The 121896-nt window shown below is 40.3% G+C and overlaps 2 protein-coding genes across 3 annotated transcripts; both read right to left on the bottom strand.

Moving 5' to 3' along the window:
* Positions 1 to 2048: 2048 nt before the first annotated feature.
* LOC137049297 (zinc finger protein OZF-like) lies at positions 2049 to 36451 on the bottom strand. Of its 2 annotated transcripts, XM_067427804.1 has the most exons (5): positions 36394 to 36451; positions 35452 to 35591; positions 33527 to 34372; positions 22002 to 23986; positions 2049 to 4091 (listed from the first exon to the last, which is right to left on the bottom strand). In XM_067427804.1, the coding sequence occupies exons 3-5, from the start codon at positions 34305 to 34307 to the stop codon at positions 3348 to 3350; spliced, it is 3510 nt and encodes a 1169-aa protein (XP_067283905.1). In that variant the 5' UTR covers positions 34308 to 34372; positions 35452 to 35591; positions 36394 to 36451; the 3' UTR covers positions 2049 to 3347. The 2 variants fall into 2 exon arrangements, with proteins under 2 accessions (XP_067283905.1, XP_067283904.1); XM_067427803.1 differs by lacking the exons at positions 22002 to 23986; positions 33527 to 34372; positions 35452 to 35591; positions 36394 to 36451 and adding exons at positions 15077 to 15335; positions 15635 to 15691 and having other exon boundaries at positions 2049 to 4300.
* Positions 36452 to 39280: 2829 nt separating this feature from the next.
* On the bottom strand, positions 39281 to 99369 carry LOC137049958 (zinc finger protein 721-like). The gene is made up of 16 exons (XM_067428711.1): positions 99315 to 99369; positions 98695 to 99100; positions 90680 to 92140; positions 74221 to 74496; positions 72258 to 72310; positions 67325 to 67409; positions 60121 to 60805; positions 59125 to 59310; positions 58727 to 58861; positions 58388 to 58522; positions 58250 to 58309; positions 58066 to 58180; positions 50304 to 50388; positions 45363 to 45382; positions 44340 to 44427; positions 39281 to 41752 (listed from the first exon to the last, which is right to left on the bottom strand). The coding sequence occupies exons 2-16, from the start codon at positions 99038 to 99040 to the stop codon at positions 41031 to 41033; spliced, it is 4452 nt and encodes a 1483-aa protein (XP_067284812.1). The 5' UTR covers positions 99041 to 99100; positions 99315 to 99369; the 3' UTR covers positions 39281 to 41030.
* Between the last annotated feature and the right edge of the window lie 22527 nt (positions 99370 to 121896).

Genomic DNA, 121896 nt, shown 5'->3' with positions numbered 1-121896 from the left:
TTTATCAAATGTTTACAGAACAAGTGGGAACCCAGTGTGCCTGTCTCTTTCTATATTTCTGTTCTGTTATCTGATGTGATAGAAAGTCTAAGGCCTTGTCAGGCCGTGTAGCAAACCCATCTAATTCGCTGCCTGCTACTGGTCAAATGAAAATTAATGTGGGGGAAAAAAATATGCTGTTAACACTTTTAAACATCCGTTTAAGTCAGAAAAAAATAATAATTTCTAGTCAACAAAATCTAGATTTTGTGCTTCTAAATGAAACATGGCTAGAAGAAAACTGCAGTGCAACAGTCCTCAGTGAAACAGCCCCTCCTAACTTTACTTTTATGAGTGTCTGCAGAGCGGTTAGGAGAGGTGGGTTGTTGCTGCTCTTTAAAGATGTCTATCAATGTAAGCATGTATCATTTGGTTACTTTTTGTCTCTTAAATATATGGGTATGGTGTTAAAAGGTGCTCCACGCAGCCTGCTTATCATTATTTACATTCCTCTGAAACACTCTCCAGCCTTTATTGAGGACTGTTATCAACAATTTCCTCAGAGTTTCTAACACCAAGCATTTCTGCAGACTCTGTTGATTTTCTCCTTGACTCTTTTAACTCAAAAGTTAAGAATGTAATTGATGATATGCTCCTCTGAAAGTGCTACTCAACCTCAGTGCTGCATTTGACACTGTTGACCACAGCATACTTCTAGACAGGCTGGAAAACTAGGTTGGGCTTTCTGGAATAGTCATCAAAGGGTTCAGGTCATACTTAGAAGGGAGAGGTTATTATGTGAGTATAGGAGACCATAAGTCTGAGTGGACGTCCATGACATCTGGAGTCCCACAAGGGTCAATTCTTGCACCACTCCTGTTCAACCTGTTTATGCTGCCACTGAGCCAAATAATAATAAAAAAATTTCTTACCACAGCTATGCTGACGACACCCAGCTCTACTTAGCACTGTCACCTAATGACTACAGCCCCATTGACTCCCTGTGCAAATCCATCAATGAAATTAACAACTGGATGTGCCAAAACTATCTCCAGTTAAAGAAAGACAAAACTACGTTTGGAACAAATAAATTCTCAAGGTGAACACATATCTTGAGGTTAAAGGTCAAAAAATCAAGTCAGGAATTTTAGGTCAGGTAGTCATGTTAATGAATGTCAATGAACCAGACATGCAATAACCCAGATAGAAGAATGTCTGGGCCACATGTATTATCTGGCATATATGGCCCAGATATGGCATGGCTGAACAGATGCAGCTCACTAGTCACTGAACAAGTGATTGATGATTTGATATCAACAATTGATTGATGATTTAAAACTCCAGACTAGTTTTCTTGCGTGCGTCCGTCCGTTTTTAATGCGCCTCACTTTAGATTTGTGTAATGACTTAGTGCTGTACAGCCTGAAGGAATAATTGTGAAGGACTAGACTATTATAAATCTGACAGTGTGCACCCGGGTTTAGTTTTGTTGCGACCGCTACATATAGTAACTTTTGAGATTGCGAGTGTGTTGTGGCCATGACATTTTTTTGTTCGCATCTATGAGCTTAAAGCAATAGTTAACCCAAAAAGTAATATTTTGTTATTAACTCGCCCTCATGTTGTTGCAAACCGTACATTTGTTAGTCTTCAGAACAACAGTTTAACCTCAATTTTGTGAAGTGGCTTGAGTGTTTTGTTTGCACTTACACAAAAAAGGTAATTTACCTCTTTTTTATTTGTTTATTTTTTGCTTAAAGCACAATTACTTTCAATGATTTCATTAATGATGTCTTTACTAGGGAGTACAATTTTACTGTGATAATTATATTTTTTTTGTTCAAATTAATGTGAATAACACTATATATATATTAATTTAACTAAGAATAATTATGATTTTATTATTGCTAAATAAAAATATTTAACAAGATAAGAAATTGTACTATTACGAAAACATTTTCATTAATACCACTTTAGTCATTAAAAATAAATATAACAATATAAGAAAAATAATAATTATATTTTATAGAACTAATTTTCAAAAAATAACTGCTGGGTTACCTGTTAATATGCAGACGGACTATGACATTTATAAAAAATAAATTATTGAATTCAATTTTGTTGTTTTTAAGTGTTTAATTAACCATGGTGTTAATAAGACTTTTACATAATACTCAAAGATGCATTTGGGCCACATAAGGGCTATTATATTTTCACAAAACTCAGCCATATTACAATTCCATATAAGGCCCACATAAGGGCCACATAAAATTGTATTGTTTGGCTTATGTTTGGAGTTATGGCACTGCTTTGGCTGAGCTGTGGTAAAGAAGAAGTGGGCAAGATCTGGACCGGCAAACACAATCTAACCTTGGCCACATCTAAGCTTTTTATCAGAACCAATTTGTGACATGGTGTGTTATCCTGCTGAAAGTAGCCATCAGAGGATGGGTACATGGTGCTCATTAAGGTATGGACATGGTCAGAAACAGTGCTCAGGTAGCAATGGCATTTAAACGATGCCCAATTGGCATTAAGGGGCCTAAAGTGTACCAAGAACACATCCCCGCACCATTACACCACCACCACCAGCCTACACAGTGGTAACAAGGCATGATGGATCCATGTTCTCATTCTGTTTATGCCAAATTCTGACTCTACCATCTGAATGTCTCAACAGAAATCGAGACTCATCAGACCAGGCAACATTTTTTTTCAGTCTTCAACTGTCCAATTTTGGTGAGCTTGTGCAAATTGTAGCCTCTTTTTCCTATTGGTAGTGGAGATGAGTGGAACCCGGTGGGGTCTTCTGCTGTTGTAGCCCTTCCGTCTCAAGGTTGTGTGTGTTGTTGCTTCACAAATGCTTTGCTGCATACCTCGGTTGTAACGAGTGGTTATTTCAGTCAAAGTTGCTCTTCTATCAGCTTGAATCAGTCGGCCCATTCTCCTCTGACCTCAAGCATCAACAAGGCATTTTCGCCCACAGGACTGCTGCATACTGGATGTTCTTCCTTTTTCACACCATTCTTTGTAAACCCTAGAAGTGGTTGTGCGTGAAAATCCCAGTAACTGAGCAGATTGTGAAATACTCAGACCGGTCCGTCTAGCACCAACAACCATGCCACGCTCAAAATTGCTTAAATCACCTTTCTTTCCCATTCTGACATTCAGTTTAGAGTTCAGGAGATTGTCTTGACACGGACCACACCACTAAATGCATTGAAGCAACTGCTATATGATTGGTTAATTAGATAATTGCATTAATGAGAAATTAAACAGGGAAGAATTTTACTGAATTTAAGAATTGTCTCAAAAGATAAGATATCGCTCTTCCCTATTGTGAAGCTCTTTCCACACTTTTGGCCGGTTTAAAGCTTCTCTTTATTGTGAATTGTTATGTGTCTTTTAAAGTGTCCTTTTTGAGTGAAACTCTTTCCACACTGTGGGCAGGTGTAAGGCTTCTCTCCAGTGTGAATTCTAATGTGTTGCTCAAAACTTATTTTTCGAGTGAAACTTTTTCCACACTGTAGGCAGGTGTAAGGCTTCTCTCCAGTGTGAATAATATTGTGCTTCTCAAAGTTTCCTTTTTGAGTGAAACTCTTTCCACACTGTTGGCAGGTGTAAGGCTTCTCTCCAGTGTGAACACTCATGTGGACGTGAAGGTTCCCTTGTTGAGTGAAACTCTTTCCACACTGTTGGCAGGTGTAAGGTTTCTCTCCAGTGTGGATTCTCAAGTGGCCTTTAAGATGTTCTTTTAAAATGAAACTCTTGCCACACTGTTGACAGCTGAATGCCTTCTCTCCAGTGTGAATACTCATGTGGACTTTAAGACTTCTTTTTTGAGTGAAACTCTTTCCACACTGTTGGCAGATGAAAGGCTTCTCTCCAGTGTGAACTCTCATGTGGACTTTAAGATGTTCTTTTAGAGTGAAACTCTTTCCACACTGTTGGCAGGTGAATGCCTTCTCTCCAGTGTGAATAATCATGTGGACTTTAAGACTTCTTTTTTGAGTGAAACTCTTTCCACACTGTTGGCAAGTGTAAGGCTTCTCTCCCGTGTGAACAGTCATGTGGATTTTAAGATGCCCTTTTCGAGTGAAACTATTTCCACACTCTTGGCAGGTGAAAAGCTTCTCTCCATGAACTTTAAGGTGTCGCTTTTCAATTAAACTCTTTCCAGGCTTTTGAGTGATTTTTTGTGAGGAAATCTTTTCAGTCTGTGAGCAACTAAAATATTTTTCTCCAGTTATATGTTGCTCATTCGGATCTTTCTCTTCCATTTCATTTAGTTCTTGACTTTCCACTTTCAGAGCCATCACATCTAAAAGAGACAAAAACAAGTTAACCCCAGTTTAATGGCACAAAACAACAGACATCAAGATATTAAAACATGTAAGGCATCAAAAGCAAAAATGTGTGCTAGATCCTATACCCACTAAGCTACAGAAAGACGGGTTACATTATGGAAATTAAAAGGACCAAATTGCAACACTCCTCATTGGAAAGGGAAAAATTTAGCATTTCAAGAAACACTCCCCATTCTGAGGCTCTGGTCCACCCAGTAAGTAATAACATACACAATAAAAAATTATGCATTCCTATACTGACAGAGAATTAAAGCAAGTTAGTTCACATTTATTTAAATCATAAGCAATGATGAGGTTTCAAGAATTGATTGCCAAACAAAAACAGACCAGATGATACGCTAACTTTGTTTCTCTGCACTTTCAGTACATTCATGATGTTTACATGCACATCCAGAATAATGTTTTGATTAATTATGTGTATGCTGCTGTGAATGTATCAGAATACTGTAGTCAGGTCAAGGTTGTTGGTTTAATTTTTGGGGGGGCATCCTAATGTGGTTCTGAATTTTGAGAGAATATATATAAAGTTCTGAAAAAAAATTAAGAGACCACTCAACATTGAGAAATCAATGTGAAGTGGTCTCTTATATATATGACAATACAAATGCATTTCTTTACTGACAGAGCATAAAGCATTAACAGATAGTTAAGTCATGTCACATTTAAATAGCGCTTAATACAATGCATATTGCTTCAAAGCAGATTTACAGTGACAAACAAGATTATTGAATAATCCAAATGTTAAATCAGAATAGTACGAATGCAAGAGCTTTAGACACTGCTTCAGATGCGACCAGCTTAGTGAACTCTGTACACTGTTCAGTACCAACCACAACAGAGCTTGTTCAGCAGGGCTCAACAACTGTGAGACGGCAATGTCGCGGGGCAAAAACTTCTCTAATGCTAATCATAAATTCTTTAAGATTATTCTTAACATCTGCACTAATGATGTTAAAATTTGCCAGACGGAGATCACCAAAGATACCCGCAAGTACAATGTCAGCTGCTGTAATTTTCTCAGGCCCCTTTCTGTTCACAGGAGTGATAAAATACTAAAGCCCCTTTCACAATGCGATTCCGGCAAATACACGGATAATGCGACCCGGCAATTGTTCCCGGGCCGCTAGATTTGGCCCATTCACACTGCCAGCGAAATACCGTAATATGTGCGCTTTCACACACAACCCGGAACGGTCCCGGAACGGTCCCGGAACGAGTTGACACGTGACATCCGGATGTGACGGATAATGGCGAGCGATCTTAGCTTCAGCGCGGATAGTAAGGAGCTCCGTGGTCTCTTGTGTCCAGTTTGCGCACATTTCTGCTTGTTTGATTTTAGTTTCTTTTGTATACGAACACTCTCTGCGTTAAAAACACCGACGAGGTCTTCTGGCACTGCAGGGTTGTGTTATTGAAAAAACAAGCTCTAGGAGTCGCACGATAACAACGTACACGTTGCGGCATTAGTTTTGGCTTTTGTTCACACAGCGATCGTCCCGGATCGAACCCCGCAATGTTACTAGATCCCCGACCCGGGTTCAATTCGGTAATCAATTCCGGGACGTGGTTGCTTTCACACAGAAGGCGACCCGGCAATGTACCGGGAATATTGCGGATCTGACGTGCAGTGTCAAAGGGGCTTAAGACAACCAGCCATTGAGTGAGGACAGTTTGCCAAGTTGTTTTTGTGAGGACAGTTTTCCACAGTGGGGGTGACCCCAAATAGTCAAAGATCCGATGCATCGATATGCGGAGCCGGATTCAACCACCGATCTCACAGTTGAATATTCGCAGTTGTTATGAAATGAGGTTCATACCATTTTGTCAATATGGGAGTGCTCAATATTTTAACGACGTGGTGTGGTGCGGTGCGGCGTGCGTAGCTTTTTGTCTGGTGTGCGACCCCTTTAAGAGCTGTGAGATTCGCACCTTTAAAATTCGAACACATTTAATGAGTGTACACACACCGCTGGTGGCATTCGGTGCCTGTCCGCAGCAACTCAGGAAGTTGTTTAAAATCCTGCCGTGCCACAGAGCTCCATTTCAAGGTTTTATATTAGATTTATATTATATTTCCCTCAAATCGTCAATGTACCTCCTGATTTCACCCTGCTACAAGATACACTCATCGTCCTGTTCTTCTGTCAGAAGTCGATAAAAAATTGAGCTTGCGTGTATATTGTGCGTGTCTGCTGGTGGTGTGAGATACCTGAAACGCGGCGCATAGCTTTGCGTCCAGTGTGCGACCCCCTTTAGGCAAAATCGGCTTAAGAACGTGCATGTAAATGCACTCAAAGTGTTCTTTTCCTCTCTAGGCAGGTATTTTTTAGGTTTATTTGTCAAAATGTTCTTTTATATATTTGTGTGATGTTCTGTATATCGATCGTGGCTTTAAAATGTTATGAGAAAACAGTTAACGAATGTTTATCCACCACATTACCTTTTAGTTAAACCTAAATAAGAAAGCCATTGTCAGTTCGTCTGTCAGTTGGCAGGCAGTTTTGGTCGCTTTATTTAAAGTTGTTGCAGTGTGTAAAGGAAAATAAAAATAGTTTTATCCTCCTGCTGACTACTGTCGTGCCCCTCCCAACCCATTCACACACACACAGATGATTCGACTATCGGTCGACCATAGAAAGATTAGACAATTCTGATTCGAATCTGCAAATCCTTAGTCAGGGACACCCCTAGTCCACAGAATAACATGGGGTTCATAGACATGGGGAAAAAATGGGGCATACCTGACCTATGAAAAAGAGATGGTATTGATCCATCCTAGGGCGGAGCTGCTCTTCTCTCTAGTAATATGGCACATAGTCCTAGAGTTGAACCTTGATTAACTGAGGCCTAGGTCAGTAAGCAGACGGACTGGCTTCCCTAACGGTCTGCTAGCTGTCTCATGTCATAGAAGTAAGATAAATCGCAACACATAGTTATTCTTTCACCTAGATATCACATAGAAACTGTAAGTCTGTTTTGTTTGTACTGGCTTAAGATAACGACCAAATTGTAGGTGATTTTAATATCCATGTAGACATTAAAAGAGACATATTGTGATTGGCATTTAGAGACACTAAACTCTATTGGATAGAGACAACACGTGTCAGGACCCACTCAGCGTCATAATCATACATTAGACTTAATACTAGAGTTGAAATTATGCAGCAGAGTGATGACTTCTCAGATCATTATATAGTCTTGTGTATACTTAATTTAGCCAAGGCTGCAAAGCTGACTCCTTGTTACAAATAGGGTAGATATCATTCCTACATCTAAAGATTGCTTTATAAATAATCTTCCTGATCAATTTCATCTCCTCAGCATCCCAGATAGCCTAGAGGAACTCGATGTTGCAACAGAAACTATTGACTCTTTTTGAAGTCAGGTCAGGTCAAAAATTTAATTAAAAACAATAAGTGAAACCGTAAAAGAATGTGATTACAAATGCAGATGGGGCAATTTCATTTCTATAATTGTGCATTTAATTTACTTAATTTTCTTTATATCTTTTTTTCTGGGGGTTCGTTCTTCGCAAATGCAGTGAGTTTGCTTCCTTCTTTTCCGATAATATCAGAAAGGCATTCAGCACATCCTCGAGTTGCTCTGGGGTCAGACAGATCAGACCACAACATCAGAAAGTTACCATGTCTGCACCACTCCTGTTTAACCTGTATATGCTGCCACTGAGCCAAATAATGAAAAATAACAATATTGCTTACCACAGCTATGCTGATGACACCCAGCTCTACTTAGCACTATCACCTAATGACTACAGCCCCATTGACTCCCTGTGCAAATGCATTGATGAAGTTAACAACTGGATGTGCCAAAACTATCTTCAGTTAAACAAAGACAAAACTGAAATCACTACATTTGGAAACAAAGGCCCCATTTACACTGCATGGTTCAAGTGACCCAATTCCGATTTTTTCCTCTCATGTGGCACAGATCGGATATGACATGTGAACGTGTAAGCAGGAAAAAAACACATGGATTCCGATATCCTCAGATCGGATTCAGGCCTCACTCATATGTGGTAATAAATCCGATATGATTCGGATGCGTGTATTAGCGTCTCCCATGTAAGCGGTCAAATTGGATATTCCCCAGTAAATGCAAGTCGTACGTCATTGAAAAAAGGACGGAGGCGAATGACGCCAACTCAAGTGGACACAAACTGCGATCCAGTGTTGCCAAGCCTGCGGTTTTCTGGAGGAATTGGGCTACTTTAACACAGTTTTAAGTTGCAATTGGACGGGTTTTGTTGTGAAAACCTGGCGACCCCGTCAAGGGCTCTCCTCTTTTTCTCCGCCTTAAGAGAGAAATGTTTTGCCGACTTTAAAGATGGGTGGAACAGTGAAGACAGCAAAACATTGTGCAATCATTTTGTCTGTGTCCATTGCATATCGCGCTGTTTTAGGTTCTTTCACCGGTTAAGAACGTCTTGGGGTGTTTTGCCAGTGTATAGTGTAAATGCAAATATCGGACACGGGTCGCTTTTGAAAAGATGATGTAAGCGGGTCATCAAAAAAATCGGATATAGTCACCAAATCGGAATTGTGCATCAAGACCTGCAGTGTAAATGCAGCCAAAGATGAAATTCTCAAGGTGAATGCATATCTTGAGCCTAAAGGTCTAATAACTAAAAAAAGTCAGGAATCTTGGTGTGATTTGAGTCCACCAGCCTTCCCAAAAAGACCATTAGACAGCTGTATAGCAGAACCAAAAAATATGACCATATCACACCAGTCCTCAGGTCTTTACACTGGCTTCCAGTTACATTTAGGATTGATTTTAAAGTAATATTACTTGTTTAAAAATCTCTAAATGACCTAGGACCTCAATACATTGCAGATATGTTGATTGAATACAAACCCAACAGATCACTCAGATCAGCAGGATCAAGTCACTTAGAAATACCAAGAGTTCACTCAAAGCAAGGAGAGTCTGCTTTTAGCTGAACCAGCTTCCTGAACAGATCAGATGTGCTCCAACAGTAGCCACATTCAAATCCAGACTCAATGTAATGTATAATGTAATGATAAAAATTAAACTTTCATATATTTTAGATTCATTGCACACCAACTGAAAAATTTCAGGTCTTTTATTGTTTTAATACTGATGATTTTGGCATACAGCTCATGAAAACCCCAAATTCCTATCTCAGAATTAGCATATTTCAGCCGACCAATAAAAGAAAAGTGTTTTAAATACAAAAAAAGTCAACCTTCCAATAATTATGTTCAGTTATGCAATCAATACTTGGTGGGGAATCCTTTGGCAGAAATGACTGCTTCAATGCGGCGTGGCATGGAGGCGATTAGCCTGTGGCACTGCTGAGGTGTTATGGAAGCCCAGGATGCTTCGATAGCGGCCTTAAGCTCATCCAGAGTGCTGGGTCTTGCGTCTCTCAACTTTCTCTTCACAATATCCCACAGATTCTCTATGGGGTTCAGGTCAGGTGAGTTGGCAGGCCAATTGAGCACAGCAATACCATGGTCAGTAAACCATTTACCAGTGGTTTTGGCACTGTGATCAGGTGCCAGGTCGTGCTGAAAAATCAAATCATCTCCATAAAGCTTTTCAGCAGATGGAAGCATGAAGTACTCCAAAATCTCCTGATAGCGAGCTGCATTGACCCTGCCCTTGATAAAACACAGTGGACCAACACCAGCAGCTTACATGGCACCCCAGACCATCACTGACTGTGGGTACTTGACACTGGACTTCAGGCATTTTGGCATTTCCTTCTCCCCAGTCTTCCTCCAGACTGTGGCACCTTACATTTACATTTATGCATTTAGCAGACGCTTTTATCCAAAGCGACTTACAACTCAGGAAAACAGGAAGCGATCCGTCAAGAAGAGGCAACGAAACACACAAAGTGCCCTAAATACCAAGATTTGTACACTGCTCAGAGTAGCAAAGACCAGAAAAGGAAAGAAGAAAGGAGAAATAGAGGGGGAAAGAGTTTTTTTTTATGTAAGATTAAGTGCTCATGGAAGAGATGAGTTTTTACCTGTCTTTTGAATGAAGCGAGTGATTCTGTTGTGCGTATGGAGGACTGAAGATCGCTCCACCAACCAAGAACAATGAAAGAAAAAGTTCTAGAGAGGGATTTCATGCCTCTCTGTGATGGTACCACAAGCCTTCGCTCATTAGCTGAGCGAAGGCTTCTGGTGGGGGTGTAGACTCGTAGGAGTGAGTCGAAGTATGCGGGTACTGCGCTTGTGGAAGATCCATAAGCAAGAGTCAGGGCTTTGAATTTGATCCGGGCAGCAAGTGGCAGCCAATGTAGAGAGATGAATAGAGGTGTGACATGAGCCCTTTTGGGCTCATTGAATACAAGACGTGCAGCAGCATTCTGGATCATTTGCAGCGGTTTGATTGCACAAGATGGAAGTCCAGCCAGAAGCGCATTGCAATAGTTAAGTCTAGAAATGACCAGGGCTTGGACAAGAAGCTGTGTTGCATGCTCCGTAAGGACCAGTCTGATTTTCCTGATGTTGTGCAATGCAAACCTGCATGACCGAGCCGTCTTCGAGATGTGGTCTTTGAAGGACAGCTGGTCATCAAAGATTACTCCAAGATTTCTGACCGACCCTGAAGGAGTAATCAAAGATGAACCTAGCTGGATGGTAAAATCATGTTGTATGGTGGGGTTAGCAGGGAAAACAAGCAGCTCAGTCTTTGCTAGATTGAGCTGCAGGTGATGTTTTTTCATCCACGCAGAGATGTCCGCCAGACAGCTTGAGATTCGTGCAGCTACTGTGGGATCATCTGGTTGAAATGAGAGGTAGAGCTGTGTGTCATCAGCATAGCAATGATAAGAGAGACCATGTGCCTGAATGATGGCTCCCAATGAAGTGGTGTAAATGGAGAAGAGGAGAGGTCCAAGCACTGAGCCCTGAGGAACCCCGTGGTCAGTTGATGTGTTTTGGATACCTCTCCTCTCCAGGCAACCTTAAAAGACCTACCTGTGAGATAGGACTCAAACCAGTGGAGTGGAGTCCCTGAGATGCCCAGTGATGAGAGGGTGGACAGAAGAATCTGATGATTCACAGTGTCAAAGGCAGCAGACAGATCAAGGAGGATGAGGACTGATTATTTGGATGCAGCTTTAGCCAGCCGCAGGGCTTCAGTAACCGACAATAATGCCGTCTCAGAGTGGCCCTTTTTGAAGCCTGACTGGTTTACGTCCAGTTGATTAGTCTGTGAGAGGAAAGATGAGACCTGGTTGAAAACAACTCTTTCAAGTGTTTTCGCAATGAATGGTAGGAGAGAAACAGGTCTGTAGTTCTCTACAAGTGATGTGTCTAATGTGGGTTTTTTAAGCAGTGGGGTTACCCGAGCCTGCTTGAATGTGGTGGGGAAGATGCTGGTGGAGATAGATGTGTTGATGATGTGTGTGAGTGCTGGTAAGAGTGTAGGGGAGATGGCTTGTAGGAGATGTGAGGGGATGGGATCTAGAGGGCAGGTAGTGGGATGGCTGGAGAGGAGAAGCTTAGATACTTCGTCCTCAGTGAGTGTAGAGAAGGAGGAGAGAAGATGTTTGGCTGTGGATGTGGCTGATTCAAAAGTGTGTGTGTGTGGAGGTGTGAACTGACTGCTGATGAGTGTGGTTTTGTTTGTGAAAAAATGGGCAAGATTGTCTGCAGAAAGAGAGGTGGTGGGAGGTGGTGGAGGGGGACAGAGGAGAGAGGTGAAAGTTCTGAAAAGTGTGCGTGAGTCTGAGGTGCTGTTGATTTTGTTGTGAAAATATGAGGATTTAGCTGTATGGACGTCCTGTGAGAAGGAAATGAGCAGAGATTGGTACTTACTCAGGTCAGATGTTTCGTTTGATTTGCGCCATTTTCTCTCTGCTGCCCAAAGTTTGGTGCGGTGTTCACGAAGAACATCAGATAACCAAGGGTTAGAGGGAGTAGCGCGAGCAGGCCTAGAGGACAGAGGGCAGATAGTATCTAGACAAGCGGTTAAAGTGGAACATAAAGTGTCTGTTGCAGTGTTGACATCCATAGAGGAGAATTGTGTGGGTGACGGAAGAGAGGATGACACAACGGAGGAGAGGTGAGAGGGAGAAAGAGAACGCAGGTTTCGTCTGAAACTAAATGGTAGAGGAGGTGGAAGCATATGAGTAGTAAGATGTAGATTAAATGTGATGAAGTAATGATCAGAGAAGTGTAAGGGTTTGACCAAAGTGTTTTCTGTAGTGCAGTTGCGTATGTAGATGAGGTCAAGTTGGTTGCCAGATTTGTGTGTGTGTGAGGTAGTAAGAGGTTTGAGATCGAATGAGGATAGGAGGGAGTGAAAATCTGTAGCATACGGTTTGTCCAGGTGGATGTTGAAATCACCAAGGATTACAAGTGGGAATCCACAGGGAATGAGGATAGCAGCACATCTAGTTCCTCAACAAAGGTGCCCAATTGACCTGGAGGGCGGTAAATGACTACAAGATGGATTTTAGCAGGAGCTGTAACTGTAATAGCATGGTATTCAAATGAGTTGTTATTACAGAGAGAGGTGTGGGTTGAGTATTTCCAATTGTTTGTGATAAGGAAACCTGTGCCTCCACCTCTGCCAGTGTGGCGAGGGGTGTGTGAGAAGGAGAAATTGTTAGAGAGAGCAGCAGGAGTTGCTGAGTCTTCTGGACGGATCCAGGTCTCAGTCAAGGCCAAGATATTCAGATTGGAATGAGTGGCGAAGGCTGGAATGAAGTCAGCTTTGTTTACAGCTGACTGACAATTCCATAGACCCAGAGAAAAGGAGGGAGGGATATTAGTAGAGGAAGGAATAAGACGCAGATTAGCAGTGTTGCGCTGCTGTCTACGTCTGATAGTGGAGCGAGGGGTAGAAATAGTGGGTATGTATTGAAAGCACATTGTGAGAAAAGAGAGAAGGACAAAGAGGATAGAGAAATAAATAAATACTTAAGTGCGTTCTCGGTGTTCGTTCTAGGGTGGAGTCGATCGTAGGTCGAGTCGAAAAAGATGTCTTTACACTTGTCGGTCTTCACACGAGGCGGCTGAACGCGAGGGCTGAACGCGAGGGCTGAACGCGAGGGCTGAACGCTCCCGCGACAGCGCTGACACGCTTATTAAATACACACTGATCACTACTTGAGTGATAGCAGGTGTGGACTTTTATAATTATCCCAAAGATTAATCAACGCAACGGTCTGCCAACGACTCAAATCGAAACCAAACTATCACTCACTACCTGTGCTAAAAGCCAACAATTATTATTTAATAACGGCTGGCGATTGCGTACAGCGCGCTTCAAACTGCCCTGGTTAAAGTGCAATTTGTGAGTAGCTCCCGGAACAAAGTTATGAATAAAAAGAATAAGTGCAGAAACGAAATGTATCTTCCTTCTAGTAATTAATACACCAAGCAATACAGCAAATACAGAGTATTTCGGATAGACTTACTTGCGATTCGAGCTCCTTCTCTGACCGACGCGCTTCTCCTAATGGCCGGCTAACTTGCTCGGCTTTAAATATACAGTCCGCCCTTATAATTATCCCAAAGATTAATCAACGCAACGGTCTGCCAACGACTCAAATCGAAACCAAACTATCACTCACTACCTGTGCTAAAAGCCAAAAATTATTATTTAATAATGGCTGGCGATTGCGTACAGCGCGCTTCAAACTGCCCTGGTTAAAGTGCAATTTGTGAGTAGCTCCCTTGATTTTTTGAAATTTGCTTTCATCCGAAAAAAGTACTTTGGACCCCTGACCAACAGTCCAGTGCTGCTTCTCTGTAGCCCAAAAGTGGCTTGACCTGGGGAATGCGGCACCTGTAGCCCATTTCCTGCACACGCCTGTGCACGGCGGCTCTGGATGTTTCTACTCCAGACTCAGTCCACTGCTTCCGCAGGTCCCCCAAGGTCTGGAATCGGTCCTTCTCCACAATCTTCCTCAGGGTCCGGTCACCTCTTCTCGTTGTGCAGCGTTTTTTGCCACACTTTTTCCTTCCCACAGACTTCCCACTGAGGTGCCTTGATACAGCACTCTGGGAACAGCCTATTCGTTCAGACATTTCTTTCTGTGTCTCGCTTGAGGGTGTCAATGATGGCCTTCTGGACAGCAGTCAGGTCGGCCTAATGAACCAGGCAGGGAGTTTTTAAAAGCCTCAGGAATCTTTTGCAGGTGTTTAGAGTTAATTAGTTGATTCAGATGATTAGGTTAATAGCTCGTTTAGAGAACCTTTTCATGATATGCTAATTTTTTGAGACAGGAATTTGGGGTTTTCATGAGCTGTATGCCAAAATCATCAGTATTAAAACAGCAAAAGACCTAAAAATATTTCAGTTGGTGTACAATGAATCTAAAATATATGAACGTTTAATTTTTATCATTACATTATGGAAAATAATGAACTCAATAATATGAACTCAATCACAATATGCTATTTTTTTAGAAGGACCTGTATATTATTAGACCTGCATTTGGTCTTAAAGAAGCAGAGTAATAAAATTATAAGATAATTGCGCCATTTAATGTGAATCAAACAACAAAAGGCAAAGAGTCAGATATTTGTAAATAGATATTTTACATTTTCAGATTATAAAACAATGTTAAGTATGTTCTTAATAAAAAAAGAACTGATAAGAATACTGTTAAAGTTCCAGATCAATAAGCAATACCGGTAAGAGTAGTTGTACCATTAAAACCTTAACGATACCCATCCCTACAAATGACCGAGTTCAGCTTTGAGAATGAAACCAACCTGTTTGGTCCTCAGATTCTTCATGTTTCACTCTCAATGTTTCTTCAATCTTCACGTCTTCACTCTCCTCTTTAATAAACGCCATCTTTGTTTTCTCTTCAGTTTCTTCATGTTTGACTCTCAATGTTTCTTCAGTCTTCACGTCTTCAATCTCCTCTTTAATAAACTCCATCTTTGTTTGGTCCTCAGTTTCTTCATGTTTCACTCTCAATGTTTCTTCAATCTTCACATCTTCACTCTCCTCTTTAATAAACGTCATCTTTGAGATAAGAATAATCACAGAAATAAAAAACATCCAAACTAAATCAGTAGTTCAGTCACTGGTAAGAGAGTGATTTTTGCTCATGCTTTACTATCTGGTCACAAGCAAGCACAACAACTTTAAAATCAACTCTGTGTGTGTGCTCTTTTCTCACACAAAATAAAGCTCATTGATGTTAGATAAGGCAATGTTAAGTATAATAATTAAACATTTATTTAATATTTCTTGTTAAAACTATAACATTGACCGAACAGTTTTTATTGATTTAAACGCTTTAAAAGCTTAAAAACACAAACCTTTCTTCAGCAGATTCACAACAGATGCAGGAGCGCGGCACAGCCTTATGACGTCACATCTCCACTACAAAATAAAAGTCCTGATCACATGCTCAAGTCACAGATGTGTAGAGACATTCACATACAAACAATAAAACACACATCAGTTGAATCCTTAAATACATATTGAAATGTGTGTTAGTTAATGATTTGCTAAAAAATAACTACCAAAGAAAGAGTTTGAACCACATCTAATATGCGAGATTCTGCAAATGTTAAACACAAATTTTTGTGTGCAGAAATCATTTATACAAACAGCAAATAAGTTTTATTTGTTTATATTTATTTTATTAAGAGTTTAATCAACAAACAAATATGCAACATTCAATAGGTAAAATTATGCAATTATTAGGGCTAAATTAATTGTGTTTGTGTCCTCTGATTTGTTTTCCTTTTAGTAGATAATTGTGGTTTTAAACTGAATATTATTTTTTAATCAACATCAGTAATCTAAATGAATCTCGTAGTTTTGCAAACTTGGTTAATAATTATTGATGTGTAAAAAAAGAAACAGATGTTATTGCAAACAGCATCAAATTAACTCATTATACATATCATAAATTAGGTCTTTAATAATTTATTGAAATCGTAAATTTTTTTGCTTGGTAATAAAGTTTTAGTAATTTTATGTGTGTGTGAGTTGTTGGCATTTGTAATTAATTTGGTTTCTTGTTTGTTTTGAAAATCTTAATGTTATATGATTGAAAATTTTGCAAATGATTAAAGATCGGGAGACTTTCACAAGATCTCATCAGAAAATGAAAAATAGAGCATATGATGTGGCAGAAAAAACACAGCATCTCTTTGTGTGTATGTGGAGGAGAACTTCTGGCAAATGGCAATTGGTACAACATGACAAATGTTTCTCAGTCAAAATTAACCCTACTAGAAGACCTTAATATTGAGGACAACGCAAAGGTGATTGAAGTCCTGAATGTAGGATCGGAGAAGTTCTTTGTTTTAGTCTCAAAGCTGCTTGGGCCTGAGGGCATCCAATTGAAGTGCAGAGGTAACCGTATTATGGTTTATTTTTGCCTTCATGTACCGCATCTACTAAGCAGATGGATGAGGCAAAAGATTCAGTCCCAAAGGGAAGTTGCAGCATCTAATTAGTCAGTGGAAGATGTTTTGAGTGAAAGTGGTGAAGACTTGAGGTCCCTGAATAATGTTAATGAAAGGATGACTGAGAAGGTTAGAGGCTGGAAAGGGCAACATGACTGATTATTTGACAGGAGAAGAGTTTGTTGAAGGAACTGAGGAAAAAGAGCTAGAATTATCAGTCCATTCAAAGCATGCCAAATGTGACAGAAATGTGAAATATTCAGGAAAGACAGGGAAGAAAAAGTAACAACTTGTCCCATCAGAATTGTAGAAACTTGGCGGTCTGTCTGATCAAAACACTGACAAAAAAGTTCTAGTCCTTACAGTCTTTAGTTTATTAAGTTCAGGATGCTTAAATCTTGAATTCCTTGAACAACCCAAAGGACATTGAGATACAGGGAGCAAATTCACATGACAGATGTTAAAAGAAGGACAGGATTATCAGGATGGGATACACAGAATGGATAGGATGAACGTGATGGTCTTTAGTCACTACAAACTATACAATAAAATAATCAGACTCATACAAACAATTCATATATAAACAATATATATTCAATCCAAAGATTTTTAAACCCAATTCATAGAAACAAATCCAAATCATACAATTGTCAAAACAAACTTATTTAACACATCCTGAGAAAAGAACTCAAAAGACATGGTGGGATGTACATTCAAACACTCACACCTCACCAATGCAAGAGGACAAAAAGAGGAAATTACATCTATTTATAGACCTTGATCATGGGATTATGGGTAATGTAGTACACCATATAGAGATGTCAGTTACTTGGGTTTGTGAGAAAACATAAGCCCCTTTGACACTGCACGTCAGACCCGCAATATTCCCGGAACATTGCCGGGTCGCCTTCTGTGTGAAAACAACCACGTCCCTGAATTGATCACCGAATTGAACCCGGGTCGGGGACCTAGTAACATTGCGGGGTTCGATCCGGGACGAGTGCTTCGTGAACAAAAGCCAAAACTAATGCCGCAACGTGTACATAGTTATTGTGCGACTCCTAGAACTTGTTTTTTCAATAATACAACCCTGCAGTGCCAGAAGAGCTAGTCAGTGTTTTAAACGCAGTGTGTTCATATACAAAAGAAACTAAAATTAAAAAAGCAGAAATGAGCACAAACTGGACACAAGTCGAGACCACGGAGCTCTTTACTATCCGCGCTGAAGCTGAGATTGCTCGCCATTATCCGTCACATCCGGATGTCACGTGTTAACTTGATCCGTGACCGTTACGGGTTATGTGTGAAACTGCACATATAACGGTATTTCGCTGGCAGTGTGAATGGACCAAATCTAGTGGCCCGGAAACAAATGCCGGGTTGCATTATTCGTGTATTTGCTGGAATCGCAGTGAGAAAGGGGCTTTAGTAACAAAGAAAATAAAAGGGGGGAAAAAAGGAAACAAATTGGTCAATTTACAACAGCCGCCCCCCAAATACAGTAATGTACTGGATGTACATACGTTTTTCCATTAATAACAGTCTCCACTACTCTAACACGCTTAACCTGACTAGCTAGAAGGCGTACTACCCTGCCATGAAGCTCGTGGGAGTTGAGGGTCAATAACTACCACTACAGCGGAGTAATTTAGATTAGGAGTTTCTCTATTCCATTTTGACGAAGCTGCTGACCTGCTAGATAGTTTTGAATAAAGGATGCCCAAAAGTAATCAACAAGGACTTGACTATGACACCAAGATCTACGGACAAGGAGCTTAGTGTTGGCATAAATCACCTGGGGTAGAGAAGAATCTCGCCACCCCATGAGGAGGAGATTTGGGGTAATGGGATCAAGGTCTGAAATGTTAGAAGAGGTGTAACCACGTGGTTTCGAGTTTAACACTCCTTTAAGTTCTGTAAGAACTGTCCATAGGACTTCCTCTGACACTGTCTGGCTGCCAAGTACCACCCGCAAAGCTGTTTTAACAGAACAGATCTCTCTTTCCCATTAATACAATGTAGAATATTTGAAGGTATGGGGTAAAATTACAAATTGTTATAATCAGACAACAATGTTTTAAATGGTTTGTTCATGTAAAAATTAAAAATCTGTCAATAATTACTCTTCCTCGTGTTGTTCCAAACCTGTAACACCATCGTTCAAATTCAGAACAGAAATTAAGTTAAATTGCAGGGTTTAATATGAATTTGTATGTCTGTTGTTGTTGTTTTTTTAATATAGGTCAGATACAGATCCAGGTTCTTGTTTATTGGATTTTTGTCTGTGATGTAACATTAAGTTATTGTTGCTAAGTAAAGAGATTTGCTTATTGTAACATTTTTTCCCACTGTATTTTGTATTTTAGGTGAATGGGACAGTCAAAGTGTTCCAGTTGTCTTTATCTACAACCACAGTCTTCCTTAATGATTGTGACCGCAGAGGTAAAAGGCGAATACCTATGTCCAAAAATGCATCCTTTGCCCGCTGTCAATTTGCAGACATTAATGGCAAGGTGTCCACAATGTGCAGCGTACTGCAAAACTGCGAAAGTGATATCAGTACTTAGTTCAACGGTCATGATACAGGACAGGAGTGATCAAATGAGCACTTTTATAATTGGTGACTTTGTGCTTTGTGAGTTGCTGAATGTGGAAATGAACAGTCGGGTGGAACCAGATGACTTGGTAGCAAAGTTGCTAAGTGATGATTGTGGACATTTGCACATAAAATACAGAGGACAACGTGTTGTGTTCGCATAATTTCTGTTTGATGCTGAAGCACAAGGCAAAGATGTGGTAAGTAGAGCAAGCATGCTACAGTTTACAGAAGCAGTGTCTGAAGATTTGATGTGTTAAGAATTGTTTATAAATGAAACTTCTGAATATTTTCAGAATCTGGGTTTCGTGAAGGGCAAAGGAGAAAGGAGGACTTTGTGCTTTGTGAGTTGCTGAATGTGGAAATGAACAGTCAGGTGGAACCAAATGACTTGGTTGCAAAGTTGCTAAGTGATGATTGTCGACATTTGCGTAGTGTCCGCATCATTTCTGTTTCATGTTGAAGGACAAGGCAAAGGAGGTGATCCTGAGTTAGCAAATCAGACTTTTGAGGCAACGACATTGTGATTTGTCATCCAATCATGAAAGAATCTACAGAAGCACTGTCTTAAGATTTGATGGTAGAAGAGTTCTTTACAACTAAAACTGTTCAACATTTTCAGAGTCAGGGCGAAGGAGGTTGTTCTAAGTCAGCAAATCAGCCTTGTGAAGGACATGGCAAAGATGTGGTAAGTAATGCAAATATTCAATAGTTTACAGAAGCACTGCCTGAAGATTTGATGCTTGTAGAAGTATTTACAAATTAAGTTTCTGAATAGAGTCTGGGTTTGGAGGCAAAGGGCAGAGTAGGACATAATCAACAAGGTGTTAAGAGGGGTAATAAAAAGTAAAGGGTGATATTTAGTTAACTACTTTGAGAAGTAATTTTCTTGTTTTTGCTAAAGTGATTTTTTGGTTGTTTGTATAGTGTTCACTGTTCACCCCAAAATGCAATTTCTTTCATTAACTACTCATTGTGATGTTCAACATTTGTAAGAGCTTCGTTCATTTTTATAAGACGCTTTTTTTTGTTAAGACATCAGGGGAATTCTGAACTACCTAGATGTAACAAAGTCTGCACTTTTTTTATTTAAAATTGCCTCAAAACACCTAAACCCTGATCCTCCTCACCATGGAGCACCACTGACGGTCTCCAAACCCTGCTCCCCCTCATCCTCTGCCACATCCTGATCCTCCTCACCATGGACCACCACTGACGGTCTCCAAACCCTGCTCCCCCTCATCCTCTGCCACATCCTGATCCTCCTCACCATGGAGCACCACTGACGGTCTCCAAACCCTGCTCACCCACATCCTCTGCCACATCCTGATCCTCCTCACCATGGAGCACCACCGACTGTCTCCAAACCCTGCTCCCCCTCATCCTGATCCTCCTCACCATGGAGCACCACCGACTGTCTCCAAACCCTGCTCCCCCTTATCCTCTGACTCATCCTGATCCTCCTCGCCATGGAGCACCACCAACTGTCTCCAAACCATGCTCCCCCTCATCCTCTGACTCAACCTGATCCTCCTCGCCATGGAGCAACACCGACTGTCTCCAAACCCTGCTCCCCCTCATCCTCTGACTCATCCTGATCCTCCTCCCCATGGAGCACCACCGACTGTCTCCAAACCCTGCTCCCCCTCATCCTCTGCCACATCCTGATCCTCCTCACCATGGAGCACCACGACTGTCTCCAAACCCTGCTCCCCCTCATCCTCTGACTCATCCTGATCCTCCTCCCCATGGAGCACCACCGACTGTCTCCAAACCCTGCTCCCCCTCATCCTCTGCCACATCCTGATCCTCCTCACCATGGAGCACCACGACTGTCTCCAAACCCTGCTCTCCCTCATCCTCTGCCATATCCTGATCCTCCTCGCCATGGAGCACCACCGACTGTCTCCAAACCCTGCTCCCCCTCATCCTCTGACTCATCCTGATCCTCCTCACCATGGAGCACCACCGACTGTCTCCAAACCCTGCTCCCCCTCATCCTCTGACTCATCCTGATCCTCCTTCCCATGGAGCACCACCGACTGTCTCCAAACCCTGCTCCCCCTCATCCTCTGCCACATCCTGATCCTCCTCACCATGGAGCACCACCGACTGTCTCCAAACCCTGCTCCCCCTCATCCTCTGCCACATCCTGATCCCCCTCGCCATGGAGCACCACTGACTGTCTTTAAACTCTGCTCCCCCCTCATCCTCTGACTCATCCTGATCCTCCTCACCATGGAGCACCACTGACTGTCTCCCTACTATATTGCCAAAAGTTTTGGGACACCTGCCTTTACATGCACATGAACTTTAATGACATCCCATTCTTAATCTGTAGGGTTTAATATGGAGTTGGCCCACCCTTTGCAGCTATAACAGCGTCTGCTCTTCTGGGAAGGCTTTCCTCAAGGTTTAAGAGTGTGTTTATTGGAATTTTTGACCATTCTTCTAGAAGTGCATTTGTGAGATCAGGCACTGATGTTGGACAAGAAGGCCTGGCTCTCAGTCTCCGCTCTAATTCATCCCAAAGGAGTTCTATCGGATTGAGGTCAGGACTCTGTGCAGGCCAGTCAAGTTCCTCCATACCAAACTCACTCATTCATGTATTTATGGACCTTGCTTTGTGCACTAGTGTACAGTCATGTTGGAACAGGAAGGGGTCATTACCTCTTGGCAGGAATAAGGCTTCTCTCCAGTGTGAACTTTCATGTGGACTTTAAGATGCCATTTCCGATTGAAATTCTTTCCACACTGTTGGCAGGTGTAGGGCTTCTCTCCAGTGTGAATTCTAATGTGGTCCTCAAGGGTTCCTCTTCGAATAAAACTCTTTCCACACTGTGTGCAGGTGTAGGGCTTCTCTCCAGTGTGAATTTTCATGTGTTCCTCGAAATTTCCTTTATGATTAAAACTTTTTCCACACTGTTGGCAGGTGTAAGGCTTTTCTCCAGTGTGAACTCTCATGTGTTCCTCAAGGGTTCTTTTTCGAGTGAAACTCTTTCCACACTTTTGGCAGGTGTAAGGTTTCTCTCCAGTGTGAACTCTCATGTGTAGCTCAAGGTTTCCTTTTTGAGCGAAACTCATTCCACACTGTTGGCAGCTGTAAGGCTTCTCTCCAGTGTGAATTCTCATGTGTTGCTCAAAGCTTCTTTTATGATTGAAACTCTTTCCACACTGTTGGCAGGTGAAACTCTTCCCTCCAGTGTGAACTTGCATGTGTCCTTTAAGACTCCCTTTATGATTAAAACTCTTTCCACATTGTTGGCAGGTGTACGGCTTCTCTCCAGTGTGAACTCTCATGTGGACTTTAAGATTCCATGTTTGACTAAAGCTCTTTCCACACTGAGGGCAGGTGTAAGGCTTCTCTCCAGTATGAACTCTCATGTGTTGCACAAAACTTCTTTTATGATTGAAACTCTTTCCACACTGCTGGCAGGTGTATGGCCTCTCTCCAGTGTGAACTCTCATGTGTTTCTCAAAGCTTCCTTTATAATTGAAACTCTTTCCACACTGTTGGCAGGTGAATGGCTTCTCTCCAGTGTGACGTCTCATATGGACTTTAAGAACTTTAATTTGAGTGAAACTCTTACCACACTGTTGGCAGGTGAAAGGCTTCTCTCCAGTGTGAACTCTCATGTGGACTTTAAAAACCTTTATTTGAGTGAAACTCTTACCACACTGTTGGCAGGTGAAAGGCTTCTCTCCAGTGTGAACTCTCATGTGGACTTTAAGAACCTTTATTTGAGTGAAACTCTTACCACACTGTTGGCAGGTGAAAGGCTTCTCTCCAGTGTGAACTCTCATGTGTTCCTCAATCCTTCCTTTATGAGCGAAACTCTTTCCACATTGTGGGCAGGTGTAAGGCTTCTCTCCAGTGTGAACTGTCATGTGGGTTTTAAGATGCCATTTATTAATGAAACTCTTTCCACACTGTTGGCAGGTGAAAGGCTTCTCTCCAGTGTGAATTCTCATGTGGCCTTTAAGAATCCCTTTTCGAGTGAAACTCTTTCCACATTGTGGGCAGGTGTAAGGCTTCTCTCCAGTGTGAATTCTCATGTGGCCTTTAAGAATCCCTTTTCGAGTGAAACTCTTTTCACATTGTGGGCAGTTGTAAGGCTTCTCTCCAGAGTGAACTCTCATGTGGGTTTTAAGATGCCCTTTATTAGTGAAACTCTTTCCACACAGTTGGCAGATGTAAGGCTTCTCTCCCGTGTGAATTCTCATGTGGCCGTTTAGAATCCCTTTATGAGTGAAATTCTTTCCACACTGTTGGCAGGTGTAAGGCTTGTCTCCAGTGTGAATTTTTATGTGTTGCTCAAGGTTTCCTTTATGAGTGAAACTCTTTCCACACTGTTGGCAGGTGTAAGGCTTCTCTCCAGTGTGAATTCTCATGTGGTCTTTAAGATGCCCTTTATGAGTGAAACTCTTTCCACATTGTTGGCAGATGTGAGGCTTCTCGCCAGTGTGAATTTTCCTGTGGACTTTCAGTTGTTGTTTTTCAATTAAACTCTTTTGAGGCTTTCGAGTTATTTTTTGTGAGGAAATTTTTTCAGTCTGTTCATATTTTTCTCCAGTTATGAAATCATGATGTTGCCCATATGGATCTTTCTTTTTCATATTTAGCTCTTGACTCTCCACTTTCAGTGCCATCGGATCTAAAAGAGACAAAAACAAGTTAACCCCAGTTTAAGTGCACAAAACAACATACATTAAATAGTTAAATAAATAAAAAACGTTTTGCTGTGGTATCGTAATTGGTACAGAGAACCGTAACATTTTTATGGTATTTGGTACCGATTACTGGAATTTTGGTATAGTGATCCCTACACTGAGAATGAATAGATTCTGTTTTGGCTGCTAGAAGACTGGGGATGCAAGTAAAGATTGCAGAAACCCATGTATCTGCAATCAAAGGCATCCCTCTTTGCTTTACATGGAAACCAAAAGCAAACTATCACCATTAACAGTAAAAAAATGCTCTTGCTACTGAAAGGGCAATTCTGAAATCCACTATATAATCCACCTTAATTAGGATATATATATATATATATATATATATATATATATATATATATATACTAATTAAATTCATAATCAAAACCTTAATCAATATTTATCTTCCTATATTATTATATTGATTCTGTCCAATTATGATTTTGCTTTTAGTTTCTTGTTTTCTAAAGTGTATATTTGGTCTCTGAGGAGTGACTGAGGGTTTGGCCTAGAGATGTGTGGTGTGTCACTAAACACTTGCAACAAGGTCATGTGTTTGGATTTTTGAGGTATCAGACACCCCTAACACGTCAGGAGTGCATTAACAGCGTTTGCTCACTTAGCCCGGCTTCCAGATACAAAATATGGATTTGTCTTTCATTTAATTTACTATATTTTATTCCTTTTATATTTCCTTTAACTGAAACACTAAAGAGTCAAGATGAATATTGCCTGTACTATTGTGTGTCCCTCTCACTGAAAGAAAGCACGTTATCAGTATGTTTTGGTTAGAACTGGAGCTTAATGCGCAATATTTTATGTTACAGATCAGTGTTGAGAATGGTGTACAATGGGCACAGTAAGAGATGGGTGGACTTGTTGTTCTGGGAAAGCTGGGGCCTGCTCCAGATCTGAAAGGTCACTACGGAGCTAATTCCGGGTGAAAGCATCAACAAGTGACAACTCTATGGAAACTTTGCATCAGATTAACTGACATGTGTGGACATTTACCATGACTGTGCATTGTCTCTGAGCCAATCAGAACCATCCACATTGCAGTAATGACGTGGATAGACCTTGAAAATGGTATAACTGTTGGGACAATTCTATGTATGATAGGGCGAGGCAACGAGACTGTGAGAGAGGGAACGCGGCCTACGAACTCCTTGTGAGACTTGAAGCTGGCTGCTGCATTTGAAACTGTAAACTATTCTTAAGTACATTTATTTTAATTAATTGCAATCCTGACTCTTTGACTTCATTTCTTCACTACTGGTCCTGGGTCATAAGCTGTTAACCCCTAACACTACTTTTCAGGCTTGTTGTCAAACTGGGGCCGGGAACAAGGAATGTGTTCTCTCTATAATTTAAGTCAAGGCAAAGTCAGGTACCAAGATTGTCAACACCTAGGCGTTTTTGGATCCTGGAAGTTCAGCCAGTTTCTTTATAGAACATCTTATTAAGAACACTGAATCTTACAGGAACAAGAAGCTTTATACTGCTCCATACATGAGCCAAGAAAGGTCTGTAGACATGTTCATGCTCTCTGGTCTTTCAAGCCTATGGAGAGACTTTTATGGATTTACCAGAGCTGTATACTCAAGAACCAATGCAGGTGAGCAAGAATAAAATTCTCACTCAGAATGACTTAAATTATTAGGTTGAAATGTTGATTAGTCTCACTGCATCAAATCGTATGGAACCGTGGGAAGTCACTGACAGTCAAGTAAGAGGACCATATGCTGACAAGACCCTATTGGATTGGGCCATGAATAGGCCACTAAGAGGTGGTAATAGTGAAAAAGGAAGCAATGGCTGTCATGTAGTCACGGCCAATTGGATCTCAGTTGCCAGGCTAAAGGATGTGTTGATTGCTCAAAATAATCATAATTTTAATGAGAAACTGTCGGATGATGATGTGACCAACTGTTCAAGAAAAAAATGGAAACCAAAGGAAGTTAAAAAGAAATCAAGAACATCAGCAAGAGTATATATCCTTTCTGTCTGATGTAATTGATACGGGATATGCAGAGGAAGTACCACCTCAGAAGCTGATAAGAGAAGATTGTAAGGTTTGGTACATACCACACCATGGTGTATATCATCAAAAAAGAAAACTTAGTAGTGTTCGATTGTGTTGCAATGTTTAAAGGAACCTCTGAATGGTCAGCTGTTGCAGGGCCCCTATCTCACCAACTATCTGTTGGGTGTTCTTATGAGGTTCAGACAGGAGTCTTAACATCTTTGCCACAGAAGCTGAAGCACTCCATATGGCTCCATATCATTGCTGCTTGTGCTAAGGTAGGATTTCAACTGTCAAAATTTCTGAATAGTAGTCGTGTCCTCATGTCCTGCATTTCCAGAAGAACAGAGGTCAAAGGCAACCAAAGAGCTTGTCTTAGATAAAGATGAAATGCCAATAGAAAGAATACTTGGTCTGCACTGGTGCACTGAAACAGATAAATTCACCGGTAGTTAATCCATGAAAGAGCGTCCTCACACAATACATGGCATGTTGTCTGTGGTTAGTTCGGTGACCCTTTGGGGGTTTCTTTCACCATTAACTCTGCCTGTAAAACAGGTCCTTTAAGAAATGTGCAAGTGCAATGTTGGCTGGGAAGATAATATTCCACAGGTCTTTCCTTAGCGATGTGCTTTACATTTAGAGGGGGGGGGGGGTCTCCTCAACCTCCACCAATGTGCAGAATCCACCTGGATGATGCAAAAGCAGCCATATTGCGCCAGAACACTCACCACACACCAGCTGAATGGTGGAAATGCACATCAAGTCAACTTTAAATCCAGCTGATGAGGCATCTAGGGGGTATTGGTGCTAAAGAATGTTTAGCATGTAAGGGATGGCTTAAGGGACCTGATTTTCTTTTGAAAGAAGAAGCATGGCCCAACAATTCCAACATGAATCTGTTGTCAATATCTCTAGATGACCCAAATATAACAAACGTATAATGCACAGCACATGCCTTTGCCCGTCAGGTTTAAAAGTCTCCTACCCTTTGAGTTCTACTTTTCAGATTTTGGAAGACTTAAACCGTCTGTCGCATGGATGCTGGTCAAGGAGATGCTTATGCAGTTTTGGAAACAAAGGAGGGATTTACTGGCATCTACTCATGCAGAGTGCTCCAGGGACTGAATGAAATAGATTTAATACAACAAGAAAGAGGAAGGCCAAAATGGGTGGAAAATAATTGACTGCAGATGATATCATGAAAGCAGAATTCGCTATTATTCAGGATTATCAGCGAGAGATTTCTTGATGAGATTATTGCATTGAAGGCAGGAGCTACTGTCAAGAGAAAAAGGGACATTCAGATTCAGTGCTGGACAATGGTCTTTTGAGAGTAAGAGGGAGACTTGCAAGAGCCACCATTGCATGAGGGAGAAAGGCTTCCAATTATCTTGTCCAAGGAGCAGGCTGTTTCTCAAGTTATCTCTTTTTCAACATCTTGCTTAGACAGCTTTTGCCCCCTTTCATCCAGACATCTTACAGCTGATGACTTTGCATCATTCTTCACAAACAAAACCACCTCCATGAGCAGCCAATTCTCCTCACCACAAACTGACACGCATATCTCAACAACTAACACACACGCTCCCCTCCTTCTCTCTGCTCTCCGAGGCAGAAATCTGTCTGCTGCTTTTTACACAGTCAACCATCAGATACTCCTATCAATACACATGAAGATGGGCATATCAGGAACTGCTCTCTGGTGGTTCAAGTCTTACCTCTCAGGTAGGTCAATTAGGGTGTCGTGGAGAGGTTAAATGTCTAAGTCATATTTGCGCTTTGACTACTTCTATTCTCCATGTCATTATTAGGCTCTTTCATTCAGAAACATGGCTTTTCCTATCACTGCTATGCTGATGACACTCAACTCTACTTATCATTTTAACCAGATGATCCTACAGCCGCTGTTCGTATCGCTGCCTGACTGACAAACATTTCTGACTGGATAAAGGAGCATCACCTTCAAGTCAACCGTGGAAAGACTGAACTGCTTGTGGTCTCAACCAACCCAACACTTCATCACAATTTCTCCATTCAGCTAGGTTCATCAACCATAACTCCACCCAGGACAGCCAGGAACCTTAAAGTTGTGACTGATGACCAGTTAAACTTCACTGAGCACATTACTACAACAGCCCGGTCCTGCAGATTTACGATATACAACATTGGGATGTACATTCTGTAATGCTCTTCTAGCTGGCCTTCTGGCATAACCTAGAAATCTAGACGCACCCTAACGGCAGCAAATCTGCTCACGAGTGTCGTCAAGCAACTCTCAATACCCTTCTGAGCTGTAAAAGCCAAACTCTTGCCGGGCCAATCACATCGTGTATTGAGTCGGTGGGTGGGGCCATAATGACGACGGCCGAGTTGCATTTGTGTGTTTCTAATAAACACAAAAACTGGCGAACGGCAGTCTTTCGAATCAGCTTTGACCGCGACTCTGGAAGACTTGGAGTTAAGCTTTTCTCTGAGAAAAGAACAAAGAACAGCACTGAAGTCATTCTTAAGAAGGGAAGATGTGTTCGGAGTTTTGCAATGTTTATACAGCAAATGTTTAATCTGTCAACGAGCTCCGCTTCACCTTCGTGCTCTGGTTGGTGTAGCGCTATCCAATCGCGTGCAGAGGGAGTTTGAAAGACAACCGTTTATCCCGCCCCTCGGATTGAGCTATCAATGGTGAGTTTCTAGACCAAACATCTTGATGTGGGTCTGGCTTGTCAGGCTACTTCTGGGATGCACTATCAAAACAAATCAAATCAAACTGATCCAGAATGCAGCAGTGAGAGTGGTCTGATCCAAAAAAGCAGCCGAAGAGAGCGCACGTCACGCCTCTCTTCATTAGACTGCACTGGCTGCCAATGGCCACACATCAAATTCAAGGCACTGGTGCTCGCCTACAAAGCAGCCACCATCTCTTGGTCACCGTCACCGGCTTTTTCAGATTTAAAGACCATCCAAAAACTTGCGTTCTGCAACTGAACGACACCTTGTGGCTCCATCCCAAAGAGACATGAATTCTCTCTCACTGACCTTTTCCTGGACCATTCCTAGCTGGTCGAATGACCTTCCGATCTTAATTCAAGCAGCTGAATCTGTAGCCATTTTCCCGTATTCATATTTTCCCCTAAATCACCCGTATTTTAACCTGCGTTATTAAATAATAATAATACCGGAGTAAAAAAAACAAAAACATTTCCAATCTGAGCTCTGTAATTAGCCTCGCGATAACTGCCTACACTATAGGTGGCTGTTGTCACGAGGTTAGTGTGTGAGGTCAGATGACGAGTGACAACGCGGGGAAAAAAACAAAACCGAGGCGGATGATGGACGTAACTAACGATAGAGACGGAAGGCACTCCTGGCAAAAAACCAAAACCCTCATGTAAATACATTGATCAATGGGGCAGCAAATGTAATTTTTTGAAGAGGAGCAGGTGGGGGACAGTCACGCGTTTTGTAACTGCGACTTCATCATGTGCGACAGCGGAAGATCATTTAAAGTGACAGTAATCACTTATAATGACAATGTAAAGAACATTATCAACGTTAAAATAATTAATACAGTTTGTTTTCTTGTGGTAATGGTTGCCTGGTTATATGTATGTCTTTCAACCATCATTCTGGAGCTGCACTCCTAATTTCATTGTATGCAAATACAATGATAATAAATGCTTTCAATTTAGTTCAATTCAATTTGAATGTCACAGCCCCCCAGAAAGAGAAAACCCTGAGTCGGTGGGATATGGACAAGTGCAACATTTTCCTCAATGACTTGAGGCCAGAACTGTCAGCAGCTGGAACGGAGTTAAATCGGATAGGACGAAGGACATGATCAGAACACATGCTGTTCATGTCAAAAAACGTCAGGAGGATACCCAGATAGCATTGTGACATTGATTCAATGTTGAAATTCCATCAGAATCATCATTTTGGTTGAGGTTGAAATTTCAATGCTAAGTAATATTGGATCAATGTTGAAAATTCAATGCTAAAACCATACTGGACCAATGTTGAAAATTCACTGCTAAATAATATTGGATCAATGTTGATAATTCCATGCTTTTCAGTGTTGAAAAGACAAACATTGAATCAATGCTGATGTTTGGTCATCTTAATTCTCCACCGGTGGGGCTTACGGTCAATCTATCTGTCACATTATTCAACATGTTAAGGCAAGTCCAAATCAATTGGGTACATTTGTGTTAGGGGTGTAACGATTAGTTTAACAATGATTCGATTTGTATCACGATTTGAGGTTGTCGATACGATTAAAGGACGATATTGGTTCCTTTAGAACGATATGATCCGAAACAATTCAGCGATTTGAAATCGATTCAGTAATTTTTTTTGCCAAAAATTGAAATCAGTGTGACTGTTTCATTTCAGTCGAATCGAATCGTTGTTAAAACAAATCGCTACACCCCTAATTTGTGTGAATGTGAGCACATTTATTATCCTCAAAGGATACGATGAGTACACCAACGAGTGTGTGGATTAACAAAGAATACATAAATGTAAATTTTGTAATTGTAAGCCTTTCTTTAACCTTTATCTGGAAGAGTTAAAATTGTATGTGTGTTTGATTTCTGACTCTTCCAATAAGAAAGCTGTAAAAACTATGAATCTTTTTAAAAGGCATATTGTTTTCCTGCTTACTGGCATGTAGTCATTCTGTGTTTCATGTTATTATAATAAAAAATGTAAAAAAAACAACAATAAAAAACAAAACAAAGAACTTCTACCATAAATTTAGTCTATCAGTTTTAAATAAATAAAAATGTAGGCTATTATTATTATTTAAATCATGTAGAATGTACATGCATTTCATTTTTTATCTAAAGAATACAGGGTTAATAAAGAATTTAGAATATGTCCCTATCGAATGCGCCACAATCCAATCCAGCAGGTGGCGGTAATGCACCTTCAAGACATCCACCAATCAACCAAAGCAAGCGCAGCTGAACAGACTTCAATCGCGAAAAAGAGACACAGGACAACGACCGTGTTTTTAAGAGGTAAGTGGCCTACAAAAATATATTTATAAAATTCAATTTATTCAATTAATATTTATTCATCTTTATGTTTTACAACTTGTGTGCTTCTCCTGAGCGAGTCAGAGTGAACTGCAATGTTAATAGAGTCACATGAACGCCCTCATAAGTTACACAACCAACGGCCAGTTTGTTGTGAGGTGTTCATCTATTTTATGAGATGATTTTAGTATTAAGATGATTAATCTGTGCGTGCAACGAGTAAAATGTGCATTTGTGGAAACGTTGCTGCACATGCATTCATTGACTTGTGAGTCGATCCTATTTGATTCATTTGGATTTTGAGACCATATAGGATCGACTCACAAAGTCAATGAATGCGCAGCGCGGATCCACAAACGTATCTTACTCGTTGCACACACAGATGAATCATTTTGAATCATCCTATATTCGTCCAGTGTATAAACCAGAGGCGATCGGAAGGTTAGATGAATTTCTGGCTTGTCAGTAATTGTGTTCGCCACTCGTGAGAGTATCTCACAGCTGAAGCAGAACTAGAACTAATTGACCTGTTAGCGCTGTGAGGGGAAATACAATCAGTTCAGCTCTGCTTCAGCTGTGAGATATCATCACGAGAGCAGATCACAACTACATCATTACAGTTTAATCTTTAATGCAGCAAGAAAAGAGTGAGATCTTTAAGTTCTGTAGGCAGCTATATCAAACTACAGACATTTAGTAAACAGTTGTGCCTCCAGTTAGTGTTGTAAATGGAAAAAAAATCTCTTCCAAACCACCATGTAGCCTATACAGCTCCTCTTTTATTTTCTTAATTTAGCTATTTGGTCATTCATTTACTTGTTTCATTTTCACACTTTATTTATTTACTATTAAATACAATAATATTATTAGATAAAACACCGGATATAGTCACTTTGCTTTTTCATTCATTGTGTGTCTGCAGGTCCTTTAAAGTCTATTTTAAAATGCCTTAAATAGTCCTGAATTTAATGTTACCGTTTTAACTGGGATATCAAGATTTTGATAAAATTTCAAGTTTCACTTCATTTTGTAGTAGGCTATATTTGTAATGTATAATTAATCACATTTCCAAATATTTATTAACTTCTTGTTGTTTTAGATGCCGTAAATGCTGATAAAAAGGAGGCATCAGAGTTTATCATTGCTAGGACGGTGCAGAACTGGCTCCATTACATCCTGAAAGGCTTCGGGGCATTGCTCATGGTGGAACCCCCTGAGTTTGGAGTATTTCATTCTTTCTTCTGCCTTCTTTCTTTCAGTAGTACTGTGTCATTTCTGTATTTATTGGCAAGTTTACATTTGTATTTACTTCCATTTTGCAGATGCACGTTGTTATGTTTTTCCTGGCTCTTCTCATTTGTGTCATAAATTCAGATGTGAGATTTCCTGTTGTAACTGTGGGGGCATAAATAAATAAATTTGCATGTCAACTGAAGGATGGTGTTTACTTTGAGTGACTTTTTGATGCAAAATCATATCGATTAGCCACACATGCTCTCTGATTAAAATAAAGAGACAATTAACTGGCATAAAATCCTGCTGTACACAAGATACAACATTATTTCACGGTGCAAACCTGATGAAAAATCAATGTTATATTTCAATATTGATTCAATGATATTTTGATTGATGCATTAACATTGATTCAACATTGATTCACTTAAATAAGTGGTTTAATTTTAGTTGAAAAACTATTGATTTTAAGTCCATCTTGATCTATTTTTCATCGTTGAAATAACATTATTTCAGGGTGCAAACCTGATGAAAAATCAATGATAAATCTCAACATTGATTCAATGATATTTTAGTTGATGCATTAACATTGATTTGTTTGTCTGCTATCTGGGTAACTAAAGAAAAAGAAGGAAAAGGCTGAGAAAGAGCAGTACATTGCAGTGTCCGTCACTGAAATGCTTTTTTGCAAACTGTAGTTCTCCTGAGGTTCATCATTTGTTACTCGACAGACCCATTGAAACCCTTTTTCTATTCAACTCTATATCTGGAGATCCTCTTGCGTTCAAATGGTGGATGCGACCTCAAAATGTTTTCAAAAAAAGCCCAAGTTTACAGCGGTCTCAAGACTCGTTCGCTAAGGCAACAAAGCCACTAAAACGTAATCACGCGCAGATGAACTTCTTTACTACTTATTGTGAAAATGATTTCATTATATTTGCTATTAGTATTTGCCCCCCTATAAAATCCTTGTGTTTATAGAACTATATGTGGACCTATAAACAATACGGGACAGATTTTTTGATATCTACATGCCTGTCCACATAAGGTGACCTACTTCAAGTAAGACAAAAGTGCTTTACTTAGGACACTCTTCAAACATAGAGAGATTATATTCTCATTTCTGTAGAACTGGACATTTAAATAAAGAAAAAATGTGTGAGTTGAGCTTTGAGAATAAAACCAACCTGTTTGTTCCTCAGATTCTTCATGTTTTACTCTCAATGTTTCTTCAATCTTCACGTCTTCACTCTCCTCTTTAACAAACGCCATCTTTGTTTGATCTTCAATTTCTTCATGTTTGACTCTCAATGTTTCTTCAACCCTCACATCTTCACTCTCCTCTTTAATAAACGCCATCTTTGTTTGATCTTCAATTTCTTCATGTTTGACTTTCAATGTTTCTTCAATCTTCACGTCTTCACTCTCCTCTTTAATAAACGAGATCTGTGTTTGTTTCCCAGTTTCTTCATGTTTGTTTCTCAATGTTTCTTCAATCTTCACGTCTTCACTCTCCTCTTTAATAAACGCCATCTTTGTTTGTTCCTTAGTTTCTTCATGTTTGACTCCCAATGTTTCTTCAATCTTCACGTCTTCACTCTCCTCTTTAATAAACGCCATCTTTGTTTGTTCCTTAGTTTCTTCATGTTTGACTCTCAATGTTTCTTCAATCTTCACGTCTTCACTCTCCTCTTTAATAAACGCCATCTTTGTTTGATCCTCAGTTTCTTCATGTTTGACTCTCAATGTTTCTTCAATCTTCACGTCTTCACTCTCCTCTTTAATAAACGCCATCTTTGTTTGATCCTCAGTTTCTTCATGTTTGACTCCCAATGTTTCTTCAATCTTCACGTCTTCACTCTCCTCTTTAATAAACGCCATCTTTGTTTGATCCTCAGTTTCTTCATGTTTGACTCCCAATGTTTCTTCAATCTTCACGTCTTCACTCTTCTCTTTAATAAATGCCATCTTTTGAAATAACAGCGTCACTTGGATCTCAGTTGCTCCACCAGGAGTTTTTCTGTGTGTTTGTCCTGTTTAAGATAATTTAACAGAAAGAAATACACATCAAAGCTAAATCTCTGAGTGTCTCAAATAGCTCTAGTTCAGTAGATCAGAAACTCTCCTAAAACTTCCCATAAAAACACTCTTAATACTACAACATTATTGCAAGAGCTCATATTATTTATTGTTTTGTATTTAGACACTTATGCTTAAATAAACTACATTTTCATGAAAACATTAGCAGTTGGTTTGCAGAAGTTGTCATAAACGTTTGTTTTCGTTGCATTTACAATGTTTGACTAGCAGGAGTCATCAGCGTTTGAGGTGATTTGAGTGGGTCGACTCAGTGAATCATTTTGTGTAGCGTTTTTAACGTGTAGCGTTTTTAACATCAGTAAAAAGGTGTGTAAAATACAAGAGTATTTTTTATTTTCTATAATATCTGTTTACATGATAAAGAAGACCTAAATATATAATTTGAGCCATTTCTGGATTGTGTTTAACAAATAAAAGTGTGACCATTTGTTCCACAAACACAGACGTAGATATTCTACTGGGCGCATATTACGGAAACTTTCTATCTTAGATCTTTGCTTAAGATATGATAAGTTAAAGGGGTATTTCAGCGCTAGAAAGATGAATCTGTATTTAAACTGGGTCATTAACGTAGTAGAAATGTGAAATTATTTTTGAATTTGGTGCCATCTAGACTGAGAAAAGACAGAAAATGTATTTGTCTCATGGGGATAAAAGACTACAATTCCCAGAATGCTTCGCTGCCCTGTGAGGCCATTCCCAAACCCACTGCTACTGGATTACAGAGACTGAGCTTGAGTTAGAGAACAGACACTACAATTAAATACTGAACGTGTGTGTTCAATATAACGATCGAGTTTCCGGATGAGTCTCACAGCACTAACTCAGATTAGGAGTCAGATTACATTTAACGTTATAAATGAGCTGATGAGCTCTCGTGATGAGAGCTGAGGTAATCGCGATCACACTCGCGGCATACGTCACAACACGTGTTCAGTCTGGCGCATTTTCAGTTCATGCTTTTGGAAGCTTAACTTTCATAGAAATTAATTTGAGATGTTAAAACACTTACATAGCTTAGCATCCATTTAAATGAATGCCTGCTGCTGAGCTGAGCTGTGAGTGTGATCTCCCATCCCCCATGTGCGGGTCGAAAACATGCGGAAATGGCTCCCTCTGCTGGCTGCAGTCTTTAGCCTCTGGACAAACATTCTAAAGATGACGCAAATATCGTCAATTTGCGTCACGGGAGGAATATTTCCAGAAATAAAATGCATTAATCTCTTGTCTCAAAGGGATATGAGGGGGGAAAGCACAATCATTTGATTATACTCCAGGATTTCTACTGATACAAAGCCATATGCTAATCGCTGAAGTAACCCTTTATGTATTACAGAAGCAAATCTTAACTTTTTAGGATCCTTATCTTACAAAATCTCATCTTTTCTGTAGTTAGGAAATCTTAAACTGCCCCATCGATCAATTTAGGAACAATCTATAAAAATACATTCAACATTGGCATACACATTTCTAACTTTAATAGCAATAGGAATGACTTACAGTATCAAAACCAATTGTAAAACGTTGATCTAGGTTTCATCTATGATGCACAGCTTTTACATATTCTGTTCAAATGATATTGAAATTAGAAATGTGTATGTATACCAATGTCCGAATGTCGTATGTAACTTTAGAGACGTTCCTTAAATTTTTGAATATCAAACAACCAGCATCAAATCATCATATGAATGATACATTTAAACCCTCCTCCTCATTTTGAGCCAGGAAAACCTGTGTTGACTTTCATAAATCACAATATATAGAAAGAAATGAGATGCAGCTTTTCTGTCACTCATGGATGAATGAGCTTTACTCAGACAAAATAACATCCATTAATGTCTGATAAAGCATTAGAATGTTAAGTTCAATAATCAAACATTAATTCAATATTTCTTGTTAAAACTATAAAATTGCCTGAACAGTTTGCATTGATTTAAAAGCTTAAAACACAAACCTTTCTTCAGCAGAATCACAACAGATGCAGGAGCACGGCGCAGCCTTATGACGTCACATCTCCACTACAAAATAAAAGTCCTGATCACATGCTCAAGTCACAGATGTGTGTAGACATTCACATACAATAAATAAAACACATCAGTTGAATTGTTGTTGAAATACACATTTAAATGCTTGTTGGTGAATGATGTGCTAAAGAATAACTACCAAAGAAAGAGTTTACTAATTAGGGTATATAAATTACTTGCTGTCTTATTTACAGAGGATGAAATAATGTTAAAAAAAAATATGATAATCTTTCAAAAAGACATGAAAGATTGGTAATAAAATTTACAAAGAAAATACATTAAATTTGTAACAAGCAAGCATTATCATTAATAAAAGCCTCAATATTTTTCCAAAGTTGTTTAGTATATTAAGAGCATGGTAAATTCTGATGGTATCGCTCCTATAACTATGGCACATTCTTTAGGGGTATCTGCCAAGATATACTAATCAGATGCACTGCTACTGTCTCTGGAGGAGCTCCTCAAATTGTCCCACGGACATTGGAAATAAATGTGGAACCGCCTATGGTAAAGTTTTAGCTCCTGTACAAGTTTAGCATACTCCCCTTCAGACTCTCTGTTCTTTAAGACTGGGTGCACTAAAAACCTTCTGGTCTGTCTTTTAAAGTGTTAGGGGTTAACAGTACATGACCCACGACCAGTAGTGAAAAATGAAGACCAAGAGTCAGGAGTGCAACTAAAATTTACTTAAGAATAGTTTGCAGTTTCATTAACCAAAGAAAGCTTTAAGTCACAGAAGGAGTTTGTAGGCTGTGCTCCCTCTCTCCCAGTCTCGTCGTCTCGCCGTTCCAATATACAATTGTCCTAACGGTTATACTGTTTTCAAGGTCTATCCACATCATTACTCTAAGGTGGATGGTTTTAATTGGCTCAGAGACAATGAACAGTCATAGTAAATTTCCACACATTGTCACCCCAGAATTATGCTGCATTCACGTGCTAATCGTAAATACGAGTTTCCTAGGTAAAAAAAATTGCACATGAACGCCTTCTCATTTCAAAATTTGAATGGCATGAGCTCGTAATCATGACTTCAGAAGTGGGAATTATCAAATTTCTGATAGCACCTAAATTCTCCTTTAGTCCCGTAGTGAATATCCAGATCTGGAGCAGGCGCCAGCTTGCCCAGAATAACAACTCATCTCTTAGGATGTCCATTGTGGGATATCCAGACCACCTCAACACTGATCTGTAACACAGAATATTGCACACATACACAGTCTCTCCGAGGTTGGAGCTGATTAAGCTCCAGTTCTAAAACAAAGCATGCTGATAGCAAGTGCTTTCTCTCAGTAAGAGGTACAGACAATAGCACAGGCAATATTCATTTGACTCTTTAGTGTTTCAGCAAAAGTAAATATAAAATGAATAAAATTTAATAAATTAAATAAAAGACAAATTCATATTTCATATCCGGAAACAGAGCTAAGTGAGCAAACCCTGTTACTGCACTCCTGACATGTTAGGGGTGTGTGATACCTCAAAAATCCAAACACATGACACATTTGTGTGGTTATTAATGTTTAAAGCTACACTGTGTAACTTTTTTAGTTTATTCTTAGCTAAAATCACTTAGTTGTTTCAAAAATATATATGCTCATTAATGTATATTTACTTCTTTCAAGTAATAAAGTATTCTCGTAATTTTATAATAAACCATTGAAAATACATACGGGTGAGGGGTTCGGATGGTGGTCGCCATGTTGCTCCTCCATATTGAAAGTACATTTGCCAAAGAGGGACATACCTGTAAATTCAAGCTTCGCTTTTCGCGTTTTTACACTCGATGGCACCATGTCGAATGTGAAGAGGAGGATTGCTTAAGGCTGCTATATGATGATGGAGGATCACTCTTAAGCCCCTTTCACACTGCACGTCGGACCCGCAATATTCCCGGAACATTGCCGGGTCGCCTTCTGTGTGAAAGCAACCACGTCCCGGAATTGATTACCGAATTCGACCCGGGTCGGGGACCTAGTAACATTGCGTGATTTGTATCAGAGTTGCCAAGGAAGCGGAAAAGAGAATTAAGACGGCAACGCAACGGGCAAATCAACAAGACAAAAGTAAATATTGGAGTGGCCTTTCCAAGATGGAAAGAGCCCATGAGGAGCAACGGTTTTAAAAAGAACGCCGACGTTGCCTGCTTTCTTCTCGACAGGTAATATTAATTCAGCCTATTTGTTTATATTGGAAGTTTTATTGTTGCTTGGCTAATTATATCATGGTGTGCTGAGCATAACACTAGAACGACGTCTAGGATAGTTTTCCTCGCGTCAATGATGAAAAAGTATTGTTTACCTTATAACATAAATCCGTGTTCTATGACCGATAACATGAGATTAATATTTTAATTGCATTATAAACTGTTTGCCTTACGCTAGTGATGTCGTACAATATACAGAATAACGATAGCACTGATAAAAGTTCCTTTACCAAGATTAGCTTGCATTCGTCTGGGAACCTGATAGCTGATGTTAGCAATGAAATGGTAAAAAAATAACGAAAACGTAAAACTATTATTCATTTTACATAGATTAATTTGATCATAGATCATTTGGCAAATTAAATAATAGCAAATTATAATAGTTTCCAAAAGTAACCTCATCACTTGAAGCAACACTCACCGAAGAGGTCGAACTGGAAGCCATGACTAAATCGGCCATAGGGGTTGAAACAAAATCGAAATTGAGAGGAACAGAAACTATTATTCACTGGATGGTCATATATCTTTTCACCACTAGATGGGGGAAAATATCACAGTGTAGCTTTAAGATTCTTAAAATGGAAATGAAAAGGCAGAGTGGTGTTTTAAAACATTTTGTTTTATTGTTCTCTAAAATATACACACAAATATTTGTGAGTATCCAGAGTGGGCTGGGTGACGCTATCAAGAATTCTGTTCCATTTGCAGAACTACTGGACTGTGTCCTCCGGTCCTCCGGTGTTTGTTCTGCTGAATCGATCTTAGCAAGTCCAAACTATCAAGGACGCAATAGTGAAACTCTCAAGCATTCAGAGTAAAAATACAATATATTGCCAAAAGTTTTGGGATGTCTGCCTTTACATTCACATGAACTTTAATGACATCCCATTCTTAATCTGTAAGGTTTAATATGGAGTCGGCTCACCCTTTGAATCTATAACAGCTTAAGCTCTTCTGGGAAGGCTTTCCTCAAGGTTTAGGAGTGTGTCTATGGGGATTTTTGCCCATTCTTCTAGAAGCGCATTTGTGAGGTCAGGCACTGATGTTGGACGAGAAGGCCTGGCTCTCAGTCTCCGCTCTAATTCATCCCAAAGCTGTTCTATCGGGTTGAGCTCAGGACTCGGTGCAGGCCAGTCAAGTTCCTCCACACCAAACTCGCTCATCCATGTCTTTATGGACCGACGATTAGTCCACTGGAGCGTAGTCATGTTGGGACAGGAAGGGGCCATCCCCAAATTGTTTCCACCAAGTTGGGAGCATGAGATCCAACCACTGAAAAACAACCTTATCCCCCTCCACCAAATTTTACACTTGGCACGATGCAATCAGGCAAGTCCCGTTCTCCTGGCAACAGCCAAACCCAGACTCGTCCATGGGATTGTCAGACTGAAGCGTGTTTGTTCACTCAGAGAACACGTCTCATTGCTCTAGAGTCCAGTGGCGGCTGCTTTACTCCACTGCATCCCACGCTTTGCATTGCTCTTGGTGATGTAAGGCTTGGATGAGCTGCTCGGCCGTGGAAACCCATTCCGTGAAGCTCTCTACGCAGTTCTTGAGCTCATCTGAAGGCCACAGAAGTTTGGAGGTCTGTAGCTATTAACTCTGGATAAAGTTGATGACTTCTGCACACTGTGATTCTCAACATGCACTGACCACGCTCTGGGATTTTACGTGGCCTCCCTATTTGTGGCTGAGTTCCCAATTGCTTACACTTTGTTATAATCCCACTAACAGTTGAGCGTAGAATATTTAGTTGGGAGGAAACTTCACGAATGGACTTATTGCACAGGTGGCAACCTATCACAGTACCACGCTTGAGGTAGAAGTGTCTCTGTGCCTAGTGCTTGATTTACACACCTGTGGCCATGGAAGTGATTGAACATCTGATTTCAATGATTTTGGAGGGGCGTCCCAATCCTTTTTGCAATATAGTGTATATATGGGTGTACCAGTTCCAGATCGTAGAGGTAGCTCCTTTCTTCATCGCCTTCCACTATAGTTGTTTTCACTCTGGACGTGAGATGCGAATGGTTCGCAAACAGAAATACGTCATTAACTAGGATTTAATGTTATTATCACAGGAAGACAAATTCTTATCGTGGGAAGAATTTTACCGGTGCAACATTTATCGCAAACAATAAGATATCGCCCTTTCCTATTGTGAAGCTCTTTCCACACTGTTGGTAGGTTTAAAGCTTCTCTCCATTGTGAATTCTCATGTGTTCCTTAAAGTGTCCTGGTTGAGTGAAACTCTTTCCACACTGTGGGCAGGTGTAAGGCTTCTCTCCAGTGTGACTTCTAATGTGTTTCTCGAAGTTTCCTTTATGAGTGAAACCCTTTTTTTCCACACTCTTGGTAGGTTTAAAGCTTCTCTTCATTGTGAATTCTCATGTGTTCCTTGAAGTTTCCTGTTTGAGTGAAACTCTTTCCACACTGTGGGCAGGTGTAAGGCCTCTCTCCAGTGTGAACACGCATATGGAGTTTAACATTTCCTTTTTGAGTGAAACCTTTTCCACACTGTTGGCAGGTGAAAGGCTTCTCTCCAGTGTGAATTCTAATGTGTTTCTCAAAGTTTCCTTTATGAGTGAAACTCTTTCCACACTGAGGGCAGGTGTAATGCTTCTCCCCAGTGTGAATTCTCATGTGTTCCTCAAAGTTTTCTTTTAGAGCAAAACTCTTTCCACACTGCAGGCACGTGAAAGGCTTCTCTTCGGTGTGAACTCTCATGTGAATATTAAGATGCCCCATTCGACTGAAACTCTTTCCACAGTGTTGGCAGGAGTAAGGCTTCTCCCCAGAGTGAATTCTCAAGTGTTCCTCAAAGTTTCCTTTTCGAGTGAAACTCTTTCCACAGTGTTGGCAGGTGAAAGGCCTCTCTTCAGTGTGAATTATGTGTTCCTCAAGGGTTCCTTTTTCAAGTAAACTCTTTCCAGGCTTTTGAGTGATTTTTTGAGAGAAAATCTTTTCAGTCTGTGAGCAACTAAAAGTTTTTTCTTTATTTATGAAATCATGATGTTGCCCATACATATCTTTCTCTTCCATGTCATTTAGCTCTTGACTCTCCACTTTCAGAGCCATCAGATCTAAAAGAAACAAAAACAAGTTAACCCCAATTTAATGGAACAAAACAACAGACATCAAGATATTTAAACATTTAAGGCATCAGAACCAAAAATGTGTGCTAGATCCTGTACCCACTAAGCTACAGAAAGAGAAGCTACATTCAATTTCAGAACCTTTTCTCAATATTCATAACCATTTCCTTTCTTTAGGACAATTTCCAAACTCTTTTTTTAATTATGTTTGGATCTGTGTTCAGGACTCTTCCACAGGTGTTAATGAAGTGATTTGGAATGTAAGCATGCACTGGAAAATGTTAAAGTCACTGTTCTAACCATGTGTTTCCTCTGTTGGCAACAGCCAATCCCAATACTGGGAAAAAAGCACCAAATTGTAACACTTCTCATTAAAATGGGGGAAAAAAATGTACCATTTCAAGAGTTCCCATACCAAGTCTATGGTCCATCGAGTAAGTTAATAACACACTGTAGACACTATCCTATCTCATAAATATCTTGGTCTGTGGATTGATGAAAAGCTAACCTTCAAAGTTCATATTGATAAATTAGTGAGTAAGCGGAGAGTAAAACTTTTATTTTAGGAATAAATCCCGTTTTATTCTCCAAGCTAGGAGGAAATTGATCAGTGGCACTTTTAAACCAATCTTGGACTATGGGGATGTTATTTATATGCCGCCTCTACCACGTTGCACACACTTGACACAGTTTATCATGGTGCATTACGGTTCATTATTAATGCCAAGTCAGGCATGCATATGAGGCGACTGATCTTACTTTAGGTTTGCGTAGATGGCTCCACTGGCATATTTATATTTACAAAGCCATTAGCTGTGATTTACCCAGCTATTTTAGCAATCTGTTGATCTGCAATCATTCCATTTATAATCTCTGCTTTGTTAACATTATGGCTATAAATATCCCACATATAACAGTGAATTTGGTAAGACTGCTTTTAGTTATGCTGCTCCTTGGTGTTGGAATTTGCTCCAAAAAGTTTTGAAGCTTTCTGATTTTATTTCCCTTGAACACTTTAAACAATTATTTAAATGTTCCAAATTTGAAAAATGCAAATTTTTAATGACCCCTTATGCTATTTTAAATTGTTTAACATGTAATGTAAATGTGTTTTGTTTGTCGAGTTTGTTTTTGTGATTTTGTGTAACTTTTGTCTTGCGCTAGGGCTTCCTTTGCAAAAGAGATTTATATATCTCAATGGGACTTCACCTGGTTAAATAAAGGAATAAATAAAAATGTGATTTGAACTAGGGCTGCACGTTTTCAAGTTTTTCATTAACCGTTAACCGAGGCCCTTAGCGGTTAATACTCGGTTAACCATAGTGTGCGTCAGGGTTATTTTTAGCTTATTAATTTGACGACCACCATCTCCGTAGTGAACGCGCCTATAGAGAGAAATGCACATCATGGATTACACAATCAGAGAGTAGCCTATTTATTTTCGTTTTAAATTGTTAAGACATTTCAAGTTTCTTAAGATCTATTTCATGTCTGCGAGGCGTACGCTGAGTTTCGTTAAATTAGGATGAGATGCGCTCCAGTTCACGAGCAATGCGAGTGGCCGCCTGCACGATTAGAGCATGTAACATTAGTAAAATATGCAGCCGAGAATGATTCACACAGACTAGCGTTTGACTCGCGCGGCTGATGAGCCTCTCCCGGCAGAGAGTTCAAGCATCTGTGGACGCGGCTCGCGCTCTGCTTCTGCCCTAATGCGACTTTTAGTCCAGTGCGACGTATGTTATTTTCCTCTTCATGATGCATATTTTGACTGATGCGACTCATACTCCGGAGCAACTTATAGCCTGAAAAATGATGTAAGCACTGCATTGCAATACTTGCATTTCGCCCCGTCACTCTCATTTTTAAAGTGCTCCCACGCTTTCTTTGCCCGCTTAGAAAGCTGGTCATGACTTCTTCTTGTGGATACTACCCTAACCCTATGGATACTACAAATGTCTGGGAGCGCTCTGGCGGTCTATAGGGGTGCAAACATATATTACAACTAAATTCAAGGCACGTCATTGACGCCACTTAACCGAGCAAAATGTTTCACTCGGTTACGCAATTTTTAACGGTTAATCGGTCAACCATGGACACCCCTAATTTGAACGATGCGGGAGGCTTTTCAAGTTCTTTTGCTCCTCTGCTAGCCATTGTTGACTGATTACGCCTTGTTCACGTGAACGACTGCTGTGTGTAGTTTCACTGAAACTCGGCATCGAGTTTAAAGGAACAAAATTACAAATAAAGCAATATCTGCAAATTAAACGACCTTTTACTCTGCAATCACTAAACAATTAATAAATTGTATTAATAAGAATAATAAAAAAACGCAATAAATCCGCGGGTCACGTGCGTGCCGAACCGTGGGTCGTGATCCGTTCGGATCATGGATCAGCTGTGATCCGTTCCACCCATAATGTCCGATTTCGAACCAACTGATGGTAAAATTTTAGAAGAAATGGTACTGCACCTAAAACCTCAACCTGCGCCCTTGACACACTCCCAACTTCTTTTTTTAAAAGTGTATTTAACTGTTTAGAAGCAGATCTCCTAGAAGAGGTAAACTCACTTCTCAATGGGACTTTTCCAAACTCCCAAACTGCAGTAGTTAAGCCTCTTCTGAAAAAGAGAAATCTGGATAACTTCATATTGAGCAACTACAGACCAATCTCAAATCTCCCCCTCATAGGCAAGATCATTGACAAAGTTGTTTTCAATTAGCTGAACAAATTCTTAAACTCAAACGGATACTTCGACCATTTTCAATCTGGTTTCCGTCCACATCACAGTACAGAAACAGCGCTCATAAAGATTATAAATTATATTCACTTAAACACTGATACAGGTAAAACATCAATTCTGGTTCTACTCAACCTCAGTGCTGCATTCGACACTGTTGACCACACCATACTTCTAAACAGGCTGGAAAACTGGGTCGGGCTTTCTGGGAAAGTCCTTAAATGGTTCAGATCATATTTAGAAGGGAGAGGTTATTATGTGAGTATAGGAGACCATAAGTCTGAGTGGACATCCATGACATGCGGAGTCCCACAAGGGTCAATTCTTGCACCACTCCTGTTTAACCTGTATATGCTGCCACTGAGCCAAATCATGAAAAATAACAATATTGCTTACCACAGCTATGCTGACGACACCCAGCTCTACTTAGCACTGTCACCTAATGACTACAGCCCCATTGACTCCCTGTGCAAATGCATTGATGAAGTTAACAACTGGATGTGCCAAAACTATCTTCAGTTAAACAAAGACAAAACTGAAATCATTACATTTGGAAACAAAGATTAAATTCTCAAGGTGAACGCGTATCTTGAGGCTAAAGGTCTGATAACAAAAAATCAAGTCAGGAATCTTGGTGTGATTTTGGAGTCAGACCTGAGTTTCAGTAGTCATGTCAAAGCAATAACTAAATCAGCATACTATCATCTGAAAAATATTGCAAGGATTAGATGTTTTGTCTCCAGGCAAGACTTAGAGAAACTGGTTCACGCTTTCATCACCAGTAGGGTGGACTATTGTAATGGACTTCTCACCGGCCTTCCCAAAAAGACCATTAGACAGCTGCAGCTCATACAGAATGCTGCTGCCAGGATTCTGAGCAGAACCAGAAAATATGACCATATCACACCAGTCACATATCACATATTTTGACTAGAAACAAGATAAAAATACTAAGTAAGAAAAGCCTTTTTTGCAGTGTAGGACCTCAATACATCGCAGATATGCTGATTAAATACAAACTCAACAGATCACTCAGATCAGCAGGATCAAATTCGTTAGAAATACCAAGAGTTCATTCAAAGCAAGGAGAGTCTGCTTTTAGCTATTATGCCAGCCGTAGTTGGAACCAGCTTCCTGAACAGATCAGATGTGCTCCAACAGTAGCCACATTCAAATCCAGACTCAAAACACATCTGTTTAGCTGTGCATTTACTGAATGAGCTCTGAGCCACTGTACGTCCGACTGATCGCACCTTATCTATGCATCATCTTTTAATTATTTTAGTTTACCTTTGTTTTTATCTTTGGTTATTGTCATTTTATCTATACATCATCATTTGATTATTTTTAATTCTGGTTAAGGCTGTCTGACTGGAAGAGATGGGAAAAGGAGAGCAGTGCGCTTTGCTTCATTCTGCTTGTGGTAGCAGACAGGAAAGAAGCGGACTCAAGAAAGGGCAGGCCCTGCAGGGCAAAGGTCACGTCCCCTACAGGAGCAAAGGTCACGATCTATACAGGAGCCCGTCTTGGACCGAATTGTAAGGTTAGGAGACATTGCGAATAGGCATGTGCCGATATCAATTTTTCATGTTGCGATTAATTGATGAAGTTTTATCACGATATACGATATTATCACGATATTGAAATAAGTTGCAAAAAAAAGTGTTGCCATAGCATAACCGCTTTAAGAACTATTTTTGTAAGAACAAAAATAACCGAATGTTTAAATACAATAATGCACCAAAAATATATACAGCTCTGGGAAAAAAATTAAGAGACCACTTAACACTTAAAATCAATGAGAAATCAATGTTAAGTGGTCTCTTAATTTTTTCCAGAGCTGTAAAAGTACAACTTTCAAACAGATTAAAGTGCAAAAGAATTAGGCTATAAAGAACAACAGGTAACACATTAATATAAGGTCTCATTATTTGATGCATTAACTAAGATTGAGCAACAGCTACATTTGGTACAGAAAGTATAATGTTTTTGGTAATGTTAGTATGTTTGGTAATGTCCCCTTAAGTGTCACCCCCCTTTTTGAAAATATACATGAAAATTCACTATCCAAACTTAAATGGTTGCAATTCAAGAATGCTTTGGAATATAGACATAAGTTTGGTCTCATTTTAAAGAAGACAGTCAGCAGAGTATTGCTCAAGTGAAATCACTTCAAAAAAATTAAGTTTATAAAAGTTATGGAAGTTTAAATGTACTGTAAATCAAATATACTGTACTAGATATTTAATATAAAATATATATGTTACAAAATAATGTGGACTCTAAAATTACTATCAAATCAAAGCCATATGTCTAATCAATTTGTGTTCCAAATTTGAAGTTGATATCACAAAAATTGAAGTTCCCATGAGATTTTTTTTAGGCGTTGTACCACAAATAGCCACCGGGTGTCATTTAAATTCCATTGATTTTTTTAAATGCAATTTCCTGTGTCAAATGTATATATTTTTGTGTAAATATCACAAAACAGTTTGCAGATATAGATCCGTGAGACTAAGACCTTTCCAACGATATGCGTTTTGTCAAGATTAGAAAAGGTTTTTATTATAAATTAAATATGTTAAATAAATATGAAACATGACAACGCCACTTGGGGAGGAGCCCGCTAGAATAATTTAGAGCACCGTTTCCATGGTAACGCAAGGTCCGATTTCAAATCGGGTTGCACAGGATGAATCTTGACTTCGTAAGCTTTCGAATGATATATCGTTTGTCAACATTAGATCAGGACAAATATAGGATATATTGTTTTAAACATGAAGTGGCAAATGGGCCCACCGGTGGGCCAGTGACACTTAAGGGGTTAGGAAATACTGATCATTGTTGGTTTTATCTTAGGTCCATTAAAAAAGTTATTTTGATTTTAATTTTAATGTTATTAAAAAGTAACTAAGAAATTAACATAGAATGATTAATTCTTTATAAGTATTTTTCATTGTCAGTTTGGTAATAATGAATTAACATGTTAACTAATGAAGTCATATGTCTCAAAGTTTTACTGAACAATAACAAATAATTAGAACAGTTCTAATCATTAGGGCATGTTGTAGTCCAGAATAAAACATAAAAATGTTTAAGTTTGAAAATAAATAGCCTATTAAGTCTTTAAGTATTAAGTATTTGGTGCTGTGATGAACAACATTGAGATTACAAAAAAACCAATGGCTGTTTTAAAAACTACACGCGGTTTCTTTTGTTTGCTGGTTTCCGGGGTAACCGCTGCATTCTGCAGTTCATCAGCGCCCTCTGCTGTCACTGAGCGGCACTTCAGCAGCGCGTCTCCTTCACCGGTTCAGTCATGTGCAAACGCACATTGGGCTTGTTTATATCTGAGCACGTGTCCCTTTGACGCAGAATACAGCGGTGTTGAGCATTTATATGGTTGATGGGCAAAGTATTCTTGAGTGCAGTATAAAAAAATTATAAATTGTTAATAAATTATTATTTATGATATTTTAAAATGCCCACGATAACAATATCGTGCATATTCATTATATATACGTGATAAATCGAAAATGTCTAATTGCGAACCTGCTCCATCTCTTCCATCGCAGATAGGGGTACCCGAATTTAGAGATCAAGGCAGATAGGGATCTATGTAGCACCTTTTTATTTAAAATGTAAAAAAATTGTCTTTTCAAATGTTTTAATTATCCTTGTTTATATTTTAAAAATTTCACATGATATTCTTATTCAGGTTATCACTATGTTAATTAATTTCTATGTAAAGCACTTTGAATTGCCATTGGGTATGAAATGTGCTATATACATAAACTTGCTTTGCCTTAGAGCTGCAACTAACGATTATTTTTTCTGTCGACTAATCTAACGATTATTTTTCGATTAGTCGACTAATCTAACGATTATTTTTTCGATTAGTCGACTAATCTAACGATTATTTTTCGATTAGTCGACTAATCTAACGTTTTATTTTTTTACCCTTTGAAATTTTTCAAAATTCTGTGGCACCCCCTCGCATAAGTTACGCTAGAGGTGTAACAGTACAGACTGCTCACAGTTCACTCTGTATCACGGTTTTAGGTTCACGTTTCAGTACAGTTCGGCATTTGCTATGTTCAGGGGGAAAAGGACTACTGTCAAATGAAAATAAAGAAAATAAGAACAGATAACTTAAATAGAAGCAGCAGCACAAATAAATACTATTGAGCAAAGATGAGAATAAAATAAACAATGCTTTTCAGGTAGGTCTAACATTAGTTTTTAGGCAGAGAAATGGAATAAAGTAATCAAATGTAAAAACCACACATTTAACTGTTTAAAATAAAAATAAAAAATCCTTATTAAACTTACAAAAGCTATTCAATCAGGAGCAGTGAGTGATGTCTTTATCTTTTGTTTGACATTAAACAGACAGCAGTGAAGGCTACTGCCCCTTTAAGACCCACGGATAGTCGTGGTATTTTCTGTATAAAGTTCACTTAAGGCATAGAGTAGGCTGTGACATTTTGACATACTGTTCGTGTGAGTTTGTCCGTTTAAGCACAGGATTTGAAAGATAACTTTTGAAAGAGACAGATCTTCTCATTCGCGTCTCCTGGCTACACGGGGTGATGACGGTGAAAATGACTGCTCATATTCGGACATACGGCAGCACTCGCATGCGTTTTATAAAGTTTACAAAGAGAGACCGGTTTGCCCACGTTTTTCTTTTATCATCGCTGTTGTTGTAGTGTATACCTGAGGAGTCAGCACGTGTATGCATCGACAGAAACATACATACAGCATTATTTTCAAGTTACAACCCATATTAAAGCTGCATCATCAGATGTGAGATGACCCGCGGTGTAAGTGCGTCCCGGCACCTTTTGCTCGGGATCCCGGTTGGGAAACACTGGTCTGTAATATTGACACCGCGCTGGTTTGTTTAGAATTATAATGAGTGCCGTGACCGCGCGCTGCCGCGTGATGAAGGCGTGTCGCAACTCTGTTATTCAACTGCTCTGGTTTTAAAAGCTGTCACACTAAATGCGCCAAAATGCAATAAAAGTTGTTTTACGGTCGAATGCAACGAGCGTGTGTGTGTGTGAGTGAGTAAGAGACGCGCAAAAGGGCGGAGAGAGAACTTAAGGAAATGCAGCTAAACGAATATGCGTGCATCTTCTAAATCGTGTAAAAATGAATGAATGACGAATCAATATGTGGCGGCCGGTATTGATTATGTGGCGGGGAAACACTGTCTGGCCTCTGTTTAAAGTATTCCCATACTCTTGATATTCGTGGTCTAGGTTTTTGTGATAGAATGGGGAACTTTCTTCATGAATGAATGTGTGACACGACGTGCCAACGCATTTCACGAACGTCGACGGATGCGCCGTTGCAGCACTACTTTGCCTTACCTTCTCTTATGTGTGTGCACTTTAAATCCGACCGAAACTTGCTCATAATGGTACTTTAGGCTTCGTGTGCACATCTAAACCATCAAATACACACAACAAATAGCCTAGAAACACAGTTTATGTCTTAAATGGGCGTTAATAGTTATAAATATTATGTATAAGACCTGCATTTGGTCTTAAAGAAGCAGTCTAATAAAACCTGACAATTGTGCCATTTAATGCAAAAAACGTAATGTTTTAAATGTTAAGTATGTTCTTAATTTCATTTTTTTTAATATAAAAAACGAATAACCAATAAGAATACTGTTAAAGTACCGGATCGATAAGCAATACCGGTAAGAATAGTAGTACCGTAAAAACCTTAACGATACCCATCCCTACAAATGACTGAGTTCAGCTTTGAGAATGAAACCAACCTGTTTGGTCCTCAGATTCTTCATGTTTGACTCTCAATGTTTCTTCAATCTTCACGTCTTCACTCTCCTCTTTAATAAACGCCATCTTTGAGATAAGAATAATCACAGAAATAAAAAACACATCCAAACTAAATCAGTAGTTCAGTCACTGGTAAGAGAGTCGGTCAGAGTGAGAGTTAATGGCCTTAAATGACCTGATTCCACAACAACAAACTCTCTAAATACTACAAATTAATAAAGGAACACAATTTATATATTAGGTTCATATTTAGACATATTATGCTACATTTATTCATCTGTAGATTACATTTAATAAATTACACTTCAGTGAGAACATTAGCAGTTGCTTTACAGAAGTTGTCATGTTCGTTACATTTACACATTTAACATTAATACATTTAATTTGACTTACTTTAGGCATAGAAGACCATATTTAACAACAGAGGCAGCAAAACTATTTATGCACTCAACGATTTTTGCTCATGCTTTACTGTCTGGTCACAAGCAAACACAACAACTTTAAAGTCAACTCGTTTGTGTGTGTAAAGTTCATTAATGTTAGATATCGCATTATAATGTAAAGTTCAATAGCCAAATATTCAGTTAACTGTTCTTGTTAAAACTATAACATTGACCGAACATTTTTTATTGATTTAAAGACTTTAAAAGCTTAAAACACAAACCTTTCTTCAGCAGAATCACAACAGTTGCAGGAGCGCGGCGCAGCCTTATGACGTCACATCTCCACTACAAAATAAAAGTCCTGATCACATGCTCAAGTCACAGATGTGTAGAGACATTCACATACAAACAATAAAACACATTTCAGTTTAATTCTTCAATACATATTTAAATGTGTTGGTCAATGATGTGCTAAAAATAACTACCAAAGAAAGAGTTTGAATCACAATTTATGTGTGAGATTCTGTTAAAGCTAAACACAAATGTTTGAGTGCAGAAATCATTTACAAGCGGCAATCATTTACAAGCGGTCCAAATCATTAAAAAATCATTGGCCAAAGGTTACCCTCTTGTCATCATGTGCCTTGGAGATATCTTCTGATTGGCTGTTTGGACTGCTGCCAAGTTCAATACCACTGCCCCCCTTCTTACTCATATATTTAGGTGAAAAGTGGTGAAAGTAACATGTATGAATGTGTAGCTGTTTCGTAAACAATGTTTTTTATGTCTGACTTTTTTTAAAGGCACCTAAACTACCAGCAAAAATGACAAGAGGTTCACTGGATGGCTCATTGGCCACTGACATTTTGCAGGCATGTTCATAATCACTTTAAATGTTGATGAAAATGCTTGTAATGACTATATTAAATCATGTTTCATATATACAGTTTCCAGATGACATCTTGCGGACGATCCTTGTCTTCATAATTCTAAAAGATATATCTCTAAGTGCAGCCGTCTACAGTGCAGCCAGCTGTACAAAGACTGTGGGGCTGCTACCAGGGAAATGGACAACGGGGAGTGCTTTTGGGGTTTTACTCTTCAGACGACCACCCTGGCTACTGTAGCTGGGATTGCTTTATAGATGACGGAGGTATTGAACCTTGAAGTGTGTATATGCACGCAATGCATCTTTACTGTAACCACTATGGTCACTTGGAGTTAATGTGTGTTGTCAATATAGTTTAAGATGTTTTTTGTTTTTTTCAAAATTGTAAATTATGTTGCTGTGGTTGATTTGTATGCATGTTGTTGTTTTGCTTTAAATACAAAAATATGATTAAGTCCTAAATTATTTGTGTTCATATTTAAATATAAACTAATTTATTTAACATGTTTACTTTCTAAAATGTATGGAATATTACATTTGTATTTTAACTTTGTGGTCAAGAAACAAACATGAACAAAAGGCAGGGGCCCTCAAAATACGCTTTTAAACCTACTGCAAATTTTTCTTGTCGTAAACCATAAAAGCTTAGTATACCACTTTTATATCATTATTTCAAGTTATTTTTAATGAATGAAATATAATTTAACTTTAATAAATAATTTACATTTTCAGTTTATTTCTTAGTATACTGCTTTGATACAATTTTATTTAGTATTTTAATACAATAACATAAAAACAATTACAAGGATGGCTTTAAATGCATAGATTTTCTTCAAACCTTGGGTTGGGGTTCTTATTTATATAAAATAGAGATTTAAGAAGTGAGTTTAATTAAATTTTAAAGTGGGTGTAGGGATGGAATCCTACAATGTTTACAAATGTTTTGCTTATGAAGAAATTTCCATAAAATAATAAAAAGTAATATACTCCAGGGTTTTGTTACGATTATTTCAACTACTTTCTTATGCGTGACGGTTGGGTTGGATGACGTATATACGCTGGGGCGCTCTACTAGTGGAGGTATAGGCCCCTATAGAAAAGTGGAGGTGAGCTGGGCATCGCCATCTTGTGAGCTAGTCATCGCGTGTCACTCCCGGATAACAGAAAATTGTCAAAAAGGCGGGATGTGGGCGGAGCTTAGGTGACACAATGACTATAGACGGCGAATAAATGGCTATCCACCTGTCACTCAAAGTAACCATGCCCTTAATTATGCAGAACTTTAAGGCTTTATATAACTAAAACAAATGAGTTATACAAAAATGTACCCCCCTCACAGTTGTCATGAAGGTCAAAATTAGCCGTATAGGCCAAAGCCACAATTTGTACCAGGCTGTAAACAGTTTTTTTCTGCTGTAAAGTTGGGAATTTTAACTTGGGGCTCAATGAGATTCTGCTCCCTTCTGGAGCCTGTGGCCAGTCGATGAATTGCAGTTTACATTAAATCCGTATTGGCTTCAAGAGATATCGCGGGAGGTTGCCGCTTGGTAATTAAGCTTGGAACATACTCTGCAAGAACAAAGAAATTAATTTGTTTTCTTGAGGTGGCAAGAACAAGAACAAAGTTCGTTCAGGCAGTACATTCATACTTCACGAGTAAAGCAGGTGCCGATCATCTGCGTTTCTCCGCATTAACCACGCCCACTTTAAATCTCTGACCAATCACACAATAGTTCTCAGACACCCGCAAGAAAAAAGTTCTGCTCAGGCGATCCGTTGAGAACAAGCTGCGAGAACTCCCAAACCAGGGCTGCGGGAACTAAATGACATAATTTTGTTCTCGCAGCCCTGGGAGCGAGAACTTTTCTTGCAGAGTATGTTGCAGCCTATACCCAGCAAACACGTGTATGTGGGGCCCACGGGGATTAAACATGGGCTACAGGGGTACAGAGTGGGCATGGGCTCAAAATGGGCATCTTATCTGGGGTCCACTTGGTTGGTTCACTAATGGAAAATGAGTACATTGTTTGAAAATGGGCTACTCAGTGGTCTAATGGGTCCTGCACACTGTGCGATTTTTCAAAATCCTTTGCGAATGTCCCTTGTCAGACTGTACGAACATGATCGCCGTGTCACACTGTAAGATCTCAGTTGACATTAATGTCAGACTGCACGATAGTGAAGGCGCGCTAAAAACGGACGCGCGCAAGAAAACTCACCCGTAGTTTTATATCATCAATGAATGACGCGTTCAGTGACGGTGAGCTGCATTACACGCGGGACTGAAATGCTGGCTACAAAGAAATCTCTAGCACTCGTTTTGGTCATAGTTTGTCTTGAAAAACGGAGATATTTGACGGTCGTCGTAGGAGAAGTCACACTGCAGGATTGTGTGCCAAATCTTCTGACACTGCCAGAATTTCATCTGAGGTAAAATTTGATCGCAGCGCTCATTAATCGGCGGCCGGTGAACATGTCAAACTAACGACCAAAGATGTCAGATTTTAGCCTAGGATCTGAGGAATCTTTTAGGATTTGCTAAATTTGTCCCAGACGGTCAAATCGTGGCCAAAATCCCACAGTGTGCACCCGGCTTAATTCATTCTCAGTCAAGACAAGTTCAAACACAGTCAATTCCAAAGGCTGATTACATGGGTAGATAGTACACAAATATGCACCCTTGAACATTTTTTAATTGTTATTTTGATACTTGGAACACAATTAATGGGACTTCAATCTAATCAAAATCTAAAAATGGCAACACAATAGCAATTTCACCAAATTTTCTGCCATTTAAAAGTATCAAGAGCCTGTTGATACAGAGAAAAAAGGAAAAAAGGAGATAATTTTGTGATCACAAAACAGCGCTATACAGGGACCGTTTTAGCTTTTATTATAAAAGTGTACACCTTGAGTAAATGATTTCCAGTCTCAGTTTTTTAAATTTGAATAAATATTTAATAAATGTTTATTTAGGCACAGAACCACTAGTTTCCAATTAGTAATGGCTGCCTGTGCTTTTTGCCCTTTTTATGTAGTGCTAATTCAAATAACAAATGCAAAAAAGATACCCAATATAGTAACATTTTAGAATACTGTTCCAAATGAGTTGTAATATCTTCTGAAGGGTTTGGTAATACTGAGTCTTTGCTAATAGGTTACACCAGGATCTTCACGTCACCCTCACCTGTTTCAACTCATGAGCTCATTAGTAGAGACTGCAAAACTTGAAATGGGTGTGTCAGATATAGGGAGACATACAAAATCTGCAAGACAGGCTTGTAACCTTTTACAACACATCCACTTAATAATATATTTTTAGGATTCTTTAGCTAACGTAAGTCTCAGAGATCCTGATACCTTCACTTCTGGAAACTCCAGGTAGGTGCCAGTTCTGGAAAATTGTGCTGCTGGAGACTAAAGGGTTTCTGATGGTTTCACACTTAATTATTCACCTTAATTCTTAATTAATTTGCAGTTAGCGTGTGTCGTCTCTTTGCCATCTGTTTTTTGTCTGACCCTGCTGAGCATTTCATCAAGATCAACTAGATGTGGGGCACCAAAAGGCTTTAACTAAGGAAAAAGGGAATAAAAAAGTGACACAATGGTTGATCAATTTGGAATTTTTCAAAGGGTCGTTGGGCGAGCTATGAGTGGGGAGCTTTTGCATTTGTGAAATACATAAACTTTGAGTGTACAGATATGCATATATAAACAATACAAGTTTTGTCAGATTAAGTTTGTCAGGAGCTTCACTTTAACTTCAGCTTTTTTTGTTGATACTTTTGTATTGTAAAGTTGTAAATGTCATTTTAAAATTATTCTAAATAATCCTTGCATGATAAAGTAAAGCATGAACTACTGGTTCCTGTTGAATACCTTTAACATTTTAGTGTAGTTTCTACACTTAGTGGATTTCATGTAATGTTTGTATTATGGGGTTTACTGTAAAATAAGGTAACCCAAACAGACACTATGCTAGCCTAGGCCACAAATGGGTGCTACCTGGGTTACCCATATGGGCCTGTATGAGCCCATCAAGACACCCACCATCAACCAATGTAGGGCCTCTAAACTGAGGACAAAATTAGCTGGGTCCCAGTTGGGTAGCCAGGTGCGCCCCAAATATCAGCCCATGTGCTTTGGGTGTTGGCTGGGTAATTTGGTTTCTTGTTTGTTTTGGAATTTTTATTTCAATGTGACTGAAAATTTAGCAAATGATTGAAGATCGGACCTTCACAAGATCTCATCAGAAAATGAAGAATGGAGCAGATGATGTGGCAGAAAAAACACAGCATCTCTTTGTGTGTATGTGGATGAGAAATTCTGGCAATTGGTACAGCATGACAAATGTTTCTCTGAGGCAGTTCAGAGGTGAAACATGCAACAGCTCAGTCAAAATTAACCCTACAAGAAGACCTTAATATTGAGGACAACTCAAAGGTGATTGAAGGGCAACTGGTAACAGCAGATATAACAGTTGACTACAAGTGTCCAAAGCAACATGTTGTGCCTAATGTGAACCTGTCAACCTCCATCACAAGATGTGTGGAGCATTTTTCAAAACTGTTGCAACTTTAGCAGTTTTTGTGTTCAATGGTGACTTTGAAAGATTGTAAAGGCAAAATGGCAGATTTTGTCATCGATGTGCTACGTCAAGTGCTGAATGTAGGATCGGAGAAGTTCTTTGAGACAGATGTTTTAGTCTCAAAGCTGCTTGGGGCTGAGGGCATCCAATTGAAGTGCAGAGGTAACCGTATTATGTGTTTCATTTTTGACTTCATGTACCGCATCTACTAAGCAGATGGATGAGGCAAAAGATTCAGTCCCAAATTGAAGTTGCAGCATCTCTAATTAGTCAGTGGAAGATGTTTTGAGTGAAGGTGGAGAAGACTTCTGAGTTCCCTGAATATTGTGAATGAAAGGAAGAGTTTGCTGAAGGACGTGAGAAAAAAGAGCTAGAGGTATCAGCAACTCGGCGGTCATTATGTTAAGCCCCGCTCACCAACTCTATACATGATGTGATTGGCCTGACCAGAGTTTGGCTTTTACAGCTCAGAAGTGTATTGAAAGTTGCTAGACGACACTTGCAGCAGATTAGATTTGCTGCCGCTAGGGTGCGTCTAGATTTCTAGGCTACCCTTGTTCAAATTCAGAACAGAAGTTAAGTTAAATTGCAGGGTTTAATATGGATTCGTACAGATACAGATACAGGTTCTTGTTTATTGGATTTATGTCTGTGATGTAACATTAAGTTATTGTTGCTAAGTAAAGAGATTTGCTTATTGTAACATTTTTTCCTGTATTTTGTATTTTAGGTGAATGTGACAGTCAAAATGATCCAGTTGTCATTATCTACAACCACAGCCTTCCTTAATGATTGTGACTGCAGAGGTAAAAGGCGAATACCTATGTCCAAAAATGCATCCTTTGCCCGCTGTCAATTTGCAGACATTGATCGCAAGGTGCCCACAATGTGCAGCGTACTGCAAAACTGCGAAAGTGACATCAGTTCAACGGTCATGATACAGGACAGGAGTGATCAAATGAGCACTTTTATAATTGGTGACTTTGTGGTTTGTGAGTTGCTCAATGTGGAAATGAACAGTCGGATGGAACCAGATGACTTGGTAGCAAAGTTGCTAAGTGATGATTGTGGACATTTGCACAAAATACAGAGGACAAAGCGTAGTGTCCGCATCATTTCTGTTTCATGCTGAAGGACAAGGCAAAGGAGGTGTTCCTGAGTGATTTGTCATCCAATCATGAAAGAATCTACAGAAGCACTGTCTTAAGATTTGATGGTAGAAGAGTTCTTTACAAGTGAAACTGTTCAGAGTCAGGGTTTGGAGAAGGGCAAAGGAGGTTGTTCTAAGTCAGCAAATCAGCCTTGTGAAGGACATGGCAAAGATGTGATAAGTAATGCAAATATTCAATAGTTTACAGAAGCACTGCCTGAAGATTTGATACTTGTAGAAGTATTTACAAATTAAGTATCTGAATAGAGTCCCGGTTGGGAGGCAAAGGGCAGAGTAGGACATAATCAACAAGGTGTTAAGAGGGGTAATAAAAAGTAAAGGGTGATGTTTAGTTGACATCTTTGATAAGTAATTTTCTTGTTTTTGCAAAATCAACTTTTTTAAGAGCTTCATATATTTTTGGAAGACAAATTGAGATTTTTTTTGTTAAGACATCAGGGGATATCTGAACTAACTAGAGGTAACAACATTGCTGCACTTTTTAAATTAAAGTTGCCTCCAAAACTTCCAAACCCCGCTCCCCCTCATCCTCGAACTCATCCTGATCCTCCTCACCATGGAGCACCACTGACAGTCTCCAAACCCTGCTCCCCCTCATTCTCTGCCACATCCTGATCCTCCTCACTATGGAGCACCACTGACCGTCTCCAAACCCTGCTCCCCCTCATCCTCTGACTCATCCTGATCCTCCTCACTATGGAGCACCACTGACCGTCTCCAAACCCTGCTCCCCCTCATCCTCTGACTCATCCTGATCCTCCTCACCATGGAGCACCACTGACTGTCTCCAAACCATGCTCCCCCTCATCCTCTGACTCATCCTGATCCTCCTCACCATGGAGCACCACCGACTGTCTCCAAACCCTCATCCTCTGACTCATCCTGATTCTCCTCACCATGGAGAACCACTGACTGTCTCCAAACCCTGCTCCACCTCATCCTGACTCATCCTGATCCTACTCACCATGGAGCACCACTGACCGTCTCCAAACCCTGCTCCCCCTCATCCTCTACCACATCCTGATCCTCCTCACCATGGAGCACCACTGACCGTGTCCAAACCCTGCTTCCCCTCATTCTCTGCCACATCCTGATCCTCCTCACTATGGAGCACCACTGACCGTCTCCAAACCCTGCTCCCCCTCATCCTCTGCCCCATCCTGATCCTCCTAACCATGGAGCACCACTGACTGTCTCCAAACCCTGCTCCCCCTCATCCTCTGACTCATCCTGATCCTCCTCACCATGGAGCACCACCGACTGTCTCCAAACCCTCATCCTCTGACTCATCCTGATTCTCCTCACCATGGAGCACCACTGACTGTCTCCAAACCCTGCTCCCCCTCATCCTGACTCATCCTGATCCTACTCACCATGGAGCACCACTGACCGTCTCCAAACCCTGCTCCCCCTCATTCTCTGCCACATCCTGATCCTCCTCACTATGGAGCACCACTGACCGTCTCCAAACCCTGCTCCCCCTCATCCTCTGCCATATCCTGATCCTCCTAACCATGGAGCACCACTGACTGTCTCCAAACCCTGCTCCCCCTCATCCTGACTCATCCTGATCCTCCTCACCATGGAGCACCACCGACTGTCTCCAAACCCTCATCCTCTGACCCATCCTGATCCTCCTCACCATGGAGCACCACTGACTGTCTCCAAACCCTGCTCCCCCTCATCCTGACTCATCCTGATCCTCCTCGCCATGGAGCACCACCGACTGTCTCCAAACCCTCATCCTCTGCCACATCCTGATCCTCCTCACCATGGAGCACCACTGACTGTCTCCAAACCCTGCTCCCCCTCATCCTGACTCATCCTGATCCTCCTCACCATGGAGCACCACTGAATGTCTCCAAACTCTGCTCCCCCATCCTCTGCCACATCCTGATCCTCCTCGCCATGGAGCACCACTGACTGTCTCCAAACCCTGCTCCCCCTCATCCTGATCCTCCTCACCATGGAGTACCACTAAATGTCTCCAAACTCTGCTCCCCCATCCTCTGCCACATCCTACTCATGCTCATCTTCCGGACTCGCACAGAAACTATGAAAGAAACTAAACTATTACACTATGAAAGTTTAATTTGTAGTAGGGTGACCAAACGTCCCGTTTTCCCAGGACATGTCCTGTTTTCATGTCCTGTCCTGGCCCTAATATAACAATTTTCTATCCATACTGAGGGGGCATACTTTAAATGTATTGAAATTAATAAGGCATCTTTGAGGAAATATTTTTGTAGAATATTTAGTAGGGAGGAAATTTCACGAATGGACTTATTGCTCAGGTGGCAACCTATCACAGAAGCACACTTGAGTTCACTAAGAGCGACCCATTCTTCCATTAATGTTTGTAGAAGTGTCTCTGTGCCTAGTGCTTGATTTATACACCTGTGGCCATGGAAGTAATTGAACACCTGAATTCAATGATTTGGAGGGGGGTCCCAATACTCTTTGCAATATAGTGTATATATGGGTGTACCAGTTCCAGATTGTAGAGGTACCTCCTTCCTTCATCGCCTTCCACCATAATTGTTTTCACACTGGACATGAGATGCAAAAGTGTCCCAAACAGAAATATATATCATCAACTAGGATTTTCTTTTATTAACACAGGAAGACAAATTCTTATTGTGGGAAGAATTTTACCGGTGCAACATTTATCACAAATGAGAAGATATCGCCCTTCCCTATTGTGAAGCTCTTTCCACACTGTTGGTAGGTTTAAAGCTTCTCTCCATTGTGATTTCTCATGTGTTGCTTAAAGTGTCCTGGTTGAGTGAAACTCTTTCCACACTGTGGGCAGGTGTAAGGCTTCTCTCCAGTGTGAACACGCATATGGAGTTTAAAGTTTCCTTTATGAGGGAAACTCTTTCCACACTCTTGGCAGGAGTAAGGCTTCTCTCCAGTGTGAATTCTCATGTGGACATCAAGATGCCCTGTTTGAGTGAAACTCTTTCCACACTCTGGGCAGGAGTAAGGCTTCTCTCCAGTGTGAATTCTAATGTGTTTCTCAAAGTTTCCTTTATGAGCGAAACTCTTTCCACACTGAGGGCAGGTGTAATTCTTCCCCACAGTGTGAATTCTAATGTGTTCCTTAAAGTTTCCTTTTAGAGCAAAACTCTTTCCACACTGTTGACAGGTGTAAGGCTTCTCTTTGGTGTGAAATTTCATGTGGAAATTAAGATGCCCCATTCGAGTGAAACTCTTTCCACACTGTTGACAGGTGTGAGGCTTCTCTCCAGTGTGAATTATGTGTTCCTCAAGTGTTCCTTCTACAATTAAACTCTTTTCAGGCTTTTGAGTGATTTTTTGAGAGAAAATCTTTTCAGTCTGTGAGCAACTAAAAGATTTTTCTCCAGTTATGAAATCATGATGTTGCCCATACATATCTTTCTCTTCCATGTCATTTAGTTCTTGACTCTCCACTTTCAGAGCCATCAGATCTAAAAGAGACAAAAACAAGTTAACCCCAATTCTAAGGCACAAAACAACAGACATCAAGAGATTTAAGGCATCACAACCAAAAATGTGTGCTAGATCCTATAGGAATTGACTAATTAAGCTACAAAAAGAGAAGCTACATTCAATTTCAGAACCTTTTCTCAATATTCATAACCATTTCCTTTCTTTAGGACAATTTCCAAACACTTTTTTTAAATGATGTTTGGATTCTGTGTTCAGGACACTTCCACAGGTGTTAATGAAGTGATTTGGAATGTAAGCAATGCATTGGAAAATGTTAAAGTCACTGTTCTAACCATGTGTTGCCTCTGTTGGCAACGGCCAATCCCAATACTGGAAAAAAAAGCACCAAATTGTAACACTTCTCATTAGAATGGGAAATTTTTTTACCATTTCAAGAGTTCCCATACCAAGTCTATGGTCCATCAAGTAAGTTAATAACACACTGTAGACACTATCCTATCTTATAAATATCTTGGTCTGTGGATTGATGAAAAGCTAACCTTCAAAGTTCATATTCATAAATTAGTGAGAAAGCTAAGAGTAATTGGATTGGATTGGAAAACTTTATTAATCCCGTTAAGGAAACTGATTTGCCACCAACTTCGAAAATACAACCATCAAACTCAACACACAGTTAACACAGATAAAATAATAAACTATATACATAATTAAGATGACATGATACAATATCACAATTCAAAAGTACCACGGAAATAAATATCTTACATATACATACATTAATGGTGCTCATTGAAATATTTTACAGCTGCAAGGGACAAAATACCTTCTCTTTCGTTCACTTGAGCACCGAGGCATTATCGTTCACTGAACAAACTTCTAAGACATTTACATATATTGTGGAGTTGATGGCCTTCCAAAAGCAAAACTATTATTAGTTTTGACCTTATCCTCTTCTCCACGGTGACCTCCACAAAGTCTGGACTAAGACCAATAATCAAACTAGTCCTCTTAATCATCTTATTAATCCTATTTTTGTCCTCAACAGGTACAGCATAAAAAAGAACACTAGCTAAAATCCCTTGATAAAAAACATTTAAAAGCTTTGTGCTAACATTAAATGATCTCAGTTTCCTCAAAAAGAAAAGTCTCGAATGGGCCTTCTTCATTAGGGCATTTGTATTCTCTTTCCAATTCAATTTTTCATCCAAGTGGACACCTAATAAATTTATATGACTGCACAATTTCAATCAACTGACCGTTAATTGTGACTGGAAGAACCTTCTTTTTTAGTCTTCTCTACATTCAGTTTTAAAAAGTTAGACTCACACCAGCTGAAAAAAGTCTGAACCTCATTTCTGTACGCATGATCATCACCATTTTTTAAGTAAACCCACTAAGCCAGTATTGTCAGAGAATTTTTGTAACCAACTTGATGGCTGACTATGCCTATAATCAGCAGTATGAAGTGTGAATAAAAAGGGAGCTAAAACTGTGCCCTGAGGTGCTCCAGTATTATTTAAAATGGTATCCGAAAGATTATTACCAAGCCTTACAAACTGTGGTCGTAATAAGAGGTAATCTAAAATCCAGGAGACAGTTGTACGGTGCAATTTAAAGTCAATTCATTTGTTGGCTGGAATATGTGGCCGTATAGTATTAAAAATACAGAGCTGGCAGAAGTTTCAAGATGGCTATAAATATTATGGACCATGAAAAGTAAAGCATCATCTACCCCAACACCCTTCCTATGTGCAAATTGCAAGGGGTCCTGAAAAAACAACCCACTCAAAACACTTAATAATGTGTGAAGTCAGGGCAATAGGCCACAGATTAGCAAGGTTGTTGGATACCTTAGCTTTTTTAGGAATAGGAACAAGGCATGATGTTTCCCACATCACAGGGATCTTAGCAGAAGACAGAAACAAAGAAAACAGAATGAAGAACAGAGCATAACTGATCAGCACACGTTTTAAGGGTGCGTGGATGGACACCACCAGGGCCTGCTGCCTTATTAGATTTAATACACCTTAATTGCTGACGAACCTCTTCAATGTTAAGATTAATGGCTGGGATACAATCCTCAGAGCTGCTCTGCCCAAGATCAGAAAGAACATTCTTGTGTAGAGAGAAAAAATTCAAATTCATCAAACCTAGCAAAAAAAGCATTGGCATCAGTAGCATGAATACCCAGTTGATATAAACTGGGATTACTGGTCCAATAACCAGTAATAGACTTCATACCATTCCATAGCCCTCCTTAATGTTTGTATAAAACAAGTTAATAGTTTTGTCACCCCTCGTAGGACATGTCACCATTTGTTTTTAAAGATGGTAAAATGGTGGAGAGAGAGCAGTGATGAAAGTCCCCGTTTAAAATAACCAGCGCATTAGGAGAAGAGCACTGTAACTTATGCGTAATTCTCAAAATTTTCTCAGTGGCACATTTCCCATTACCCGATGGAGGAATATACGCCACCATAACAGGGACATGAGAAAACTCCCTGGATAGATAGTAAGGTCGACTGCTCACTACAATGAGCTCAATATTCGGGTCACAAACTCTCTCTTTGAGCGTAACATGTTGGGTATTACACAACCGGTCATTTACATACACGCAAACACCTCGACCGTGCTTGCTTGCTCTCTGTCTGCCCTATGAAGAGTAAAAGCTTCAATATCCACATGAGAATCAGGTATCCTGTTCGAAAGCCACATCTCAGAGAAACAGATTAAGCTGGACTGCCGGAACATGCGATCAAACTTCAAACAAGCTGTCAACTCGTCCGCCTTGTTGACAAGGGAGCGGACATTCCCCATAATAGCCAAATGTAGAACAGGTTTATATCCCAGCCGACGATTTCTGACACACTCCCTACCTCTTTTTTCAAAAGTGTGTTTAACTGTTTAGAAGCAGACCTCCTATAAGTGGTAAACTCCACTTGGGAGTTTAAAAAAAATGGGACTTTCCCAAACTCCCTTAAAACCGCAGTAGTTAAGCCTCTCCTGAAAAAGAGAAATATAACTCCATATTGAGCAACTACAGACCAATCTCAAATCTCCCCCTCATAGGCAAGATCATTGAAAAAGTTGTTTTCAATCAGCTGAACAAATTCTTAAGCTCAAACAGATACTTCGACCATTTTCAATCTGGTTTCCGTCCGCATCACAGCACAGAGACAGCGCTCATAAAGATTATAAATGATATTCGCTTAAACACTGATACAAGTAAACCATCAATTCTGGTACAACTGCACCTCAGTGCTGCATTCGACACTGTTGACCACAACATACTTCTAGACAGGCTGGAAAACTGGGTCGGGCTCTCTGGGAAGGTCCTCAAATGGTTCAGGTCATACTTAGAAGGGAGAGGTTATTATTAGGGATGGGCATTTTCCCAAAATATTGTATTCGAATATTTGGGCTCATAAAAATCAAATATTTGAATATTTGTTTATTTAAAATAGAAGCGCGCCATGTTATTGTGCTGAATGTAACGTTTTACACACACACACACACACACACAAGTCGGTATATGGTTGTCTTGTTTATATTGTTTCTCATTTTCATGTTGAGAGAAACGATAATATAATTGGATGATGATATTATTATCGGGTGAGAAAACGTGCAATTGACAGACGTTGCGGAGACAAAGCTGACGGTAAAGTGAAGTTTAAGTGAAGCATTTTGTGTTTTCTGTTCTTAAACCCTCGATGAACTTTAAAGGAAGCATTTTTCGAGATCATTTTGCTATCATAAGTAATCTCGCTCTCACTCCGGGTACAGATGGGCTCCGCACTCGTGAACGCAGTGATGCCCTTTTTGCTGTTGTTGTATTTTTAGCATTTGAATATTAATTAGAGATCGAATATTCGACTATTCGTGCACACCCCTAGTTATTATGTGAGTATAGGTAACCATAAGTCTGAGTGGACATCCATGACATGCGGAGTCCCACAAGGGTCCATTCTTGCACCACTCCTGTTTAACCTGTATATGCTGCCACTGAGCCAAATAATGAAAAAGAACAATATTGCTTACCACAGCTATGCTGACGACACCCAGCTCTACTTAGCACTATCACCTAATGACTACAGCCCCATTGACTCCCTGTGCAAATGCATTGACGAAGTTAACAACTGGATGTGCCAAAACTATCTTCAGTTAAACAAAGACAAAACCGAAATCACTACATTTGGAAACAAAGATGAAATTCTCAAGGTGAACGCATATCTTGAGGCTATCCTGGATATCCTGCTGCATACTAAATTTCCTTTCTAAGGATAAATAAAGTGAAACTTGAACTTGAAACTTGAGGCTAAAGGCCTGATAACAAAAAATCAAGTCAGGAATCTTGGAGTGATTTTGGAGTCAGACCTGAGTTTCAGTAGTCATGTCAAAGCAATAACTAAATCAGCATACTATCATCTGAAAAATATTGCAAGGTTTAGATGTTTTGTCTACAGGCAAGACTTAGAGAAACTCGTTCATGCTTTCATCACCAGTAGGGTGGACTATTGTAATGGACTTCTCACCGGCCTTCCCAAAAAGACTATTAGACAGCTGCAGCTCATACAGAACGCTTAGGCCAGGATTCTGAGCAGAACCAGAAAATATGACCATATCACACCAGTCCTCAGGTCTTTACACTGGCTTCCAATTACATCTAGGATCGATTTTAAAGTACTATTACTTGATTATAAATCACTCAATGACCTAGAACCTCTCTGCATTGCAGATATGCTGATTAAATACAAACCCAACAGATCACTCAGATCAGCAGGATAAAGTCAGTTAGAAATACCAAGAGTTCACTCAAAGCAAGGAGAGTCTGCTTTTAGCTATTATGCCAGCCACAGTTGGAACCAGCTTCCTGAACAGATCAGATGTGCTCCAACAGTAGCCACATTCAAATCCAGACTCAAAACACATCTGTTTAGCTGTGCATTTACTGAATGAGCTCTGAGTATGTCCGACTGATTGCACCCTATCTTATCTGTTGATTCTTTTTATAATTGTTTTAGTTTACCTTTGTTCTTTTAATTAATTTGTATGTAAAGCACTTTGAATTGTCATGAAATGGGTTTGAAATGTGCTATACAAATAAAATTGCCTTGAATTTTTTAATGGAATAAGTGAAATAAAACAACTGTTTTGATGATACTCTAATTGTATGACCAGCACCTGTCTTGTTTACTGATGAGTGTCGTGCAACCCTTGATGGTCTAGATGGAGTATTGGATGGTTGGTGGATGGTGTTGGAAATGTTCTTCTTGCATAAATCATTTCCCAAAGATCATTTGATTTCAGAAAGACTTTATTCAAATTAACAAAGCCAAGTCTCTCCTGCAGGAGACCACTCCAGTTCTTTGGTTTACCTAGCATAGCTGCTTTCCCAAAATGGTAACAACCTTCAGCTAGTTTTCCAGTTGGTTTCCTGACTCATACGTCACAACATACCAAGATCTTTTTCTGTCCATCATGCTTCTTCTACATGTCATTTTCAAGCACGTTGTCAATGCCCCCACGAACTTAATACAGGGCAAACACAACCTCAGCATACATCTGATATCTAATAGTGTATTATATACAGATAATTTTACATTAAATTCAATAATAAAAATCTTCACCATGTCCCAACAAGGAGGTGGCGGAGTCATGTGACCTTATTGACTTTATCCGAACCCTATTGCGAACCAATGGATGCAAAAATTGTGCTATCAAAGAAAGGGTCTTTCTTGGGTGTTAGGATTTTTGATTGAAATAGGTTTTGATTTCAGTAAATATGACCACCTAAAGCCGCACATTCAGTAAATGCCCATTTTCAGTTCTTTACCTCCTATAAAATGTTTATGTTACTGTTATCTTTAGGATGTTTGTCCAGTAAATTATAATTACTCTTAAAGCTACACTGTGTAACTTTTTTCGTTTATTCTTAGCTAAAAACACAGATCTTTCAAAAATATATGTGCTCATTAATGTATATTTACTTCTTTCAAGTAATAATGTATTCTCGTAAGTTTATAATATGCCATTGAAAACACATACGGGTGAGGGGTTCGAGTGCCGGTCGCCATGTTGCTCCTCCATCTTGAAAGTACAGTAGCCAAAGAGGGACATACCCGTAAATTCAAGCTTCGCCTTTCACGTTTTAACACTCGATGGCACCGTGTCGAATGTGAAGAGTGGGATTGCCATGTTAATCTTGGACTAAATCGGCCACCGTAGGAGTTTAAACGAAATCAGAATTGAGAGGAACAGAAACTATTATTCACTGGATGGTCATAAACCTTTACACCGCTAGATGGGGGAAAATATCACACAGTGCAGCTTTAAAGTTGATGACTTGAAAATTATACTGACTGTCATTTACATTAATTATGAAAATCAGAGAAATATATCATTTGCATAATACTCTTGAACACGGTGTACAGCTGCTTTAAATTAGGACACTCTTCAAAAATATCACTCATATCTGTAGAGCTGGACATTTTAATAAAGATCAAATGAGTGAGTTCAGCTTTGAGAACGAAACCAACCTGTTTGTGTCTCAGTTTCTTCATGTTTGACTCTCAGTGTTTCTTCAATCTTCACGTCTTCACTCTCCTCTTTAATAAACGCCATCTTTGAGATAAGAATAATCACAGAAATAAAAAACACATCCAAACTAAATCAGTAGTTCAGTCACTGGTAAGAGTGTCAGTCAGAGTGAGAGTTAATGGCCTTAAATGACCTGGGACCGTATTTATCAAACATCTAGAATTACTCACAAGAACACTGCTAAGAATTGACTTAAGAGTAAAACAATTCTTGGCTCAAAGCTGCGCTTAAAAGTTAGTTATCAAGCGTCCCAATCATACTTTAAGTAAAGTGCAGGACTAAATCTTAAGTGTCAGTCTTAGAGATGATTTACGACACTTTGCTGTGCCACAAACGAGATTTTGGATGATGCCATAGGCATGAACCAATATCTGAAAAGATGTCCTTATTTAAGGATACAATCAGATAAATTTACATTGAATTGTGAAATTCCTAAGACGAGTTTACATCCAACACACATTTGACAATAAAAGAGGGTTTTAAAGATAATACATTATAATATACACATTTTAAATGAAAGATAATCACGTTTTTCACCATGTCTTAATTACAATTTTTAAACTGGTGGTGTGCTGTTAACTGACCTGCCTATATACAGCCTAGATTTTAAAATATAATCAGCCACCATGGATTCCAAAAGAAAGCTGAACTGGCAGGAGGAAGAAGCGATCGCTACTGCTTGCTGAATTAGTCGAACAGGTTTTTTTTATTATTATAAAGCCCAACATTAACCAGCGCTGAAAAAAGATGCTGCCTGCTCTGTCTGTTTGTCGTCACACATTTCGAACACATTCTCCCTCTCTTGAAAGATTTGCGCACGTCTCTGTCTCCTCAGCGCCATCACAAGCCCCTACTGGACACTCCTGACCACTGAGAGACCTCTCGAGCTGTCTTAAATAACTGGGAGAGGAAGAGTGAATCTTAGCTTTAAGAAATTTGATAACTTGCTTTTACACTTAAGTTTGAAAGTAGGAGTAAATTTAATGAAGCTTGTAAATTTCATAAATTCTCAGCACTTAAGACTAAAATAGCACTTTGAGAAGCTTGATAAATGCAGGCCCTGATTCGACAACAACAAACTCTCTAAATACGAATAAAAGAACAAGATTTATATAGTAGGTTCATATTTAGACATGTTATGATAAATGTATTCATCTGTAGATTACATTTAATAGATTACACTTCTGTGAGAACATTAGCAGTTTGCTTTACAGAAGTTTTCATTAGTTGTTCTTGTTCCATTTACACATTTAACTTTATGAAACATGTAAATGTAATAGTTTCTGCTATTATTATCATCTCTAGAAGTGCTACTGTGTCAGTGATTTGGTACTATACTGCTTTGAGACCAATTCTTTGCTTATACACGTTTTATTATTTGTTGATAATAGTTAATTTTTTATTGCATTTATTGTATTTACATGTGATAGTTTACTCTCCATGTTTATGATAAACTTTATTAATTTTAATTCATTAATTTAACTGTTCTTGTTGAAACTATAACATTGCCAGAACAGTTTTTATTGATTTAAACACTTTAAAAGCTTAAAACACAAACCTTTCTTCAGCAGAATCACAACAGATGCAGGAGCGCGGCGCAGCCTTATGACGTCACATCTCCACTACAAAATAAAAGTCCTGATCTCATGCTCAAGTCACAGATGTGTAGAGACATTCACATACAAACAATAAAACACATATCAGTTTAATTCTTCAATACATATTTAAATGCGTGTTGGTCAGTGATGTGCTAAAAATAACTACCAAAGAAAGAGTTTGAACCACATCTAATATGTGAGATTCAGTCAATGCTAAACACAAATGTTTGTGTGCAGAAATCATATAAAAAAGGGGCAGAGAACTTTGTTTTTTGTTTTTGTCTTTTTATTTGTTTTTAAAGAGTTTAATCAAAAACAATAAACATTTGTTAATATAATTTTAACACGAAGAGCTGGAAAATTCTGGAACCCTTACGACAGTGAATCTGGGTAAAACTAAAGTTATGGTTTTTAGAAGAGGAGGCTCTTTAAATACAGATGAAAGGTAGTATTTTGCTGGTCAGCAGATTGAGGTTAACTGTTATAAATATCCAGGCATCTGGTCAACAACAACATTGTCATGGTGAAAAGCCAAAGAATATGTAGCAAGCCAAGGTAGGAAAGCAACTTTCCTTATTAAGGTTTGTTAGAAAGTACAAAATCAGCTGTAACCAAACCTCTGTATTTGTTTGACCATATGGTATACAGCATGTTAACAGTTTTTAAAAATTAAAATATTAAATACAATTAGAAAATGTTAAATATGGTAAATGCAGTATTATTAGTCATTTGTTTAATATTTGTTAATATTTATATTTTGTAATGTTTTTTTGTCATAATGTAATATTGTTTTGATCGTTTTGCTATTTGTAATGGTTACTATTCACTAGTTTTCATATAGTTTTGGTAAATTTGATTAAAACCAGTTAGGGTCAGTTTGAACTGGAAACATAATAATTATTATTAATAACAATAGTATAATATTCAATAATAACAAGCACAATATTGTATTTGTTGCCACCTTGTATTCTCTTACCCCTACCCTACCCCCAAGGGCCCTGATATATATATCTGAAGGAAATGCTGAAGGAAATGCTGAAGGAAATGCTGAAGGAAATGCTGAAGGAAATGCTGAAGGAAATGCTATACTGAACTCGTTTATTTTTTAATGTGTCAGGTAACGAAAAGAGACATAAAGAAAAGGGACAAGTGAGGAGAAAAGAGAGGAGAAGCATGTTTAGTAGAGAGTAAGAAGATTGTTGTGAACATTTGTGTAGTTACATTTATAATATCATTGTTGACCCTTCCCTTACACCTAACCCTACCCTTAATCTTAAACCAGACCACCTCACCTGTCCCTAACTCTACCCGTATCCCAACTCAATATCAGCAAAAGAGTTTTGTAATACAATATGAACACAATATGTACATTGTACTTACTTTTTGATGTAAGTACATTGTACCTAAGGCCACCTAATATAAAGTAGGGCCAAGATTTTGTTTGCTACCCTGGCAAAGGAATTTCATGGAATAGACGTCCTATTTTTATTTACATTATTTTAAGTTAAAGGGCAAGCTAACTTGTATTGTTTTGTTAAAGCAGATAAAACATGTTGTAGTCTACATTTTTTGATTAAAAAGTATATTCGACTATTCAAATTCTGCGGTTCTGCCCATCCATTTATTTTTGTTTTTTTTCAGAGGTGCAAGTTCAATTTACAGCAAAATTACAGCTAATTCTGTGGTCGTACAGCAACCAACAAGAGCAGCATATTCACAGTTTTCACATGGTGTCCGATTCTAAGTAAAACAATCCCTGGGAGGGCAAATCATACATTTTCCGCTGCCTGCCTACCAGGAAGCAAGTGATACACGGTTACTTTAAGTTAGTTACTTTTGCGTTGCCAAAATGCTGGATGGTAGTTGTGCTTTCTGATACACTAATCACGGAAGAAACAAGCCTGGGATGTGTTCGGTCAGGGATTCCCCGCAAGGTATACGTGAACAATACCGCAGTCGTGCTGCTTTTGAATGATAGAAATGCAGCAGCGTTTGCCGTAACATGGATCGGAAGTGCCCAACACTTCCAGGTTGTGTCCATATTTGTTGAGAGGTGATCCGAATAAAATGTAACTTCTTTTGCGGCATCACTATGGGGAAGTCGTGGTGTGAGCCCCAATGTTGGTCTGTTGTTTTGCCGTCCAGGTCACCATGCATGTCACATGACTGAAAACTATGAATTGCTCTTTCTTGTTTTTTTGTTTTTTTTAAGTAGGCTTCAACAAAAAGGGTAGTACTGTCTGATCTGAGCCTAACAATGACTACGTTTACATGGACAATTAGTCTAATTATTGACCTTATTCTGAATAAGACAATATTCTGATTAAGGTGTTTACATGTTCCCGTTTTACATGTGATAGAACATAGATCGATTATGGCCCGTCATTACGTCCTCATGCCACGCTATGTTCTCCAACATCCAATCATAGCGTCTGTTAATTTTTTTGTAATATTATGAATGGTCTCTTTCTGTTTTTTTGAAGAGACACTACCCCTCTTTCCTCCTTATTGACAGCCTACATTTATAATAATATCTTTGATTAATGATGAAAAGGTTTAAAAATCGTGACTGTTTGGATTGTTTTTCCTGCCATCGAGCCACAGGCGTTCACCATCTGGTTTGCGATTACAGATACAAACTTATTGTATTTTACTTTTACAATGAGCATAATAATTACAACAAAAATAAAAAAATAGATAGAGAGCAGTGTCCAGAATGAACAGTCAAGCAAAACACACACCGCCCATAGCAACGCGTTATGGCAACGACATTTCAGACTGATAGATCCGTAAAAGATAAACGGGACTTTTCCGCCATTTGTTACTGTTTTGTATACGTTGCTATATTAATTATAATTCAAATTTTGTTTTATTGGCCACAATATTATCGATAATTGTTGAAAGGGGCACTTTTGATTAATTTTCTAAAAGGGCACAGGCTCGAACCCACAAAGCCTCCCCTCTGCACTCCCCTGTTGTGCGTAACGTTATGTGTCCTGTCACAAAATGCGGCGAAATCTCCGACACAACATTAATAGTTAGATTAAGGTGTGTACATGTCTCTGATAATGCGACTAAAATAGGCATACTCCACATGTCTTAATCTGATTTATGTTTAGTTAGATTATGACTTTAATCAGATTAAGGTAATTAGAAATCGCTGTCTACATGGTAGCCTCTTAATCAGAATATTGTCTTAATCAGATTAATATCGGAGTATTGTTGTCTATGTAAACGTAGTCAATGTTACACTATTACTTCACTATACACTCACCACATACTCCTGCACGAGATCATCAGGTTCCTCGTTTAGGTAGATGCAGAGTCCTTTGATGACAGAGGGAGGCTTTAAACATTTTTCTAAATTAACCTAATAAAGAAACTAAACGAAATATAACTACTTTGACATTAAAAACAAAGTAGTTATTATACCACCACAATAAAAGGCATTTTTGATAAGCTGAGGCAGGCTGATATAGGCCTATCAACCTGCTTGCAACGGCGCTCAAAAAACGAAACGGGCTACACAATCTAAAAAAATTATAAAAATAAAAAAAGAACATGCAGGTTGTCTTATAGCCTACCTTACACTTCCGCAAAATGAATATAAATCCGATCTTCAATTCCCACGGTATATGCTCATTTAAGGGAGTTCACATCAAAGCAAAAGATTGAGGATGCATTTTATTCAGCTTATTTCAAATTCAAAGATCGCAATATGAGAAAGAGCGACCTGCACTGGTAAGATCCTTAAGTCTCATTAATCTTTATTGAAGATGATTGTGTTTTGTTGGACTTATTTTAAGTTTAATTTACGGATCGGAATTAAATACGTCTCGAATGAATCTCGGACTCCTGGTCATTTCGCAATCAGATAGATACCTGGTCAGAGAAAAGGAATAAAGGAAACAGTTGTAAAAAGGCCATAACTCTAGCAGCTGCGCTGAAGAAACGCACACTGCTGCTGACGCGGACTATAAACACTGTGCTATGTCTTGACAGTCGAGTAAGCTATCATGGTCTCATGTTGTTTCCACCAGAGCAGCACATCTCATTGTTCCTTTTAATTATTAAAATAAATATAAAACGAAGGAGAAGCTTAAAAAAAAGGGGCGTAAAAAAGTCGGGGCCGTCGGGCTTGGGCATAAATGCAGAGCTCTAGTCAGGATACACTGTTGACGTTACTGTTAAAAATTCACTACCAATAAAAAGTGAGTGTTGCCAAAAACAGTTGTCATTTCTATGTTGAGGTGGCAGGGGTGTTGTCAGCAACTGCTTAATGTAACTAATAAAGTAACTTGTAATCTAATTTAGCTACTTTTAAAATCAAGTAATCTGTAAAGTAACTAAGTTACTTTTTTAAGGAGTAATCAGATTACTTTTTCAAAGTAAATGTGGCAACACTGATTATTTCTTAGCTGCAACAATCCCTCTATTTGTCAAATACCATCATTATATTTTCATGCTCCTTTTCCTTAGAGAAATTTAATTTTTAAGAGTAAATCAAATGCAGTATTTCCAAACATGAATGTAGTAAACTGTGGAGGCCCACCACAGTTTCACATCCGACATACTACAAAACATTAACCTCTGTAAGCATTAAAATAAGCCTGCAAGCCACATCATTGCATGCAAAGTGGAGACGAGTGTTAATCTAACCCTAATCTGCCACACAAGATTTCACAATTTATACGTTTTTTTTACTTGCCTCCATTTAGGGGGTGTAACGATTCGTTTTAACAACGATTCGATTCGGTTGAAATAAAACAGTCACACTGATTAAAATTTTTGGCTAAAAAGTTACTGAATTGATTTCAAGTTACTGAATCGTTTCAGATCATATCGTTCTAAATTAACCAATATCGTCCTTAAATCGTATCGACAACCTCAAATCGTGATACGAATCGAATCGTTGTTAAACGAATCGTTACACCCCTACCTTCATTACATCAAAGAGAGCTGGCCATTCTCTCTAGAAAGTCACTGATCATTGGAGCACAACGTATTACTTCTTGTCTTCTTAATTTTCGCCCTAATTGTCTCTGTTATTACGTTGCGTGATATTTGAAATTAGTTCACCCCATTATCGTTTCCAGGGACTCCTCGCACTCCCCAAGTGGAAAGGAGGGATAGTAGTCCACTTCACCCCTCTTTGGTTTCTTAACGTCAAAGGCAGGACTATGTTTACCATCAGGTTTATGTTTCAAAGCATTTACACAAACTTCAGGACATCCTACTTTCCGGAGATGTGTGCGTGCGGTAGTTGGACAGCTTGTATTTGAGGCTGGTCTTCCATCCTCCATAGCCAGTGGCTGAGCCTCTCTCTTGTAAACATGGATGCCTCTTGATGAGCGCCTCAGCAACTTGGTCAAACTCCCTGTCTGTGACAGAGACTTTGTGCTGGACTATTGCTTGTATCAACCCCTCTAGTAAATCGGACTTCAGCTTTGGATCAGGAATGAGCAAGGTCCCCTTTTCTCTGAAACCTGTGTCGGCTTGTTCAAGCTTTAACTCTGCATCATATGAAAAACGAGGAAAATCTGTCTACGAAGACCTTGAATAGGTGGACTGGGATGATGAGAGAATTATGGTGCCATCATTAGAAGAACATAAGGGGGTCATCATTGTGAGTGGTTGGTAAGTCAACGTCAGCACAGTGATCTCCATCGAGAGGTTTGCAAGATGTGTATATGACCTTAACTGTAGCTTTGTCTTATACTTCTTCCACAGAAGTGAGGTTCCTGAAGTCATTGCCAAAAAGTGTATCCATAAATTGCAGTTGAAAGGATTGTTTATTTTACATTGAGTCTCTATCTCAGTCTCTAGGTCCGTTACAGTTGAAGGTAGACCAGAAGGAAACAACACCCTCTGACAGCTGTCTGGCCCCAAGATTACTCTGAGAATCGCTGTCATGGTTTTACTGCACTGTCTGTTAAGAAAAGAACAATACAGTTGTCATCTGAAAGAGTAAACTGTTGAGATCAAATGTGCAAGAATGCAAGTTTGTTAAACACCATGCTAAAGCCTAGTTCAGATTGCACAATTTTCAAACTCGTCGGGTCACTGCTGTTCTCATTTCACACAGCAGGAGTTTGAATCGCCGACAGGTCCAGATGTTTAGCACGGCAAATATCTCGCGGGTGTCTGCGATTCTCTCTGATCGAGTCTTTGATCATTCACACTGCGTGATTGTCACACACGTGCACAAGCACCGATTTGCCTATGATTTCGGGCATTTGTCGGCGATTTCGCAAAACCTATCGGGGCTAAAATCTGGCAGTTTTAGAGCAGTTTAAAGACACCCAAGACATAAAAACACATAGACCAAGGTTATTATAGTTTAGCATTTTCTAGTTTTAATTTGTTTTAAAATGAGTTTGGTTGTTTATTTTTTTAATGCTTGGTTTTAGATAAATTTTATCAGTTGCCGGAAAAGGCTTTGTACACGTGAGATGTGAACGAATCAGTAGTTGTGAAAAGGTGAGCGAACAGTACGTGTATAAGAAAATGGTTTGTGTTTGTGCTTTTCCCGCCTGCGATACGATAATAAAAACACTACAATCCGGAAAGTTTTCACAGACTTCCTCTAAAGAATAGTGACATGTTGAAGCAGTGGCTGGTCGTATTACAGGTCGATGTCGAAACACCGGTAGAAACGCTTCGACAGAAGGGTCTACCGCGTCTGCAGTAAACATTTCGATAAGGATGACTTCATCTTATCCAGAAGAGCCTTGAACACTCCCAGAAAAAAATCACCTCAAGAAAAGTGCGGTACCAAGAGCCGAAATACCTCTTGCAGATCATTTGGATGAGGTAATGTGTGAACACTAAACATTATTTGCTTGCTTTTGCTGAATTCGAGCCTTTCTGCAGTAAAGCTGTTGGTGTAACGTTACCTTCACTGAAACTGTACATTTGTCTTATTATTGGAGTCCTATCCATGCAGGCAGTGGAGCTATGTCACAAATGAGTTGAATGGCTTCCTGTATCTTTTTCAAGTACTCTTTGCTTCAGTGATAATGCCATTCCAAAGTAAAAGCTTGAATGTTTTTTTTAATTACCTAATTAGGTCATGTCACACGAACAGGAACACATGGAGGAAGGTTCAAGAGCATCTGTTCATGATCTGATTGTTAGCTTTGGGGGATGGAGATAGAAGAGACTGCTGATTTCACCTTTACGCTATTGAGTGGCAGGAAGAAAATGGATAGTGGATGAGTCCAACTTGCTGGAGCTCTTCAAGACCTGCCACACATGTGGTACTAGCCTGGGAAAACCCAGACAACTTCCGGCAAATTTAGATTTGCTCTTGCAAGTAGCCTGGCAAAGAGCTCATTCAAACCCATTTCTAAATCCGTCGAAATCGCGGCACCAATCAAACATTAGGGCGTGCTTTACACGATGACGACAGCGCAGCAACGGTGAAGCATATTTGTACATTTCAAAGATGGATGGCGCCGTGGAACATCACTCGTTCGAATCAGCTATCGCGTCTGTTTTAAGCGATTTAAACTTTTCTTTTTCATTAAAACCCGAGCAAAGAACAACACTTGGCTACCAGATGTGTATTAATGTTACACCGGCTACTTTGATGAGGAGGATGGGGAGTGTGTGATCATGTGCTAACGCCACACAGCAGCTCTGTATCTGGCCTCTCGGTGCTTATTTCCTCACACTAGATCTGGTAATTATGTAAAAATTGTAAATAAATAACTAGCGTAACTATTCTTAAGTCTGAAAATGTTCTAACACATCTGAAATTACTGAATTTGAATAAAGTTTGTGATACAATTTTCCAAAGACTCATCATTATTATTTTATTTTCAAAATATTGCAAATGGCATTTTAATCGCAATACAAATGCCTTACAATGGGGGCGAACAATGCGATCAGAGCGTGGAGTTTTCTGTTTGACCGTCAATCCGAGATGTTTCAGTTGCTCTGAGATTATATTAGGGTTTCCAAATTTTGCAAAAATGTTCATGGAGTGGCGGTGGACACTATTATCAGCTCAGCTATTATCATATTTCTTTTACAACAACGGCAAAAGTCGTCAGAAGCCATTGCAACATCTTCCTCGAAATCACACACGGAGAATTGCTGTCAGAGTCTCAGATGTTTCTCTGTTCTGCAATCCCCATCTCCTTCATTGCTATGATTGGTTTTAGGTCTATCCAATTGCACCCAGAGGCCTTTGAGCGGCGTCCTTTGGTGAAGCCCCTTTGGAAATGATTTTTCTTTGAAGCTTTGCCAGACCAAAACTCAGTTACTACTGAGAATGGTATGGTTTAACAAGGCTAATGTGGTACAACAATTGAAGAGAAAAGGATGGTGACACGAGCCTGCCAACTTAAAATCTACTGGACATGCCTGCGTGGACATTCAGGGGAGTCGGGCTTCGTGTCCTGATGAAAAAGACATGGGACGAAACAATCTCCTGATCTGTGCAGCGACACTGATTTGTCTTGATGTGTCTTACTAAAACAATTATGGTATTTAAAAAATTTTTTGACTGAGTAATTAAGAATGTATACTATATTTTGTTTATCAGGACTGTGCGGTGTTGGACATCATTGCAGTACCATGTTTGTGGTGTTCATAGATGGGAGGAGAATAGCCCCTTAGAATACCAATGTCTTCACCCATCACTCACAGAGGAGGAGCAAAGATGGAAAAATGGCTGACAAAGGATTCTACTGCTTTCTGTGCTTTGAGGGGCATCATTATGGATAAAAATCTCCTCCGTGATATAAGGCAAATGTCACTTTTTAAATATACAGGTATGCCCTCAAGCTAATTAAATTGTTGTCCATTATTTTATTCTCAATAGGATAGGGAGTTCAAAGCTGTGAAAATTAGTAGCACTTTTTTCCTGTACTATTGCAATAACACTAGAGGCATAATAACAATTGTAGTACACTATAACTTGGTAACCAACCCATCTATCAACACTCTAAATGGCTTTTTCTTTTTGAGCAATATATTTCAATTGGACACTTGCAGGATCACTTGAAGTCTATCACAATGTTACACTCAAGTATCCGCCAAAGCGACTACACTTCGGCAATGACTCAATGAGGGCCTGCACTGAACTAGCCATCATGGACCACAATATGAATATATGAATGCTAGCAGGGAACAAAAAAAAAGCCCAAGAAGGTAAAAAAATATATTTACCTCTGAATCTATAACTCTACTGCATTGTACCCAATTATTTATTGATTAGTAGATTTGTACATTTGATTTAAAGGCTCAACCAGCAATAACATTTATTCTAGTGGAACAGGTGATTATAGTTACCTACATTGTGGGAAATAATTGATTTATCAATATTTTTATTTGTGTTTGTTAGGAGACCCTCAATTCAAGTACACCTTTACCAAAGCAAGCCATCAGTGGGTGGCCAAACCCATCTGATTTTTTTAAAATTATAATTATTTTTATTTTCTCTGTTGCGTTCAGTGGTTTCTTCACGCTTTTATCACATCTAGGCTTGACTACTGCAATTCTTTATATTGCGGCATAGCAAGCTCTCAAATTGCTCGTTTACAGTTAATCCAAAATGCTGCGGCTAGACTTATTCATAAGTGTAACAAATATGACCATAAATTGCCGGTTCTTAAATCTCTACACTGGCTGCCGGTTTGACAAAGAATTGATTTAAAAATTGTAATGTTTGTAAATGGTCTGCATTTATATAGCGCTTTTATCCAAAGCGCTTTACATTTTGCCTCACATTCACCCACTCATACACCGACGGCGATGTCAGCCATGTAAGGCGCCATCCAGCTCGTCGGGAGCAGCTGGGGTTAGGTGTCTTGCTCATGGACACTTCGACACTTGGTCAGGTGGAACCGGGGATTGAACCACCAACCTTCTGGTTTGTAGACAACCTACATGAACCACTGAGCCACTGCCGCCCCTAAATCCCGGCATAATTTAGCAGGGTTTGTTTTTAAATCCCTGCATAATTTAGCTCCTAGCTATCCCTCTGGTCTTGTTAACCCATACATTCTGTCCAGAAACTTATGGTCGATCGACCAGCCTCTGCTTGTTGTCCCTCGTGTTAGACTCAAGCACAGAGGGGAGTGCGCATTTGCAGTGGTAGGGCCGCGACTCTGGAACAACCTGCCCTTAGAGAACTTTCCTGTTTTCTCAAGCTTTTAGACTACTTTTGACTGTTTTGCACTGTCTGTTGTGTTATGTTAGCTTTAAACTTGACACTTTTAATTCATCACTTCCCTCTTATCATCTGATATTGAGTTTGTTACTCTTTGCCTTTTGCTGTATTATGTTACTGCCTAAATTTGTTCCGCATTTATCTCTCTTGTCCTTTCTTAGTCTGCTATTGTTCTGCCAATGCTGCTTTTCTAATTATTATTATTATTTGTCTGCTAATGCTATTTGATTCTATTACTGCTTTCTGTCTTGATATTTAATTTGTATTGCTTTTTCTGCTATGTTCTTTTGTTTTTGTGTAGTTTTTCTTTGGACTTTTATCTGGCTTTTTTGTAAAGCACTTTGGTCAGTCAAGTGGTTGTTGTAAAGGTGCTATATAAACAAATTGACCTTGACCTTCTTCCGGAAACAACGGACCATATGAGATTTCAAGTCACAGTTCATCACTTAGCACAGCATTCGTGGCTCGACGAGTCGAGACTGTTTTCCAAGATGGCTACTGCCTGTTAATGCGTAATGTACTGTCTTTATAAAGTATCTTCTTATTAAACTGTTTGTACACTTACAAAGTTCTCAATGCTTCGGTTTGCATGTAGGGAGCCTCATTATGCTGCCGTGTTAGTGTTAGTTTGAGCCTTGTTAGTGGTATTAACTAGCGATTTCATTTCACTTATTCCATGCACCATAGACAAGCGTTATAAGCTAATCTGTTTTTAGAGATAAAACTCATTACATTCGATTTTCACGAAAACGCATCCCAGAGAACGATCTACTCGGTAACCATTACAACATATTAATTACCCCCAGGTTCATTTCTCACCGGAATTATTTTTGCAGATTTTTTGGGATTTTGATCTTTAATATGTTGTTTATGAGGGCCCCACAAACAAGCATTTGACGCCCCTAGGTCAATGTAAGGGTTTTATTCACTGAAATAGAGGAACGTCCCAGCTGCAATGTATTTAGTGGCCTTTAATAGTGGATCCATGGACAAAGAAATTTTTATGCAAACGATACACTATTGTGTCATGAAACAGACATGGATTGGTTCCACTGAGTGTGTAGAGTACAGTAGAGGTGGTTTTATCAATAATATTTATGATATTTATGAAAAATACACTTTATTAACATGTGTCCACAGGGCCTTTACAAGGAGTCCACTGAATACATCAGAAGTGGGATGTTTTCTTGTTTTTGCACCAATACAGGAACAGGATTAATCTTTCCTGCCAACATATTCTGATGAAACATATTTATCTGCACTCAGCAGGGGCCCCTGATTCGGCAGCATCAAGTTTCATCCCAGAATTCCTCTGTCCATGAACCCTGTGTTTTGTAGAATGGGATCAATTGCATGTGGGATCTCTGTATCTCAGCTCTGAAAGGTTCTAGCACCACTAAACTTAGATTTCTGTCTACGTCTCAGTGCCCTCTATCAGAATCCAGAGTTTTGAGAAAATTGGAAACAAATTTTTTTCCCACCCAAAAAATATCCCTTTGAGTATTTTTGTGGAAACTTTTCGAGTTTCTCGGATCTTCTTTAAACTCTGGATTCTGATAGAAGGCACTGAGATGTAGACAGGAATGCAAGTCCTGGCTCTCTAGACCCCTCCAGATCTGAGATATGGAGATCCCACATGCAACTTTTTCCATTATACAAAATACAGGTTCATGGACAGTGGAATTTTGTGGTGAAACTTGATGCTATAGGATCAGGGGCACCTGCTGAGTGCAGTCAATAGTTCATATCATGACAAGAACTTGAATTAAAAAAAAAATCTACCTAAGCACTATCTGGAGTGCACTGAATACATTGCAATTGTGATGTTTTCCCTTTGTTGCACCAAATATTACAGAAACATCCCATTTCTGATGTATTCAGTGGGCCCTTGATAATGGTTTCGTGGACATTCAGTTTTTTATGCAAACTATACACAATTGTGACATGAAACAGACGTGGAATGGTTCCACTGAGTGTGTAGAGTACAGTAGAGGTGGTTTTATCGATACTATTGATCATATTTATGAAAAATACACTTAATTAACATGTGTCCACAGGGCCTTAGTGGGTAAGCGGACAAATAGTTTGTACGTGGGACTGGGGGCGGGGCCTGTGGGTAGGGTGGTGATCAGCAGAGGGGTCAAGGGGTCATTTTGACACTATAATGGGTAAGTGGACAAATAGGGGTTTTATGGGATGGGGGCGGGGCGGTGGTCAGCATCGGTCAGCTAGGGCAGTGGTTTTCAAACTTTTTTTTAAAGCGACCCTCTTTTTTTGTCGCGACCTAAAAGTAACCAGCCTAACTCCCTCATTCGAGTCCAAATGTTTCCATATTGGTGATAAATTTAGATGCTAAACCATTATTTATTATAGGCTTTGGCTACTTAACTCGCCTCCCAATATTGATGGGTAAAAAATCATCCTCTTCACATGAGCATAATTGTGCTTGAGAAGTGCACTCCCGCGGGACTCGCGGAACCCAAGGCATATAGAGAGCGACGCGGGACTAGATTTGATGGCGGAGTGCAGGCGGTAACTCGTGTGTGTACGGATTTCGGGAGAACAAAACTATTTGCATGACTGCCTACAGCAAAATAAAAATAAATAAAAAGAAAACATCTAGAAACAAATAAAATGTTATAAAATAAATGTGGCAAGGGGGGCGTGGTTCAGCGAGGTCTGCAGCGGGAGAGAGAGCCGCGGGACGAGCGGTAAGTGAGTGGGTTGGACGCAGATTAATAACACCTGTCTCTTGTTCCAGTAATGAGCGCGGAGAGGGTATAAAACCGCGGCGGAACCAGAGACCAGGGAGAGAGAGAGAGACGGACGGTTGATGCTGAAACACAGACTGAGAAACCGGAAGCTGGAAGTACCGACCCGGAAGTGATCGCGAGTGTTTGGAGTAGGAAAGAATCTCCACACTTCTAAGTGTGCTTTTGAATATTGAGTTAAGAAATAAAAGAACATCAACCGTCCAGCCGACCCCCGTGTCCTCTTCCTTCCTCACATTAAGAACTTTGTTACAATAAAATAAAAACAAATTACAGGTGGAGGCAGAGTATAACATGTTTTTGCCACGTTGTGCAATGTAACCAATATATTGGTTAAACAAAGCCGATACAACAAATGTTTATTTCTAGAACGCAATGGCCAAACAGATGCATTTAAGAGAAAAATCCCTTCACCGCTCAAAAGAGTTTTAATGCAGTGCTGAATTCTGTATGCTGACAAATCCTCTGATTATAACAAAGAAAGTTTAGACATTATAATTAAAGATTCATTGCGCAGTCATTTGTATTGATAACAGAGCTTTGTGAGATCGCGTTGAACTGAGATGAGCTTTTTTGGAATTATGAGCGCACTTTGCGCGTATTCTTCCACGCCAAACCACGCAGAAGAAAAAAAAACTATTTATACTTGTATGCGGCCAGGAGCGAGACAAAACATGCATGTTGTGAGCGGGTCTCTACTTGGAAACACCTCAGGAGCAGTGCTCACGCTGAATGGCACGAAGTGTTGGCTACTACTGACTATTTAAACTGAGCTGTGTAACTTTTTATATATTAGGTTGGCTATTTTATTTTGATAATGAACTGGCTGTGATGTCAAGTTTGCAATGCCATCACAGTTCGCATGTTGTGTGCGCGTGATCGAGGCGCCAGTGCAAAAGAGCAGAGGAAACAAATAAAAGCTGTAATAGTCATACAGAAGAGAAGGACATTATTTAAAATAGCAAAAGTGTTTACTTACATTGTGCTATAAAATAGCCTAAAGAAAACACGATTTGCTTTCTGTCTTCTGGGTTTCCATTCCGTGAACTTGTTTGGAGGAGTGTCGCGCCTCACGATAATGAACCAGTCAGCAGCAACTCACACATTTCTTTTCCTTTTTTTGTTTTTATTTGTTAATCTGTTAATTATTTAAGTCAATATATATTTCATGTATTTATTACTTTTATATAGGCCTATAGAATGATTTTATGTAAAAAAAAATTTTTTTTTTCAATTTTTAATGTAAGCTAACTCCATTTTTCTTAATTGTCCTGGCGACCCATTTTTTAAGTCTCGCGACCCACACGAGGGTCGCGACCCAGGGTTTGAAAACCACTGAGCTAGGGGTCATTCCGTCACTTTAGTGGCTAAGTGAACAAATGGTGGTTTTGTGGGATGGGGGCGGGGCCTGGGGGTGGGGTGGTGGTCAGCATCGGTCAGCTAGTGGCTAGGAGTCATTCTGTCACTTTAGTGGCTAAGTGGACAAATAGCGGTTTTGTGGGCTGGGGGTGGGGCGGTGGTCAGCATCGGTCAGCTGGGGGCTAGGGGTCAATCTTTCACTTTAGTGGGTAAGTGGACAAATAATGGGTTTTTGGGATGAGAATGTGTCCACCCCACCATATTAATGAATGTCACTGTCGTAATCCTGTGGAGAAAGGTGGAAACTGCTTTTTGTGGCTCCAAACTTCTGCGGGCTCCCGTCGGGCCCCTGAGAGGGTCAGGCCCACCAAAATCGGTCAGGGTCAGTCAGGCGGCCGGCGAGGGCCGGCGGACGTCGGTGCCCCGCCCCTAAAAAATGTTGAGGGGGAGGGGCTCAGTGCCCACAAGGCCACGTACACGACCCATTTAGCTACTGCCGAGAAGGACGCGTTTGAAAAGTGCCGTGATTCCTAGAGGAAGATTGTGAAGAAGGACCGATTCCAGACCTTGCGGGACCTGCGGAAGCAGTGGACTGAGTCTGGAGTAGAAACATCCAGAGCCACCGTGCACAGGCGTGTGCAGGAAATGGGCTACAGGTGCCGCATTCCCCAGGTCAAGCCACTTTTGTGCTACAGAGAAGCAGCACTGGACTGTTGCTCAGCGGTCCAAAGTACTTTTTTCGGATGAAAGCAAATTTTGCATGTCATTCGGAAATCAAGGTGCCAGAGTCTGGAGGAAGACTGGGGAGAAGGAAATGCCAAAATGCCTGAAGTCCAGTGTCAAGTACCCACAGTCAATAATGGTCTGGGGTGCCATGTCAGCTGCTGGTGTTGGTCCACGTTGTTTTATCAAGGGCAGAGTGGATGCAGCTAGCTATCGGGAGATTTTGGAGCACTTTATGCTTCCATCTGCTGAAAAGCTTTATGAAGATTTGTTTTTTCAGCACGACCTGGCACCTGCTCACAGTGCCAAAACCACTGGTAAATGGTTTTCTGACCATGGTATTACTGTGCTCAATTGGCCTGCCAACTCTCCTGACCTGAACCCCATAGAGAATCTGTGGGATATTGTGAAGAGAAAGTTGAGAGACGCAAGACCCAACACTCTGGATGAGCTTAAGGCCGCTATCGAAGCATCCTGGACCTCCAGAACACCTCAGCAGTGCCACAGGCTGATCGCCTCCATGCCACACCGCACTGAAGCAGTCATTTCTGCAAAAGGATTCCCCACCAACTATTGAGCGCATAACTGAACATAATTCTTTGAAGGTTGACTTTTTTTGTATTAAAAACACTTTTCTTATATTGGCCGGATGAAATATGCACATTTTTGAGATATTTTCATTTATATTTTTGAGGTTTTCATGAGCTGTATGTCAAAATCATCAGTATTATTAATAAAAGAACTGAAATATGTCAGTTGGTGTGCAATGCATCTAAAATATATGAAAGTTTAATTATTATCATTACATTATGTAAAATAATGAACCTTATCACAATATGCTAATTTTTTGAGAAGGACCTGTACATCCATGCAACCTGGCACTGCACTCCAATCAAACACTTTTGGGAAGAAGTCACAGTAGCCGCGTTTCCATTACCCTTCAATTTGCGCAAATTGAAATTGCGAATTGAAAATACGCCCAATGGAAACGGCAATTTCGCAAAAACTCCCATGTATCGCAAAAATGTTTTAATGCTCTCATGAGGTGGTTTTTCAGGCAATTCGAAAAAGGACATTTTCGCAAAACTGCAATGGAAACGCTTTTTTCACATTTACAGGTGCGGTGCCGCATTGCTGCAACATAGGGCCTATATTTTCCACTCAATTGTGTCGTTATAACAACTTAACAAGATATAATGACATACATTTTCATTTATATTTAGCATGAAGTATAGGGCTTCCCAGCAGCAGCAGCGCCGCGTCAGACACGCTTCTGGTGTGCAAAGACAGAGAAAACGCCAGGCAGCCGCCCCGCGGCTAACACGCAGCAGAAACGCCACGCTTGCAGTGTGTCTCCGGCCTAAGTAACCTAAGGGGCTTTCCTTGCCATTAATGCTTGGTTAACACACACGTCTCCTTCCAATAAAAATGTCTATTGGGGTGGATGGGATATACAAACCTACCAAGTGGCATCATTTTGGAATGGCATATCGCGAGAGGAAAATAATATGTTTTCGCATAACTGCAGCTATGGAAAAACTGTCGTTTCGCAATAGTTTTTTATCGACATTTAAGAAATATCACAATTGTTTTTCGCAAATCTGTAATGGAAACGCAGCTAGTGTCACTATCCACTATAGTGGTCTGCCACATCCCACTATCGCCCTCTCTTTGATTGCTAGGGGACCTCACAATAATAACAGATAAAACTCTTAACTTTTGTGTTAAAAGAGTCAAGGAGAAAATCAACAGAGTTTGCAGATATGCTTGGTGTTAGAGATAAAGCCTTCATAAACAGCACATAAGTGTTCTCATTTAAGCATCTCTTTTTGACAGAGACAGATCTAGCTTCAATGGCAGGAGTGATTGATATCTCAAAGAAAATACAGAAATGATCAGACAGTGCCACATCCTTAATAACAATCAATGAAATGTTTAGACCCTTGCTGATAAGTAAATCTAGAATGTGTCCACGATTGTGTGTGGATCCATGTACATGCTGTGTCAAATCAAAAGTGTTAAGAACAGTCATGAGCTCTTTTGTTGTACTGGATTCAGCATTCTCTATGTGAATGTTAAAATCCCCAGCAATAGCAAAACAGTCAAACACAACAAAGGAAATTGTTGATAACAGTTCTGCAAAATCCTCAATAAAGGCTGGAGAGTATTTTGGAGGAATGTAAATAATGATAAGCAGGATGCATGGAGCACCTTTTAGCACAATTTTCAGATATTTAGCCCCGTTTCCACCACAGGAACTTTACCCAGGAACTAGGAACTTTGGGTGGTACTTCGTGTGTTTAGACCGCAGGAACCAGGGTATAAATGAAGTTCCGGGTAAATATTTCCCCCTCCAAACGGCCCTGCTCGCGAGGTAGTACTTTTTCAAAGTTCAGGAACTTTCGAGGGCGGGACTTGGGCGCTGAACATGCTGATTGGTTGAGCTCACGCAGCATAGTTCAACCGGCTTTTTTAAAAGTCTTTTGCGAGGTTCGTTCTGCGTTCAATAAATATCAGTCTTGCTCTCTGTCTGGTGGCGCGGTCGTCTCAGCCATCTCACGTTCAATGTCCGTAATAGCTGATAATAATATACATTGTCATTTTAAATCTAGCTTTACAAGCTTTCTGAATATGCTGCATGCTGCTGAATCTGCATATTAGTGCTCTTTTCTGTCGTTGTTAATTACCTCTTTAGTAAACCTATACATAACCAGCAAAAGCAGCACAGCTTGAATCTCTTCCATACTCGTTATTAATTTTTTTTCACCATGTAAACGACCTGACCGATTACTTTTAAGTGTGTGTCCTTACATGACGTGACGGCGCGCGCCGCGCTCATGTTGACAAGAGAGGAAAGCTCATTTTTCTGAGGGGTAAACTTTTTATTTCGTGAGTTATGAAGATAATGTTGGAGTAATGACACAGCGTATATTGCCCCAGGCAGTTTTTACTTTAACTGCGCCTGACAGAAGATTTTTTTTTCTGAGATGATTATTACACTTTACAACAAATAGCTATAAATAATACTGTATTAGTCCTGGTGGCCGTTAAGAGTTGCTATGGCTGCAGTAAACACACTCCAGCTGCTGGAGAAAACAGCGTTGACATTTTTGATGCGGCAGACAAACTGCATGTGACAAAATGATTGCGATTGAAAGTCATCACATGTAAACACCAGATCGGTTTAGATAACGTCTCATGTAAACAGTTCACTAAATCTTTCAATCGGTACACTTAAAAATGATTACATGTCCTTCACTGATTTGGAGGAGCAGTCGCGCGCAGTCCTACATCACCGGACTAATTTGCCTAATCTTCTCGGAACTTTATCGCGGTCGAAACGCAGACAGCTGCAGGTCTGGGGGGGAGAAAAGTTCCTGTAAAAAAGTTCCTGGTACAAATTGTTCCGGGTAATTTTGGTGGAAACGGGGCTTTTGAGAGACAAATAGTCACCAAATGACACTTGTTTACATTGATTGACATCTTTAAAGAGAGCAGCAACACCCCCACCTCTCCTAACCGCTCTGCAGACACTCATAAAAGTAAAGTTAGGAGGGGCTGCTTCATTGAGGACTGTCTCACTGCAGTTTTCTTCTAGTCATGTTTCATTTAGAAGCAAAAAATCTAGGTTGTTAGTGGTTATTAAGACATTGGCTAGAAATTATTTGTTTTTAAGTGAACGGATGTTTAAAAGTGATAACTTAACAGTACACATTTTCCCCCCACAGTAATCTTAGTTTGACAAGTAACAGAAAGCAGGTTAGATGGGTTTGCTATACGGCCTGACAAGGCTTTAAACTTTCTATCACGTAACAGAACAGGAATAGGGAAAGAGGAAGGCACACTGGGTTCCCACTTGTTCTGTAAACATTTGATAAAGTTACTGTTATCATAGCGGGGACCCAACACACATCACTGAGAGCTGGTATCAGTAGTGTTTGGTTCACCGACAACAGCTGGAGGACGGTGTGTACCTTGGCGTTGTGACCGAAGAAATCTCTCAGGAGGAGAGCGAGCTGGGCCCACAGGCTTTGGTGATTGTGGGGCTCAACGCTTTTTGGTTGATATCTGGGGGGCTCGCAGCAATCGAGTGTGATAGTCTGGTTCCAGCATAAACTAGCTCCTCCATTTTCTCTGAGAAGCTCAGAAGCGGGGATGCTGGAGAGAGGAATAACATGTCTTGTGAGGGAAGCTGTTGCTGTTATCGGAAGCTGAAATATGTTGTCCTGGCTTCACTGTCTATTTTTGCAGAAAGTCAGCCTTGGGTGTTAAATCTATCCTCATTGTTAGAGAGTCAGACTCCCATGCAAAAAAGGCCCAAGTTTGATCACCGCTTAGAGCAGGCGGTGCGACCCAAGAAATTCCAAAAGTTGCTCACAATGAATAAAGCAATAAAGCAACATCTTGCTGGATCTGTCTGCTGCTTCTGACACAGTCAACCATCTGATCCTCCTATCAAACCTCATGAAGATGGGCATCTCAGGAACTGCTCTCCAGTAGTTCAAGTCTTACCTCTCGGGTAGGTCCTTCAGGGTGTCATGGAGAGGTGAAGTGTCTAAGTCACATCATCTAGCTACTGGAGTTCCCCAGGCCTTAGTGCTTGGACCACTTCTTTTCTCCATCTAACTGTCATCATTTAGATCTGTCAATCAGAAACATGGCTTCACCTATCACTGCTATGCTGATTACACTCAACTCTACTTCTCATTTCAACCATATGATCCTACAGTTAGTGTTCGTATCACTGCCTGACTGACAAACATTTCTGGCTGGATGAAGAGCATCACCTTCAACTCAACCTAGGAAAGACAGAGTTGCTTGTTGTCTCAACCAACCCAGCACTTCATCATAATTTCTCCATTCAGCTCGGTTCATCAACCATAACTCCTTCCAGGACAGTCAGGAACCTTAGAGTTGTGATTGATGACCAGTTAAACTTCACTGACCACATTACTGCAACAGCCCGGTCCTGCAGATTTGCCTTATACAACATCAGAAAGATTAGACCCTTCCTATCAGAACAGGCCGCACAACTCCTGGTCCAAGCTCTTGTTCTCTCCAGACTGGACAACTGTAATGCTCTTTTAGTAGGCCTTCTGGCATGCACCATCAAACCCTTGCAAGTGATCCAGAATGCAGCAGCGAGAGTGGTCTTCAACGAACTGCATCAGATTGCACTGGCTGCCAATGGCCGCTCGCAGGCACCAGTGCTCGCCTACAAAGCATTCATCGGCTCTGCATTAATATACCTAAATCTAAACAGAATTACACATCCTCCAGAAGCTTGCGTTCTGCAAGTGAACAACACCTTGTAGTGCCATCCCAAAGAGGTATGAAATCCATCACGGATCTTTTCCTTGACTGTTCCCACCTGGTGGAATGACCTGCATATCTCAATTCGCTCAGAAAGACACATCTGCAATCAGAATTTTCAGCACCCAAGACCCACCCTCCTAAAGTTCCTGAAAAGTACTACCTTATGAGCAGGGCCATTTTGAGGGGAAAATATTTATCTGGAACTCATTTTAGACCCTGGTCCCTGTGGTTGAACCACACAGAGTACAGAGCACAAAGTCCCTATTTCCTGGAGAAAGTTCCTGTGGTGGAAACGTGGCTTACACTTGCATGCCGTTGCCCCTTGTTTGTCTGATGCTTCAATTGCTCTCATTTGTAAGCCTCTTTGGATAAAAGCGTTTGCTAAATGATTAAATGTAAATCTCTCCTCCTTACCAATGTTGTAGTGGAGGAAACCTAGCTTGCCCACTAAGCTGTGGAGATGGACTAGCATAGTGGGTAAAGTGTATGCAGAAGCAGGTTAGACTGGTGTGTCCCTGTACAACATGGCTGTTCAAGGCACATCAGGCAGACCTGCTAAGAGAATGGAATCATGATGAGGGATGAGGGCCGGATGCGATTCAGGAACTGTACTGGGCCACAGATCTTTACCCTCCATGCAATCAAGCAGAAGGCCATTTCATGGCTGCTATGGTTGATATCAAGCAGAATCTGTGGTAAGGACAGGGAAGCTTAGTCTAGGCTGCCTAAGGGGAGATCCCACTTAAATCCCCAATATATTTATTTGCGGCATTTCTTGCATAGTTTTTCAGTGAGAATTTAAAATTTGATAACTTTTCTGGGCTTCGTAACTTCAGCAGTCGTTATCAAGCCCTTTGTGGGGTCTAGCGCAAATACTCCCCCTTTTGAAAAAATGTTGTATATTTTATAGGTATCAATCAATATTGTATATATTATGTATCAGACACAACAGCATACAGAGTAGTGTTTATTTGTTCATCTTACAGTCATCATTAGGCCTATATCACTTAGCTGTTTTTGCAACCCCACAATAAAAAGGATAAAGAATTCATCATAAAACTAGGTATTTAAATATCATCTTACCAAGCTATATTATTGTGAAATTAGAGGACGCTACACAACTGCCCAATATTTGAAACAATAGTAATGCAAACAGTCAGACGTTGCCACACTGACTTTCCTGTTTACATGCCAAAGGAAAAATAAAAACATCAAGGCAAAACTTTAAAAAGCTGAAGGATGCAAACAGAAGTGGCCATGGCCAAATAAGAATGAAAATGTCAGATACTCTGTGCAGGACAGTCAAGTTCCTCCACATCACACTCACTCATTCATGTCTTTATGGACCTTGCTTTGCGTCCTGGTGCACAGTCATGTTGGAGCAGGAATGGGTCATTACCTCTTGGAAGGTGTAAGGCTTCTCTCCAGTGTGAACTCTCATGTGTTCCTCAAGGGTTCCTTTTCGAGTGAAACTCTTTCCACACTTTAGGCAGATGAAAGGCTTCACTCCAGTGTGAATTCTCATGTGTTCCTCAAGGGTTCCTTTTCGAGTGAAACTCTTTCCACATTGTAGGCAGGTGAAAGGCTTCTCTCCAGTGTGAACACTCATGTGTTTCTCAAGGTTTACTTTTTGAGTGAAACTCTTTCCACACTGTTGGCAGGTGTGAGGCTTATCTCCAGTGTGAACTTGTATGTGTCGCTCAAAGCTTCTTTTATGACTGAAGCTCTTTCCACACTGAGGGCAGGTGTAATGCTTTTCTCCAGTGTGAACACTCATGTGTCCTTTAAGACTCTCTTTATGATTGAAACTTTTTCCACACTGTTGGCAGGTGTAAGGCTTCTCTCCAGAGTGAACACTCATGTGTCGTTCAAAGCTTCTTTTATGATTGAAATTCGTTCCACACTGAGGGCAGGTGTAAGGCTTCTCTCCACTGTGAACACTCATGTGTCCTTTAAGACTCTCTTTATGAATGAAACTCTTTCCACACTGTTGGCAGGTGTAAGGCTTCTCTCCAGTGTGAACTCTCATGTGTTGCTCAAAGCTTCTTTTATGAGTGAAACTCTTTACACACTGTGGGCAGGTATACGGGTTCTCTCCAGTGTGAACACCCATGTGTTGCTCAAAGCTTCCTTTATGATTAAAACTCTTTCCACACTGTGGGCATGTGAAAGGCTTCTCTCCAGTGTGAATTCTCATGTGGGCTTTAAGATTGCATATTTGATTGAAGCTCTTTCCACACTGTTGGCAGGTGAACGGCTTCTCTCCAGTGTGAACTCTCATGTGTTGCTCAAAGCTTCCTTTATGATTAAAACTCTTTCCACACTGTTGGCAGATGTAAGGCTTCTCTCCAGTGTGAATTCTCATGTGGACTTTAAGATTGCATGTTTGGCTGAAGCTCTTTCCACACTGAGGGCAGGTGAAAGGCTTCTCTCCAGTGTGAACTCTCATGTGTAGCTCAAAGTTTCTTTTATGACTGAAACTCTTTCCACACTGTTGGCAGGTGTTAGGCTTCTCTCCAGTGTGAATTTGCATGTGTTGCTCAAAGCTTCCTTTTTGACTGAAACTCTTTTCACAGTGTTGGCAGGTGAACGGCTTCTCGCCAGTGTGAATTTTCCTGTGGACTTTAAGGTGTTGTTTTTCAATTAAACTCTTTCCAGGCTTTTGAGTGATTTTTGGTGAGGAAATCGTTTCAGTCTGTGAGCAAATAAAAGATATTTCTCCAGTTATGCAATCATGATGTTGCCCATACAGATCTTTCTTTTCCATGGTATTTAGTTCTTGAGTTTCCACTTTCAGTGTCATCAGATCTAAAAGAGACAAAAACAAGTTAACCCCAGTTTAATGGCACAAAACGATAACAAGACTTTAAAACATTTGAGGCATCACAACAAAAAACATGTATGCAACATCCTAAATCTAATAAACGACAGAAAAAGGAGTTACATTTCTTTAGGAAAATTTCCAAACTCTTTGTTCATCATGTTTGGATTCTGTGTTCAGGACACTACCACAGGTGTTATAGAAGTGGTTTGGAATATAGGGCTTTGCGATTTGGCAAAATTATCTCATTGCGATTTTTCTTGCAATTACATTTAGTTAAGTCAAGCTTCAGCTGCACATCCTCTAAATTAAAGTAGTATAACATGCTGTATGAACAAAATGTAACAATCTGTTTCAACCACTAGATGGCAGTTTCCACCAGTCCAGAACATCTTACCCCCTGCCCGTGGCTTAAACAGGTGCTGGTCATATAATTAGAATATCAGCAAAGTTGATTTAATTCTCTAATTACATTCAAAAAGTGAAACTTTTATATAATATATTCATTCATTACACACAGACTGATTTATTTCTAATGTTAATTTCATTTAATTTGATTTAATAATGACAACTAAGGAAAACCCCAAATTCAGTATCTCAGAAAATTTGAATATTACTTAAGACCAATACAAAAGAAAGGATTTTTAGAAATCTTGGCCAACTGAAAAGCATGAACATGAAAAGTATGAGCATGTACAATAATCAATACTTAGTTGGGGCTTCTTTTGCCTGAATTACTGCAGCAATGCCGTGTGGCATGGAGTCGATCAGTCTGTGGCACTGCTCAGGTGTTATGAGAGCCCAGGTTGCTCTGATAGTGGCCTTCAGCTCTTCTGCATTGTTGGGTCTGGCATGTCACATCTTCCTCTTCACAATACCCCATAGATTTTCTATGGTGTTACAGTGAGGCAAGTTTGCTGGCCAGTTAAGAACCGGGATACCATGGTCCTTAAAGCAGGTACTGGTTAAAGCAGGTACAACAAAGGCCTGTTGGAAAATGAAATCTGCATCTCCATAAAGTTGGACAGCAGCAGGAAGCATGAAGTGCTTTAATACTTCCTGGTATACGGCTGTGTTGACCTTGGACCTCAGAAAACACAGTGGGCCAACACCAGCAGATGATATGGCACCCAAAACCATCACTGACTGTGGAAACTTTACACTGGACCTCAAGCAACATGGATTGTGTGCCTTTCCTCTCCTCTCGTCCTCCAGATTTTGGGACCCTGATTTCCAAAGGAAATGCAAAATTTACTTTCATCAGGGAACATAACTTTGGACCACTCAGCAACTGTCCAGACCTTTTTGTCTTAAAGGTGGGGTAAGTGCTATCTGTTAACCGTTGTTGATATTTCAAATCACCAAAACAAACATGCCGCTATCCCAAAAGGGTCTCCCCCCTATTTTGATAGCTCTGCCCCACACATATGTAAACCCAGAGGCAACAACTATGGCAGAATATCTGTGTATCTAATCCAGGTTGAATATTCAATGAAAAAGTCATCCCTTCTATCACAAAAACACAAACTGTTCTCATGAACAACTCTATAGTACACGAGTGTGGAGCGTATGGTGTGGAAATGAACGGGTCTTTATCATTGCTGAAGTGAGCGACAATATGATAGCAAATGGACTAACAAGTGAACATGACACACGAGCATAGTCAAGCAGCATATATTAGGCTAGTTCTCGACTAATGTGCATCATGTATGACTCCTGTGTTTTGAATAATGACGTGCACAGAGTGAGAGCGAACGCTCTTCTCACCATCAATAGTAGACATGACCCTTACCTGCTGAGTGGCTACAAGTTTGTTATTCCACTCGGCCCGAGTCCCTTTTCTAAAACGGTTTTGAAATAACACTTAACCCAACTTTAAGCCCAGGCGAGACGCTTCTGACGCCGTCTGTTGTTCAAGAGTGGCTTGACACAAGGAATGCGACAGCTGAAACCCATGTCTTGCATACATCTGTGCGTAGTGGTTCTTGAAGCACTGAATCCAGCTGCAGACTACTCTTTGTGAATCTTCCCCATATTTTTGAATGGGTTTTGTTTCACAATCCTCTCCATGGAGCGGTTATCCCTATTGCTTGTACACTTTTTTATACCACATCTTTTCCTTCCCTTCACCTCTCTATTTATGTGCTTGGACACAGAGCTCTGTGAACAGCCAGCCTCTTTTGCAATGACCTTTTGTGTTTTGCCCTCCTTGTGCAAGGTGTCAATGGTCGTCTTTTGGACAACTGTCGAGTCAGCAGTCTTCCCCATGATTGTGTAGCCTAAAGAACTAGACTTGAGATACCATTTAAAGGCATTTACAGGTGTTTTGAGTGAATTAGCTGATTAGAGTGTGGCACTAGGTCTCTTCAATATCGAACCTTTTCACCATATTCACATTTTCTGAGATACTAAATTTGTATTTTCCTTAGTTGTCAGTTATAATCATCAAAATTAAAATAAATAAGCATTTAAAGTATATCAGTCTGTGTTTACTGAAAGAATATAATATACAAGTTTCACTTTTTGAATGGAATTTTAAATAAATCAACTTTTTGATGATATTCTAATTATATGATAGGTATGTAGGTAATGCTGTAAGTAATGCTGGTGAGTGAACTTCTTTGAGCAATGGTTATCGCATGATGAGATGATTTGGTACAAAGTTTGAATCACGTCCTGAGTTTGAATGATTGCGTCGCTCTACAATCAACAATGGTTTCAGTTTTCAAAATTTTGTTTTCTTAAAGTGGATCTCACTCTGTTCAGTATCATCATCGTCATCATGTTGTGGCTTGCTTATTGAAAACACTTTTAAAGGGAAAGCACTTATGTGCGCAATGACTGTCATTGGAAAAATTAATAATGAATTCACGAGAGCAAAGGATGGCCATGCAGTTTCTTAATGAAACAGCAATAAGAGTAATGACAATGACTGAAAAAAGGGTTTCATTGTTGTGGCAGGGGGAAGTGGTTTGCGAGGTCTGTGACAGGAGAGAGAGTTGGGAAACAAGCGCGACATAAGTGGGTTCAAGTTCAAAATGATTAACACCTTGTTCCAGTAATGGGCATGGAGATAGCATAACATCAGCTAATGTCGGTGTTAAATTTAAGCATATACAAAAGCATAATGTAGAGGTGGCCGTTTATCCGCACCTCCGACATCCACTGATTTTGAGATTTATTGAGGATTTTGTGTGGATGTCTCTTGGGGGAAGGAAAATTCCGCCCCCATTAACGTCAAAGGGGACGCATGATCTCAAAAAACTTGCCGAAACTTATGACTAACCGGAAGTAGTATTTTTGACAAAGAAATACTCCCATCAAACGTCCACCTTAACTTTTGAAACTTTGTCTATGTTTAGTATGGGATTCCAAGTCTTTAACAGTGTAAAAAGATCAGTATGCATGAAACAGCATTTCACCCCCCCTTTAAATACCGTAAAAAAATGAATGACGAAACACAAAATGTGGCGGCCGGTGTTGATTCTGTGGCAGACTGCCACAAATTAGTCTATGTGTGAGAAACGCTGATTTTACAACTACCGTATTTTCCGCACTATAAGGCGCACTTAAAAGCCTTTAATTTTCTCAAAAAACAACAGTGCGCCTTATAATCCGGTGCGTATTATATATAGATCAAGGCGCTCTGTAAACGACAAAGCCGCACCGCTTGCAGCATTACGGCTACCGTAGTCAGTAAATAACGTTACCTGTACTGTGCTTACTCACAGTCCCACACCACTTGTGTGTGTATAAAGACCCTAAAATGCCACCTTTCAAGAGACACGCTTACGACGCCGAGTTCAAGCTCAAGGCTGTCAGTCACGCAGTAGAATATGGGAATAGAGCAGCAGCGAGAGAATTCAACATTAATGAATCAATGGTACGAAAGTGGAGGAAGTAAGAAGATAAGCTGCGCCAAGTAAAAAAGACTAAACAGAGTTTCTGAGGGAACAAAGCAAAATGGCCACAGTTAGAGGACAAACTCGAACAGTGGGTTGTTGAACAGAGAGCAGCAAGTAGAAGTGTCTCTACAGTCACTATTCGAATGAAGGCAACAGCGCTAGCACGGGACATGAACATAGATGAATTTCGAGGCGGTCCTTCTTGGTGTTTTTGTTTTATGAAAAGACGTAATCTCTCAATCCGCGCACAAACTACCATCTCGCAGCAACTGCCAAAAGACTATCAAGAAAAGCTGGTCACTTTCCGCGCATACTGCAAAAAAAAGATCACTGAAAAGAAGATCCGGCCAGAGCACATCACCAACATGGACGAGGTTCCACTCACCTTTGATATTCCCGTGAACTGCACTGTGGAGAAAACGGGGACCAGTACGGTGTCTGTACGCACCACAGGGAATGAGAAGTCATCCTTCACTGTAGTTCTCGCCTGAAACCAAAGTTTCTGGCCAGAAACTTCCACCCATGGTTATTTTCAAGAGGAAGACCTTGCCAAAAGAAAACTTTCCAGCCGGCGTCGTCATCAAAGCTAACCCGAAGGGATGGATGGATGAGGAAAAGATGAGTGAGTGGCTGAGAGAAATTTACGTCAAGAGACATGGTGGCTTTTTCCACACAGCTCCGTCCCTATTGATCTACGACTCCATGCGTGCCCATATCACCGATGCTGTCAAAAAACAAGTGAAGCAAACTAATTCGAAGCTTGCCGTCATTCCGGGTGGATTAACTAAAGAACTTCAGCCGCTAGATATTGGTGTCAACAGGGCGTTCAAAGCTAGACTGCGAGCTGCGTGGGAGCAGTGGATGACAGAAGGTGAACACACGTTCACCAAGACGGGGAGACAGCGCCGGGCGACTTACGCCACTATCTGCCAATGGATCGTGGATGCCTGGGCTGATATATCAGTCTCAACTGTGATCCGAGCTTTCACAAAGGCAGGAATAATCTCTGAACTGCCAGGCAACAGCAGCGACACTGACTCGGATAATGATGAGAGGGAGCCGGGCAGGTTAGATGGCGTAGTCGCCCAACTGTTCAATTCGGACACTGAAGAAGAAGAATTCGAGGGATTCATGGACAGGGAATGAACTGAAAAGTGAGCTTTACGTGTTATACGTAACTGAACAAAATGAGTTATGCACTAACATTTGATTTAGTGGTATCAGACGGTTTCTTACGTGTAAACTGAATTAGGGAAAAGTTTTCCTCCACGTTTGGGAGAAGAGTGAGCGAAATGAAAAAGTGAGCTTTACGTGTAATACGTAACTGAACATTGTTGTTATGTACTGTTTGAATTTGTGGTATCAGACTGTTTCTTTTACTACGTGTTTACTGAACTGGGGAAAAGTTCCCCTCCACGTTTGGGATAAGAGTGAGCAAGGCTGGGAGATCGATAATATGCACATCAACGTTTGAACAACGAGTGAACTGAGTTGTCAGAACGTTTAATAAAGTTTGACTTTATCTGACTGTTTTGTTGACATTCCCTTTAGCACAGCTCCATCTAGTGGATGCATAACGCAAACCCAGTCAAACGTTTGACTGCAGTATCTTCTATTCTATGCGCCTTATAATCCGGTGAGACCTATATATGAAAATAGTTCTAAAATAGGCCATTCATTGAAGGTGCACCTTATAATCCGGTGCACCTTATAGTGCGGAAAAATAGCTTTAATAAAACTCTATAGTCCTGGTGGCCGTTAAGAGTTGCTATGACTACAGTTAACACATTGCAGCTGCTGGAGCGTTGACATTTCTGCAAACCGCAGATCGGTTTAGATAACGTCTCATGTAAACAGTCCACTAAATCTTTTAATCGGTATGACAAAAACAGCGTGCTAGTGTTGCACAAAAATGATTAATGTCTGTCCCATTGCTTCTCCCAGTTTTTCGCTTCCATCACTAAATAAGTCTTTATTGAGATGGGCTTTGTAACGACGTCTTTAGTGGGTCTTGAGAGAGGAATTGGTGTCAATGAAGGTCTTTCTGAGCTATCGGATTTCAACACTAATATCTTCATCTCTGTCTGAAGATGAACGGAGGTCTGACGGGTGTCCAACCACATTAGGGTAAGTACTTAATGACTAAATTTACATTTTTGGGTGAACTAACCCTTTAAGTGACCTGCACAATTTTTGAAATTATGTAAATAAACCACATCTGGCATTTGGTAAAACTATCCCTTTGTTGTACTGAGCCTTCCTATCAACCTCCTGGCCTCTCGGCAATGCTCCACATGACATAAACCATCAGAACTAAGTGATCTCACAAAACTATTTTCTGCAAGCTTTTTTTATAATACAATTTTTTGTTTATCTTTTTTAAAAAAAGGGACATTTGCAGACTGCCTCAAAATATCATCCGTATTATTTTTCCTAATTGAATGCGTGACATGTAATAATGAGTGTTTGTCAGATCATACGATCTCTACATGTCTGTCCAGATGAGGCGACCCACTTTATGTCAAATAAAACTGCTTTAAATTAGGACACTCTTAAAACATACCACTCATTTCTGTAGCGCTGGACATTTCAATAAAGATACAATGAGTGAGTTCAGCTTTGAGAATGAAACCAACCTGTTTGTGTCTCAGTTTCTTCATGTTTTAAACTCAATACATTTTCAATGTTCATGTCTTCACTCTCCTCTTTAATAAACACCATCTTTGTTTGTTCCTCAGTTTCTTCATTTTTAACTCTTAATGTGTCTTCAATTTTCATGTCTTCACTCTCCTTTTTAATAAACACCCTCTTTGTTTGCTCTTCAATTTCTTCATTTTGTACTCTTAATGTGTCTTCAGTCTTCATGTCTTCACTCTCCTCTTTAATAAACGCCATCTTTGTTTGTGTCTCAGTTTCTTCATGTTTTACTCTCAATGTTTCTTCAATACTCAAGTCTTCATTCTCTTCTTTAATAAACGCCATCTTTATAACATGTGGATCTCAGTCGCTTCACCAGAAGTTTTTTTTTCCAGTGTGTTTGTTCTGTTTAAGATGAGAATAACAATAAGAAAAACACATCACAACTAAATCTCTGAGGGAGCTTAACTCACATAAAATAAAGTTCATTAATGTCCGATGAAGCATTAGAATGTTAAGTGCAATAATCGCACATTCATTTAACTGTTCTTGTTAAAACTATAACATTGACTGAAGAGTTTTTATTGATTTAAACGCTTTAAAAGCTTAAAACACAAACCTTTCTTCAGCAGAATCACAACAGATGCAGGAGCGCGGCGCAGCCTTATGACGTCACATCTCCACTACAAAATAAAAGTCCGGATCACATGCTCAAGTCACAGATGAGTGTAGAGACATTCACATACAAACAATAAAACACACATCAGTTTAATTCTTGAATACATATTTAAATGCGTGTTGGTCAGTGATGTGCTAAAAATAACTACCAAAGAAAGAGTTTGAATCACATCTAATATGTGAGATTCAGTCAATGCTAAACACAAATGTTTGTGTGCAGAAATCATTTATACAAGGGGCAAAGAACTTTTAATTCGTTTATATATATATATATATATATATATATATATATATATATATATATATATATATATATATATATATATATATATTTTTTTTTTTTTTTAAGTTTAATCAAACACAATAAACATTTGTCAATATCATTTTATAATATAGAGCCACAGACTCAACAAACAAATATGCAACAATCAATAGGTAACATTTTGTAATGTAATCAATAGGGCTATATTAAAGGTGCACTATGTAAAACATTTTCAGTAAAAAAAAAAAAAAAAATATATATATATATATATATATATATATATATATATATATATATATATATATATATATATATATATATATATATACAACATTTATATTTTTTAACATTGTAGGCCTACTCCCATTTAAAAGTATGTTTAAAAAAAAGTATTGCCTGCGTTAACACACCAATTTTGACAGCACTAAATATAATAAATCTGCTTTAATTAAAGCTACATGATTGAATAGTTTGGGTTACATTGATTAAGCCAGTCATATGGCCTTAAAGGTACCTTATTTGCATATGTTTGTGTTAGTAGTGGCAGCTTGCTTTGTCTATGAAAGATTTCTCCTCATTGGCTTTTCTGTTCTTTCATGCATTTATTGCAGTAAGAACTCCTGAGGAGTCTGTTCTTCGCTATAACAAAGTCCTGCGACTCGTCACAAGGGGATCAACAAAGATAGATGCCTATAACAGCGTGGTTGTGGACCGAAACACAATTGTGGACCAAGTGCCAATTGCAGAGCTGGCTGCAGTTAGCCCCGACATGTTTAAGCTCCTGAGGGCTGGTCTGCAAAAAGGACACAGTCTGCTAAAATTTGCCGACAAATGCAGGTCTCAAATGTGCAATGAAACAGGCCAATAACCTGTCAGACATTTTGAAAATGTAGTTAAATTAGACCTAGGTTTGTGAGTGGCTGAGGTAAAGTAGGAGATATCTGTCCCCAAGTTCATCTCCATAATAGCAGATGGATCCACAGACAGCAGTTTAATGGAAGAAGAGTTAGTCTACACAAGAATGAGCAGAGCAGGAAAGGTCAAGGTGCAGTTTGTGGAAAGGGCAGATGCAGAACATATAATGCTCCCAGATGTCTGCAGTCAGTGGAGGAATGGAAGGAGAAAAGTAGATGCTTGTGGGACGGATGGAGATGGAGGGGCCGTTATGACAGGATCCAAGACATGAGTTATCAACAGGATTCGTGGGGAAAGGAAGTACATTTTAGGAGTCCACTCTATGGCACACCACCTTGAGTTGGCATTTAAAGATGTAATGAAGACCAACAGTCTATGTAGGAAAGTTGAGGACCTCTTGGCTGGCCTGTTCACCTTCTATCATAGAAGCCCACTGAACAGAGACAAATTAAAGGACCGTTTCTCAGTGCTAGGGATGAAACCCCTGATGCCCACCAGAATAGGAGGCACAAGGTGGGTCTCTCACCTATTGAGGGCCTTGAACCATTTACTAATGGGGTTTAAGGGGATTGTCCAGTACCTTGACCAGGAAAGTAGTAGTAGCAAGGCACAGGGGTTCCACAAGTTGGTGATAGATGGCGATGCACTTAAGTTCAGCAGCTTCCTGCATGATATACTGGATGCATTTACATGCACACCATTAAGCTGATAACTCAAAAAAATCTGCTTAATAAAATAATCGGTTTTCCCCATATTCATGCAAACCAGTAAACTTACAAGTAAACCACATTTACATGACTTTATTAATAAACCGGGTTATTTCCTTGTAGTGATGTCAATAATAATAATGTCCGTATCTGACTTAGAGTTTTTCAAATGTTACGTCAGTTGTGATGTTAAATAAAGTGTGTCAGCAGCAGATTTACTGCTCATATTATCCCTCATCAATTCCAGATGCAGTGTTCTGACTGAACCTCTTCTACTTCTGCTCTTTAGAAGACTTTTTGATGTTTGAGACTCACAGTATGTAATGTGCATGTACTGAACTCTTATTATTTCGCCATGGCAAGGTTAATTCAAATTTTCATTCTAGGGCACCTTTAAGATTGTGCATGTAAATGCACCATTGACCCATCTCAGCAACCTGCCAGAGAAATTGCAGCAGTCATGTTCAACAGTAGCTGATATCCACAGTTGCCTAATCTCCACTCAGGCTGTGATCCTCAAATACAAATACAACTACATCGATTGATTACGGTTTATAGTTCTTCCGCTTAAAAAGTGGTTTTCCCATTCCTAAGACCTAGTCCAATTATGTGACCTCCTAATATGACCTCCCTCTTGTCATGACTCTGTCATGTTGCACAAGTATTAAATGCATTTATTCTGAGGAAAAGGCAAAACGCTCTCACAGCATTTATCCACTGAACCACTCATTGTGATTGATTTAATGATTAAGACTGTAAAGTCTTGATGTGCAAATCCTCTTGAAAAAGTAAACAAAAATAATGTTTTTGACTACTGACCAAGACCAATGCTGAGGAAGGTGTTGTGTGTTAACCTGAGACATAGTGACACCAGCCAAATGATGGCTAACAAAGACAAACTTCTGGACAAGCTGTCCGACAAAATGGACAACGAATTTGAGGATTCAGGGTTGGAACAAATGGATGACTTTTTCTAATGCCAGAGAGCAGTTTGATTTTCTATAATTAAAGAACACATACATTTGCCAAAATATTAAACTCAAAACAACACACATTCCTACTACAAAAGTTTAAATCTGATGTTGGTCTGATTGCAGACCAGTGGACCATCATCAAGACCTGCCTCTACAAGGAGCCACAGACACTGGAGAAAATCACCTGGACTGAAGTTAACAGGACACTGAGGGAGACATGGCCTGACTTCCTAGACCTTGTGGATCTGGTGTTATGCATGCCTGCATCAACAGCAGACTGTGAGCGTGTGTTTAATGTAATGAAGATGTTGAAGTCTGATTGGTGGTCCAGTCTCAAGTGTGAGACACTGTCTGATCTGCTATTTGTCCATCTCTCCTCCCCCTCAGTCAAAGACTTTGACCCTAGCCCAGCAGTTGAGATGTGGCTTGCCAGCAGCATACGGTCAAGAAGACAAGACCTCATGGAAGATTAGGGGTGTGAACCTACACTGGTCTCACGGTTCGGTTTGATTACGATTACCATGTCATCGATTCGGTTCAATTCGATATCATGATGCATTGACGATTCACTGCATCCTCATGTATACAATTTTGCCAGTCAGTTATATGAACTGAAACTTTAATTTTATCTGCGCAAAAAAAACACTCTTCTTGAATGTATCAAACAAAACTCAAGTCTGGGCACAGAAGACAACAGGAGCATTTAGAACAAATACACACAATACTAAAACTCACTTCAGGAGGTGGTCTGGGTCTCTTTAAAGCCAAAACATAAGTCTAAATGCATCTTGTAGCGGGGCCAAGTAATTGAAAGGTTTTGTTCGGGCGCCAGACAGTTTATATTACTGTCGAAAAACTACACATCGAATGCCTCTCGCAAAGTTCCGAAATTAAGTATTATTATTTTAGTTCAAAACATATCAATGACATGAACTCATTCAAAGAATTTGCAATACAAAACTTACATGGTCATGATATTCAAAATCACATTTTCCATAAGACAAAAAATAAATAAAGTAAATAATAAAATAATAAAGTAAAAATTTAGAGCATTCAGTCCCCCTCTCCCGAGCATTCTGCTCGCAAATGTCCAATCCTTGGAGAATAAGATGGACGATCTTAGAGCCAGGATAAGTTTTCAACGGGACATGAGAGACTGCAACATCTATTGTTTGTCCGAAACATGGCTCACGCCCGCGGTCCCGGACACAGCTGTGACGCCGTCTGAGAACTTCTCTGTTTTCCGGATGGACAGAACAGCCGAGGCCGGTAAAACCAAAGGCGGCGGAGTGTGTTTCATGATCAACAAGAAATGGTGCGATCCCAGAAACATCTCCATCCTTTCGCGATCCTGCTCGCCTCACCTGGAACATTTATCATTCATTTGCCGCCCATTCTATCTGCCTAGGGAGTTTTCTTCGGTCGTCGCCACTGTGGTTTATATTCCACCACAGGCAGACACGGGACTGGCTTTATCTGGCCTCCATGATGCCATCAGCGGCTCCACAAACAGCCACCCCGATGCGGCTTTCGTCGTCGCGGGTGATTTTAACAAAGCCAACCTTAAGAAAGTATTGCCTAACTTTCACCAACATGTCTCCTGTCCCACACGAGGAGCAAACACACTGGATCACTGCTATTCTCTGTTTAAGAATGCCTACAAGGCTCGTTCACTACCAGCCTTTGGTAAATCTGACCATGCCGCCATTTTCCTTACACCTGAGTACAAACAAAGGCTCGTTCAGGAACCCCCGGTGAGGCGGGAAGTTAAACGCTGGTCGCCTCATTCAGAGATCACGCTACAGGCAGCTCTTGACGACGTTGACTGGGACATGTTCCGGGCGAGTTCATCGGACGTCAGCGAGTTCACTGATGTGGCGCTCTGCTTCATCAACACACTGACAGAGCAAGCCACACAAACAATAACTATAACGTCCTTCTCTAATCAGAAACCGTGGGTGGACAGTTCAATCCGCGCTGCAGTGAACGCCCGCACTGCCGCATACAACGCCGGTCTACTAACAGGGAATATGAGGGATTATAAATCATCCTGTTATGCTCTCCGACGCGCCGTTAAAGCCGCAAAGCTCCGTTATAGGGAACGCGTGGAGTCTTATTTCCAACTCAACGACTCCCGGCGGATGTGGCAGGGACTGAGGACCATCTGTGCTTTTGGAACGAAATCCTCTGCAGAAGTGAGAGCTGATCCGTTGCTTGTGAACGAGTTAAACTCTTTCTATGCTCGCTTTGATGGCAATCGCGGCAGCGCGACACCGCCGAGTGACGCGTCAGACAGAATAACTCAGAGCTGCAATAATCACGTGATCTCTGTCTCGGAGGATGAAGTTCGTATGACACTCAAACGTGTGGATGTTAGGAAAGCTGCTGGTCCGGATGGCGTTTCAGGTCGTGTCCTGCGGTCCTGTGCTGATCAGCTCGCTGGACTCCTCACATCCATCTTCAATGAGTCCCTTGCTACATCTGTGGTCCCAACCTCATTCAAAAAATCCACCATCATCCCTGTCCCTAAGAACAGTAAACCCTCTTGCCTAAATGACTATCGCCCAGTGGCTCTCACGTCTTTAGTCATGAAGGTCTTTGAGAGACTCATCAAAAACAACATTTGCTCCTCCATCCCTGACACCTTGGACCCTTTTCAGTTCGCCTATCGTCCCAATAGATCGACTGAAGATGCCATCTCTCACGTCCTCCACTCCTCCCTCACACACATCGACAGCAAGAATGGGAACTATGTAAGACTGCTATTTATTGACTATAGTTTAGCCTTTAACACCATTGTTCCCATTAAGCTAACTAACAAACTCCTGGATCTCGGACTGAACTCTTCTCTCTGTCACTGGATTGAAGATTTCCTTACTGGCAGACCTCAGGTGGTGAGAGTAGGACAGTTCACCTCCACCTCCATCACCGTGAGTGTGGGAGCTCCACAGGGCTGTGTCCTCAGTCCCCTGCTCTACTCTCTCTATACGCATGACTGTTTGTCCACACACAGCTCCACCTCTGTCATCAAGTTTGCGGATGATACTGTTGTCCTGGGCCTCATTTCCGACAACAATGAGACCGCATACTTGGACGAGGTGGAGCAACTGACATCATGGTGCCAAGACAACTGTCTCCTTCTGAATGTGAACAAGACCAAAGAACTGATTGTGGACTTCAGGAAGAGACAGCAACGGTCATATTCCCCTCTCATGATCAGCGGGACACCAGTAGAGAGAGTGAGCAGCTTCAAATACCTGGGTGTGAACATCTCCGAGGACCTGACCTGGACTGCACATATCCAGTCTCAGGTGAAAAAGGCCAGGCAAAGACTGTACCACCTGCGCCAGCTGAGGAAATTCCGGGTCTCACCAGCTATCCTGAAAACTTTCTATTCAGGGGCGATAGAAAGTTTACTGACTCAGTGCATCACAGCGTGGTATGGTAACAGCACCAGTCACGACTGCAAAGCCCTGCAAAGAGTGGTGCGCTTGTCCGAGCGCATCTCAGGGTCAGCTCTCCCGTCTCTGCAGGACATCTACATCAAACGATGCAGAGGCAAAGCTACAAAAATCATCAAGGACATTAATCACCCGGCCAACCCCCACTTCACCCGGCTGCCTTCTGGTAAGCGCTTCTGTAGCCTGATGGCCAAAACTGAGAGACTCAGGAGGAGTTTCTTCCCACAGGCCATCAGACTCCTGAACGCTGTCACTTAACTACATGTGACTTCACCTCACTCAGTATTAACAAACTCACATACTGATATTGCACTGCACTTTATTATTGTGTTCCATGTAACTACTCATTATAATGCTGTTTGCACATTACACTCCTGCACTTCTGTTATCCACGGATTTATTTTTATAGTCTCCAGTTTACCATCTCACTTATTTTATTCCACATCTCTTATTTCTTTTACTTGATTTATTCATAATTCTACATATGAATATATATAGCACCTTATCCTATTTCTATTTTATAATTTATTGTGCTTTTTTTGTTAATTGTTATTTGCTGTCCATGGAGCGGACCTGTTTACATTTCACTGCCGGTTGTATTCTGTATAACTGTGTATGTGACAAATAAAACTCTTGAACTTGAACTTGAACCAAAACCCTCGACAAAACAAACTACTCCAACCAAGAAATATTCAATTTAAAGTTATATATTCGTTATTCATTAGAGTTCGTTTTTTCAACGGGAAAATGGCCAAAAGAAAAAATCTACCAAGGGTCTAACTTTTTTAAGAGAATGAGAGATCGCAAGAAGTTTAAAAGCATGGAAACAGTCTGTTTTGCGCTCTCCTATCTTAAGAGTCAAGGGGAAAAATTTTCTTCAAGAATAATTAGCTTCTGCCAACAGTCAAGTTATAAGAGGAGAATCAAAATCCCTCAAACCCGTTCGGCGTTGACGGAGGCCTTTTCCCTTCTGATTGCCACAATTCTTCCCTTTGCAGAGGACATCCGAAGATTCCAGCGGTCTTCCTGGTGTACCCACAAGGTTTGCGATTCAATCGAGAGTAGTTAAACTCCAACAACAACTAATTATTCTCAGCAACCACTCAACAGCCCCATTCCGCCATTTCCACCAGGCTCTCACTTCCGCGACTCGTCTTCACTTCCCTTTCCTTCACGCATGTCCCTTCTTTTTCTCCGTTAGCGGACCACACCCTTTTCTTTCTCATTATTTTTAATTTTTTTCGTTCAGATAAATAATGAAGATAATTATCATAATGATTTGGTTAAAAAAATTAGCATTAGCTTGGATTATTCGTTGTTTGAAAGTGATATGTGAAAACACTGAGTTCGCATTTTCATGTAATACTCCATTACAATCTGGTTGTTGAAACAAAAGAAAATGTACTCATCCCAACAATGCTAAAAAAAATAAAAATAACGTATGAGAGTGTGTTTTTACATTTACACACAAACTGACCCTCAAACGCAACTTTCGGACAGCATCTTTTTTTTCTAGCTCAACTTTCACTGAATAGAAAGCACAAGATTGAGGGATATCAAAGGCAGCAAAGGAAACATGTATGCTGCCTTCAAAAATCAGATCAGATGAAGTGAAACAAACATTAGATTCGGACGTGGCCTGTTGCCTTCCTGCTTTCAAATGTGTCCTCTGAAGGCGGCATTTTCCAGGTTTCGGACGCAGCCAAAATGTTTGGCCTTTATCTTTTATTCTACCCATATACTCTTAAGATTCATACTAATCTTCTTCTACATTTGGTACTACTGCCATCTACAGGACAACAATAGGAATAACAACTGATCACCACAGAATATAAACACAGGTTTTTTTCTGACATAATGCCCTCTTTTATATTTTTATTTTTACCAAAAGCTCATTTTACATTGTGACCTTGCCCAACAGTTGCAGCAATACAAGAGTCCACAGAAGTACAATACAATATCTCTTTTTAAAACAGATTAACACTTAGCTATTGACTACATGCTGTATATTCACTAGGGCTATATTTTGCTCATGATTTATTATCTAACAAAAAAGTACACCAAAAGTCAAATATATGCATTTTAAATGTATTTATTGATACAATACACTATTCTTAGATTAATTTTACTTGGTCGTTTATTTTATTTATGCAAAATGAATGACTTTATCAATGAAAGTAATATTATGTCATCCCAAAACAACATTCTGATAGAGTTAATTTGTTATACATATTTAGTTATAAATCAGTTTTAGATGATTTTCACTTTTGTTCATGTAACAAGGCAAAATCACACAGGTATGTATTGTCACTGGAAGAATGAAGATCTAGAGCATTTTTAAGCTAAAGTATTTTAAGTATAATAAAAATGCATGCAAAGCATATTACCACTGGTTATAGCTATAGTAGTAATGGTAAAGTCTTACTTGGATAGATAATTCACTGCTCTACTGAACAGGACTATTGGATTATAGGAAGCATTTTTTTGTTGTTGCAAGTTTGTACTGCTTCCAGTCCTCTGAAACCTGACTGATGATCTCTGCCTTCTTCTTGACGTCCATTAGAGACTGAATGCGATCTTGAAATCCAGGCTTGGCTTCTGTTTCTCAGACTCGATCATCAGATCAATGTAGTCTGGCGTGGACAGAGGATTGGGCTTGAGGGCGATTTCCTGCAGACGCTCCAAATACTTTTGAGATTCTTCAATTAGTCCGGTCACAATATCCTGGACAATCTCAAGCTCCTTTTCAAGCTCTTCAAAGATCTTTTCTTTTGTCATGACCTGTCCATGTGCAGTCTCATATCGCTTTTTTAAATCCTGATAGGTTCCCTTTCTCTTCTCTGGGACATAAATCCATTTGTATTTCTGATTGAAGTGCACATTCCAATCACATTTTCCTAGACAGATCTGACACTTTCCATCTGTCATGGCCCAGTACCAATATCTTTTACTGTCATTTGCAATAGAGCATGTTTCATGACATGTGAAGTTACAAGTTTGGCAGTTGGATAAATAGTAGCTAGTTTTGTTTTCAATCTGTTTTGGGACAGTAACTTCTAACTCATATTCAAAATCCTTGTTTGCATCCATTTCAGCCATTGCACATGTCCATTGCACATGGCACCCCAACCCGTGGTGGACGCATCTATTGATACAACAACATGCCTGGAAACTCGTTCTAAGGGCACACCTGCCCGTAGAAAGCTGAGGTTCGACCACTGGGTGAGTGTCTGTCTGCAGAGCGTGCCAGACTGCTATGCCCATCTCGGGACTCGATCGCAAAGCCAGTGCTGAAGCGGTCTCATATGAAGCAATCCGAGCGGCGTCACCGCAGCTGCAGATGCCATATGCCCCAGGAGCCTCTGAAACTGTTTCAGTGGAACCGCACTCTTGCTCTCTAACTGACGGAGGCAAGTCAGCAGTGACTGCGCGCGTTCGCCGCTAAGCTGCGCACACATGGCGACGAGTCGATCTCCATACAGAGAAAAGAGATCCTCTGAATGGGGCAGAGTTTGCTCTTCTCCCAGTTGACCCGAAGGCCCAGACGAGCTAAGTGGTGGAGAACCAGGTCTCTGTGTTCGCACAGCCGGTCCCGAGAGTGGCCCAGTATGAGCCAGTCGTCAAGATAGTTCAGGATGCGAACCCCTTGCTGCCTGAGTGGCGCAAGGGCTGCCTCGACAATCTTCGTGAAGACACGAGGGGACAGAGCTAGCCCGAATGCGAGTACGGCATGCTGATATGCCCGCCCTTCGAACGCAAACCGTAGGAACGGCCTGTGTCGCGGAAGGATGGACACATGAAAGTACACGTCCTTCAGGTCGATTGCTGCAAACCAATCGCCCGGACGAACGCATTCAAAAAGGCGTTTCGCAGTCAACATGCTGAACGGAAGCCTGTAAAGGGATCGGTTCAGGATGCGAAGGTCCAGGATTGGCCGTAACCCACCAGATTTCTTCGGTACAATGAAGTAGGGGCTGTAGAAGCCGGACTTCATCTCGGCTGGATGGACGAGCTCGACCGCGCCCTTCGCCAGTAGGGTAGTGATCTCCGCACGCATGACAGGGGCATTGGGCCCCACCATGGTGAACCGGACACCCCGGAAGCGGGGAGGAGCTCGCGCGAACTGAATCGCATAGCCGAGCCTGATGGTCCGCGCGACCTAGCGGGACAGTCCCGGCAGCTGTAGCCACGCTCCCAGGGAGTGTACCAACGGGGTCATACGGAGCACCGGCGTACCCTCGGTGGGGCAGCGAGGCAGTGTTGCCGGCCCGGACTCGGGTGGCATAGCGGCCCAGCGCCCTGACAGAGGAGACCAGGGAAGGACTTGCGTTCCACTGGGGTCTGCTCTGAGAGGGGGGTGGCGACAGAGAGGGACGAGAGCGGCGTGGCCCGGGGGCGGCGCACACTGCCGTCACCGGTCTCTGGGTGCTCAGAGATGGGTATGTCAGTTCTTTCTTTAACCATAAAAGGGTGCTGCCACCCCGGGGGGCGGCAGCAGAACGAAAGATTCTCTCGTTGATGAAGGAGAAGGTCCTGCTACCGTCTCCTGGAAAGAACTGCCCATCTCTGAGCTGTCCGCGTCAGGAGCGTCGTTTAGCCTGGCGTTTAGCGGGCTGCGGGGCTGGTGCGGACTGGGGTGGCTTCTTGCGGCGCGCTCCGCGACGCAGCCCGGGTGAAGGCTGCTGCTGTGGCTGTGCAGGCCGCCGGTGCAGTATATGCTTGATAGCCTCAGTCTGCTTCTGGGCGGCCGAGAACTGTTGGGTGAAGCTTTCGACCGCACCGCCAAATAGCCCAGCCTGGGATATGGGGGCGTCGAGGAAACGAGTCCGCTCGGCGTCCCGCATATCGGCCAGGTTGAGCCATAGATGTCTCTCCTGGACCACGCATGTGGACATCACCCGGCCCAGGGAGCGTGCGGTAACCTTCGTCGCCCGGAGGGCGAGGGTGGTCGCGGCACGCAGCTCATCTCTGAGCCCTGGGTCGGCTCCTCCCTCGTGCAAGTCACACAGCAACTTGGCCTGGTAGGCCTGAAGAGTTGCCATGGCATGCAAAGAGGCGGCAGCCTGCCCCGCAGCTCTGTAGGTCTTCAACACCATAGACGATGTGAATCTACAGGCCTTGGAGGGGTGCTTAGGATCGCCACGCCAGGAGGAGGCACTCTGGGGACACAGCTGCATCGCCACAGAACGCTCCATCGGGGGGACCCCAGTGTACCCTTTAGCCGCCGCCCCATCGAGGGCGGAGAAGGCGGAAGAGGCTGCCAAACGCTCGCGAGAAGACACGGGGGCCCTCCACGAGTGTGCAACCTCCTCATGCACTTCCGGGAAGAAAGGAATTGGGGGCACGGCAGGATGGCTGTCCTGACGTGGCGCACCCAAAAAACAATCGTCAAGCCGCGAACGCTCTGGCCGGGGCGGAGGGTTCCACTCCAGACCATGGCTATCAGCTCCGGGTCCAACTCGGACAATGCTGACGCGCCTGGAGGCGGCAGCACAGCCGGATCATCATCCTGGGAGGACTCTAGCCCACCTTGTGATGCGGTCACTGACATCTCATCATCCTCTGGAGCGCCGAGCGAAACCCGCGTACCGGTTGAAACCGAGGCCGTGGGCTCCATCACAATGCTCGCGGGTACCGGTGCAACAGAGGGGGGTGTGGGCCGAGTGTGTGGTATTCCACACCATCACCTCTCAGGTCACCCTGGCCACCAGCCGAAGAGACGCCCCGCGGACCGGATGACACCGAGCCCGCGGACACGTCAGATCGGGGGGTGACGGAGGGGACTCTCACTCCGGCGGCCGCATGGAGATCATTGAGTCTCGACCGCAACACGGAGATGGGCATGTTCCCGCAGTGGGAACATGACGCATCCACAAGCGCTGCCTGAGCGTGCTGGAAGCCCAAGCACGCCAGACAGTGCAAAAGCCCATCAAATTGATGGTAGAGACCGGCCACACCCAGAAGCACACGGGCGAGACATCCTGAAAAGGACGTGCCACGTGTGAGCTCTTTTAGTGAGAGGAATAACCTCGCAATCCATGCTGAAGCGCCCAGGGGACCACACACCAACTGGAAACCAATCGACAGACCAGCAGGCAGGAAGTATGTGACCGCTGGAACGCGCCGTACACCATCACCGACTGGAAGATCCTTCGTCTCGCAGAACTGACAGTAACTCAGAAAGCTTATAGGAGTGAAAGGTATGTAACCCTTGGCTTCGAAGCATTAAAACATAATGCGATTATGCCAGTTACTTCCTTATATACCCACGTGGGTAGGCGGAGTTACGCATGCAAATCTCGCATGCCCATGGCATTGGCACTGCCATTGGGCGCTTTCTAGTCTCGGAGATGATAAGCTTCTAAGCGCAACCCTCATTCGTCAGTCACTGACATTACGTTGAAGTGACTGAACGAAAGGGAACCAATAATGTTACACAACACATGGGTTCACTTTCTTAGCTATTTAACGATTCAAAACTGACTGTTTATCTGAATACTCGTCAAGATTACATGGAACGCTGGTTTTGACCGTTTAAGCGCAGTAAGCCACTCATTTTGGTACTTAAGACTCTGTTTGACTTCTGTCTCTGATTGAGAGTGAGAGTGGCTTGTTCGTTTTATTACATAGATCAGTAGTGCGCATGCTTTTAGTGTGAGCACAAAATTTACAGGAATGACTAAAATTATGCGCAATACTTATCAAGAGGGAAATCGTCTGAATCTGATCCCTGGCTGATCGATCAGTGCAGCTCTAATAAAAAAACATTGTAAAACTAATCCATATGAATTAAGTAGTTCAGATAAAATTTTCTAACGACACTCAATTACTTATTGAGTGCACATATAGGATGCACAGATTTTATTGAGGCTTTTACTCGCATGTTAACATTGATCAGGGAACATAAGCAGACGCTCAACCGATCTTAAATGACGCACAAGAACAAACTTCTTATGGAAGCTCGAACATGCTGCATAACCAACGAGGTTAATTTTCTGTTACACAGTATGTACAAGCTTCTGGACGATGTTTGTTCTTACCATCATTCAGGTTCTGTTGAGGTTCTGCTTATGTACGCAATGTTAACATGCGAGTAAAAGCCTCAAATAAAATCTTTTGGGTTCAAATTTCAAGCTTCCAGAAATGATTACCGTATTTTCCGGACTATAAGTCGCTCCGGAGTATAAGTCGCATCAGTCAAAAAATGCGTCATGACGCGGAAAAAAACATATATAAGTCGCACTGGACTATAAGTCGCATTAGGGCAGAGCTGGAGCCGCGCGCATGCGAGCACGCGAGCACCCGCGCGCGCATGCGACCACCTGCTCGCGTGCACTCGCTCGTGCCCGCTTCACTGCATAACCCGAGCAGAAGAAAGAAAGTTTGAAGTGAGTAAGAAACTTGTAAGGGACTGGCGAAAAGCAGAGGTTACTTTAATTGTGATGAAGAAGAAAAAGAAATCTACTTGCGGACTGTAAGCAAGATGGCCAGAGCTGAAGGAACGAGTCCACAGAGGCTTGAACTCTCTGCTGGGAGAGGCTCTGCCGCGCGAGACGAACGCTGTGAGAATCGTTCTCCGCTGCATGTTTTACTACATGCTGTTTGTATTTTGCAGAATAAGATTTTCTTTATGGGAGCATTTTGTTTGTGTTCAGTCTTTCTAAGTTGTTGTGTATAAGTAAATATTAGGCTACAGGGGCAGCATAGAGCGCATTCTCGCGGCTATATGTTTATTCTTGTCAGTCAGTATGAATTAAATTTGATATATAAGTCGCACCTGACTATAAGTCGCAGGACCAGCCAAACTATGAAAAAAAGTGCGACTTATAGTCCGGAAAATACGGTAAGTTAGTGAAGGAGTGTATCCAGTGTGTCCGATCACTGATTCCCTCACCTGGCGAGACCCCCTCATCAGCATCCGGTTCAAATACTTTGGTCAATGAAATTGAAATGGTATGTTACAATATTTATTGTGCTAATATATCCATCAATTAACAGCAATAAGTTAATAAGTTAACAATAGTTCATTCATGGGTGTTTAAAATGCTTTTTTTTCTTCTAAATTTCCACCAAGTAAATTTATGGTAAAATCTGTCTGAACAGTGATCAAGTACCAAATTCCCTACAGAGTCCCTTTCAGATTTACTACCCAAATTCTGGAAAAATTGAGACTTTTTTATTTTTTATTTGAATAAAATGAAAACCACAAGACTTTCAAATCACATGAGCCAATATTTTATTCACAATAGAACATAGATAACATACATGTTTTAACAGAGACATTTTACACTTTTACCCACTAATTGAGCTAATTTCAAACATGATGCCTGCTACAGGTCTCATAAAAGTTGGGACCGGGCAACAAATGGCTAAAAAGCAAGAAAACTTTTATTCAGCTGGGAGAACATCTAGAACTAATTAATTGATATCAGCTCTGTAACATGATTAGCTATAAAAGGGATGTCTTAGAGAGAATGAGTCTCTCAGAAGTAAAGATGGGCAGAGGCTGTGAAATTTGTGAAAGAGTGCGTAAAAAGATTGTGGAATAGTTTAAAAACAATGTCCCTCAATGTCAAATTGCAAAGTCTTTGCAAATCTACAGTGAATAACATCATCAAACGATCAAGGGAAACTGGAGAAATCTGCGTAAGGGACAAGGCTGAAGACCTTTTATTTTATACCCGTGGTCTTCGGGCCCTCAGACGACACTGCATCACTCATCGCCATGATTATGTCAGTGACATTACTAAATGGGCCCAAAAAAACTTCCAGAAACCACTGTCGGTAAACACAATCCGCTGTAACATCTGCAGATGCCAACTAAAGCTCTAGCATGCAAAAAAGAAGCCATATGTGAACATTGCGCAGAAGCGTTGCCATGTCCTGTGGGTCAAGGCTCATTTTAAATGGACTGTTTCAAACTGGAAAAGTCTTCTATGGTCAGACGATTTCCAAATTTGACATTCTTGTAGGAAATCACAGACACCGTGCAGGAGACATTCCAGCATGTTATCAGTGTTCAGTTCAAAAGCCAGCATCTCTGATGGAACGGGGGTGAATACGTGCATATGGTATGGGCATGTTTGGGAAGGCACTATGTTTACTAAAAGGTATATAAAGGTTTTAGGGCAACATATGCTCCCCTCCAGATGACGTCTATTTCAGGGAAGGCCTTGTGTATTTCAGCAAGACAATGCAAAACCACACACTGCAGCTATTACAACAGCATGGCTTCATTGTAGAAGAGTCCTGTTGGTGAATTGGCCTGATCTTTCACCTATAGAGAACATTTGGTGCATAATTAAACTCAAAAGTACGTCAAAGACGACCACAAACTCCAGCTACTGGAAACTTTTATCAGGCAAGAATGGGATCAAATTCCAACACTCATAACCTAGATGCCCAGACGTCTCCAAACTGTTTTGAAAAGAAGAGGAGAATACACATGGCCCAATTCCAACCTTTATGAGACCTGTAGCAGACATCAAGTTTGGAATTAGCTCAATTGGTGGATAAAAGTGTAAAAATTTTCTGTTATCTGTGGTCTATTGTGAATAAAATATTGGCTCATGTGATTTGAAAGTCTTTTCGTTTTAATTTAATTTAAATATTTTCCAGAATTATGGTTGTAATTGCATTTGAATGGCTTATAATTGATTTGAAAGTTTAACCAGGCATGGTTTAAAAATGCATGAAAAACTGTAATGACAATTCAGCACTAATGTCACACGAGCATAGTTCCACTGGCTTGTGTGTATTGGTGTATTGCCCATACCTAACCTCCACACCATAGCTCATACCACTCCATAGTGGAACATATAGACTACTAGCAGTTTTTCAAAACAAAGTTTGATGTAAGCACATTTTCACATTGGAATAATATTTATTCTTCAGAGGTAGATGTCCCAACTATGTATAAATTTGTCAGTTGACTCTTTCTCGTTCCCTCCCTATCTCTATGCAGCACCTCTTGGCTGGAAGTGCGGTAACCGTTCCAAAGAGGATCTTCCAGCGGCTGAACAGATCCAGAATGACAATATTTGCCCAGGAGCTGGCTGTTCTTGTCTTCACAAAGGAAGTTCTTGCAGAGTCCACCCTAACAGGGAAGGTCTGGCAAAGGCCCCCCAAAAAACAGTTGGATGTTGCCAAAGTGCAAGCCATAACAGGTCTGTAATTTTAAAGTTTTCATTTTCTGTACAATTTTTATCTGGAAAATTGTTGTTAAAAATAGTAATTTTATAGCAGCATGATTGCATGGCCACATTTATTGGTGGCCCTATGTATAATTATAAGCTAACAGTATTGCTGTGACTTTATTTATTGTATTGCTTTATTACAAATATGTTACAGTATGAATTGTGCAGCAACAGTAAGTACTTCTGTAGACTGGTAGTTATCGTTTCAGCCAGTATTTCGATATATATCCCTAGACATCCATTTATAAATGTCATCCCCATGCATCTACCTTTTGTTCTCATTGCAGGTGTATTTCCCATTTCTATCTGCATTGGAGACTATGTATCCAATATGTGAAGTCTTCATAACATTTTTTCTTTGACTATTATAAAATACTATACTGTTCAACTTGAATAGTATTGGATCATTTGCATCTAGAATGAGTGTACTCGCTTCTGTTGCCTATTGTATGTTTGACCATATACTGGAAACAATATTGACACGACTTATAGCTCCTCCCTTCTAAATCGAATGTATTTTTTATCAAGTAGTACTAGCTTAATGCAGAAAAGGTTTTAGGAAAATGGCCCTGACCGGTTTTTTTGTTTTTTTTACAGATGCTGTTATTGCCGAATTTCCGAACACAAGTGCATCTGATGTTCGAGTGGCCATCAGATGCAAGTGCAATAATGAGCATTTCAGTAAAAAAAAGTAAATGAGCAGTTTGTGACCACTGTTTCAGGTTTTTTTCTTCTTCTTTTTTTTCTTCAGTGTTTTTTTAATTTAGAAACAAGGTCCATTTAGCTGTTTTACAGTGTTAAAACCATGTCAGATTTCAATAAACACAGTTGAATTGTTAATACCAGTGTCTTTGTATATTATGAAGTTATGCTAATTATAGTAATAGGCTTAAAAACAGGTGCATTGATTACATTTTTTTTAAAGTATATTGTATAGTTAATACGTTTTTTTTTAATTGAAAACAAAGTGTTCAATTACTAGTATTAGGAATAATCCAAAGGTATTACTGAGCATATATGTTTTACCCAAGTATAAATACACTATATAATGATATATTGCTTGTATGTTTCAAATACACTTGTAATAAATTTGCAATGTAACACAAATAAAGTATACTTATAACACAAATGAAGTCCACTTATAACAGTATATTTAGAACAAATAAAATACACTGAAAGCACAAATAAAGTACACTTATAATAAAGTATACTTGCAACACAAATTAAAGTTTTAACACAAATAAACTACACTTATAACAAATAGAGTACACTTATAAAACTACTAACTTGAATAGTATTGGATCATTTGCATCTAGAATGAGTCTACTCGACAATAGTGGTAGGTACTTTTCCATCGAAACATGGCAGAGAGGGCTATATTGGTGGCAAAGCCAAATGTCACGTTGCTAATATGGGCGCTAATATGGGCACATTTTGGCTTTGAACTGGACGAAAAAGGACTTCCAGCTAATTTGGATGAGCCCATTTGTATAATATGCCACAAAAAGATACCGGTATCACGCTCAAATACTTCCAACCTGAGGACGCATCTTCGAATCCATCATCCGGCAACATTTGCTGCCCTTGGCACCACCACAAGTGCTTCGTCTGAAGATCGGCCTACAACCTCAGGTCAGGGGCGACAGCTGAGGATCGCAGACTCGTTTGCTAAAGGGACTAAGTACCAAAGCGACAGCCATCAGTGGCTAACCCTGACGGATAGTGTGACCCGCCTTCTGGTGGAGGAAAAGTTGCCATTTAACTTAGTCGAGAAGCCAGCCTTTAAGGTGATGCTACAGGCCTTCGACAAACAATATGTACCCCCTGACAGAAAATACTTTTCAAAAAAGGCAGTACCAGAAAAGTATCTGAAAATGAAGGACAGTTTGACTCGCGAGTTAAAAGACGCTGACCATTTTTCTCTCACAACAGATATGTGGTCAAGCGTTAATATGATGCCCTATATGAGCGTGACAATTCATTACCTGAACATCAACTGGGAGCTGAAGTCAAGGTGTTTGGAAACCTCCTTTATGCCAGAAAGTCACACAAGTGATAACCTGTCCGAGGCTCTGCGATCCAGTGTTGAAGAATGGTCTCTGGACGAGAAGAGGTTGGCTTGTGTCACTAGTGATAACGGAGCCAACATTGTGGCTGCGGTGAGGAAACTTGGATGGGGATGGCTACCATGCTTCGATCACAACCTCCATTTAGCCGTCACCAACTCCATGAAAGCAGAAAAAGAACGCACCGCCCGGCCCATGGGTTTGTGTCGAACGCTGGTGACCGCTTTCTCCCATAGCTGGCAAAAAAAAACAAAGGCTTCAGAAAGAACAAACAGAGCTGGACCTGCCTCAGCACTCCTTAGTACTGGTATGTTTTAACTTGCTTCCAACTCTGTTTGGGAAAGATTGACTACAAATAAGCTGGGCCTGCGAGATTTCATTCAATATAACCAATAGCCTAAATAATCCATAGGCAATTAATATTTGATTCTAAATTCCAATTTCATTAAAAGGCCATTCGAAAAAGATATCCGTCTGTCAGGCTCACAATCACAGTAGTGTGCGACACTTTGTTAAATTAAATAGCCTTCGTTAAATAGCCTATTTAAACTACCACTGAGACGAGCGCACATGAGATATATAAATTAATATAAATATGTAAAACTATAGCCCTATTTGGACTGGATTAGTTTAACATGGGGACGTGGGGGTAAAGTAATTATAACCAGAGGTTCTCTGTGATTTTAGTCCCGTCCGAATGTGCCATCTCGGTAATCATTACGGACAATGTCAGTAAAGATTACCGAGACTTTTACCTTCTGTAAAAAGGTCTGGAAAAATGACCTCAGGTAATACTAATCCCGTTCGAATAGACCTGCTGTAAAAATGTGAGGTAAAATTCCGTCATTTCCTGTTTAAAAGTTTTTAAAAAAGTGCATTTTGCGACCTTGGAGGCGCTTGAAGCATTCGGTTGCGTTGTAGGTGGTGGGACAAATCTGTGGAAAATGTCCAGTATTTTCTGCATATCAATTAAAGCAAAAAGAAGATCAAAAGCACTTATTACAAGAACAACACATTTTAGCTCTAGGAAAGTGTCTATTACCAACATAATCCAATCAGAATCGTTAGACTGGACCTAACTGTTTATTAAAACACACATTGGAGACGGAGTTCAGACTGGCGCTCAGGTTGTGTGTTTGCTCACGTTATAACAGTAACGTCATACGCACATGACGTCAAGGAGGTGCGTAAAGCGAGTTACTCCTCCCACTTCTGCTAGTTTTACTGAGATGTCTTATCCCGTGCGAATTGGCCATTAATATTACAGACGTCCTGAGGTAAAATGACTTTACCCCCATGTCCCCATGTTAAACTAATCCAGTCCGAATAGGGCTTATGTAGGCTAATATAAATATAAATAAAATTTATATTGTATTTTATATATATATATATATATATATATATATATATATATATATATATATATATATATATATATATATATATATATATATTAATTTGTTAATATATATTTGTTAAATTAAATAGCCTTCGTTAAATAACACCACTGAGACAAAAGCGCACACAAAATAGCCATATATGTCTATATATAAATTAATATAAATATGTAAAATATGTAATATAAATAATATAAATATAAATTATATATATAAATATATAAAAATATAATAATATTAATATAATGTTTGCTATTCGGAGGGTTTTAGATCACCGGCTCACTCAACACCTCTGACGTGGCAGAACATGGAGGTCCTAAAATCGGTGAATGCAGCCCTGAAAGGTGTTGCCAATTTCACGGATGCACTGTCTTCTGAGTGAGCAGTGACTGCATCCTCTTTGAAACCAGTTCTCCAGCTAGTCACCGACAATCTGCTACTCCCAGCTGAGGAGGACACCCTACTGACGCGCAATTTGAAAGAAAAAATGCCTGCCGTTTTATTGGAAAAATACAGTGCACCCTCAACTCAACAGCTACTGGCAAAGACTGCGTTTGTCGACCCTAGATATAAGGACATTGACATTGCTGACGAGGTGAAGGATGAGCCCATGGAGGAGATGATGGATGTGCCCGAAGAGCAGCGTGATGACGGTGACGGAGAGGGAGCAAGTGCACTCAACCCTCCCAAAAAAACGAATCTGGCGGGCTTACTTGGGAAAAGAAAAGAAAAAACATCTACACGACCCCCAAGAGAATTAGTGTAGACACAGAGATCAGAAGGTATTTGCAGGAAGAAGCCCTGGATTCCCACGCAGTCTGGTGGCGGGACAATCATGTCCGATTCCCTCTGCTTTCAAAAGTAGCCCGAAGATATATGACCATTTGCGCAACACGCATCCCCTCAGAATGTGTGTTCAGTGCTGCAGGTAACGTCGTTACGTCTTTATGGGCCTCCCTTAAACCTGATAAAGTGAACATGCTCGTTTTTCTTGCAAAAAATATGAAGGCTGGAATGTAAACCATATAGCCTAGCCTAGGCTATATTTCTTTTTGCCAGACCATTTTTTCAAACATCATTACATTTCCATTCTAAACGTTCCAGTTCTAAATGTGAAATAATTCATGTTAAATAAATGTGTTCCTTATGTTTAATTACCTTATGGTGTATGCGCGGGTGTTTGCGTGAAAGTTGTTAGTTTAAGTGATTGTTTGATGATAACGACTGTTATCGGAAAGTAAAAATGTGGGAAATAAATAAAGATGAACAAACAAATATATATATTAATGATCAATACCGATAAATAAATATGTGTTTGTTTGTCTTTTTGTTTATTGCTTTTCAATCTTCTCTCAGTCGTGATCTGATTAGCAACAAATATGATGGCGCTGGGACATAACCTAACCTAATCTATATTTCGTTTTGCCAGCACTTTCTTTTAGATCTCTTCATTTCTGTTCTTAACGTTCAATATAAACGTAAATTTAATGTTCCTTTTATGTGCAATTGCCTGCGCTGATGTGTGTGCATGTGCGGCTGTAAGCAAAAGACGAGCGCACGGGGGGGATGAATAAAGATAAGCGGTTTACCGCTGAACCACAGGAATTTCTTGCTTTTCAACCGCGGTAATAAAAAATCCATACCGTCCCAGCCCTACAGGTGGAGCCTGATCGAACATTTAGTTGGTCAGGAAGTCCAAAAATCCAGTTGCACATTGAGGTGTTGATGCCCAGGTCTCAAAGTTTGGCTATTAACTTGGTTGGGATGACAGTGTTGAATGCTGAGCTGAAGCCAACAAACAGTAAGTGTTCCAATTGTCCAGATGAGTGAGCACAGAGTGCAGTGTCATGGAAAATGCATCCTCTGTGCTCCTATTGCTCCAGTAGGCAAACTTTTGTGAGGGTTTGAGCTTGATGGCAGTTTCACTGTTGTCTCTTTCAATCAATCAATCAATTAACTTTATTTATATAGCGCTTTTACAATCACGATTGTGTCAAAGCAGCTTCACAGTGTCAAACAGGACAATATTGCAACAAAATTAGATTTGGCTGTACAGTCGTTCTGGAGTAAACAGTGATGTTATCAGCTTATTTTAATTTATCATATAGCGACAATGTTGGCAGATCAGTATTATAGTTTATAGAATTAAATAAGACCTAATTAAATAACTTTATTTGTATATTTAGTTGAATAACTTTAATCATAATTTTAGTGTCCCCAACTGAGCAAACCAAGCCAAAGGCGACAGTGGCAAGGAACCAAAACTCCATCAGGGCATGATGGAGAAAAATAAACCTTGGGAGAAACCAGACTCAGTCGGGGTGCCAGTTCTCCTCTGGCCTATTAACACACCGTGTAAGATTATTATTCTGGCAACCTTAAAGGTCAAAAAATCATATTAGCTTTAAATCATAAAATTTTAAATCATAAAATAAAAAATTTCAGGGTAATATGCAAGAGACGGGCTCATTTAGGATGGTGCGTTGATTACACAAGAGTATGAATACTTGAAAGATCGGAGTTATTGCGCTGGAGACGGGTTTTT

This window comes from Pseudorasbora parva, chromosome 20 (assembly GCF_024679245.1).
Source record: "Pseudorasbora parva isolate DD20220531a chromosome 20, ASM2467924v1, whole genome shotgun sequence".
Taxonomy (NCBI): Eukaryota; Metazoa; Chordata; class Actinopteri; order Cypriniformes; family Gobionidae; genus Pseudorasbora; species Pseudorasbora parva.
This window is presented reverse-complemented; position numbering and strand designations above follow the sequence as displayed.

Coding starts and splice junctions, on each gene's coding strand:
- LOC137049297 (XM_067427804.1), bottom strand. CDS start 34,307: ATGGCATTTATTAAAGAGAAGAGTGAAGACGTGAAGATTGAAGAAACA. Junction 23,987..33,526: donor AGAATCTGAGGAACAAACAG/GTTGGTTTTATT, acceptor TGTCTCTTTTAG/ATCCGATGGCACTGAAAGTG. Junction 4,092..22,001: donor AGCCTTATTCCTGCCAAGAG/GTAATGACCCCT, acceptor ACCTGCCAAGAG/TGTGGAAATAGTTTCACTCG.
- LOC137049958 (XM_067428711.1), bottom strand. CDS start 99,040: ATGGCGTTTATTAAAGAAGAGAATGAAGACTTGAGTATTGAAGAAACA. Junction 92,141..98,694: donor AGAAACTGAGACACAAACAG/GTTGGTTTCATT, acceptor TGTCTCTTTTAG/ATCTGATGACACTGAAAGTG. Junction 58,310..58,387: donor ACGGTCAGTGGTGCTCCATG/GTGAGGAGGATC, acceptor CATGGTGAGTAG/GATCAGGATGAGTCAGGATG.